This window comes from Pongo pygmaeus, chromosome 6 (assembly GCF_028885625.2).
Source record: "Pongo pygmaeus isolate AG05252 chromosome 6, NHGRI_mPonPyg2-v2.0_pri, whole genome shotgun sequence".
NCBI lineage: Eukaryota > Metazoa > Chordata > Mammalia > Primates > Hominidae > Pongo > Pongo pygmaeus.
Window position 1 is genome coordinate 74377586 of NC_072379.2, and position 144179 is coordinate 74521764.

Genomic DNA, 144179 nt, shown 5'->3' on the forward strand with positions numbered 1-144179 from the left:
AAGGTGTAAATCCCAGGAGTTTGTCAATACGTGATTTTACATGGTAAAGGAACTTTGCTGATGTGACTAAGTTAAGAATTTGAGATGGGAAGATTATCCTGGATTATCCAGATAAGCACAGTATAAACCCAAGTTTCCTTATAAGAGAGAAAAAGGAGGATCAGAGTCCAAGAGTGATTTAAGGAATAAAACAGAGGTCAGGGAGGAGAGAAGATACTATGTAGCTGGTTTTAAAGATGAAGGAAGGAGCTATGAACCAAGGAAAGCAGGAGGCCTCTAGAAGCTGGAACAGGCAAAGAAAGGAATTTGTTCCTGGGAGCCTTCAGAAGAAATGCAGGCATGTTAACACCTTGATTTTAGCCCAGTGAAATTGACTTCAATCATTTATATTCAATATTGTATTGATAGCCAAAACAATTAAGAAAAAGAAATAAAATGCATCCAAATAAAAAATAAGTAAAATTATCTGTTTGCAGATGACATATTTTATATAAAAAACCCAAAGCCTCTACTAAAAAACTGTTAGAAGTAATAAATGAATTCCATAAAATTGCAAGATATAAAATTAACAAACAAAAATCAGTTGTGTTTCTATACACCAACAAAGTATGAAAAAATTTTTAAAAATCCCATTTACAATAGCATCAAAAAATAAAATACTTAGGAATAAATTTAGTCAAGGATGTGAAATACTTGTATGCTTAGAACTATAAAATATTGATGAAAGAAATTAAAGAAGATAGAAATAAATGTGAAGATATACCATGTTCATGAATTAGAAAAATTAATATTTAAAAAATATACATAATACCCAAAGCAATCTACAGATTCAATGCAATCCTTATCAAAATTCCAATGGTGTCTTTCACAGAAATAGAAAAAAAGCAATTCTAAAATTTATGTGGAACCACAAAAAACTCCCAATAGCCAAAGGAATCTTGAGCAAGAGGAACAAAGCTGGAAGCATCACACTGCTTACCTTCAAAATACATTATAAAGCTATAGTATTCAAAACAGTATGGTATTAGCATAGAAACAGACATATAGACCATTGGAACAGAATAGACAGCCCAGAAATAAATCCACCATTTACAGTCACTTCATCTTTGACAAAGGTCTCAAGAACACACAATGGGAAGGTATAGTACCTTAATAAATGATGTTGGGAAAACTGAATATCCAAATGAAGAAGAATAAAATTGGACCCTTATCTCACACTATACACAAAATCAACTCAAAATGAATTAAAGATTTAAGACCTTAAACTACTAGAAGAAAATATAGAGGAAAAGTTTCTTTCTTATTGTATATATTTAAGGTGTAAAACCCTATGTTTAGATATGCATATACATAGTGAAATGGTTACTATAATTAAGCAATTTAACACATTCATCATCTCAGAAGGTTACTTTTTTTTTTTTTTTTTTTGAGATGGAGTCTCGCTTTGTCTCCCAGGCTGGAGTGCAGTGGTACAATCTCCGCTCACTGCAACCTCTGCCTCCCAGGTTCAAGTGATTCTCCTGCCTCAGCCTCCCGAGTAGCTGGGATTACAGGTGCCTGCCACCATGCCCAGCTAATTTTTGTATTTTTAGTAGAGACAGGGTTTCACCATGTTAGCCAGGATGGTCTTGATCTCCTGACCTCGTGGTCTGCCCACCTCAGCCTCCCAAAGTGCTGGGATTACAGGCATGAGCCACCATGCCTGGCCCAAGGTTACCTTTTTTTTTTTTTTTTTTTTTTTTTGTGTCAAGGGCACTTAAAATTTGCTTTTATCAAAAATCCTGAAGACATCAGTATTATTAACAACAGACCTTATGTTGTACATTAGATCCCTACACTTGTTCATCCTACATACCTGCAACTTTGTATTCTTTGATCTGCACATCTCCTTATGCTCCCCTCTCCTCTGCCCCTAATAACTACTGTTTTATCCTCTATCTCTTTATTTTTTTAAGACACGACATATAAGTGAGATCGTGCAGTATTTTTCTTTCTGTATCTGGCTTATTTCACTTGGTCTGAGCAATAATTTTTTGCCTATGACTTCAAAAAGTAATTTGTTCATTTTTGCAAGGCATAAAAAGCAAAAATAGACAAATGAGATTACATTGAACTAAAAAGCTTCTGTACAGCAAAGGAAACCATCGGCAAAGAATCAACCTAAAAAATGAGAGAAAATATTTGCAAACCACTCATCTGATAAGGGGTTAATATCTAAAATATATTAAACATAAGGAACTCAATAGCAATAGAAGAAATAACCCAATTAAAAAATGGGCAAAGGATCTGGATAGACATTTCTCAAAAGATGACATCCAAATGGCCAATATATATATGAAAAAATGTCCAACATCAACTAATCATCAGGGAAAGGCAAATCCAATTCACAGTGAGATTTCACCTCACATGAGTTAGAAAGGCTATCATCAAAAAGACAAAACATAAAACGTGTTGGCAAGAATGCAGAGAAAAGAAAGCCCTTGTATACTATTGGTTGGAATTTAAATTGGTACAGCCATTATAAAAAACAGCATGGAATTTCCTCAAAAAATTAAAAATAGACCTACCACATGATCCAGCAATCTCACTACTGGTTACATAACCAAAAGAAATGAAATCAGTATCTTAAAGAGATATTTACTCCCTTGTTAATTGCAGCATTATTCAGAATAATGAAGATACGGAATTAACCTGTGTCCATCAACAGAAGAATAAATTTTAAAAATATGATGTGTATATACATATATATTTACATATACATATATATACAGTGAAATATTATTCAGCCTTAATAAAGAAGGAAAATCCTATTATTTGTGACAACATGAATGAACCCAGAAGACATTATGCTAAGTGAAATAAGCCAGGCAGAGAAAAAAATATATTGCATGATCTCACTTATATGTGGAATCTAAAAACATCAGTTAAACTCAGAAGCAGAGTGTAGAATAATGGTTGCTAGGGGTTGTTGGGGTGGAGGAAATGGGTGCTATTAGTCAAAGGGTACAAAGTTTCAGTTACACAGGATAAATAAATTCTGGGGAGCATGGTGACTATAGTTAATATACTAACATACTATACTGTATACTTAAAATTTGCTAAGAAAGTAGATCTTAAGTGTTCCCACCACACACAAAGGTTCACTATGTGAGGTGATACATATGTTAATTAACTTGATTCTGTAATCATTTCACAATGTACATGTTTATAGAAATGTCATGTACAAATGGGGAGATGGTAGTCAAACAAACAACATAAATATAAACAATTTTTATTCATCAATTATACCTCGATGCTGAGAAAAAATAAAAGTAGGAAATAATAAAACAAAATAAATGACAAATAATCAACAAAGTAAAGAAAAAAGAAACCCATTTCACACGTATGACTTCCAGATATATAAGGTAATATGATAAAATAAACAAGTAAAAAATTGTGTTGTTTGAAGCTACAAAATTTGTGGTAATTAGTTAAAATGGCAATCAGAATCTAACATAGTGTTTGAAGGACTAAGAACCACCATCTAAGATAGTAAATGTATCCTGAATACTAATTTTTTAACCAAGTCAATTGGTGTGTTTCTGTTGAATTGATATTTAATTTAAAGTACAGTAAAATTACAGTCAGAGTTTCATTTCTTCTTTTAATATGGACATTGTTAGAACTCTATCCTTAAAAATACTAATCTTAGATTCATTCATGTCAGGGATACTGGCGAGGTGAGTAAAAGAACCATGACCACTATCTCTATAGATCTTATATTCTAGGAAGAAAACAAAAACAAAAACAAAAACAAAAAAACAGACAATAAGTAAGGACACAGATTAAATATTTAGTTTAAGTTCTAAAATGGAAACAAATAGTGTAACGCTAGAGAATGACCTGGGGTAAGAAGCCAATTTAAACAGGGTGTTCAGGAGGTGAAATTCACCTGAGACCTGTAGGATAAACAATCAGTCCTTCCAGGGGCAATGGTTGTCTTCTTTTAGGAACTTTTAGGAACGTTCACCAGGCTAGTGAGTTGAAGTATAGCACATGTGAGAGCTGAGGAGGGAGAGTGGGAGTGGGAGAAAAGCAATGTATTTGAGTTTGAACAGGTAGGCAGGGGCTAGCTGTTGCAGGTAACAGTCCTCTGGTATTTTTACCCATTATCTATGGGAGGCCAGTGAAAGGTTTTCGGGCAGGGACATGGTGTGATTTATAGTTTGAAAGCTCTCCCGGTATTATGTGGCAGAGATGTAGATTGGATGGGGCCTGAGTGAAGCTCAGAGAAAAAATATGGTATTTTCTGCAGTGATCCACGTATGTCATGGGGGAGGCTTGACCAGCAGAGTGGCAGAGAAGACACAGATCAACAGGTGAGTGTGAGATTTCTTTGGACTCCTTATTCATGGATTGAATACAAAGGAGGAGTCATGAATGAGAGAGAAGGGAGGAGCCTCGTGCCTTTTTCCTAGATGGTGACGAGGGATACTCAATAGTGCCATTTTCCAAAACAGGAAAGACTAAAAGAGGAACCGGGTTTAAAGGGGCTTTCTAGGGATAGCTAAATAAGTGGTTTGCTTTAATTCCTTTCCTTTAAAAATTACATTTTTCCCCCCTAATTCTTAATCAGTATGAAGCAGATATATCACAGGTAAAACATTTTTATAATGCAGATTTTAGGGCATTCTCTTTTCAACTATCAACTGTTTTTCTTTATTACTATGTTTAATGAAACAAAATTGGTTCTCTCTTCATTCCTATCCAGCTTTTTCTCATTCATTTTCAACACTTTTAAAAAGAAGGAACTTTTAAATGCAGAAAAAGGAAAGAAGCTATAAGAGAGGAAGTTCAGCTTATGAATGAGAATTAGAGATGGGGTATATTTGGCAAATATTACTTATTGGGCTTCAGTACCACTCAATCTTTGTCTTTTCTGTAGCTATTTTCAGTTACAATCTCTATAACTGTCTACAATGAAGTTATTAATCATTTATAGGTGGTCATCTGGCTAGTTGGAAGGAAAAGCCAATGGTATTCCAGACTTTCTAGCACTGAATAATCTTCTTGTGAAACATATTGAGCTTATCATAACAAAATCAGCTTAACTGCTGATTTTCTTTCATTCTGCAATGAACACACCATACTTTTCCCTGAAACTTTTTGATTGGATAGCTTCTATGTGGTCAAATGATGAGTCCATTTCCTCCTAAACAAACCACTGTAATGTTTCAATACAAATCTCTAGTGCATTTTTCTGTTTCTTCTGGTAAATGCATAAGCACAAATAAATATTTAATAATTTATACAGTTTATATTTTCAAACAGGTTTTACACAATATTCTTTTGGTTGTAAACAACAACAGCAAAACAAATTCAAAGTCACTTAACCTTAATTTATAGGTAGTGTATTGGGAGTATTTCTTTTTTTTTTTAATTTGTTTTTTATTTTTTATTTATTTAATTAATTAATTTATTTTTTAAATTTTATTATTATACTTTAAGTTTTAGGGTACATGTGCACAATGTGCATGTTTGTTACATATGTATACATGTGTCATGTTGGTGTGCTGCACCCATTAACTCATCATTAGCATTAGGTATATCTCCTAATGCTATCCCTCCCCACTCCCCCCACCCCACAACAGTCCCTGGAGTGTGATGTTCCCCTTCCTGTGTCCATGTGTTCTCATTGTTCGGTTCCCACCTATGAGTGAGAACATGCGGTGTTTGGTTTTTTTGTCCTTGCGATAGTTTGCTGAGAATGATGGTTTCCAGTTTCATCCATGTCCCTACAAAGGACATGAACTCATCATTTTTTATGGCTGCATAGTATTCCATGGTGTTTATGTGCCACATTTTCTTAATCCAAGACAGGAAACATAGGCAGTCCTCGAAAGATTCTGGAGCTGTTGAGTGGAAAGCCATCAGGAATTAGCATATCTCTCTGTCACTGTCTGTCTCTCTTCCTTTCTGTTTGTCTTTTTTTGTGTGTGTGCACGTGTGCACGTGTATGGGTGCTTTTCTCTGTTTCTCTATTCTCACATGTTGTTTCTCACCTCACCTTCATTTTGGTCATCCACTTTTGTCTTTTTCCTCCCTCAGCTGATCAGTTTTCATTACTTGACCACACTTACAGCCACATTCAATGAGTCCTCAACGTTGTCCATAGGTTATTGAAAACTGCGATGTAAAGTGAAACAACATGTAATGAAACCAGTTTTACTACAGACAAATTGATATCAACATGAGTTAAACTACTATACCATATTTCTGGTCACAAAAACATCACCAACTTCTAAAAAAAGACCAAAATACTTCTAATATTAAACAGTAAAATAAACTATATATACATTGAGTAAAGATTAACGAAAACAAGATAATTATTTACCTCCTTACTCCAGTTCAGGATCACAGGTGGCCAGATCCTATACCAGGAGCTCAGGGCATGAGGTGTAAACCAGCTCTCTTCAGGAAGCCATCCTACCGCAGGGCGCACTCACATACCCAACCACAATCACTCAAGCAGGGCCTATGTAGACATGCCAATTCACCTAACACACAGAGAGTTGAGAAGTGGAGGGAAATGGGAGTACCCAGAGAAGACCCACATAGACATGGAAAGAACGTGCCAATTCCACATAGACATTGGGCCCTGCTGGAAATCGATTTTTTCCATCAATGTTATAACAAAGTGACGTTAAACAAAATGACCAAGGACCTGCTGTATGTTTTAGCCTCTGCTTCTGAGTGTACTTGTGTTCAGCTCAAGTAAACCCCAGAAGCAATCCTATCAATTTTACATTTCTGGAAAAGGGCTCACTCATTTAGTAAAACATGGGATGAGGAATTCGTATGTTACATAAATATGTATTTTCCAGGAAGTTTACTCCAAACTATGCAGACACTGTAATAGAGTAGTGCCAAGAAATGATGCACCTTTACATAATAAGATATAAGAGAAAGTATAATTATGTAGAATATTACCCTAGTTCTAATAACAGTAAACTGTTGCATTCAACCATAATAGCTACTCTGGACCAAATGTTATTCTGAGTGCTCTTTCTCCAGATGCTCTTCCACGCTCACAGCCACACACAGGCATGCACACACACTTTTGATTCTTTAACTGTATGGGGTACTATTATTGTCATTTCTATTGTACAGAAAAATGAGGTTAAGAGGAGTTGAGTGTGCTGTTCAAGGTTACACTTCTGATAAATAGGTAGCGGATCTAGAATTACAGCCCAGGTGTTTTTAACCTAGGATTTGTGAACTTAATCACTGGGTTTTTCTGCCCCTTGAATTTGATATTTTTTTTCACTGAAGCTGATCACTTTGTAAATTAACCTGACAAAAACTGTTATCTCCTTTTCCTAGAAAATTATCATTTGAAAATTTTCTCCTGTTAATCTTTTAATTTAAGCTATATTGTACTTATTAGCACTTGGCTTCATTTCTTCTTCCCTCTGACATTCTTATTATTTGTCTCAGTGATATTTACTGCATTTTACAAGTGCTGTCAGTCTCTATATTGCGGGGTACCATGCATCCATTGTTTTTAATGTTCAAAAATATAAAAAAGAATCTTATACCAATTTTTGATTAACTTCACGAGACATAGATTAAAATATTTTTATTACTTTTCGTTTTTCATACAGTTCTATAACTAATTTTTTTTTTTTTTTTTGAGATGGAATCTTGCTCTGTCGCCCAGGCTGGAGTACAGAGGAGCTATCTTGGCTCACTGCAACCTCTGCCTCCTGGGCTCAAACGATTCTCCTGCCTCAGCCTCCCAAGTAGATGGGACTACAGGCGAACGCCACCATGCCCATCTAATGTTTTGTATTTTTAGTAGAGATGGGGTTTCACCGTGTTGGCCAGGCTGGTCTTGAACTCCTGACCTCAGGTGATCCACCTGCCTCGACCTCCCAAAGCGCTGGGATTACAGGCGTGATATAACTAACATTTAATAGATACATTCTTGCAGATCCAAACCGGGTTACTGAGACTTGAAAAAAAATTCTTAAGTTGCTTTTAGTTTTTTCCATCTTAACTCACATGGAGGGAAGTTGGGTTTTGGCACAAGTCTATTGTAAACTCATAAACTCATAAACAATCAAAAACTGAAGAAAAAAATAAGGCCCACACGATACTTGAAATTGTATTTTGATGGAAGTCAGATAAGTAATGTTGTCCTCCAAGAAAGTATAAAAGTTTACTACATTTGTATAGATACTGCTAGAAAATAAATTCACAAAAGACCTGCTATGATTTGATTCACATCAAATTACTTTGTTCCTGGTGATTTCACAAATAGATTGAGAAAAATGACATTTAATTTCTTGTCTCTGTTTTATTAGAATTTTTTAAGCAGAAACAAAAGACTTAACTGTACACTAAGAAATCTCTGGGTTTTCATTGTGCCTACATTATATTGCCCTTCCATACTTAGGCCTTAAGATAAAAATCACCTGCCTACTGTCCACCAAAAAGTAATATTTTATTTTTAATCCAGAAAATTGGGTGCCCTTGCTGCATTTGAAAGAGGGCTACACACAAGTATTGTGTACCAAAAAGAAATTATTTTCCAATATGGGTTAATATTTTTACTATGGAGATGATAAGCTTTAAAATTTTAAATGATAATTTACCTTTCAAATTAAAAATAAAGAATTATATACAATTAAAAAAATACTTGTTTATGCATTTGGGCACCTCCTGTTTCCACCACCATGCCTAACCTTGAACCCCCAAATTTGTGGGTGGAACCTTGGTGCCCACTTGGACCCCCAAACTATCCTCTTCAGGTAAAGGCTCTGTGAGAACCAAGTGCAAGGTGATGGATGGGAGACTCAAGGAATCAGACAGCCAGGGAAAAACTAGGAGAGTGAGGAGATGTAGAATCAGTTGAAAAAAGGACCCTGTTCCTCTGCAGAGGCAACCACACTTCTGAAGACCTTAGACCTGGCACGGTGGCTTAGGCCTGTAATCCCAGCATTTTGGGAGACTGAGGGGGAAGATCGCTTGACGCCAGGAGTTCAAGGCTCCAGCGAGCTGTGATTGTGCCACTGCACTCCAGCCTGGGTGACAGAGTGAGACCCTGTCTCGAACAAAAAAACAAAACAAAAACGAGGCTGGGGGAAGACATTAGAGCCCTCTGATCTTCTAATAACTCCCAGGTCAACCTTGGGAGTGGCCATGTGCTAAAGGGTCCTGGGACAACTGTAAGAGCTCTGGGAATCACTGGCAAATACAGGTGACAAACCTCATGGTTTGGCTAGTGTCTAAATGCAGTCCTTTCCACTTCTGAAAACCTGTCACAGAGGCAGAAGAAAGGGCATCTACTGTTGCAATGTTAGTGTCTACTCCCTCCTCCTGTCGTTCATCACTGAGATCTAAGGTGACAGGAGCATTTTCAGCGCCTTCGCCTTCGGGTGCAAACCAGCAGCGCCAATTACACAGTTAGGAATCTGTCTGCAGATATAATCATGGGAAACTTCCCCTTCCAACGGAACCTTGTGAGGCTTCTTTTATGGGAGGTCCATCTGAGCAGTTTCTAGGATTACCAAGTTTTCATACAGCCTCTGTTAGAACAGCAAGACGCAGCGCGCAGAGAGCTACATCCCTGTAACTTGACTCCTGGCTGTGCGACTGCACGGTGATATCCAAGGCGGCGGAGCCACTGCCAGTACACGCTGGGCTATGGGGACAGGTTGGGCGTGGCTTTCAGGTCAGCCAGCAGCCAAAATGGGAACGGAGGAGTCGCAGAGGGATTGCGCGAAGGCTCTATCCCACGAAAGGACTGGGTGCGCCCCAGAACGAGGACGCGGAGCTTCCCTGTTCCAAGCAGGAACAGACTGAGAAAATCCAAGAAAGAAGGCCCGAGGGGCTGCTGTGGCCCCATCCTCCTGGCACCCGCGGCCCGGGCTCTGCGACGCCTTTCGCCCCACCTGTGGAAGCAGCGATGCCTGGCGGAGCCTGGGGGCTGGTGATCGCGTTGATGTTCCTGGCCCGGGGGGAAGGTCAGCTAGGTAGGGCGCGCGGGGGTGGGCGCGCAGTGGCGCCGCGTGGGCGGTAGAGGGACTAGGCTAGACTTTTTGGATGACTTGGGGAGCGTCCCTGTGCGTTTTAAGGCAGCAAGCGATGTTTGTTCCTCACCTGCCTGCTCTCTGTCCCTCCGCTGTCTTTGAAGTGGTCAATTTCCAGCCTGTTACTCTTCAGTTTTCTTTTGCGCACATGCGGTTGTTGCCTCCTCTTACTCTACGACCCTTGGTTCTGTTTTTGGTTGTTTCCTGCTGTTATCCTGCTCTTTGAGGTCATTGTAATTTACTGTGAGAAACTTTCGCCGGATCTGCAAGGTATGCTAGCCACAAGTGGACCTGAATTCTCAGAACAGAGTTGAATTCCATACTGCACGAATTCCACCTCCAACCTGACCCTCAGAAATAATTCATTGGTGAACATTTTATCCCTACAATAAATCACCAAGTTAAGTTTTGTATATCCGTATTATACTGTATTATGGTTTTTGTATATATATGTTAGAATCAGTTTTGGCACTGTAAAAGAGATCTCTGTGGAGCGAATACTCCCCTCCTACTTCTTTAATCCATGACAAAGAACATTTAGTTTAAAATACAGTGAAGTTAAACCAAAACTACTTTCATTAGCCCTTTCTGCTTGTTTTTGTGTTCATACAGATAGGAATATTAATGAAAGGTGACTTGTTCTTATATTGCAAGTTTCCTTACGTTTTTCAGAAATAAGTCTGATCTGTGTTCAACCATCTGCAGCTTGAAAAAACATTATGTACAACATTTACAGCAGTCCAGGGTATAGTTTTGTCTTATCCTTTTTTGATCTTAACCCATTTTACTGATGTAAGTTTGCTTTGTAAAAGGGGAATACAAACACTATCCCATACAAAACTTAAAAATAAAATATTAAAATCAAATTTATTATTTTCTGCAATGATATTTTTTCTGGTCCTTCTTTGGTTTGCTTACAGAGTTACTAAATCTTTATGAATAACTTTAAAGAATACATGTAATAACATATATCTGTTCATTACAGTTAGATAAATATTTCCAGGAAAAAAATGACCAATGTTTATAAAGGAAGAAGATTTCATGTTTACTATAGACTGCACAACCCTTTTTTGCCTCTGTATAATAGCTTTGTAATCTCTCTGCTGAAGACAAATATTACCCATTACCAGGTTTTAAGTTCATAACATTGGTAACATTGATAAGTTCTTTATGTTTAATGGAGTAAAACTAGAAGACGAGGTAAATGGAAAATACATTTATTGAGACTTCTTCTTTTCAAATAGCTTTATTAAGATGTTCATTTACCATACAAATCACTCAAAGTGTGCAACTCTATGGTTTTTCATTTTCACAGATATGTGTATATTCAGAGTATATTTACAGGTATATGCAACGATGACCACAGTCAATTTTAGAACATTTTTATCAATCAAAAAGAAATACTATACCCTTGGCTATCATGCCCCATGCCCGCTATCACCCTCCCTTTCTCCCCAGCGATAAGGAATTACTTATCTACTTTCTGTCTCATTGCATTTGCCTATTCTGGATATTTTATATAAACTGAATTATATAATAGGTTGTCTTTTGTGACTGGCTTACTTCATCTAGCACAGTGTTATCAAGTTTCATTCATCTTGTAGCATGTACCAGTACTTCATTTCTTTTTAAGATAGAATAATGTTCCATTGTGTGGATATACTATATTTTGTATGTACATTCATTTGTTGATGAACATTTGAGTTGTTTCCACCTTTTGGCTATTATAAATAATGCTGCTATAAAGCACCAAGGTACAAGTTTTGTTTGGACGTATGTTTTCATTTCTCCGAGATATATGCCTAGGAGTGGAAATACCGGGTCATAGGGTAACTCTATAATTAACTACTTAAGGAACAGCCAGGATGTTTTCCAAAGTGGCTGCGCTGTTTTGTATTTCTGCAACAGTGTATAAAGCTTCTAACTTCTTCGTGTTTCCATCAACACTTTTTATTAACTGAGATTTGGATTCCACCCATCCTCGTGGTTGTGAAGTGGTATTTCAGTGTAGTTTGATTGTCATTTTCCTAATGGCTAATGATGTCAAGCATTTTAATGTCCTTATAAGAAATTTTCTTATTCTCTTCAGAGAAATACTTACTCAGATCCTTTGCCATTTTAAAAAATGGGTACTTGGCCTTTTTCTTATTGAGTTGTATAAGTTATTTGCATATTCCAGATATAATTCTCTTATTGGATATGTGATTTGCAATTATTTTCTCCCATTCTGTGGGTCGTGGAAATAATCCCCTGTGGATACTGAGAGACTACTATACTTTAGTTTTTTTAGTTGATTCCTTAGAATTTTCTATATGGAGATGGTATTACTTATTCCTTTCCAATCTGGATATCTTTTATTTATTTATTTTGGTTAATCCCCCTGGGTAGAATTAGCTATTCCAAAGTACAATGTGGAATTGAAATGGTGAGAGTAGACATACTTGTCTTATTCCTGATTTTATAGGAAAGCCTCCAGTCTTTCTTCATCACATAAAATGTAAGCTGTGGGCTTTTTGTATATATCCTTTATCAAGTTGAGGAAACTTCCTTCTATTCCTAGTTTGTTGAGTGTTTTTATCATGAAAAGGTGTTGGATTTTTAAAAATGCTTTCCCTGTGTCTGTTGAGATGAACATGTGGATTTCAACTTTTGTGCTATCTATGTGGTATATTATAGTAATTCAATTTTAGATGTTAAACCAACCTTGTTTTCCTGGAATAAATCTCACTTGGTCATAATTTTTATATATGTATGTTTTATGTTCCTGGATTCTGTTTGCTGAAAATTTTTTCACCCATATTCCAGAGATATATTGGTTTATAGTCAGCTTTTCTTGTTATATATATTTCTGGCTTTGGTGTCAGGGTAACCAGGATAATGGGCTATAATACTGGGCTCGTACAATGAGGTGGAAAGTGTTCCATCTTCTTCTATTTTTTGAAAGTGTTTGAGATGAATTGGTGGTAATTCTTTTTGAAATGTTTGGTAGAATTTAGCATTGATGCCATCTGGGCCAGGTCTTTTCTTTGTGGGTAGTTTTTTGACTGATTTGATATTTTTACTTGTTATAAATCTATTTGGATTGTATTTTTCTTCTTGAGTTGGTTTTGCAGCTCCTGTCTTTTTAGGAATTTGTCAATCTCATCTAAGTTATCTATAATTATTGGCATATAACAGTCATAGTATTCCTTAATAAGGTTTTCAGTAGTGTCCCCTATTTCATTCCTGCTTCTAGTTATTTGAATCTTCTCTCTTCTTTTCTCAATAAATCTACTTAGAGGTCTGTCAGTTTTGTTGATTCTTTCAAAGAACCAGCTTTTGGTTTCACTGATTTTTCTCTATTGTTTTTCTATACTCAGTTCCATCAATTTTATATCCAATCTTTAAAATTTCCTTCCTTCTGCTTCCTTTAGGTTTAGAATGGTCTTATTTTTACAGTGTCTTAAGGTGCAAGGTTAACTTGATGTTCATCTTTTTCTCCTATACTATAGGCATATTCCTGTCTATACATGTCCCTCTAAGCATTACTGTAGCAGCATTCCATACATTTTGCTATATTGTGTCTTCATTTTAACGTTTCTTCAAGTATTTTCTAATTTTCTTTTTCATTTATTCTTTGAGTCAGTGATTATTTCGGTTGTTAAATTTCCACATATTTGTAAAGTTTTTAAAATTTCATTGTTATTGAGTTCTAATTTCATTCCACTGTAATCACAGAACATACTTTATATGAATTTCATCTTTTTGAATTTCAATTTCTATTTTATGTTATTTTATTTTTGGAAGTAGGATGTTACTATGTTGCCTAGGCTGGATTTGAACTCCTGGGCTGAAGCAGTTCTCCCACGTCAACCTCCCTAGTAGCTGGATTTATAGGAACATACCACGATGCCCAGCTTTCTGTTTAGATTTATCAAGGCTTGTTTTACTGTCTAACAGATTGTCTATTTTGGCGAATATTCCATGTGCACTTGGGGAAAATTTCTATTCTGATATTTTTAGGAATATTGTTTATAGATGTCTGCTAGGTCAAGTTGGTTTATGTTGTTGTTCTAATTTATATTTATTATGCTGCCTGTTTTTAAAATTGATATTGAAAGTGGGATATTAAAGATTCCAATTATTATTGTTAAAATGTGTATTTTTTCCCTGAATTTCTGCTGGATTTTGCTTCACATATTTCAGTGCTCTGTTATTAGGTTCAGTTATGTTTACAATTGCTTTATTTTTCCTCATGGATTGACCCTTTTATCATTATAAAGTGTCCCTCTTATCTCTGGTAAGACTTTTACGTTTCAAGTTCTTCTTTGTTTGATAGTAGTACAGCCATACTGCCTTTCTTCTGGTTGCTGCTTGTAGGATATATTATTTTCTGCCCTTTTACTTTCAATCTAATTGTGTGCAGAAGAGGACCTCAGTTTGTCTTTTGATATGTAAAGAAAGCCAATGTAAAGTGATTTAGCAAACTAGTCACTCTATTTTCCCTTGCTTTTCAACCACTGTGTTGCTGAAGAACCTAAAATTCTATTTTTTTAAAAAAAATCTCAACTTTTATTTTAGATTCTCAAGGAGTACATGTGCAGATTTGTTACAAAGGTACATCGCATGTTGCTGAGGTTTGAGGTATGGATGATATTGTCACCCAGATAGTGAGTATAGTACCCATTAGGTAGTCTTTCAACCATTACTCTCTTCCTTCCTTCCCCCTTCAGTAGTACCTAGTGTCTATTGTTCCCATCTTTATGTCCGTGGGTACCCAATGTTTAGCTTGCCCTTATAAGCGAGAACATGCAGTATTTGGTTTTCTGTTTCTGCATTAATTTATTTAGGATAATGGCCTGCGTTTGCATCCATGTTGCTGCCAAGGACATGTTTTAGTCTTTTTTATGGCTTCATAGTGCTGCATGGTGTATATGTATTACTGAAATGCCAGGGGCTTAGTCTATATCCTGCACAAAAAGCCAATCACTGAAACAATGAGTATTGCTAAGCAAGAGGGCTTTATAGGGTGCTCCAGCTGAGGAGATGGAAGATCAGTCTCAAATCCATCTCTCTGACTGATTAAAATTGGGTTTATATAGCAGGGAAGAAATATAGCTACATGTAGGAATACAGGAATTAGGGAGGAATACAGGAATTAAGGAGGAATAAGGAAGATGAGTTGGTCAACAGGAAGCTGATGATCAGTTAAGCAATCATGATGGGTAGGGGTTTGGAATCTCATTTACCAGATGTGGTAATCTGGTAAGTTTCAGTTCCTTGATACCATCTGGGAGGCCTGATGGTTGGTTTCCTGAGAAAGGAACTCAGATAAGACAGTTGTAAACTTTCTGAAGTTTTAAGACTGGGAGGGTCAATTTCTATGTTTATTCAAAAGAAACCATAAACATCAGTTCTGTGGGACAATTGGACCAGTTTCAGGTATACTACATTTTCTTTATCCAATTCACTGTTGATGGGGCACCATCCTGATTCCATGTCTTTGCTACTGTGAATAGTGCTGGGATGAACATACCAGTACATGTGTGTTTTTGGTAGAATAATTTATTTTCCCTGGGCATATACCCATAATGGGATTGCTGGGTTGAATCATAGTTCTTTTTTCAGTTCTTTGAGAAATCTCCAAACTGCTTTTCATAGTGACTGATTTAATTTACATTCCCACCAACAGTGTATAAATGTTCCTTTTCCCCACAGCATCACTGACATCTGTTGTTTTTTGACTTTTTAATAATAGTAATTCGGACTGGTGTAAGGTGATACCTCATTGTGGTTTTTATTTGCGTTTCTTTGATGATTAGTGATGTTGAGCATTTTTTCATATGTTTGCTGGCCATTTGTATGTCATCTTTTGAGAGGCATCTGTTCATGTCTTTTGCCCACTTTTCAATGGGGTTATTTTTTCTTGTTGAATTATTTAAGTTCCTTATAGATTCTGGATATTAGACCTTTTTCAAATATTTTCTCCCATTCTGTAGGTTGAATATTTTCTCCCATTCTGTAGGTTGTCTGTTTACTCTATTGATAGTTTATTTTGCTGTGGAGAAACTCTTTAATGAGGTCGAACTTGTTAATTTTTAGATTTTTTGCAACTGCTTTTGAGAACTTAGTCATAAGTTCTTTGCCAAGGCCCATGTCCAGAAAGGTACTTCCTAGGGTTTTTTTCTAGGATTTTTAAAGTTTGAGGTCTTTCATTTAAATCTTTAATCCATCTTAAGTTAATTTTTGCATATGGTGAAAAGTAGGGGTACAGTTTCATTCTTCTGCCTATTGCTAGCCAGTTATCCAAGGACCATTTATTGAATAGGGAGTCCTTTTCCCATTGTTAATTTTTGTTGACTTTGACAAAGATCAGATGGCTGTAGGTGTGTGGCTTTATTTTTATGTTCTCTATTCTGTTCCATTGGTCTGTGTGTCTGTTTTTGAATGACTACTATGATGTTTAGTTACTGTAGCCTTATAATATAGTATGAAGTTGGGTAATGTAATGCCTCAGGCTTTATTCTTTTTGCCTAAGATTGCTTTTGCTATTGGGACACTTTTTTTGGCTCTATACGAATTTTAGAATAGTTTTTTTTTTTTTTCTAATTTTGTAAAAAACAACATTGGTAGTTTCATAGAAATAGTCTTGATTCTTTAGATTGCTTAGGGCATATGGCCATTTTTATGACATTGATTCTTTTTCATTTGTTTGATTTTATTTTTGAGACAGAGTTTCACTCTTGTTGCCCAGGCTGGAGTGTAATGGCACGACCTTGGCCAACTGCAACTTCCATCTCCTGGGTTCAAGCGATTCTCCTGCCTCAGCCTCCTGAGTAGTTGGGATTACAGGCATGCACCACAACAACTGGCTAATTTTGTATTTTTGTATTTTTTTTTTTTTTAAGTAGAGATGGGGTTTCTCCTTGTTGGTCAGGCTGGTCTCCAACTCCTGGCCTCAGGTGATCCACCTGCCTTGGCCTCTTGGCCTGCCAAAGTGCTGGAATTACAGGCGTGAGTCACCACATCTGGCAGACAATGGATTCTTCTAATCCATGAGTATGGAATGATTTTCCAACAAAATTCTATTTTGAATGTCAGAAACTAAATTAGTTTTTATTTCTCATTACATTTGGGGATCAAAAGTGTTTTTTCTCTTTCTCAAATCTTTGAAGAAGTTATAAGATTTTAAAGACTAAAAAAAACTTGAAATTCCTGTAGGAATTCCTGTAGGATAATATACAGAAGATTTTATAATTGCAAATTCAGTTATTATGAAGTACCTGTCACCAAGGGTTATGCATGTTTATCTCTTAAAAATAAAATGATTTATTTGGCTTCTTAATATATTGTTTATTAACCAGTTCTGAATTTTGGAGAATTCTAGTCTTGGTCATTACATTAAACTGGAAAATAATCTAATACAGGTTGGTCATTACATTAAACTGGAAAATAATCTATTACAGGTTACCTCATATATAGAAATAAAAAAAGGAAATTATTTGCATATGCTATCACTATGGATCTATTATTTCTAACTTGACACATTCTTCCAAAGTATATGAAATTCAAGTACTGTAAATTCTATTATATATTACCCAACTTTCTTAAATAATATCAGGAAGAAGTCAGGATAAATAGAAGTATAAATTTTAATGTATATTTTATATCTACTTTTTTTTGAGGGGAAAAGTTATATTGTCAGTTTGCCAGAAAGCTCTGTATATCATGCCATGAACTTGACTGATGAATGAGATGGGCTTGTAGAGCTATTCTTTTAGTATTTGTTGAGCATCGTCCTCAGATCCTCAAATGAGAGCCCAAGCCATCAATATAATCCTCACTTAACTATATCATGCATTCTAGAGCTAAGGTTGGAATAAAATTTTGAAAATGATGCTTGATTATTGCTAATAAGATTTCTAAACTTTCTGTATAATCCTTGAACACTGTAAATGAGGTAAGTAGATTTTTAGAAAAAAGTTATGAAATAATAGATATAAAATATATGAATTTAAAATTATCTTATAAGATAAATATTGAGTAAAAGTAAATAAAATTTTGAGTTAAATATTACACAATTCTCTAATGTCGTTGATGTCAAGCAGTGATTTCTTTTACACATCTTACATTTTCGGCTTTGTATTAGGAAACAATTATCAAAGCAGCTAAACCAGAAGAAATGTAAGAACTACAAAGGTGCTGAGTAAGGAGGAATACTACACAAAATAAAGATGGAGTTATTGATTTTTTTTCCCAAGACAAAATTCTGTTGTAGAAAAGAGATCAGAGAAAACATTTTAATAATTTATGCACATCTTATTAGGAATATCTTTCAAAATCTCTTTTTTAAAAGATTCTAACCAGGTGCAATGTCCTTGTTTTGAAGGGTATTAGAGATATTGTAAAATTAGATGAAATGATAGCACATCCCTTGACGTCTGTCTACACATATTTTATAAAATACTTATTTCGTGTTGACATCGGAGCCTTTTGGGAAGTTAACAACTACGGAGGATTTAGAGACAAAAAGAAAGAGGAGCCTTTTGTGTTGACTTCCAATATCTTGTACTAAAAAAAATTCTGTAGAGAGATCATTTGGAAAATAATATCTTTGTATAGTTTAATTGCCATAACTACAAACAAAATAAAAAGCAGAAATATAATTCTAATTATAATGACTTATTTTTCATAGGCTACACTTGTGAGATCCACTTGTAAATTAGTATCTCTGATTTTTTGTTCTTCTTATTAAAGTTGAGAAATTGATTTTGATTTATAAACACTTCTGTAATTTAGAATTATATAATAAGTATTTGATAATTTTTTAGTTAGATAAGGTTTTTCCACAATGAGGTATTTTTAGTGACTGAATTGTTTCTTTCACCTTTCTGTTTCATAGATGCCATCTTTATTACAGTGTTTTCCATCAATAAATATAATATAAGTATTCGAAGATTTTCTATCAACTGTGCCAACAAGATACTCTGGTATTCAAATACAGACAGTTCCTTGTGGTGCTTATTATTTGGGTAATTTGGGAGCACAGGAGCCTCAAACAAGAGTTGCATTTTAGGATAACTGTTTCACTGCCTGCTCTTCTCTCCACTTTTAGTGCTGGAAAGTGGAGCTTTTTGTTCGGCCTCTGTGGATTTATGGAAAAAGTATCGTACAGGCCAAAGACTGCTCAGATAAAAGGTTTCCTAAAAAAGACTAAAGAATTCTCCCTTTCGCCATGGGCTTTTCTTGTTTCCCCTTCAAACCTGCTCCCCTCCATCCCATTCGTTTTCCTGTGCTTAGTAGGCATACTTCCAAAACTTTGGAAAATAACTTTAAAATTTTTTAATGTTTTTCTGCATCCAAGAATGCAGGAAACTTCAGTTTGAAAGCACTTCACACCTGTTGAGTTAGCATTAAAAGATTAGTTCAGTTTGTTGCATTCCATGATTTGGCAGAAATAGAATTTTTTAGGCATGTGGCTACTTTGGGAGAAACTGGTTGTAGAGAAACAATGGCGATATTCAAATCCAGAGGACCAGGCCCAAGAGAAATCCTTGTAGGTCCTGTGACTTGACATCCTAACTCAAGAGCAGCCAGCTCTATTGGTTGTTCGAATTAAATGAAAATAAAGTTCTTAAAGCTTAAGTGTTTCAAAAGTACATTCTAAAGAGTTTTGTTGATTTGTTTATTGCATTTATGAAATATGCAAGTTAATTAAGTCATTTATGACTTACTAAGAGACCCTGACATTTCAGAGTCTTTATGTGCAATAATGAGTTTATTTGCTTTATTTTTTGTTTTGGGAATCAATTTTAATTGAGGACCGAACTATGTCAACAAACAAAACACATTACATAAAAACACCTGTCTTTCCATACTAGCTCAGGAGTGCTCTCCTGGGGGACACCAGTTTCTTCGGAGTCCTTATAGAAGTGTCCATTTTGACTCATGGCACCTCCAGCAGTCAGCTGTTCAAGACCTAATATGTGACCATTCCCTCTCCCCCGGATGGTATAGATTTCTCATCTTTGACAGACCTGCCGAGATGCCAACCAAATGTGTTGAGGTATGTCAACTCCCTAAGTACTACATGTTATTTTCCTTATGTGTTTTTCATATGAGAATTGTATCTTTTTACAACCAGCTTATTTCTCATGCTAAAATGTTGTTTTAATTTTGTATTGAGTTAATCTGAAAGACTATTCCCACATTACCTAGTCTAATAATAATAGTAATTGTTAATGTCATGCTCCATGCAGTCCAGAAACACTTTCACCGACAATATCTTGTATAAAAGTTTACAACTGTAGGATATAATCTATCATCATTATTTCCATCAAACAGTGCAGAAAACATATATTCTTAGGCATAGTGCTCTTACAGTCACAGGTAGCAGGTCAAAAAGCTGAGTTTTGAATACAGGCAGTCATTCTCCAGGGCTCAGGTGCTTAGCTGTATTACCTGCAAATAGTAAAATACTGTGTGTCTAAAGTGCTTGTTTTTGTCAGTTGTTACCTGTCACTACATTTCTTAACTGGTGGAGTAAAACTTACAGGCTCAGCACCTCCTATTCTAAGACTAATAAGAACTCAGCCTGGCAGTGAAATCTCTAGGTATTTTCTGATCACAATTGAAAGACAGTGTACCTGCAGCACATTCAATACTCTGGAGGCATATGGCCTTATCTCACTGAATCTCTCTCCTCAAACCCCAGATGTGTGCAACCAACATACCTTTTTTTCTTTATACTTGTGAATATATAAGCGTACGTCTTTCAAACACATCAGGTTTAAATGGACAAAATTAAAAAGGTTTTGTACATGAACTCACATCGGATGTGTTTTTTTTTTTTTTTTTTTGCAACTTAACTTTACATAACGTTCACTCTTTTTACAACACGATATGATTGTGATCATAGCATTGTCTTGTATAGTGAACTAGCCCAAGTGGCTTCTTTCATTCTTATTTCATTTGACAAATACCTTTTCTTCCAAAATGCTTCAAAAAATAAGCAGAAGAAGAAACATAAAGTGTGATTTCTTGGGTTGTCCCTCAGCTATCTTGCATTACTTATCCAAGCCACTCTGAATTTCTATTGACAATTCTACTTATCCTTGGCATGATTTTCAAATGCAAGTTCCCCTAATTCATTCATAGTCCCCATTCATCTAATGATACTGTCATAAAATAGACATTATTTCTACTTATCGTACTTTGACCAGTTATCCTTTCAGTTCAACTCTTATTATTGATACCACATTTTTAGCCACATGATCTAAGGAATGAGACTAAGTCTAAATCTGTCAAAACACTAAGCCCATTAATTCAGCATCCTAAGTTATATGATCAAAATGGTAAGAAGGGTTTTAATCTGACATTTATTTTGCAGCTTATAAATTCCCTGCACTTGTGGACATTATTGCATATGTAAACTCACTAGTTCTCTCAGTGATGCTTTTAGGTAGCTAGTGTTACTTCATTATAAAGATGTGGACACAGACACTAAGCATGAGTCGCATGACCAAAGTCATGTACCTGACCTTCTCCCTTATCACAATCTTTCTCAGCTGACTGGTTTCCCAAGTGAGTTCTGCATAAATAGCTGTTCAGTTGTGATAGGTAGCTAATAGAGGCATTGTATTATTGAAGACATATGTCTGTGTCATGCTTCTCAAATTACTAAAGTGTTCATCATCACTCACAATTTTACCCTATATAATTATACACTTATTGGGTGTGAGTTCATTCTTAAAGTTGATTTTCTTTTAACCTAGATGTCATGCAGCTACCATTGGCCCCTGGAGAGAGATCGCATCATATAAGATTATGTCTTAGCAAAAGGCTTGTTTTCCTTATTGCTATTCACATTTTATAAATACTGCAGACGCAGGAGTCATTTTCCTTTTTAAGCACTAATGTAAAAAGATCTCTGGAAAGACATTGAAATTTTAACAATGTTTAATTTTAATGTGTGGCATTGTGGCTAAGTCTCATTATCTCTTTTTTGTTTATTTGCTCATTAGTCACTTTTGTGACACTTCATTTGTAAGGAACTAAAAAAAATTCAGAATTTAAAAGAAAAGTTTGAGAAAATTGGAGGAACTTCACCACATTTAAAAATATTTGTGTTTTTCTCTTAAGGCTGATTTAGCTATAATTGTTTCTAGAACCTCACACGAATGTATAGGTGAAACAGTTTCCTTGGCTGTTTTCCTGGAGATCAGCTAACCTGAGCAGGCTGTGCTCCAGGAGGAAATGTTCCCTATCCCCACCGTCTCATTCCATTTCTGTACTAAGACTTTAAAGTATTCAACCAGGAAATCAATAGATTCTTTTTCTCTACAGGTTAATACACCTGGACTTACATAAATTACTATTTGTTATGTTTTAAATAATGCTTATACATTGCATAAAGCTTAGGAAATAAAGAACAGGAATGGAACAACATTTCCTCATAATCTATCCACACAGTCATAACTATCGTTATTAACATTTTACTATTGTTTTATCTTATTTATATTTTGTAATGTTCATGTTATATGTTCAATTGAAAAACATGCTATTCTTTTTCAGTTACAGTTATAGCATCATTTTCCTATTATTATAGAGTCATTTTTATAATTTTTGAAAATAATATTATGTCATACATGTATCATATTTATTTAAACCATCACCATATGTGTGGACATTCAGGATTTTGCTATAATAAGTAATTCTGCAGTTAGCAAATGTGCATGTAATTATTGTTTTAATTTTAGTGTCTTTAGTAAGATTGATTTTTATAAGTTAAATTAGTAATGGTTAAAGTCTTTTTGAGGCTTTTGACACATATAGTTGTTCATTTAAAACATAGTGATAATTTTTAATTCCAATAGCAGTACATAAAAATACCTTTTGCAATACTGAATATTCTTATGTATTTATTAGGCATTTGTGTTTCTTTTGTGAATTACCTATTTGTACATTTTGCCCATTTGTAGTCTTAGAGTTTTTAAATGGATAATATTACATGGTTAAAATAAAATAACAAATATAGTATAATTATACATAAATATAACACAATTAATATAGTACTATTTACATATAACTTTATTATTTAACTTTAATCTTATATTTTTAAAATTTTAATTCAATCATATATATCAATATTTTCTTTATGTTTTTCCTTTGCTTTTCAGCATAGAAATAATGACAAGAATTATAACCTGGCTAACGATTTTTGAGCCATTACTATGTAGAAGTTGCATTATATACATTACTTTATCTATACCTCACTATGGCACTTCCACCTATGTACTCACTATGGTGCTACTTCCACCTAATATAAAAGAGAAGGATGTTGAGTGCCTTGTCCAAGATCATGCATTTAGTAAGGGCCCTGGTTCTTCCCAAGTCATACATAGTTTCTTCTTATTTTTCCTGGGTTATTTTTCTATTTAATTCTATTTTTCATCTGAAAAGGATTTTGATAAATGACTTCAAGTGAGGTTTAAATTTTATTATTTCTTTCTTTCTTTTTTTTTTTTTTCTTTTTGAGATGGAATCTCGCTCTGTCGCCCAGGCTGGAGTGCAGTGGTGCGATCTCAGCTCACTGAAGCCTCCACCTCCCTGGTTCAAGCAATTCCTCTGCCTCAGCCTCCCGAGTAGCTGGGATTACAGGCGCACGCCACCACACCCGGCTAATTTTTTTGTGTTTTTGGTAGAGATGGGGTTTCACCATGTTAGCCAGGATAGTCTCGATCTCCTGACCTCAGGCAATCCGCCCACCTCAGCCTCCCAAAGTGCTGGGATTACAGGCATGCGCCACCGCACCCTGCCAAACTGTATTATTTCTAAATTACTAAACAATTTTTCCATCACCAGATTTTGAGCAATACCTTCCTTCTCCCCAATTTTATTGCCTCCTGAACTATGCATTAACTTCTTGTACATACTATTTCAAGCAATTTTGCAGGAGCTTTCCAAGATCAGTTTATCTTTGTGTTATGTGTTAACATAACTTCAGATTGACTTGTCTTATTTTAGAATGTATCAGCTATTTTAGTAAGGTATCTGAGATTTAATTTCCCTTGTTTACAGTGCAAATGTAATGAATGGAATAAATGTATTAATATTTACATTGAATGTGTAATTGAATGAGTATATTAATTATGAGATGTCTACTCTTAAATTTAGTATTCCTTAAAACTACTTTTCCTTGTATAGAACAGGTGCAAGCTATAATTTGTTTAATGATTAATGATATTTTAAGGGTTGATTAGAATAAAATGCAAAGTTGATATATCAACAATGGATGAAAATAAATTGAATTTTCAACTTTTGTTTTCTCTGCGGCAAAAGATGAACCATTGTGGAACTCAGGCCCCCATCTGGCTGTCTCTGAGAGATTCAGAAACACTGCCATCTCCTGGGGAGATCAAGCAATTGACAGCTTGTGCAACATGGCAGTTTTTGTTCAGCACTACAAAAGACTGCTGTCTCTTTCAAATCCCAGTGTCTGTAAGAAACTGTGGGAACTTTTTTGTATACTTACTACAACCAACTCAGGGATGTATGGGCTCCTGTGCGGAAGGTAAGAAAACATCAGTAATTCACATGACTGTTATTCATGGAACTCTGCCATTTGTACCATTCTCTGGGTAGGTTGTATTGAGTTAGTGCAAATCTCAGTAAGATACTCAGTCTACCATTATTGCTAGATTGAAGCTAAATTTCTGTTTACATTGGTCAAATTTCTTTAGGATTCTTTGCCAAGATTGTAAAGTCCCCCCAAATATTTGATGTGAAAGCATCAAAACAGACATCTCACATTTTTCCACTGGACATAATGATTGAGTGTGTTAAAAATTCTTTGGTTTCCTCAAGTCCATTCCTGTTTTAATTAAAGGATGAAGAAGGGTGAGTAAAAGTTATCATAAAAATATACATTTTATATTATTTCATCTTTCATTCACCAATATTTATTGAATGTTTATCCTGTGCCAGAAATTATTCAAAGCCTCAGAGTTACGGTGATGGCAAGATAAATGAGATCTCTGCCTTCATGAAACTTACATTCTAGTGGAATGCTTCAGACAATATCTAAAAATAAACTGAATATTATTCAAAGATTAAAGTAAATATCCCTAAATCCTTACTTTATAAATATATGAGTAGATAATTAAATAGAGGCAAGGAAACGAAGCGTCTTTAAAGAATTACAAATATTTGTTGCTACTACTTCACCTAAAAGATTTTGAGTAACTTCCCTCATTTTGATTGTTGGCTGCATTTGAGTTGTTTTCAAATAATTGGGTATGACAAGGAAAAAAAAATCTACTAATTTTACAGTGGAGAAACCTGGCAGACATTACATTAATCAAGTGATTGCAGTTAACTTTACTAGTGATAATGCATGTTGACATCACATGTCTCCTGATAACATGTAATAATAAGAGCACTTCTTTTTTGTAGTACTCTTCCCCCAAAAGCATAATCCTAGTCTAATAATGAGAAAGTTTATATAAACTCAAATTAAAGAACACACTAACAAAATACCCGAATAGTACTCTTCAAAAATGTCAAAATTATGAAAAACCAGGAAAGAATAAAAAACAGTCGCAGACTAGAAAATGATGAATAATGCAATGGGATATCCTGATTGGGAAAACTGAAAAATTCAGATTCGTAAAATCTGAATGCAGTCTTCAGTTTATTTATTTGAGAGTGCAGTCCTAAGGTAAATCTCCTAGTTTTGACAAATATATCATGGCTTTGTGATATGTTAACATTTGTGGAAGATTGGTAAGTGCAAATTCTCTATTATTTTTGCAACCTTTTTGTGAATCTCAAACCCCAATTTAGTTACCTGGGTTCAACCATATATAGGACACTGAAAATTCCGGGAGATACTCTTGTAGACAGTGTTATCAAAGCAGACGAACACTTGATTCAGCAACAATGATTATTATATGGGTAACACTCATGAACATTTTACTACTGAGGTTGTTAGACTCCCCAAGCCAGCCGACCCCAAATCACACAATTATAGCAAACAAGTAAAATCACTTAGTTGGTTATTATAGTAGTTAAAAGGAAACATAGTTTTAGGTTTTAATAACCCAATATATTTATATATATGTGTGTGCGTGTGTGTATACACATAAATATACATAAATATGTATATATACACATATATATACAACACCCAATCTCAAAAATTATTTTGCTCATCATAGCTGTGGAATTTAAACCAGTATTATTAGAAAAATTGATTCCTTTAAATTTCTAGCATTCTTATTCTCAGAAATCTGTCTCCTAATGTCAGCAAAAATAATAATTACAATAAGTTTTCTCCTATGGTTAATTATTTCTTTGAGTTGAAAATATTAAAATAAAACTTTTAATATTTTGCTGAGTCTGTAATGCAATCTTTTTTCTTAAAAACAATGACACACACTCCAATTTCACATTCTGTTTTTAACTACTGTTTTTTTCCAAATGACATCTAAAGTTGATGTAATATTTCATTATTGGCCATAATCTCAAAGCAAATAATGCATTATTGTCTACTTTACATGATAATAGAAACTAAGAAGAACAATGTTCTCAACATATAATTTTATTTCACTGTTTTGAAATACATACTACATTTATGGAAAATTGAATTGTTTAGATTTACTTTATCATTAACTGCAAGGCAGTAGTTCTATCTTTAAAAAAGAAATAAGACAAAATTATTGTTTATTATTATAATAAGATCAAAATAATAAACTTATAAAATGTATTAATTCAAATAGGTATTTATTGGCAGTATTCCACAAGTATAATAATAACGCACTAATCATCTCACACATATGTACTGCTGGAGTTATGCTTATTTTCTAATCAACACAGCATCTCCTTAGTACAGAGGGGTGACCAAAACAAATGTGGTCCCTGCCCACATGACACAGAGTATTCATGCAATTATAAATTGCAATTGATGAATGAAAAGATTAAAAAATGCTGTAGAAGAGAATACTGAAAGTGAGAGAGGATGAAATATATAATGAAGCGTCACCAGCGAAACGTCTAACAAAAGAGCATTGATGCTGAGAGCTGGAGGTTAAACTGTCCTTGGTCAGACAGAAAGCAAGGGGAAGAATGTCTCAAACAGCAGCTGCAGCAAGCGACAGGCCCTAAGGCAATAAGAGTATGCTGTACTCACAAGAGTGAAAGCCGGACAGAAATATTAGATCTCAATGAGTAAGGAAGAACATAACAAGATGGGGGTTTGAAAGGGCAGCAAGGCCTGATCATTTAGGGAGCCCTGCGTTTTGTTCTGTGTGCATCGAGAAGTCTATGGAGAATTATCCTGAGGGAGTGAGCTGGTAAACCTTCACATTCCGTACGCAGCTGCTGTCCAGCTAACACTGGCAGTCTGTTTACTAAGAAAGGGCAGCATCTGCTCAGTTTAGTAAAGCTAGTGGCATTCATTAGGAAGGAGAAAATCCAGAGAGATGCATCAATCTCATTGGGTGGCCAAGATAAGAGTTTTTGAAAAACTTTAAAAATATTTTTTGGCACTCTTGTCATAAAAAATATTTAATTTGTATAAATCTTCCTATAATATTACCAAATATTGGTGGAAAATTCTGTGTTTCATGGAAAAACCAATCATTTATCTATATTAGTTTAAGAAACATTGACAACTATTAAAAAAGAAAATGAAACTTTCGCACCAGGGAATAACACAAAATACAAATAATCATTTCACCAGTAATATTTTTTACACTGAATTTAAAAACATAATATTTAAGATTTGCATTTTATGACATCCCTTCCAAATTTAAAATATTTTCTGTTTTGTTAATGTCACTACCATCCACTCGATTTCCTAACCCAGAACACTCAAAAGTACCTTATAATCTCCACATTCAAGTCCTCTAAGTAATTAGGGAGAAGGAATTCTGGGAGACAATTGTTATTTTTTACTCTTAATGTCTGTTAATCAGACATATGCATGAATTATTCTCTCTGATTTGCCGATAGAAGCTTACCTTGGAATACCATTTAGAACTTAGACTGCATAGATAGCAAACAAAAATGACAGTCACTTAATCTACTTAAGAGTTTCTTTTTCTTGCTGAACAAATATCTGGAGCAGGTGTTCTCTGCTGATGGCGATTTGGCCACTTTACAATGTCAGGCTGAGGTCTCTGAAAGTCACTAATCTTTTCCTTCACGGTGACAGGATGAAGCTCGAGTTTTAGCCTCTTTATCTGCATTTAGACAGCGTAAAAGAGGAAGTTCAAAAGGTGAAAGAGAGCTTCTGCTAACTGAAATTTACTCCCTTTTAAGGAGCTTATTTGGAAAAAGCCTTCTTATCATAACTACTTTAGAAGAATTCCTAGGATCATCTCTATCTTCGAAGGCAGTCTATGAAATGTCATTTTTTACTTGGAAGTATTGCTGTCTACAACCAATAGCCCCTATCTAGCTAGGAGTCATAATATTTAATTTTAAAATCACCAAAACAGCAAATAGTAGAGGGTAAAATTTCACTTTAATAGCATGGTCTTATGAAGACATTTTGATTCTCACAGAATTCATATATATGTGTATATATTCACACAATCTATCTATCCCTAGAGCCTTCTAGAAGTCAAGGAAAATATTAATTCAAGATCATAATTGTAATAAAAGCAATTCTAAAAAAGTTTATATATTTGAAATATTATTTATTTAGAAGACTCTATGGAAATATACACATTTGTTATATTTTTTGTATTTCTACTTAGCAAGCTAGTTAGGTCCTTATACTACATGTGAAGTGGCATCGTATCAATTAAAGTTAGCCTATGTAGCCTATGAGAAGTTAAAAATGTATACTATATCCCCTAAAGTTTCCACTAAAATAAAACAAAACACTATAGCTAATCAGCCAACAAGGGGTATAAAATGGAATCATAAAATATATTCCATATTTTTAAATGCAGATAAGAATGAAAAATGGAACAAAGCACTAATAGAATAAATAGAACACAGATAGCAACATGGTGGATTTAAACCTTACAATATTGTTAAATAATTGTGGATATTGTAAGGTTTAAGTCCACCATGTTGCTATATATATTTATATATGATTTATATATATATTAGGTTGGTACAAAGGAATATAAGGAAAATGAGTTTAAAAGTATAAGGATAGAAGAAGATATACATAGGTAACATTAATCACAAGAAACGTAGAGTGGGTTTATTAATATTAAGCATAGTAGACTCAAAAGCAAGACATATTCCTAGGAAAAACAAGGATCATTTCCTAATAATAAAATGTTCAGTTCAATAAAAGAATATGACAGTTCTAAATGATTAAACACCTAATAACAAATTCAAAATACATAAACAAAACTGAGAGACCTGCAAGGACAAATAAACAAATTCGCGATTATTACTGGAGATCAATACTCATCTGCCAATAATTGATCAAGCATGTAGACACTAGAACAGCAAAAATGGAGGAGACCAAAATACTCTTTCAACCAGTTTGATCTAAATGACATGCAGAAAAGACTTCACAAAAAAGCAGCAAAGATGTTCAAGTAGATATGAAAATATTACCATGAAAAACCATATTCCAGGCCGTAAATTAAGAAAATTAGAATATCACAAAAATTGAAGTTCATTAAAATTAAAACCCACTAAGTGTCTATATTGAACAACAAGAAAAGTCACAAATTGAAGACCCTAGTTTGTACATTAACTGATTAGAAAAAGAAGCACAAATAGACTCAGAGTAAGCAGATGAAAGAAACAGGGTAAAAATAAATGCAATAGAATATACAAAAACAAGAGAGAAAATTCAATAGAATAAAGAACTGGTTATTTCAGAGATTCAATAAAATTAATAATTCTCTAGCCAGTCTGATCAATCAAAAAGAAAAAAAAAGACAGGAATTACCAATATCAGGAATAAGAGCAGTGATACAACCACAGATTCTGTATATAATAAAAAATAGTTAATTATAAACAACTCTATGCCAATATAGTTGAAAACTGATGAAATAGACAAATTTATTAAAATGTACAGACTACACATATTCATGTAACAAAACTTGCACTTATACCTTCTAATTCTATAAAAATAAAATAAAATACACAGTCAACCAATGCTCACTCAAAAGTAAATAGATAACTTCAATGGCGCTATATCTATTAAAGGAATTATATTTCTAGTTAAAAATCTATCTCACAATGAAAACTGCATGCCCAGATGGCTTCAGTTGGGAATTTTTACAAACATTTAATGTAGAAATAATACCAATTTTACACAAACTCTTTTCAGAAAAAATGAATGGGGACTATTTCTAAACTTCTGTGGGGCTAGCATTACTCTAATACTAAAACTAGACATAGACATTAAAAGAAAACTACATAACAATATCCTTCATGAGTAAAAATGTAGATGACATGATCACCTATTTTGCAAACCTAATGGAATCTATAAAATAGCTACTGGAGGTATTAAGTGGGCTTAGCAATGTTGAATGAAAAAAAGATCAACGTTTAAAAATCATTTGTATTTTTTCATACTAGCAATTAACAATCAGAACTTTTATCTAAAAATACCAATTATAGTACCAAAAATATAAGACAGTTAGTAATAAATATGGCAAAGGATGTGTAAGACCTTTACAGTGAAAAGTACAAAACTTTGCTGAGAAAAATTATATAAACCTAAGAAAATGGACAGATAAACCTTGTTTGTGGATCAAAAGACATGATATTAAGATGTCACTTCTCCTCCAATTGACTGTAGTTCCAAAATTGTCATAATGAATATCACAACATGCTTTCTTTTAGAAATTGACAAACTCATTCTAAAACTCATATAGAAATATGGAGAACCTATAATACCTAAAACTATTTTGATAAAGAAAACACTTGGACAACTTACATTGTCTGACTTCAAACTTACTCTAAAGTTACAATAATGTAGATAATGTGGTATTTGCATGAAGATAGATAAATAAATCAACGGAAAAGAATAGAAAGCCCAGAAAAACACCGACACACACAGTAAACTGATCTTAAACACAATAATAGATCTAATTCTATAGAAAAAAGGGCTGTGTTTTTAGTTAATTGAATATTCATATGCAAAAAATAACTTTGATTCATATCATCAAAATACAATAAAGAGAAAAACCCATCTCACAATCATCAAAGGCTCAAATCTCAATTATAAAAGCTAAAAATACAAAACTTGAGAGAATACTTTCACTTTTAGGTGGAAATATTTGTGATCTTAGATTAGACAAATATTTTAAAAATATAATACCAAAATTGTGATCCGTTAGAAAATATAAATTGGACTCGATCAAAATTGTGAATTTCTACTCTTCTGCTCATTGAAAGGCACTAAAGGAAAATGAAGAGAGAAGCCATAGCTTGGGAAAAAGTATTTGCAATTCATATATCTGATGAAGAATTAGATCCAAAATACATGAGTAACTCTCAAAACCCAATAATAAGAAAACAATTTTGTAATAAGATTTGAACAGACACTTCTCCAAATAAGACATAATAATGGAAAGTTGACACATGAAAGTATGCTTAACATCATTAGTCATTAGTTTAATGGTTTATATCCGCAATGAGATACCATTATATTGTACATAAAATTTAAAAAGATTGACCATACTACACGATGGCAAGGCCATGGAGCAACCAGAACTGCTGTATTCTGCTACTGGGAGTGTAAAATGGTACATTCAAACACTAGAAAATAATTAGGCAGTTTCTTAAAAAGTAAACGTATACTTCCGTATGACACAGCCATTCCATTCTTAAATATTTGCAAAGAGTAATGAATGCAAATGTTTTTAAAAAGTTTTCTACGTGAATGTTCAAAGCAGCTGTATTCAAAATAGCGAAAAACCTGAAAAAACCCACAAATATCCATCAATTGGTTAATGGATAGTCAAATTATGATAAGCCTGAACAATGAAATACTACTTTTCAATAAAAGAGAAAGAACTATATTTGTAGGATGGCTTCACTGTAAGAAAAAAAGAAGAAACTATTGATAAGCCAAAAACATAGTTGAATCTCAAACATATATGAGGAATGAAATTTTCTAGACATAAAGTCCATAGTGTACAATTATATTTATATAAAGTTCTAGAAAATATAATCTCAACTGTATGACAGAGCAGATAAGATGCTGTCTACGAATGTGGAGGAGTGGCAGGCAGAAGGATTAGAAAAAGACAGAGAAACTTTTGGAGGTGATGGAAATACTGTTATCTTGATTATGGTTAGATTTTAGTGTGTTCATATGTCAAAACATGTCATTAATTACACTTTAAATACATTCAATCAATTATACCTCAATAAAGCTATTAGAAAAGAGAGAAGGGAAGTCCCAAAGTTAAGCAAGCCACGTAGCCATCATGTCAGAGTAGAGCAAGAGCAAAGACCCCTAGGAAAGAGTTTTTCTAGCATGTTGGAGGGATGTAGATGGGGCCATTGTGTTGGAATAGGATGCATGCAATAAATATCCCTATTCTATGGACAAAAAGAGTCGCTCAGAGAAAATAGGCACCTACCCAACATCACAGGTAGTGAGTAGTAAAGCTAGATTGATCTCAGGAAGCTTGCATGCTCAACGAGGATATTCCACAACCTGTTATTGATGTCTCACCAATTGCAGTTGTCTGCTCCGTGCTCTTCTCCATACCTTATACTTGTTCCTCCCTCTGCTTGAACCTCTTACAAATCGTTACTGCTTCATGATGCAGATCAAGCATCTCTTTTCCTTACAATATTCCTTCTGCTAACCCAAGTTACTCGTGCAGCCCAACCGTGTTCCACTACTGTGCACAGGACCTCAAATGTTGCACATCTTACATGCTTTGAAACTAGATTTCCACTTGTTTGCTTCCTTTCTTGACAACTACTACTTTATGATAGTTTAATTATTGGCATATGGTTGAATCAGGAAGAAACAGAAGGTTTCAAGCAGAATGGTTTCTTTTTTTCCTTGCTAATGTTTCTAGAGATTCTTAATTGTCTAATCCTAATAAATATTTGAGCCAGGGTGCTGGCTGTATTCTACAAAAGCAATCTGGGAAAAGCAAATAGAAGGAAGAAGAAAAATGATAAAACCCCCCAAACACAGATGGGGCACAGTTCTAGGGAGTCCTTGGGCAAGAAAATTGTGTATTTTGGCCCCATATTTTATAGGAATACTGCATTCTTTTATATATACATGTACATGTCTAGTAGTTAAGGTTATTTCAAATCTGTTTGGCTTGCACATAACAAAAAACAACTGAAAATAATGTAAAAGATAATCACATCTAAGGGTTTTAGGATATGTCATTGGATCTGAAGAAGAGTTACATAGGAAAGTCTCAGAAACTGTGAGAAATAGATCAACTTCCAGATATTGGCAACAGTAGTCTAGACATTCATATAGAGCTCCGTCATTAACTTGACTCAGCTTCCAACTTCGTGTCTTTTAGTTTAAATACTAAATTATTTCAAGAAGCAATCTGATGAGCCTACCTTTGTTTAGATAGTTGCTCTTGTGCCAGTTAACTGTACTCAGAACATTGGGTTGTAAGTATTACCACCTCTGTCCTTGGCTCATTGGTGGTGTAATCCTGTAAATGAGTATGGGGAATCGATTACCAAGGAACTGGCATAAAACCAACTGTTGTATACATTTCTGGAGATTATAGTGTGTTTCACTATTATTATAGATTTCACATATACCCTGTAAATCTCCCACATGCATAGTCCCCCAACCCCATTGTCGACGTCCCCCACCAGAGGGCTACATTTGTTATAATTGATGACCTACATTGACACACCATTATCACCTAGTCTATAGTTTACATTACGGTTCACTCTAGGTGTTGTAAATTCTATGGGTTTGGATAAATTTCTCATAACATGTATCCAGTATTATAGGAACATACAGACTAGTTTCACTACCCTAAAAATTGCTCTGCTTGTTCACCCCTCCCTCCTCTCAACCCCAGACAACCACAGCTCTTTTTACTGTCTCCATAGTGTTGTTTTTTCCTGGATTTCATGTAGTTGGAATCACTTAGTAGGTAGCCTTTTCAGATTGGGTTCTTTCACTTAATATACACTTAAGTTTCCTACATGTCTTTTTGTGGCTTGATAGCTCAATTCTTTTTAAGGCTGAATAATATTCCATGCTGTCTATATGTACAACAGCATATCCATTTACCTACTGAAGAACATCATGGTTGCTTGCAAGTTTGGGCAATTATGAATAAAGTTGCTATAAACTTCCATGTGCAGGTTTTTGTATGGAAATAAGTTTTCAGCTCCTTTGGGTAAACATAGAGGAGCATGATTTCTATGTCATATGCTAAGAATATGTTTAGTTTTGTAAGAAACCACTAAACTGTTCTCCAAAATAGCTGTACCATTTTGAATTCTCACCAGCACATGTTGCTCCACATCCTTGCCAGCATTTGATATTGTCAGTGTTTCATTATTTAAAAATGCAGATTTGTACTTAGAAAATAAGATATTAAAGCTTTGATTGTTTTGAAATATGATGCCTTATCTTTCCATTTGATCTCACCCTTAGAAGGAAAAAAATGTTATGAAATAAGAGAAGAATTAAGAAAGTCTTAGTCTGTATTAAATCATCCTTCAATAAATTGTTATCTTGGATATATGTAGATTTATATCTTCGTGCCCAGCTGTATAATTATACAAACCTTAACCTTTGGCAGCTATTTCTGATGCACGATTACACCCATGTGGTTCTGATGAAACTGAAATAGGAGGTGATTGTGTTCGTAAGTATCATATTTTGCTTTTTAATAATGTTTTTATAAACTAGACTATTTCAACAGATAATTATATTCTGCAGCTTTGGATGTTGAATTATACTGATATTTGATATAACCAAAGTCTGGTAGCTACCAAAAATGAAAATAACTTTATCGTGCCTTTAAGAAATCGTCCTCGAGTTGGCTGAGGTACAGAGAGTTAGGCAAACTTGTATATATTAGTAGAATCTTTCATAAGAAAATTTGGCAGTTCATATCAACATTCTTAAAACTCCATATGTGTTTGTACCTAACAATTCTACTTTCAAAAATATGTCTTGGAGAACTATTTAGGGAAGTGTGCGAGCACAATATTTATAACAGAATTTGTCTAATAATGTTTTAAGAAACCTGCAAACATCCAGTAACTGCTGATTGGCTGATTGAGTCAATATTTCTGATACATAAACACTGACAAAATATTTTGCAAACACCATTAAAATATTGAAGTACATTATACAATATAACAATACCTTTTTTTTTTAAGGGAACGATTGTATTTATGTCAAATCTTGAAAGATAAACATCAATGATGTTGATAGTGATTAAAATTTTTCTCTTCCTTTCAATGTATACTTTTTATTTTCTATTTTTTAAACGTTTTAAAGTTTTTTCAAATATTAAGAAATCCTCCTACTATAATATGCCTTAAAATAAATTACTCTAAGTAGATTATCTAAGTGATAAAATGTATGTCATCTGCCTACATGATGAGCAGAAATTGAAATTATTTATTGAAATATTAGCCTTTTATGGGATTATTAGCCTTATCATATTTTGTTAGCCAAATAGGATATCTGAAATGCATGATAGACTGTTGACATATAATTAATTTAATTAACAGAGGTGTTTTATATGGTGGAACAAGCCATAAATACATAAAATAAATCAGGATAGATCATATAATGTTCAAATATCAGGTCTAGAAATGATTATGCTTGGTATTTTAAAAAGAGTTTTATAATAATCCTCAACATTTATCACTCTGAATTGATTTTTCATGCTCTATTTCATGCCCTATTACAAATGGTTTTTTTCTAGCCCTTTTTTTTTGTATATTTTACACAAGCTATTATTGTATGTGGAGGTCAGTTTAATTAAGCCCTGTGATTTAAGTTCATAAAGTAATCAAACAATATTCATAATAGCAGCAGTAAACATAAAATGTAATTATTTGACTACTCTGCATAATAGATATAAATTCTCTATACTGTATATGTATTGTAGCAAAATCACTTTTTCCTCTCAAATAAATAATAAATTTCACCTACTTATTATGCTCTTTAGAACGTTTATGCAATTAATTAAAAAAAACTCTGCTATGCAAATTGGACACAATTTGAGGAAGCAACACTAAATGAAAGTATTGGGTCAAAAGTCAATAAAGCTTCATGATAAAATGGAAAATGTATTAATATATTTAATACATACTAATATTAGAATTGACAGAGGAATACTAATTTTGATTTTCTAAGTAGAAATAATTTATCTGTTGTGTCTAAACCTTTTTCTTTAAATGTAAGAAATTTTCTTTCATCTATACTGTTGCAAGCAATGATCAATCTGCCCAGATAGTTCTCTATTTAAAGTATTGATTCAAACATTTTAATCATCATGAATTATTTTTTTCAGTCATTTGTCTTCTCTTATTCTTAATAATCATTTCCATAGATAGCTTTTCCCTGTTTTAAAATAAATGTCCTTTTCCTAGTTTATTTAAGGGTAAATTTTTACTCAGATATATAATATTTAAAATCAAATATATATTCAAAAGTAGTTTATTATTTCCTTCAAGTTTGAATATACTGATTTGGTCTAATGTTTAAAATGCTTAGCAAAATATTTGTTAACTAGGTAAATTTGAAAATAATTCATTTGTCATTGGGACTATAACAAAATAACACTGTAAAATATCTAAAAGTACATCTTTTCCACAGAAAAGATTTCAAGGTCTTTCCAGAATTTTCCAAAATCTACATGGCAAGGCTGAAAGATTATTTTGTGATTGTCCTAAAATTAGCATATTTATAAAACAGACAAATTATACATTTTAGAACATTTTAAAATCTTCTTTTAAAAATTTACCCCTCAGATATTTTTCTGCTTTCTAAAACAGAACAAAACTAAACAAAAATCTTATCCAGAAAACTTTCAGATCCCCCGATTTGATTTTGCAAATGCCCAGAGTTCAAAATGATACAAAATCTTCCTGTGAGTTCCTAGAGGAAACTTCAAATTTCTTTAACCTCAGAAAAATGAAAGGAATAAGATATTTCACTAAGATAGTATAATCACCTCTGCAATGAATAACTCTTTTAGCCCAGAGTAATGATAAGTTGAGTTATAAGAGAAAACTATAACAGTAAAAGAGAAAGTAATTTGATTTTACATTCTTGTGGCTATTTCTCAGTATAACAAGGAATTATAATGTACTAAACCTTAATTTTGTTTGTTCCATCTTTTAGAAAAGATAATTGCTTCAAAGAATGCAAATTTCTTTTCAAGAGCTAGACTTTTCAAAGACAGATATTCAACCTGCATTAATATAAGCTTGAGCTGATAAGTTGCTTGGCTATCAATATTTGTGTGATTATGGGCCAGAATATGAGTGTATTAGTTTGTCGATTGCTAGAAATAATCATTTTTCTAAATTTAGTTTGCTTTTTCTTAAGATAAACCCCAGAGTTATAGTCTTTGAGTACTTTTTCCATAAGCCAGTCTCCATTGTCTAAGATTCCCAGTTACAAATTATGCATTTTCTCCCCAGGTCAGCTGACTGCCTCATTGCCATCTCCACCTGCAGGAAGGCCAAAGGTTCTGGTGGAGTTGATTGAGTCCAGGCTTTTCTGTAGGTGTTCTTTTGATGTTCCCCCTACAAAAAACTCAGTGGGATTTTACATAGCTTGGTCTAGGCTTTCTTCTCAAGAAGTCAAGGAAGAGCTGAAACAAGAGACCACAGTTCAGGCATTCTCTCTTTTAGAACTTGATGGCATAAATCTCAGACTTGGAGACAGGGTATGTTAAAAAACAGCTGGATTTTATTTTCATGAATGTATTGATTTTCAAACACAATTTTTAAACATCATATCCAAAAAATAGATTTTGTCTCCAGAGTATAAAGCCCTAATATTTTTCTTTTTGTTTTTTTTCCTTGCAATTGTGCTAATTCTAGTGACAACTGGATGAGTCAGTGATCTTAATGACTATACATGAATATATTAGTTTAGTAATTTGCTGATTATTATTGATTAATCCTTTATATATATATATTTTTATTATACTTTAAGTTCTTATACATATATGTCCCTCTCAGGTTTTAAAATTATATACGTTTATTCTAGAAAAAAGTTTTAATTTTTTAAATGATGATGTCACTTTTTAAGTACTTTTCTTTTTGTTTTTGAGACGGAGTCTCACTGTGTCACCAGGCTGGAGTGCAGTGGCGTGATCTCGGCTCACTGCAATCTCTGCCTCTCAGGTTCAAGTGATTCTCCTGCCTCAGCCTCCTGAGGAGCTGGGACTACAGGCTTGTGCCACCACACCCACACCCAGCTAATTTTTGTATTTTCAGTAGAGTCGGGGTTTCACCATGTTGGCCAGATGGTCTTGATCTCTTGACCTTGTGATCCGCCCGCCTCGGCCTCCCAAAGTGCTGGGATTACAGGCATGAGCCACCACGCCCGGCCTTAAGTACTTTTTAAAAACATCCTAAATACAAAGCCTACTATACTTTATGTTGAGGTTTGAATACTTAATATTTTATAATGATGGAATTTTTCTCGAATATCAAGTAAGCTTTTAAATTATTTAATTCTTTTATTATGTTTATATACTATCTATGAAGAATTAAAATTAGGACTTTAAAAATGAAAATTTACACATCTTTTCTCCAAAATTGAATTGCTAAGTGATTATTTTATAATTATATCCATAGATATTCTGCAGCGCTTCTGTCTTTTTCTTGGAGAATCCTCATGTACAAAGTGTAGCCATCGAAAGCCAAGAATTTTTTGCAGGCATTAAGGTACGTAGCAGTGGGGATGCATCAGAAAGATTATTCCTCTGGAACTATGTTTCCCAAACTGTGGTCTGTCCATGCTGGTTTCTGTACCTCATCATAGACTGAATCGGAATGTTGAGAGCCATGAGTATTTGAAGAAAAGCCCCAATAATTCTAATGCACAACAAAGTTTGAGGGGTCCTGCTAACTAAAGTTGAGATGTACCTTCATTTTTTAAAGAAATAGCTCAAATTAGAATAAAGCAAAAGGTCTATTCCTCTAATTCATTCCATCATGTAACTAAAGTTAGCCTAGTAATATTTAGTTATCATGCATTTTGGAAGACAGATACCAGGCCAAGTAGTAGAGTCTCTGACTAGAGTAGAATTGACCCAGAGCTATGAGTTTTATGGACTGCAAAGATTGAGCTAGCTAAACAGAGAAGGAGATTTGGTTGTTGCTGGTAGCACCAGGATCCAAGAACTGAAGAGCTATTCTAGCAGATGAGCAGAGGTGACAGGGAATTAATAAGCAGTGGAAGAAGTGGGGGCAATATCAAACGGTCCAGGCAGGCAAGCACGGTGAACCTGGAAGGTCTCACCCACAGGACTCGAGTTTGACCTGGATTCATTTCTAGTTCAAGGACAAGATGAGATAAATGATAAGATTGTTAAGAATAGGACTCAGGACCAGGATAAACCCTGTTTATGAATAAAGTCCATGTACGCACGGTAGGAACCAGGAAAAGAAGTGAGAAGAGTGGACCACACTGTCAGAATTGCATAACTACAGTGTGAGGGGAAGCAGAGGTCAAGCCTTGAGAACACAGGAACATTTTGGTTTACATTGATTAGCACTCAGCAGACAGTGTCAGGGGTCAATAGGCAGCACCCCCACCTTTGTACTGTTTCTGATTAGGCTAACAGGGAGAATATTCAGTATTAAGAATCATCTGTTTTGAGAGCTAGCCAAGACTCGAGACTGCATGAAAACGTTCCTGCCTCAAAAAAGGATTGGCCTGTGAATGAGAATAGGGCCAGTCCTGGGCTGTACCAGTTCTCAGTAAGTTCAACTCTGGAAATCAGATGCTGAGAAATAAGCTAAATGTGGAGATATTTCAGGTGACAACAATAATTTGATTTATGTATTAAAAGTACTTAAATTTCTAATTGAGATGGTGGTATTAATCCCTAAGAAAAACCAGAGTCTTCTGTTGGTGTGTCAGTAAACTTTAGCAATAAAATGGAAGAAAATAGAAATATTTCTTTGTTCTTCACTTTCCAGTGCTCACCACAGAAACAGAATCATTGAGGCAGGCTTGGACATGATTTGCCAAATGTGTTGGGGAACCAAAGTGAGTCAAACTCAGAGCAGTACAGCAGCTCCATGTACTCCTGTGTGTGCTGCTTGTATTTTTATAGGTTTGATTTTAATGGTCTTGCTTAGTTAAAACATTCTAGGGCTTAAGTTATTATTTAGTAAAATATGTGCTGTTGAGAAAATGCCCTTTCAAAATTGTGCCTTAGAAATAAATTATATTTTAACATAATTTTTCTACGTATTTTCTTATACCAGCTGCAGCCTGAATTGAGCACTATATCAGAGGATGGGAAAGAATACTACCTGAGGATAGAAAGCACAGTTCCTATTATTTGTTCTGAATTTAGTGAGCTTGATCAAGAATGCAAAATCTCATTAAAACTGAAAACTATTGATCAAGGTAATATACTAACTTTATTTTATCTTATTATTAGATTGCAAACAATAATGCTTTTTTTTCCTGTAGGAAAAGTCACTGGAGTGTACTCATATGATAAATCATGTTGCATGTTGACATCAAATTTTAGCCCAATCATATTACTAATACTGGGCCAAACTGACGATTGCCAAAGCAATTCACATTTCTTCTTCTTGGCTGAAAGCACACATTTAAAAAAAAGAAAAAAAAATAGTGAATAATCTCCTCTTCATCATCATCTTTTTCCTCTCGCTCCTCTTTTTTTCTCCTATTTTTTCTCAGTCTCCTGTTTATTCCTCTCTTTGCTTAGTTTACAGAAATCGAGGGAAAAACTGCTCTTTAAGATTTTTCAAATCATCCCCAATGAGAGACATTTGATAAGTTACGTTAAAAGTTCAAGCTTATGAAATATAGATCTCATAATGCATCCTTCAAGTTTCTCTCCCTAACGTATGTTTGGGATCTCGTGTCTTAAAATTTTTCTATTTCAATTACTGATTATATGGATGTTGTGATACATGGCCACATATGTGTCGATGGACAGAGTGAGGAAATCCTCCCACATAACGAGATAGAATATGCGAGGACAAACCATGCATAGCAGTGATTGGCTTGATTATGTTCTTTTTCCCACTGAGCCTCTGATGTAGAGATCAAAGCAAGTTACAGATACATAAATTAAAATATAACCTTTAAGAGAGATTACAATTTCATCAGCATACCACATACATTTTCACCATAGAACATTACATTGTCTTTAGTGAATATACCAAACACAAGGTATCTATAGATCTTCATGTCCATATTATAAATAATTAAATCAGAGAAACAAGAGGATAAAAAAGCCAGGAGAGAGAGAATCATTTGGAATGATGCACTCAAGAAAAGAGATGGCTAAAGAGCTAGAGGAATTAAGAGAGGTCATCTTAGGATTGTTGACAGTAAACAGGCTCAGATAATACCTACCTACCCACTCAGATTTCAGGAGCACCACGAGCAACATTATATTTTTAATTACAGCCCAGACATATTAAATTATACCCTCTCTCTTGGACTATTTGACACAATTCTACTTCAAGTTAGCTCTGAAAAGCATATTATGCAAATATTACTATAGTTTATGGAGAGAACAGAAAGAGGATGATGTTATTGATGTTTTCCAAAATCATGTTAGTCAAAGATTTCCTTCAGTTACAGGTATACTTTGAAATATATTTTCATGCTTTCAATTCTTTCAACAAGGCAAGCATTGCTAAAATAATATAATAATAGCCTAAATATATTTCTACATTTTAGAAGTTTGCATGCATGTTCTTATTCTCTGAGAATTAAAAATGGCTTTTGTTTTCTGAAGAAAAAATTCCGAATTTCATTCTGGATACTCCTCATCTTGTCCTCTTTAAGTACAGTAACATTAAATCTTTACTTTCATAGGGAACCAGTTGGTGTCTAAGTGTATTTCTAAACAGACTATGCTGCTATTCACAGGCTTAAAGAGAACAACCCCTCATGTATTGGCTTGAGGAATTGATGTTATGGGCTATATCTAAGCTAGAAATATTCTGTATTCACCTTAGAGAGTTGGTTAAGAGTTTGAATGTTTCTGTTATTTTTTATGTGCATGGGAAAAGTATATATTTCTAAAAAAATAGTTCAGTATGCCTATATCTGATTAATATAATTTCATACCTAAAAAATCTGTATGGAAGAAAAGAAGATAGAACATTTTTTAACAACTTTTTTCCTTTTTGACTCTTAGGAGGACTTTGGAATCATTAATTGGATATGATAGCACACTTCCTCTGTGGCCAATTTTGGGGGCAAATCTGTTCTTTTTGTTTAGTTATATAAATTCCTGGAGTTCTTTTCTCTTTTTTTGTTACCATTTCCTTTCCAAATTATTTTTTCTTTGTTATCGAAGCGAGAGAGCATCTCAAGTTTGTGAATATATTGGGACATTTGGGAGGTGAAAGAAGATAGCTTGTTACTGTTGTGAGATCAGCTTCATTTGTTTTGATTTTTCTATTTTTCAAGATGATAAGCCCTTTATCAATAATTAAAAGCCATTGCTACTATTCAACAATGGATAGAACGTGAACACATATGCTAAGAAATATTACAGAAGTATCTGGGCCCAAGGTACAAATCTTAGACAGAAAAAATCATGTTAATATATATAATATGTAAAATTATAATATACGTAATATGTAAAAGAATACATTTTATCTATTCTTTTTGAATTTCCTTCAGTTGCATACAGGTTTATAACCTAATTGAAAATTGTAATATGTATTTATGTGTACATATGTATATATTATAGTTGATTAATTCTTTGTAAATATCAGGTAGATTCAACAGCTTTGGCTTAATTTAGACAAAATTTGCAACCATATGTTTTAAGAAAGAGAAAATAATTTGAGAATAATCTTACAATTCAGTGTTTCATGTTAATTAATTTATTACATGCTTTGGTTAGTATATTCTCTTGGAAATTTTTAAACCCATTTTTTCATTAACTAGGTAGAGAACACCTAAGATTAAATTTGGCACTGTCTTCCTGTCATGTGGATCTTCTCCAGACATCTTCCTGTGCTAATGGAACCTGTAGCCACACTTTTGTGTACTACACTGCTGTCACAGATTTTTCTCGAGACGGAGATAGAGTTACAAACATTGTAGTGCAACCAATAGTTAATGAGGATTTCCTGTGGAACAACTACATTCCAGACAGCATCCAGGTTGACAAATTACAAAACTATTACTGCAAGTGAAGCTTTAAGAAGAAATGTGTATTTTATCATTATGTCTCATAAACTTTTTATGTAAAAAATTTTTTGGTAAATTAGTTTTTAAATGATTCAATTTTCAATAACTATGATAAAAACAATAATTAATTGAAAATTTGTTGAGATTGCTAAGCAATTTTTTATATATCACTAAATATAATTAATGGTAATATTTACCAAAAATATCTTTGCTTTTAAGATCAAAGTAAAGGATGTCCCAACTGCTTACTGCTATTCATTTACTGACCCGCATATAATTACATTTGATGGCAGGTAATTTTCTGAAAGTTTCTTCTTTTAGTAGTTTTGTTTGCTTTGATTTTGTTGTTTTATTTTAAACAGTGTATTGTTTTATAATTTTTTAGTCCTAGTCACTGAAATTAGACAGAAAGGCATTACTGGCTTGTTTCAAGATACTAGTTTATTTATGTAGAATTTTTTGCCTTAAAATCTAATTCTTAGTAAAAAACATGGATTATTTGCAAGGCTGAACTTGTAAAAATATATATTATTACAAATGCAGAGAATCTTTTTTGCTAGACTCTTTTTAAATTTTTAATAATGATTAAATTATTTAAAGATGTTTAGAACATTTCCATATGATAATAAAACAATCTTTAAGTTTAGGCAAAATGATTAAACTTATTAGAATTCTTTTTAAAACTAATTACTCCTAAGTCTTGACAAGAATACTCAGGAAAAAAACTATTATAACTATTATGGATACCTGGATATTTGCCTCTGGAATTTAAAGTAAAATGGGCAAAAGACCAAAAAAGTAATCTCAACTATTTTGTTATTAATATCTGCATAGAAAGATTTAAACTCAGTTATATCATTCTGGGAGATTCATGGTTCTGGGATGTCTGTAAGGAAAATGATAAGAATGTCTTAGTGTTGCATCAACATTTGTTTCATGATGCAAGATGGTTGTGGTTTGCTTAAAAAATTGTAATATGATCATTGTCAGTAAAATTGTTCAATATATAGAAACTGTTCTATAAGAAAGTTATACTCCAATGGTGTCAACAGGTGTTAAGAACCTGAAGGAACTGATCTAACAGGCAAGAATCCTTTACAGTTATAACTAAAGGCTTAGACATTTTAGTGGAAAAATCTCAAGAAAGCGTAGTAGTGATGAATTTAATCTGACAATTCAACAAGATTAATTATGCAACAACTAGGTGAAAAACCAAGTTCTAAGTACTAGGGGTATGGCAGTGAACAAAACAAACACTCTCTACCCTCATGGAGCTGGCTTTTGCAAAGGGGAAGGGAGATATAAACACATTTAATAAGTAAAATATAAAGTGTATCTGAGGAAGATACTTGCTGTGAAGAAAACTAAATTGGGTGGAAAGGGAAGGCTGAAAAGAGGGGTTGCAATTTATATTAAAATAGAGGTTACGAAAAGCCATTTGGTGAGGGTGACATTTAACAAGTACTCAAAGATGAGGGAGATAGTCACATGTGTACACATATGGGGAGAAGACCATTGAGCCAGCCTGCCCTGCTCAAGGAGAGCAGGTTGACTAGAGTGGTGAAAGGGAAGAAAGGAGTAGTGGGAGAGATTGAGGTGTTTATGACTACTTTGTTTCCTTCAGTGCATACAACAAAATGATCGTGATACATAAAGCTGTTGCAAATCAATAACATACTATTATGATATTTTACACGATTTTTTAATGCAGTTGCCTTTTGTTAATGATAGGGTATATGATAATTTCAAGACTGGAACATTTGTGCTTTATAAGAGTATGTCACGTGATTTTGAAATCCATGTACGTCAGTGGGACTGCAGAAGCCTTCACTATCCAGTGTCATGTAATTGTGGGTTTGTTGCCCAGGAAGGAGGTGATGTAGTTACTTTTGATATGTGCAATGGTCAGCTACGTGAATCACAACCATATTTATTCGTAAAAAGCCAAGATGTAACCAGGAATATCGAGATAAGTGAATCTTACTTAGGAAGAAAAGTCACAGTATGTATGATTCTTTAACATTAAAAGTGTTTTTCCTTTTTCTCCTTTCAGATAAACATCTCTATTAAATTAGGAGCTATCATTTTTCAACATTAGTTTGTTTAACAAAATAGCATTTATGTTAACCATCATCTTAGAGGGAATACATTTTTTTCACTTATCACACACAAATAGACACAACATCATTAAAACGATGTAAAATCTAAACTGCCTTATTTAAGATTTCAGTATGACAACTTGGTGGATAATTCATTAAAATTACTTTTGACAATGTGTAATAAATAGTATATTAGACAGAGATGACAGACATAATTAAGAATGAATATTTAGGAATAATCAACCAGTTTTTGAAATGAATACAGTGTGGTACTACCTCAGGAATGGGCTGGTAGATAAGTGTAATAGAATATGAAGTCAGGAAACAAACCTAAGATTATGTATTCACTAATATTTTTAATTCTTTTTCCTTTACTCCTGGCAGGCTAATAGTTTTTTAAAGATTATACTTCATATCTATGAGTAAACTATTTGTATTTTCAGGTCATAGCCACCTTCCATTCATCTTTCAAACAAGTAATTCCAAGTAAATCAAATTTAAAGTATTAAAAATTTAAGTTTCTGTTTGTATAATATTTACTGAAGTGAAAAATCATTTTTGAAAATACGTTATATATTTGAATTCCATCACTGAAAACCAAAATGCAAATCAAAAATTAGGAAAATATTTGCTATGTATAAAACATAGGTCAGATAGAAAATACTCATGCACCACTAATGTATAATCAGCACTCCAATTAAAATGAGCAAATAACATAAAAAACCTTTTCACAAAAGAAATAAAACTGATATGTTCAAAAGTACAAAAACCAACAAAAATATGAAAACTTTAACCTCAGCAGTCAAATAGATAAATAAAGATTGAACATCTTTCATACAATATCAGGAAGCGTGGAGATAGTACATTTAGTAACAGTCTTTCCTGGGAACTTATATATCATATATAACCTGCACCTACGTGTGCTATTTTGCCAAGAAATTTTACTTCTGGAAATTTATTGTAAAAAGATAGTTAAGGATGTGCATACCCCCAGTGATGTTTATTGTATCTTTCCTTGTAAGATGAAAAAGTCATAGTTAAGTAGTGATCAATAAACAGATTTAACTAAAACTCTAAATATAATGATGTCATATAGTAGAACACTTTGTAGTCATGAAAATGCTGGAGTAGGTGTGTGTGTTTATTGACAGGCAAAGTTACGCCCAAAATATAAAAGAGGCTTTTGAGGAATTTGCACAAAGGTCTTAATATTAGCTACCTTAAGTTGGTTTAGAATGTAAAATTTGTTTGTTTTTAAAATAATTTAATGTAACCAACACAGACCATTTTTGTAAAAAGAGAAAAAAAGAGTTATTTTTAAATTTTAAGAAAATTAAAAGGGGAAAAACAACCAGAAGAGCAAACAGTGGTGTATCTTCAGTGATTTTTAGAAGAGATAGCCTCTCCACATATACAGTACATCAAAGTGGCCAGTCTGGAAGAGGTGATATTCCTGTGATGGGAGAGGTGGTTCACAGTTAGATTGCACAGGCTACTAGGATCATTCAGCAAACTCCCCTTGCTCAGATTGCCAACTCCCCAAGCTACCTTCTAGTTATAATTTAGCTTCTGATTTTGTTTGTCTACTGGCAGCTAGAGAATGCTAATTAGCTGTAGGAACATGCACTCCTCTGAAATTATATTTATCTGTGTAAATTAATTACTTGGCAATCTAATTCTGTATTAAATAATTATTATCAGAAACATTACTTGGTAAACATCCTCCTCAATATTTGTAATGTATTAATTGTATAAATTATCTCAGTTTAAATTATTTAAAGAAAGAAGTTGCAAGCAATATATTTCAATAAAAAGATCAGTATGGTCATCAAACTTCAGGTCAACAAAATGCAAAAACCCATATTTTGACATAGAATGTTAAGAGGAAAGTTGTAGTCAGGAAAATCAGTATTTTACTCTCTTTTTATATTGAAGGAATAACTATTTGTTATTTTTTAAATAATAGATTTTTCTTAATCCAGATTGAATATTGCTTCAACATTTTTTATTTCTGTATTGTTTATTTCTGTTTTTCAGATCTGGTTTTCTTCTGGGGCATTCATCCGTGCTGATCTTCGTGAATGGGGCATGAGTCTAACGATCAGAGCCCCTAGTGTAGATTACAGAAACACTCTGGGACTTTGTGGAACCTTTGATGAAGATCCAGAAAATGATTTCCATGACAAAAATGGGATCCAAATTGATCAAAATTTTAACAATTATGTTGCTTTTATTAATGAATGGAGGTAAGACACTTTTTCCACTTGCGATTGTATTAATAGTAGACTTGAAACGGGTGGTGGCTCAACACTGCTTTTTTGCAACACATATTAGGAAAAAATGTTTAAGTACAAATTACTATTCTTTCCTGTTTTCCATCTGGAAGGATTTTACCAGGAAAAAGCATGTTTGACACACTGCCAATTTCTATGACATCACCTGGAAAGCCATCCTATTGTAGCTGTTCATTGGACACTGCAGCGTATCCGTCTTCTGATGATCTGGACAGTGTTTCTCAATCAGAAATCGCCTTGGGTTGCAAAGACCTCAATCATGTCAGCTTATCTTCTTTGATACCAGAACTAGATGTCACTTCTGAATATATTAATTCAGACACTCGTGTCAGAGAGGTAAACAAGCGTACATCTCCAGAAGAATATAATCTAAATTTATTTCCACAAGAAAAAAAACACATAAACCTGACTAAACTCGGCTTAAATGTACAAAAACATCCTGGAAATGAGAAACAAGAAGCATTACAATATTTGGACAATAGGAAATATACACAAGGCCAGGGAAGCCACAGCCAAGAAATGAGGTACAATCGAGAAAACAGATGGAAACGGCAAAACTTTTATGAGTTTCTTCCTTTGTTTGCTTTCCCGAGTCTCAGCCAAACAGATCTGGAAGAACTTACTTATTTTTTCCCAGAGGACCATGCTGAGGATGTACAGCAAGAGTATTTCCCCTCTTGGCCCACACCCTCTGGCCTCACCGAGTATAGCACCTTGACCCTCTGTCAGCAGACTCTAGCCAACTCCAGCATAGGAAGGCTCTGTCTTGCTTTTCTTGGCAAGAGAGTAGACAGTGTTATAGATATATGTGTGAAGGATGTTCTGTTAAAAGATGATCTTAGCTGGGCAGAAGCAGGTGTGGCCCTTTTAGAAAATGAATGTGAAAAGAGGATTGTGGAGGAGGGGAAATATAACACAGAAGAGTATGGCACATCAATTGAAGACATTCTCTTAGTATTAAAATGCCCCAATTTATGCAGCGGCAATGGGCAGTGTATGGAATGGGGGTGTGTGTGTTTCCCAAACTTTAGTTCCTATGATTGCAGTGATTCCTATGGTAAGTAAATACTCTCAAAGTTTGATATTGCATATGATATTTCATTATAAAAATGTATTTGATCTTTATTTCACCCTCAGTATCCTAACAGTGTTTATTCAGGTTTCATAGAGAAAATCTCCAAATCATATTAATTAATACATTATTAAATTTTCCAACAGCATCTCATCTTATTTGGAGTAAAAGCCAAAGTAACTTATAACACCCTAGAAGGCACAGTGTGATCTGGCATTCAGTGTCTCTCTAAACTCATTCCCTACTACTGTCACCCTGTTATTCCACTCCAGCCCCTCTAAGCTGTCCCTTGAAAATGCCGAGATCATTTAACCTCAGGGCCTTTACACACAACTGGGCCCTCTACCTATAGAGAATCACTATTTTCCCAGAACTCAAATTTAGTATTTTTAAAGCACTGTGTTTATATTGTTTGGCTAATTATGCTAATTTGCTTAAAACTCTTTTTCTCTAATGCATCTATCTATACAGTACAAACTATTTTGTCTTAATATGTTAGACAAAGAAACTGTAAAAAGTTCTGTTTCCTTTAATAAGTAAACCAGTAACTCCTGATTTCCCTCCCATTATTACCATCTTGCGCGTTTCCACCTACAGCCTTTTCCTTCTTAGTAAATGCAAAGTTCATTCCTATTTGCTCACATTAAAAACTTACAATCACTTTTGCCTGTCCTTTTCTTTCATGCCACAAGTTTAATTCATTAGCAGCAAATCCAGCTCCAGCTTCAAAGCATTTCATTTCTTTCCCTGCTACAACCATAGTCCAAGCCACCATTATTTCCCCCTCGGATTATCATAGATTCTCCCAAAACTAATTTTCTGTGCAGCAGCAACTAAAGTGACCTCACTGAAATGTGAGTGAGATCATGTTGCTCCTGTGTTTATATAGCTCGAATGGCTCTCCATCTCCTTCAGAGTAAAGTCCACAATCCCTACCATGGCATAGAAGACCCAGTCTGAGGTTCCTCTCTCACTGAATTCATCTAGCATTCCTCCCCCAGCTCACTGCTTTTCAGCCACACTGGCAGCTTTGCTGTTGCTCAAAGGAGCCAGGCCTGCTTCCACCTCAGGGTCTTTGCACTCACCGCTCCCTCTCACTGGAGGATTCTGCCACCACAGATCTTTATGACTTACTTTCTTTACTTCTCTGTTCAAATGTCATACTATCAGAAAATCCTCTGTGGTCATTCAAAATAGACTTGTTTTTCTTACACAATTCCATGGTCTTAATCTCCTTTAATATAGTTAATGTAATTTTTTCTATATTCCTGAAAACAATTATGTAATATAATTTATATTTATCTTTTTGTTTATTTTTTTATCCTCCCATCTAGAATGCAAATTATATGAAGGCAGAAACTTTTGTTTTGTTCATTACTACATCCCCAGTACCTAGAATAACAACAGATAAATAAAAATTACTAAACATTTGTTGAATTTGTGAAAGTATGGACTGAAGTAACCCAGGCTTTAAAAAAAATTTTCATCAAGATTTTTAAGGTTCTGAATACACAGGATTTTCTCCCCTACTGCTAGTAGAGTTGTATTCACTTAGGTTTTCCCAGTACTTAGGCAAGGGGTTTAATAACTTTTACACACTGCATATACCCATTTTGACAACCAGATGTTACTGATACAGATGACATTCTGAAATTTTAATACATTGCATTACTAACTACTATATTTTATTACAGAAGTATTTTTTTCTATAACCCAGCTATATGGCACAAGCCAAAATGGTAAAACCAAAATGTACTTTATTGTAGTGGTAATTTCTTAATATTTGTCCTTGATATAAAATATTATTAAACATTAGTGAAACCTGTGATTTTAGGACTGGTAGTGTCTGTAATATTATTATTGGTTTGATGGTAGATACCTCTTCTAATACCAGATTACTCTTAACATTTAATGGCGTAATTAGTGTTGTAAGTAGCATTTTAGGTATACTTTAAAATATTATTTTCCATATGCTTTTAATTTGGGGCTTGGAAATAATTAGTTTTTTTTCTGAAATTAAATAAAATATGTAGTATTTGTTATTTTTTTTTCCAAAGACAAAGCTCCTGAAATTATAGAGCTTGGGAATGCTGGATTCTGTGATGTTCAAAAATATAATTGTATGATGGTGAGAGTTTTTGGCAAAGGCTTCAAAGAATTACCTTCAATTAAATGTGAAGTTACTAAGCTACAGGTATGTTAATTATAGAGTTGAGAAACAATAGAGTGTATGAGATACTCAGATTAATATTATCTTAGATTAATTTGGTCTATCAGTTAGCAACATAAATCCAAACGATATTATATCTAGAGAGCTGAACAGGAAAATGATTAAGTTACATAGTGTTGATGCTTCTTTGTTAACTTTATTAAAATATCTTATAAACTTTTTATTGAAGTATCGGCTCACTGATTTCACTTACATTAAAAAGCTAAAAGAATATCAAGCTTGATTTATGTAAGCCTCTGTATTTCTTGAAATGTAAAAACATAAAGAAGAGACATTGTTTTTAGCCAAGACATCTTGCATAAACTGGATATGAACATTTCCCTTTTACAAACCAAAACATGAGGACTAATTGCATTTATTCTTTATATTTTCCTTACTATGGATTTTAGACAGAAAAGACCCACCTTTAAAAAATAGTATTTATCTTTCTGAAGGCCACAGAAACAGACATGATCAGTTTGAACAATAGTATATCAAATTATACCTTATTTTTGATGATTATTTAAATGGTCTTCCTTGTCTTTATTCACATGGAAATTTTATTTTAAGGATAACTCTATGAATTTCAAAAGTATATGTGGGTAAGCTGAAAACTTAAGACAGCAAACCACATTATAATATTCTTCTTACTTTTTCTCTAAATTGATGAAGCCAAATGTGATTCTGAGATTGAGAATTTACAGGAGGAAATAGGTTTGTATGTGTCTTTATCAAGTAGTTAAACATAAGTATGCTAACTTCAGGATTTTATGGGTGGAGTCTTTCTAAGTAAGCCATGGAATATTTTAATCCCAATGAAGTAATAAGACAAAATAGAAAGGTACATGTAAGTAATTTTAATATCACTTAAGAGAATAGACATTATATTAGTCTTGGCAGAATAAATCATATGACATCACATGAAAACTAAGTGATGTGCCAGGAGCGAATTTTGTAGATTTATATTCTCTTGGAAAGCACATCTTGTACTTACCTTCAGATGCATTGTTTGTTGTGATTTACTCTCATACTACCTGCCACTTCCTCCAAACTTCTGATAAATACAGAGTAAAATCTGGAATCCTCTAACACACTATACGGAACTGTATTAGTCTATTTTCACAGTGCTATGAAGATACTACCTGAGACTAGGTAATTTATAAAGAAAACAGGTTTAATTGGCTCACAGTTCCACATGGCTGGGAAGACCCCAGGAAGCATAAAATCATGGCAGAAGGCAGACGGAGGCACCTTCTTCACAAGGTGGCAGGTGAGAGGGAGTTAAGAGGGAAGCTGCCACTTTTAAACCATCAAGATCTCATGAGAATTTCCTATCATGACAGCAGCAAGGGAGAAACTGCCCTCATGATCCAGTCAACTCCCACTATGTCCCTCCCTCGATCCTTGGGGATTACAATTCGAGATGAGATTGGGGTGGAGACACAGAGCCAAACCAAATCAAAAACTATAGAAAGAAAGATGTTCACTTGCCCAAACTAAAATTAGAATGCATATCCGTCTTTATTTTACATTATGCTGAAGTTAAGTCTGTCTCTCCTAGCCCCAGTTTTGCCCAGTGCTGGGTTTTAAAGGCTCTTCTAGCCTTTAATTCATACCTCCAGTCAAGCCTGTTTAATGTGCCACTATTTTAGGATCCCCAACCCTACCAACATGGGCCCTGCTCAAAGCCTTGCATTCACTTTGTGTGGAATGTGCTTGCCCTGCCACTAAGCTAATGTCTTCTCCTAGCTCCCCTATTACATGTTCAGTCAATATGAATTGATTCCTGCTCACCTTTTTAGTTCAAATTTCAGTTCCCTTCGAAGATTGGGTTCCTCTTTAAAATCTAGCAATTTGGAAATCAGGTCATGCAAAATTCTTAATGACTTCCCATTTTACGAAGTAATTTTTAAAAACTTTTATTTTGGAATAACTTGATACTCACAGAAAAATTGTAAAAATAATGCAGTTTCCAGTAATTCTTCACCCAGTTTCTCATAAAGTTAATATCTTATTTATAAACCATATTCATAAAACAATTATTCAAATCAGAAAATTCACCTCGATACAATACTATTAACAAATTTACAGACCTTGTTCAAATTCTGCCAGTTGTCCAACTAATAATGGTCCTTTTCCTGATTCAGGATCTAATCTAAGATTTTATATTGCATTTTCTCATGTTTTTTCAGTCTCTTTCATATTGTGATAGTGCTCCATCTTTCTTTATCTTTTGCACACTTGGCTTTTTTGAATATTGTGACGGTGCTCCATCTTTCTTCATCTTTTGCACACTTGGTTCTTTCAAAGACCACTGGCCAGTTATTTTGTGGAATGTTCCTTTTTTATGGTTAGATTGAGGTCATGCCATGTTGTACAATTTTTAGTGCATCCTTTCATAATGCAATGTATCTAATCACGGGCAATGTAAATTTTGATCACTTACTTAAGGGGTTTTTGCCATGTATCTTCACTTTAAGCTTCCTGTTTTTCCCATTTTAACTAATAAATATGCTGTAGGGAGACACTTTTAGATTATGCAAATATATAATAGCTCCTCAAACATTTTCTTCCTAATTTTAGCATCCAACTATAATTTTTGCTGGTAGCAATTATTACTATGGTATTTACCAGTGGTGATTTTCTATTTCCATCATTTCTTCTACACATATTATTTGGAATTCTACTGAAAAGAAGAGCTACTCCTTGTTTCCAATTTACTTATTCATTTATTTACTCATGCCAGTATAGACTAATGGAAACTTATTTCATGAATTATAACTCAATGCTATCATTCTTTGTTTGGCTGTTTAAATTATTCTAGCTTTGACCATTGGGAGCTATTACAAATTGGTTCACATGTCCTTTTAACTTGCTCCCATAATTTTTTGAACAATTTATCACATTCTGGCATCATATGATATTCCAGACTCATATTTTTCCACCCCAACTCTAGAATCAACCGTTTCTCTAAAGACTGTAGTTCCATTTATCAAAGAGGGTCATTTAAAATCCAAGATTTGGGTGCAAGGTGTGCTTCTTGTTACAGGGTAGTTAATGCTTCTTGGCCCTTTTAATGGATACAGTTAGAACATCTATGTATGTACACTTATACACATACGTAACTACCTATCTATCGGTTTATCTATCTGTCATCTCTGAGTTGATACTGATACTTCTGATTTCAGTGCAGTGCCATAAGGTTCATTCTAGCCTTCTCTTTTCCTTATTTGTAACTCTTTTCTTTACAAGTGAAAACTGGCTCTCATCATCCACAATATATTTACCTGTTTTCTCAATCTAAGTGTATATGTAAGTCAGTTTCAGAAATTATAACCCTTTCCTCTGTGAAAAACAAATTCATGAAACGAGGTCACAATATAAAGGCAGATACTACTTTCCAAAGTGAGTTAGATTAACTATTTCCCACTCTGTTTAGAGTGGTTATCTGTTTTATTTATCATACAATTAGGTTTTAAAAATATTTGTCTTCCATTTTGAGTGTCTTCCACACTCTGGTTGATTATAGTTATTTAATTATTTGGAGGGTATATGAAATATTATCATAGTTCTAAGAGTTGAAGCTATACAAATGTATGCACATAGAATTGTTACTTTCTTGTCATCCCTGTCATCTGCTTTCCATCACTCCTTCTTTTCATTAAAGTATGTTTCTATTGTCATTATTTTCTGGTTAATCCTTACTGTATTTCTTTGGTACAAAAAATGGATAGAAACTCTTTTTTTAATATAAAGTGTAACATATTTTACATGCTTTTTTCTACTTTTGTATTAGTAGTTTTAAGCAAGTTTTTAGCTAGAGATTCAACCACTTAAGCATTTCTTTCACTTCCTCCCTCAAAGCAGTCAAGACTCTAAAAAATCCAATTTTAAAGTTGCTAATTTATAGGATTAAATACAAGATGTTATCCAAGAAACGGATGGCACATTATGATTTAGCTCTTGTCTATATTTGTAGGCTTGAATTTCCTGTTTATGCTGTTCCATGCATCCCTGTCTTTTTCATACAGTATTCCCTCCATTCATGTGAATTGCACTCTTTCCACTTCTGCTCCCAGTGTCCAAATAGCAGTCTCCTTTTTTATTTTCAGGAAGAGAAGTATTTGCTTTTTTGAAGCCTTCTTTGACTGTGCTAGTTAGTTAGACTTAATAACTCCTTTTGTATTATATCTTATTTGAGTCTCTTTTAATGCAATAATAAAATTATACATTGTCTGTCATTTTCTTTGTGATCTTTTTTCACTGAGATATTTTCAGCACATAATATATACTCACAAAATATTGACAAATGGAAAGGAAATAGAACACTGTATATTCCTCATTTTGGGTAGGCCCCTTGAAATACAAAGTTGGAAATAATCTCTATATTGCCAGTCATTGGCTGGAGATTTCTTTCCGCACAAGAAACTGAGACTGTACATTCACCTAAGTGTAGATATCATGACTACTCTGAGAAATCGTCATTCTTCCTCTACAAGAGGGAAACCACTGGTAGATCTGCTAGGTTAGACTCTGCACACTCCCTTAAATATGGAGATTTGCAGCTCACTCTTTCAATCATCAAATCTTCAAAAACGTAATTTCTATTAGTCGTAGATTAGAGCGATCATGTTTTCCTTTCCTTTTCCTGCTGACCCACAATATTGAAGCATCAGCGTGCTCTATGACAAATTCTGAGTGGTTGAAAACATTTGACAGTAATAAATTTCAAAGAAAAATCTAAATCTAAATTTTGACAGCAAAATATAGCTTTTGGTTTCCTACGTAGTTACCCGTACCTGGAACATTATTCTGGCTTCTCTTCTTTTGGGACAAGTGCATTTTCAATACTGAAAAACAATACTAAAAGTGTAGCTTAAGCATGATGTGTCACTGAGTTATTAAGTAGAGTGAACTAGATAGAGTTTATTTAGTTTCAAATTACTAATAAACTAACTTGAGCAAAAATATTTATTAGGATAGTATATTTCTTAGAGAATCAAGAACAAGAAAGTAGCTGAATTCTCAAGAAAAATCTTGAACTTGGGACTTGAACACCATGAAGACTCAGTAGGTGTGCATTTTTATGTGTGTGTGTGTGTGTGTGTATGTTTGTTTCAATTCAGCTTTTGTTTGTGGGCTTCATTTTCCTGTTTCACTATATACTGGCTTTCTCTCCATAGTGAAAAAATGGCCACCAACCACTCCATAGTTTTGTGTCTTGCAACTCAAACCATCAGAGGCCAACTGACATGACATCTCCATTGGTACAAAGTTAAAATATCATGAGTATTGAAATATTGGCCTAGCTTAGGCCCGCCCCTGCACCAGTCAAGCACAGTCAGGGAGACTGGTCATACAGGAATAGGAGAGACCCTGTGGGAACCGTGTAGGGGGCAGAAAGGACAGTTTCAAGTAGATGAGGTGATGGAAGATTTTGCAGGAGAAATGAAGGAATTTCTGGGCAGAAAATCAATCCACTGTGTGTCATCTATATAGTCAAGTGTGTTTCCTCTTGCTACAAAAGTCATTACATAGTGATCTATTGTATATGACCAATATTGGTAACTTCTTTGATTTGAACCGCCAAGAAATGCATGATTCATTGGGAGCAATTTGCATCATATGAACATATATACTTTTTTCATTATTCTGAATAAAACTCCCTCCCAATGTGACTTTTGTTTCCCTGTTATATATTACATTATACTAGGCATATATTTTAAAATTTATGCTTTGATTGTATGTAATTTACTAAAAAAAAATTCCATAATTTAACAGAGGTTAATTGCTTTCTCACTATGTCTTCAGTATAATAGCAGTGAATGGATGCCTGGAGAACCCATCTATACACAGACTGTTTTCCAAAATAGCAGAGCTGTTGATTGTCAGCTGCCCACTGATGTTCAGCAGTTTGATACCATGGATCTGGTGGGTGGGAAACCAACTGGGAAGTGGCAGTTGAAGGTAAAAAATAAAAAGACATCTTCATATTTATAAACAAAGTAAATACTTATATATAACATTTCATAATGAATTTAGAACATTTAGAACAAATCATCTCATTATAGAACTATTATGTTACAGGTATCTAATGATGGTTATAAATTCAGTAATCCCAAAATAATGGTCATATATGATGGTGCTTGCCAAGTTTGTGGTCTCTATAAAAATGACTCATGTACTATAAAGGTATGTATTTTTTTCATGTATTTTCACATTTACATCATAGGTATTTTCATTTCCTATGCTGTTGGCACATTAATTGTAGTTTTTCACTTTTATACCAGAAAAACTAATAGAGAAAAGCCTTCCTCAAGTTTATATAAGGTAACTGAAATTGTTACACTGCCTGCAACGAAGAGGTTCCTACCTTTAACATTTTGAAATGGCAGATTACTTCTAAAAAATTGTAAGAGGAAGTCCAGACTAAATTATTTACTACTTCACTCCTACCTACATTGTTTTTTCAGTAGTAATAATGACTTTCCAATAAGAGATCTTATGTTACCTACTCTTCTTTGCATCAAATGACATACATTTGGTTAAAATTTGTAAAATGTATAAAGTTAGTATTTTTATGGGGAGTATTTCCTGGCAACTAAGTTTTTTGGAGCATGTAAATATGTGCCACTAGATGGATTACAGAACAGCAGTGCAGCCTGAGCTGAGCTGCAGTCACAACTTCTTCTTAATCTATATCCAGCCTTCCATATTTATCAGAAGGTCTGTCTCACATGTGGACTGCTGACTTAACAGACACCTGACTCCTCAAAGCTGAGGTGCATACAAATAATATTTATGTACATGAAAATTTTAAAGTATTATTTTTTCTAAGTTTAAAATTTATTTTCTTGAGATTAATCATCAGATCAAATCTCTGGTTTTGAGAAATTGTTTGATTTTCATTTTTCCCAAATATTTCATTTCCATATATCCATAAGTACTTTAAAAATATTATTTTTCAAGATTGTTTTCTCCTCCTGGAGCTATTTTGCTCTAACTTTTGTGCAATTTTTCAAGTGATATTAAAGGAGATTTTGTAAAATGAGCTAACTTTATTTCTCCTGAATAAAATTTAATCCTCTCCCCAAGAATACTTGCTACATTGAATGTTCTTTCTGTGCTTATCAGCATCTCTTTCAAATGTTTGGTGTAATGATATCCATTATCAAGTGTGGATATAATTATGCCAAAGATCTGGTCTAGTTGGCTGTGTTCACAGAACATAGTGGGCTGCTAGGGAAATGGAAAATAACTATAACCTAATGTGATTTTATAAATTGTGGGGGGAAAAAAAGAAGTTGGTTTTATTTCTTTATGAATAAAGCACTCCTAGGATGAGTTTAGCAGTGAAAAATACCAAAAGAGAGATTTTCTCCCATGTTATTTATAAATTATAAGCTATAACTTTGTAAAGATAAAACTTATACGTACTTTTATTACCTCCAAATTGATCAGTTTTATAGACATTTACATATTCAGATAATTTGTTTCCTCATATGCACTTACGATTATGAAGTATCAAAATAGATGTATGTGCTTTCGTTGGAATCATCAGTACATATACTGCCATCCTTCTATGTACAGTTTTTTTTTCTATGCACTAACTATAGCTGTACTTTATTGATGCTTTCTTTTTAAAAAATTTTCCATTAGGAAAATGTTTGCATTATTGATGGACTCTGCTATGTTGAAGGAGACAAAAATCCAACCAGCCCTTGTTTGATTTGTAGACCCAAAACTTCAAGATTTACTTGGTCATTTTCAGAAAGTAAGTTATTCTTTATTAATCCAAATATTTCCTGTACAAGACATTTTAAAAGTGGTTTTCAGCCAGAAGTTACATAAATGTGTTTAAGATGAATGACCTCTGTGTTTAATTTAGCATCTCTCCTAACTGCAAAATTTACTTTGAGGGTACAGGATATTTATTTTAATATTTGATTAGGAAAGCATATGTGATTTATTAATGGAAGAAATGGGAATTATTAACTCAGTTACACACAATTTCCTATGCTTAGCCTTACCTCTGTTCAGTTTTGTGAAGTTATTAACCATTTAATCTCAAAGGCCATGGATTCAGCACTTGTTAAACAAGGTATCTGGACTCAGTAATCTATAAAGTGCCTTCCAGTACTACTGTTGTGTGATGTCAGTACTACTGTTGTGTGATGTCATGAGAATAATATTGGGTACAGATAATTTTGAGATACTTTGTTTCAAACAATACCCCAAATTATAGTCACGTAGCATATAACTTCCTCACTTTCATAAATAGAGCTATGTTGGTTCCATATAGGCGTCCAAGTTCTCTTTCCTCACAGGGAGATCAGACATTATTAGAGACAATAGGACACAATTATTCCCTGGCCCCATGTAATTTTATTTAAGAAAGTCATACAGCTTTATATTTATACAATGCTGTGTAATATCATTATAATTGTATGTGCATATTTCATTACTGTGTTTCATTACATTTGCCAGATGATTCACTGCTTAGGTTTAAGACTCATGGAATGCTGTGGGAAGACAATGGAAATTTGAGGAAAAATATAGTGCAAGAGATGAAAATACAATACAACCTCTGAATTGGTGCCTCTGTTTTATCAATGGCTGTAGTTTGACTGATTGATTCATTATAGTCTCATAGTGTTCAAAGTCATAAAGGGCCATAAAAATGTCATGTCTTTTAAATCTCTCATATTGAGGATGAGGAAATTAAGATCAATAAATTAGGCTGCTTGTGTAAGGATATGCAGGGGCAGAACAGGAGCCAGAGCTACAATCTCAGGGCATTAGTGCTTTGTGGATGCAAGCAGAATTTTTGCGCTCAGTACAATGTAATGGGGCTATTTGTTCCAACTGTTAAGCCAGTGGGCTGGAAAGGTAGACATTTTTTAATATAGGACAATATAAAAAGAGATTTTCAGTTGTTTCATGAGTGTAAAGGGAACTCTGCCTGTCCTCTAAAATAGCCACTTTTTTTTTTTTTTTGAGACAGAATCTCACTCTGTCTCCCAGGCTGGAGCATAGTGGTGCGATCTCAGCTCACTGCAAGCTCCACTTCCCGGGTTCAAGCAATTCTCCTGCTTCAGCCTCTTGAGTAGCTGGGATTACAGGTACCCACCACCATGCCTGCTAATTTTCATTTTTAGTAGAGACAGGGTTTCACCATGTTGGCCAGGCTGGTCTGGAACTCCTGACCTCAAGTGATCCGCCCGCCTTGGCTTCCCAAAGTGCTGGGGTTACAGGTGTGAGCCACCATGCCCATCCTGAAATAGCCTCTTTTTTAGTGTGTGCACTCAGCCACTGGAAGAACCTCTGAGAATCAGAAGATGAGTATGACTAATGGCTTCCACGTATTATAGCTGGGGAGGCCAGTACAGCGAGAAACGTTCAAAGGAGCCAAAGAAATGGAGCAGTCGTGGGCAGTGAGGGAGGAATAGAGAATGGGAGTAGAGGGAGAAAGTGAGGCTTAAAGAAACACAGTGCAAAGGATCCACAGCCAGAGAGAGAGAGAGAGAGTAGTGAGGCAGTCAACACCAAGAAGTAAGACAGAAGAGGTGCAGCATCCAGTGTGGCCAGTGCATGTGTATTTATATATTCTGTGCTGTATCCAAAGTGCTTTCATACTTTCATAATAATGCCTGAGGTCTTGCACCTGTCAGTTACTTTCACATGTCTAAGAATGGAATTGAACTTACTCAAATGTTAAAAAAAAAAAAAAATGAAAGCAGCTAATAGACCTTTTAGCAGAGTTCAGTCTTTATCAAAGTGCATATCTCTGTGGGAGCTCTCAGAAGTACACTTCATTCCTTTTTCTACACGGGCATAAAGTTAAGTGTTTTCTCTATTACAGACAACCAGCCCCCAGTGATTCAAGCACTGCAAGACAAATTACAGACATTTTATGGTGAAAACTTTGAGTATCAGTTCGTGGCCTTCGATCCAGAAGGTTCTGACATCCATTTTATGTTGGACTCTGGTCCTGAAGGGGCAAGTGTTTCCTCTGCAGGGCTTTTCATGTGGAAAACAGATTTACTAACTCCCCAACAATTTACTCTACGCCTTAATGATGACTGCAATGCTGAAACTAGAGTCACGATTGAGGTAATCTTTATAATTACATAAGTGTCACTGGATTCTTTCAAATAAATTAACAACTTTATTTGAATTTAAAATACAAGCCATATTGCTAATTGTAAAGAGCAACAAAGTTATTAAACATTGTATGGAAAACTGATCTACCAAAACTTTGACTATTCTTTGTAAGAATTTAAAACCTTAGAGAGAGTCTCAAGCCCAGAAGCACAGATCTAAATTAATAATTTCTATACTGTTTTATTTGGCACTTCACTATGACAAGAATAAAGAACTCCTTCAGCTCCACCTTCATGAAAGATGTGTGATTAATCTAAGATTGATAATCATACCCTCTTCCATCAAGTGAAAGGACCTGAGATGTTGAATTAGAAATCAAGATTATAAATACAACTTGAGATAAATAATTGGCAACTATAATTCCTTTCTTTATTGACTTTTCTTTTGATTATGTCAGTCATGAGCACTTAATACTTACAAACCCTTTATGTGTCCTTTGTTCATGTGAAACTTGGAACACACTTTCACACTGAAGTAATATTGTGAAGAGCAGCTGCGTTCTACGCCATATTAACCCAGTAATTCAGGAGATCATTTGCTCTCTAGATTTGTGAATAACCCAGGTGATTAACTGCTTTCCACTTTAATGATTTTTTTTAAGTTGTTCTACTTGCATGACAGAAATTGATCATCTTGTAACTTTTTTGTTTAGAAAAGTTATCCTTAGTATTATATTGTGGTTATGCACCTGAGAGTGGGCGTAACCGCCTTATTAAACTATTTTTAATACAATTTTATATTACATTTGTGTGTGTGTGTATATATATATCAAATATAAGTGATTTGGTCATACTTGTACATAAACACACATGACTGTCATGATTTCTGGGGCATAAACTGAAGATAATTTTATTGAAAAATAAGACATTTCCTTTTTTTTTCTTTTGTAGGTGACTGTGAAGTCTTGTGATTGCTTGAATGGTGGATCATGTGTGTCTGATAGGAACTTTTCTCCAGGGAGTGGAGTGTACCTGTGTGTCTGCTTGCCTGGCTTCCATGGCAGTCTTTGTGAAGTGGACATTAGTGGGTGCCAATCCAACCCTTGTGGTCTTGGCAGCTGTGTTAGTGGTTTTCACAGCTATTCCTGTGATTGCCCACCTGAGCTCAAAGGTAAGATTTTGCTCCTCATAACAAATTAGAAAGAAAAGCTCCTTGAAACACACATCTACAGATTACTCAAGCAAATGTGTGGTCCTAAAGATTTTAGTACACATCTTTACAATTTTAACAAAAGTTATTACAAATATAATTACTATCCATATCCCTTGTTTTTGTAAATTGTAAGTTCCATGCACTATTACAATTTTGCCAATTTTTATAACTGTTATAGCAATGTAGGAACCTGTTTTGCAGGCTCCTAAACATTCCTACCTATATTTGGTAGGGAGAAGTGTATTAAAATGTATTACTATTAAGATATAATATGGAAAAATAAAGGAATTATGCCAGAGAAAATACAAAAGTTATCACTTAACAGAGGTTTTACTGATAATTCATTGACTTAGAAATATCATGGTAAAAAGTTGAAATCAAATGAAATGTTAGCATATTTACTAACTCATTACTTGTCCTAAAATGTGTGATTACAGAAATAAATATATGACTGCCAACCTTTAATTTTCCATGGCTTTTTAAAAACTCATATGAATATTTTCTTTACATTTAATAGATGTAAATATTAAATAAATAAATATATAGTTAATGAGCTGATATTTTTATTGAAGACACCCATTTTAACAATACAGTAGAACTGAGCAGAATATTTATGTGTCTTCTAATTTTCTTCAGCACTTTTTTTTTTTTTGAGACGGAGTTTCGCTCTGTCGCTCAGGCTGGAGTGCAGTGGCGCCATCTCAGCTCACTGCAAGCTCCGCCTCCCGGGTTCACGCCATTCTCCTGCCTCAGCCTCCCGAGTGGCTGGGACTACAGGTGCCCACCACCAGCCTGGCTAATTTTTTTGTATTTTTAGTAGAGATGGGGTTTCACCATGTTGGCCAGGATGGTCTCAATCTCCTGACCTCGTGATCCGCCCATCTCAGCCTCCCAAAGTGCTGATTTACAGGTGTGAGCCACCGCACCTGACCTCTTCAGCATTTTAAAACAAAAATTTTATCATTTGGAACTATGAATATGGATCTCTTTTCTACTCCACAGTAGACTCTATTTGAAAGAATTCAAATGTTGATTGCCTCATAAATTTTAGTACAATAAAGGCTACCATCCACATATGACTGGATTTACTCATTGAGATGAGTTGTTAAGCATTTCAAAGAGCACCACATCAACTCAAAAACTTTGATTAAGGATGGACTGACTTTCCTAACACAAACAACTTTCATGAATTTTTATAACTAGACTAAACAATTTGTCCTTAAGCTAAACAGACAACCATCCTAAATAACTTTTAAAAATTACTGACTTTTTAAACAAAGTTCAAATTACTGCTGTAATATGAAAATTTTGCCTTAAATATTAATGGAATTCTTAACTCATCTTATTTACAAAAAAAAAATATGTACTTGAAAGGTCTTGTTTAATATTAAATTGAATATAATTAGTGACTTTATATTTGATTATACAGTAAGTTTTAAAAACAGCATACTTCTATCCTCATAATGCATAGCAGCTCTTTTGGGGTTAGAAGGACAGACATAAAAAGTAGAAGTTATATAATAAGACAATTGGACATATGATGTTTTTCAAATTAAATAATTTGAGCTCTTGGTCTATATTTTATACAGGCAAAAATTGCCAGGAAGATGTTGATGAGTGTGACTCCAAGCCTTGCTTTGAGGGAGTAGAATGCCTGAATACCTTTGGTTCCTATCATTGTGGTTCATGTCCAAAAGGATTTTATGGGGATGGAAAAATATGCCATGGTAAAAGTTCCTATTTTCTGCTATGAGATTTTTTTTGCTGCATTTAATTATTTTTTAATAGTATAGTTTCTGTTTTTGACTCGTGTATTTATTCAGTGTAAATGCATTAAGTGTCATGCATTGAACTAGATACAAAGGATGCAAAAATATATAAGATATGTTCTCTGACTTAATAGGTAGAGTGTAACAGCAGGGAATATGACTAGTAATTACAGAGTACAATAAAGTGTTCTGTGTCTTTTGATAGAAATCACAAAAGGGCTAGTAGGAATACTACACAGGGAATCTTATCTACCTGCAGAAATAATGAAAAATTTTTAAAAAAGGAAGTGACTAGACTATACTAGACACATGAGAACTGAATCTGATAGATCAAGAGAGAGAAAGGCATTCCAGGCAAAACCAACAGCAGGAGCAAAGAGACAGAAGCAGGCAACATCACAGCACTCCTTGGGCAGCCACTGTGAATAGCTCAGTGTGCCTGGAATATAGGAAGAAAGGGGAGCTGCTACAAGAGTTGGAGCTAGAGAGGTAAGCAGTAGCAAGACCATAAAAACCATGGAGATTCCCTTAAAGTTTTGAAGTGGGAGAGAAACACAATACAGTTTACATGTGAGATACTTTAAGGAGTAGTGTGTAGGATGGACCACTTGTGGGTAAGGAACTGTGTAAATCTGAAGGTGGGAAGAAGAGTTAAGAAAACATTTCAAATATATAGGAAAAAAGATGACGATATACTAACCTAAGATGAAGATGAGGTAATGATGAAAGGGATACTAAAGAAGCAAGTTGATTGTAATTGGCCAGTGATTGGTTTTAGCATGATGAGAGAAAGAGATTCATTAAGTTTTAAGTGTTTGATTTTAGTGAATGGGTGTGTAGAATTTGCATTTGCATTGCTATGGATGGAACTGCGTCCCCCCAAAATGTATATGTTGAAGCCCTAACTCCCAGTGTGGCTATATTTGGAGAAAGGAAGTAATTAAGGTTAAATGAGGTTATAAGAATGGAGCCCTGATCCCACAGAATTAGTATCCTTATATGAAGAGACACCAGAGAGCTTGTGATGTATGGACAGGTCAAGAAAGTGGCCATCTTCAAGCCAGGAAGAGAGCCCTCACCAAAAACTCAATCAGCCAGTTTGATCACTTTGATCTTGGATCATTGAGCCTCCAGAATGGCAAGATAATTTCTGTTGTTTAAGCCTCCCAGTCTGTGGTATTTTGTTATGGAAGCTCAAGCTGACTAAGACACACAAGCAAAGTAATGGAAGAACAAGTTTTTCTGGAGGGGAATTATAATGAATTCAGTTTGGATGCACAGAAACTAGGGTTACTATGGAATATCCATGTAAGCTCAGAAAGGAGGATTAAGTTGAAAATATAAATCTTAGAATCATCAGCTATGTCATAGAATTGTCCAGGGAAAACCTTTAGATTTAGAGGAAAATGGACAAAAAAAAATTGGTGGGCATCAACATTTTAAAAGATTAAAAGAGAAAATACTAAGTTATAGAAGACAGTGTCGAAGATCCATACCTTGGGTTTAATTAAGTGAATGGGACCTTTTTGATGACAGTTACATACTAAGGAAGCAGCATCATCTTGTGCTTCAAATTGGGCTGAGCCTGCCTAGCCCCACAGATATGAGCAACACAGTATAGGATGGTAAGGGGAATTCTCTACTTCTGCTTCTCACATTTACTCCTGAGTATCCCATCCCTAATATTCACACCTTCCATTCTAATAAGTGATCTAGTAGTTTTCTTTCCCAAACAGGCCCATTTCTTCAATAAAAACTTCATTCAGTGGCATTTAAGAGAAAAACAAGTTGAACCAAATCCCCTTACACATGAGTGACTAAATATATTTCTTAACATTGTCAGAGTCATTTGTGTATTGTAGGAAGGTGCTTATTATACAAAAGGACTTTTGGTTGTTGGTGGTGTTTTCTTAGTTTTATGATAGGTACCAGAGTCAATGGATATTAACATGAATAAAGCACAGTTATTCTTGAGGTTATTGCTAACTAGTGGGGCACATAAGAATCAATAGCATGAAGGGCAAAGTTCTGTGGGAGAACCCAAATGGGCAAAATTGATCGGGTGCATGAATGCAACTGAAGGAAGGTACATTAGCTTGGGCTGCCGTAACAGATTGAGGGGCTTAAACAACAGAAATTTATTTTCTCACAGTTCTGAATGCTGAAAGTTCAAGATTAAGGTGCGAGTAGAGGTGATTTGTGGTGAGATATCTCTGGTTTGCAGACTGGCTATGTTCTCACCAGGTCTTTCCTGCATGTGTGGTATCTCTTCCTCTTTTTGTAAGGACACCAGTCCTATTGGATTAGGGTGCCACTCTTATGATCTCATTTTATCTTATTTACCCCCTTAAAGACCCTGTCTCCAAACATGTTCACATTTAGGAGTAGGGATTTAACATATGAATTTTAGGGGAACACAATTCAATCCATACCAGAAAAGTGTGCAGAAGAGATGACATTTAAGTGAGCTATTTAGTCTAATTTGCAGAGTTTAATCCAAGTGGCATTTGTACTGCATATATCTTATTTGTGGTGCTTTGGTTGTCTAATAGTTTAAGTCTAATCTGTTTTCCTTGTTCTCATTTACAGTTGAAACACAATTTTTAAATAAATTTACTACACAAACTGTGGTTCTCACAAGATCCGATAAAAGTGTAAATAAGGAAGAGGATGATAAAAATGCCCAAGGGAGAAAGAGGCATGTTAAGCCAACAAGTGGAAATGCCTTCAGTAAGTAATGGTCATAGTTAAAATCTAATGACAAGTAATTCCTCTTACTTGTTTTCTAGAAGACCAACATATTTATTCCTCAGGTATTTTTATTTTTAGAAAGATCACCTAAAGGTTATATAATGCGGTTTAAAATTTATCCTTTCTCTTGCTAATCTATTCAATCATCTGGCTTATATTTTAGAAAAAATGCATTTATGTCCTCTAATGAACAAAGCATCATTTAAAGTGATTTCGGAGAAGCTTATGGTTGGAAGTGACTATTTCAAACTTATATTTTATAAATCCCTGGAAACTGGTCATCCAGTATCTGCTCAAATCCTAAAAGTGATAAGAAGTTCACTATTTCACAAGGCCTTTCCTGTGTCATAGTGCTTTCTTAATAGCCCTCATTTGGTTTAATCATTCTGTGATTGTCTTCATAAAGTTCTTGTACATTTCACATTGACTTTCTTTATGCCTTTGCATTCTGTAATATCAACTGTTGTTGTGAATGGGATATCTCTCAAGATATTTTTGATTCCTGGAACATAGGAAATGTGTCTTGATTTTCTTATTATTCCAGTGTTGTCACCTTACTGAATACTCTGATGTACACTATGGTTTATAGTGGATTCTCTTTCTTGATTTTATTGGCAGACAATAATTGTTCTTTGCAAATAGGGAGTTTTGTCTGCTATTCTTATTTACTTTCTTATCTTAATAGTGAGATTTAATTTACACTTATAATGTGCCAGCACTAGGCAGACATTTTTTGTATCTTACCTCATTCAGTCTTCATAATAGCTATTTACAGTAACTGTTATTACTTCTATTTTACAGATGATTAAACAGAAACATAGAGGGCTTAAGTAATGTGTTCAGATTATGGAGTTTTAAATTACAGAAGAGAGAGTTGAGCCTGAGCAATCTAACTGAAGAGACCAGGGTCTCAAACTTACGCTCTCATTGTAGTGTAGTGTACCTCTAGTACAAAGCCTGTAGGGAAGGGAGAGCTTTGTTAATGGTATGGGAATTCTTATCATGTTTCACTATGATATCACTGTAGTTTCTGCTAGATACCCTTTATACAGTTAATGAATTTTCCTCTTATTAGTTGCTTTTTCAGAATTCCTAGTTTTAAATCAGGAGTGGGTTTTAAATGTTATCAAATGCTTTTTCAGCATCATTTATTACTTGCTATAATTGTAGTTAACAAAGTTTCCTTAGACTAATTTTCTCACAATATTTAAAATCAGTAATTAATGCATATTATATTTCAACATCATTTTATATTTTCCATATTATGTCTTTATGCAATTATATCATATAATTATATTAATAGGTACAAGTCTAATCCTGATATATTTTTCCATAAATGCACTGCTACCTTTGATTTGCTAGTATTTCATTTAAATTTTTATATGTCACAAATATATTGACTATATGATTATGCCACTTTAAGAAAGTGTTTATAATACTTTTCATCTCTTTTTGTGCATTGCAGCAGTTTTGAAAATACCCTTTCCTTAATTATTTGGTAAAATTTTTCATTAGATTATCTGTCCTAGCATTATTTTGGGGAGTAATTTTAGATTGTTTTTCTATTTCCATCAATGTTTGTGCCTCCTCTAGAGTCAATTTCATCATTTTTATTTTGCCAGAAAATCATTTGTCACATTTAGATTTCAAATTCTTGTATACAATTACATGTAGTATTCTTGTATAATTTAAAATTGTCTTCTTATATATAGCTGTTTTACTTTTCTCATCTCCGAAGCTGTTCAGTTATATCTTTCCACTGTTACGGTTTTTGATTTTTCCTAGATAGAAATTGCCAAAGGTTATCTATTTATTTGGGTTTCTTTTTTCAAATAATCATTTAGATTTTTTTTTGTGCTAATTGCTATCCTTTTGCTTGCCTTTTTTATTGATTTGTAGGAGTACTTTATATATTCCGGCCACCTCGTATATTCTGATCCTGTACATAATAGGTGCTTGGAATTATTGTGTTTATCTCTGTGGTTTGTCTTTATCTGTGTTGTCTTTTTATATGAAAGCATTAAGATTTTATGTAATCAAGCAAATATATTTTTAAATCTTTTATTTATAGCTTCTGTTTAAGGATCTCTCGAAGTTTAAGTTATAAATATGAAGTCATATTCTCTTTTAGAACATTTATTTTATATTTTACATTTAGTTTTTAATTCATTTGAAATTTGTTATTTTATTATATGAAGAAGAGGTCCAATACTTTTTTCTTCCAGATGAATGGCAATTATGTAGTATCATTTATAAAATAAGCCACATTGAATTTAAATATCATATATTTTATTTAAAGTCCGTTATATGTTGAGACATATTTGTGAGCTTTCTGTTATGTTATTATTTTCTAATAGTCTTTTGTATGCCAATAATACATTGTTTTGATTAGTGTGGCTTTATACTACATTTTAATATCTGTAAGGCCAATATCTTCCCATGATTCTTGTATTTTGTAATTGTTATGATATCTCTGATATATACCGTCATAGGAACATTGACTCATTACATTTCAAAAGAAAAAATGTGCTTTACTAACATACATTTGCTAACGTATGCTCTTTTCTTACTTTCTTCAATGGTAATTTTTGTAATCTGGAGTTTCAGTTCTTCTCTGCTTCTTTCTCCAATTCTGACAATAAAAACTCTCCTAAGGAGAAGGTTCACTTAAAACAATTTGGTTCTGGAAGGAGTCCCTTCTGTGTACAGAGGCTGAGGGAAAGGGACACTGACTTGGCCCAGATCATCTAAAGCAGTTCTCCTGGGGATTGCTAGTTCAGGACAATTTTGCTGTATTTTTTGACACTTAATTGTGCTTACCTCACTGCCCTTATTTATGTTTGGGGCTATATTTGGTGCACTCTTTTTTCTATTAGTCTGAACCCATATGCTTTTTATGTTTCACGAAGTCCTCACATTTTTCAAAAAATCTTTCATTGCACTTGTTGCCAACTATGTTAAGGATTATTTTTGTTGTTTTTGGTTCATTTTCTTCTATCTTTTTCTAGTTTTGATTTGTTTTGGCTTGGTTTTCTATGTTTTTATATTTTAAGACCTTTGAGAAGAGCTTTGCATGAAGACCATGCATAAGCAAATCCTAAATTTGCAATAGAAAGCATAACAAGAAAAACGTATCTAATCACTGCTTAAAACGTGTTCATACTCTAAAACCCATTAGATTTTTCCATACCAAAGAAGTAAAAATGTGCAATAAGGAAATGAAGTATTTTGGCAGGTGAAATAAATAATGATTCCCCCCAAAAAAAGATGTGTAAAAATGTTTTAATTTCTAGTTGAGCAATCAAGAAAGATGGGGACATAAAATCTCATTTTATCACATCGGTAAAATTATTAGAGCTGTGGTTCTTTGCCTCTCATATAAAATAGCATTTATATCATTTCCCAATTTTTGCTTATACATTTAGTTCCTGTCTTCTTTATAGGGAGAATTACTTACTCTTCTGTGTTTCTGTAGGTTTCATTTTATATTTGTCACTCTTGTAGTAGTTCTCGATGATTGTTTCATAGTGAATGGCTCACATGTCTCTATCCTTGACAATATTCTAAATTGCTCAGGGATAGGGGCTGTGCTTTCCTTTGTTTTGAGGCTCATGTGTATGAGGTGATCAACAGGTGTTTGTTAGCCATTTCAAAATCTTAATAAAATAAATTATTGTACTTTGACTTTTATACTATTTAACATTCTGGGTTATCTTGTGTACCCCAAAAGACTATAACCTCCTTGAAGGCAGAAACAGTGTCATGATTTCTTATTAGTACACCGCTCCTACTACAGTGTTAGATATGTGTAGATACTAAATGAAGGAATGAATTACTTAATGTAAAATATTTGAGGTAGAGAAGACTATTTATAAATGCTATTGACTAACATTTTTTATTTTTTGGTTGTGTAGGTATAAATTTTCAGTCACCATCAACAGAATATTCACTAATTGGTACAAGATTTACTCCCACTCCTGCTACTATCAAAAAGTTATCGAGCACAACTAACAACATCTCCCGCTCATCACTGAAATTAATTACAGCCCAAATGGATAATTCAATAAAGGCTATTTCTCATCAGATATCAGATTTTGAACATGTGGATCGTAGTCTCAGTACGAATCTCAGTCTGGGTGAGTTGGAAGTTCCTATGAAGAACAGTAGCTCTGTAAGCATGAACCCAAACAGCACCCGTGGCAAAGCAAAGGATGATATCCAGAACACCATCCAAACAGAGACGGGAGGGTATAATTCTCAAATTAGCAGGTCTTCCCAAGTTTACACACAGTATGAAGATGAGTTTGTGTCATCTATTACAAAAGCAATCACTATTTTGCCAGAAAAGTTTGGATCAACCAAAATATCACCTTGTGCTGGCTCGCCTTGTTTTCTTGGTGTTTCCTGTGTGCCAAGCTCAGATGGTCACTTCAAATGTGGACGCTGCCCCTTTGGGTATTATGGAGATGGTATCAATTGCAGAGGTAGTATGAAACTCTTCAGAAGATACAAAGAAAATTATCTAATTCAAGTTTAAGTTATTAAAAAGATATGCTTTTCTATATACTAATTTCTATTTATTCTTCTGAGTTCACTTATTTCCATTTATTTTATTTATTGATCATTTATACTGTATTCTCATCACATTTGAAAGAATAGAAGTGGGTTTTCTGAGTTATTTATTAAAATCATGTTAATATTATAGAGTATTACAACTATATAATATATATTACAAATATATTTGAGTACTTTCTGTGTTCCAGGGTCTGTGGAAACATTTTGTATCAACTGTGTCATATAATCCACATGAACCCCACGTATTGGGTATTATTTTTCCCATTATACAGATGAGAAAACGAGCTTTGGAGTGCCCACTGAATTTCCCAGCATTAATCAGCTAAGCAGATAAAAGATGTCAATATAGATCTGGTTAACGTTGTGGTCTGTATTCTTTTCAGCTCACGGTGGGCATTTGGCACTTCAAATACTAATTCTGGCGTATTTGCTTATTTGCATGAAGTAGGTTTCTCTGTAATCTTTCCAACTCTTTTGAGATTACAGCAAGTTATATATCACTTTAATTTTAAAGGCATTGTTTCTATCTTCTCACAATTATTAACATTGTTTTCTCTGATGAAAATCAACTTTTTGGCTTTGAAAACATAGAAGATGTCTTGTGTTACTGTTTTGCTTTGTTTGTGTTTTGGCTTGTTTGAGACTAAACTTAAGCAAGAAAGTTGTTGGAGTATTCTTATGTTCTCAGTATTATCTAGAGGGAATATTAGTTAACTATTCAAATTTCAGAGACTTTTGCTTCTATTATAACTAAGTCTGTAGGCAATATGTATGTTCTGTTTTAGCAGTCAACCTTTTTTTCTTTGATTTTTTTTTTTAGCCATTTGTAAATATCCATGTGGAAAAAGTAGGGAGTGTGTTGCCCCAAACATCTGCAAATGTAAACCTGGTTACATTGGTTCTAACTGCCAAACTGGTAGGTAACATCATTCATTAGTTTGCATGGTAAATTGTATTCGGTAATTGATATGTCTAAAATTTGGGCTTTATTTTATACAGCTCTTTGTGACCCTGACTGCAAAAACCATGGAAAATGTATTAAGCCTAACATTTGTCAGTGTCTTCCAGGACATGGTGGAGCAACCTGTGATGAAGGTGATAATTCAAATTAAAAATCAAATATAAGGCCTAAAATATAGCATAATTTTCTTTAAAAACCATTTTACAAGACAATTCAGTTTTACTGTTTATATACTAAAATATTCTTATCAAAGCTGATATAGGACTCTACACTTTAAAATACTTATGAAATATAATTTATTCAAAGATTCTAAGGAATTAAATTTCTGAAATCAGAGATTCAAGCAATAGCTTATTTGTTATTGGTAAAATTATCCTCTGAAATGATTTGAGGTTTAGTTATAAGGTACTATATATCTACAAATATTTTAGCTTCAAGCAAAGACAGCTATTGAATGATCTACCAAATATGGTTCAAATAAATTGTTAAATGCCAAATAACTAGAAAATGTAAAGCAGTAAGAAGAAACCTAAAAAGTGAATTTTTAAAAATACATCTGTAGCCATGTAATTGCATTGCTTTGGTTTAAATCTTAAGCGGAAAATTTATGAAATAACATTCCTAAAGTGGATGATACTTTAAAGAAATAAGTTGTTTATTTTAAAATAATTTTATGTGAAATATAAACTATGTGAAAAGATAGTTTTGTAGATGGTGTATATAATTTAAAATTCACATAAAATTTAAAATAATTTTATGTGAAATATAAACTATGTGAAAAGATAGTTTGGTAGATGGTGCATATAATTATGAATAAGCTGAGAGCCATGTTAAATGTTTTTATGGCAAAGCAAGCTACAAATTAACAAATTAAAGTAAATTTAGGGTGAACTAACAGAAACATTCAATATAAATTGCATATGAAAATAATTATGGAACTATAGAAAAGCTCTATTTGTAAGGCAGGAATAAGTAAGTTTGAATCTCACTTTTCAGAAGAAGGCAAAGGTCCTATATTACCTTCCAGTTAACAAAAAGTTTTATTAATCAAAGCAAGCTGTTGATTTGTAAGTGTTTCCAGTGTGAATTAATATAGTCAGTCCCACAGAACTAAATTTTGTAGTAAAAGAGAACTTAATGTATTATAAATTACTCTTACAACAAGATTTTATTGTGACAGTGCTTTATAAATATAACCTGACTTTTTAAAAATTAAGAACTGACTTAATAACATAATCTGTTTCTGCAGAACATTGTAACCCACCTTGTCAACATGGTGGTACATGCTTGGCTGGGAATCTCTGCACTTGTCCTTATGGTTTTGTAGGACCAAGGTGTGAAACAAGTAAGCAAAGCTCTCCTGCTGTCTGATATAATGAAATGGATCTTTGACTAGTTGATGGCCTTAATGCTACATGAAATGAACCCAAACTCTATGTAAAGAACACACATTGATGATTGATGACAACAGTTACCATCTTGCATAGCACTGGTATCAACCACAGTGGCCAGTGCTAAGATATGATGCTATTCATGGTCTTTCTTTGAGAAAAAAGGAATTCAAATTTGTTAAATTGCATATAAATTTCTTTTTAAATTTATGTCTATGATTGCTTTCATCAATAACTAATAATTTTCCCAAATAGCCAAGTCTTGTTTACCACTTGGCTCAGTGGTTTTCTATTTTTTCCCTCTCTATTAACCAAAAATAAAATAAAATAACTGAATATGAGAATCAGAAAGCATTTTAAACCTGAATATAAATTATATTTTATCTTTCTCTGTAATCTTATTAATTAGCAGATGTGATCAGTAGTTATGAGCTAGCTAGATAATAACCAACAATATGACTACTCCAAGCCTAATCTTTCTTTTCTCTTTATTCTATCATCTCAGTGGTTTGTAACAGGCACTGTGAAAATGGAGGCCAGTGTCTTACACCAGATATTTGCCAGTGCAAACCTGGCTGGTATGGACCCACCTGTAGTACAGGTAAAATTGGAAATATTTTCAATGAACATGTCAGTTAAAAGTTAAAATATGCCAATGTCCTGAAGATGTGCACCTAAGAAACATAAAACTGACTTGACAAGACAGGTAGACAGGTATGAAGTTGTTATTTCAGACAGATTTTTAAAACTCTTTCATCTTCATTCCCTTTGTTTTTGTGTTGAACCATATGGTGTCTTACAGCTTTACTGTTATCTTATCCAACCAATACTTTTTTTGCTTTTATATTTCCCTCATTCACCTACCTTGTGGTGAAGAGAAACGTGTTGAACCTTCGAGGTTTCTTTTAAGTTTTTCATCACAATACAAACATCCTATTTCATTAAATATCTAAGCAATTCTGAATTAAGTGGATACCCTTCATGTTATTCCATTTATTTATCACAGTATTAGGCTTTTTTTTTCTTTCAGACAGAGTCTCACTCTGTCGCCCAGGCTGGAGTGCAGTGGGGCGAACTTGGCTCACTGTAACCTCTGCTTCCCAGGTTCAAGTGATTCTCCTGCCTCAAACTCCCGAGTAGCTGGAATTACAGGAGCATGCCACCATGCCCAGCTAATTTTTGTATTTTTAGTAGAGGTGGGGTTTCACCATATTGGTCAGACTGGTCTCAAACTCCTGACCTCGTGATCTGCCTGCCTCAGCCTCCCAAAGTACTGGGATTACAGGCGTGAGCCACTGCGCCCGGTGTAAGCTTGTTTCTTTGGCAGCAATGTTTGCAATTATCTATGTTTGATCTAATTCATTGTAATCTAATGACTTTTTCTCAATGAAAGTGTAATTCAGTGTTTATAGCTGGCCAATTATTTGTGAAGCATGATGCAAATGGAAACAAGGATCCATTTGATTTTTGCCCTGATTTCAAGTCACATATTGTTAGTGACAAAGACATGGGATACAATTATAAAAAAGACTATGATACAAGTTGAGTTACGATAAGTAATGTTATTGAAACACAGTTCCTTAGAAGCAGAGAAGGAAGAAATTAATTTTGGCAAGTGGAGTGAGGAAGAAAATAGTATTTGTAGTAGATGTTGGTGAATGGGTAGGATCTAGGGTGAAAAATAAAATTGGGGATGTCTTTCAAAGCAAAACAAAAATAAAGAAGCAAAAACAAAGAATGTTTTTGAGTGTGCTAGGACTTGAGTGCAGTGTTCTTATTTTAATTGGGAAGGCGATAAAAAGGTGTGCATGGCTACATGTATTTGAGCAGATTACAAACCATCCTGTTAACACTGTTGAATTGAATTGTCTTCTCTTAACTTGCAATCATTTCTTCTAGCTTACTGATGGCATTCTGAATTCTAATCATAGCCTCTACATTCTTGATAGAGCAGGAACACTATCATCATCTTGGACATCTTGTCATCTTGGACAAACACCGCCACTTTAAATTCCAGCTCCCTTTCTAGCTTTTCTAAGCTTAGTGTTATTTGTAAACTTAATGAACATACTTTCAAAGCGATTATCCAGTAATTTCATTCCTCTTATGTTTGGCAAAGTCTAATTAATTATACATTATTAGTTTTACTTGCAGTAAAAATAAAATATTTCATTATGCACCATTTTGCAAGTCTGTGCAGCTTTCATTTTTTAAATAATAAAACTTTTATGTTCTCTTTTCCTCCTGCTATTTATTAGCTTTGTGTGACCCTGTTTGCCTCAATGGTGGTTCGTGTAATAAGCCAAACACTTGCCTCTGTCCAAATGGATTCTTTGGGGAACACTGTCAGAATGGTAATTATTCTTTCTTTCTATGTAAAAAGGGCAAATGGAAACTTAGATATCAACACAACTCTGAGTATACATGAGACAAGTTTCATAAGGAAAGATGCGATTTTTTCCCCAGAATTCTTGTGATGTTTCAAGTATGCCCACCAAATTACTAGCTTACAAAAATATATCAAAGTTATTATGTAAAATGGTTATATTTACTCAATATATTGAAGCTCATACCTTGGCACCTCTCTGTGCAGTTTTGTAGGCCCAAGCTGTGAAACAAATAAGCAAAGTTCTCTTGTAGTCTATTATAATGAAGTTGGGTCATTTTTGTTGCCTACACAGCAAAAATGTTTGATTTATGGTCAATCTATTGTCCACTATTATCCCATAATCTCTTTTCACCTTAGTTTCATTAAACATTTATGAAGAATCACCTGTGCACAGCGCTATGCAAGAAGATACAGAGACATAAAAATGCATTGTTTTTCTCTTTCATGGGCTTATTATTTTAACACTTTCCCTCATATAGTTAATATTACAGATTATTTTCAGGATAATGGGGATGTCTTGAGGGTATGAATTAATGTCAACCAATAATATGTAATGTGTATTTTCTGCATCTTCATATTCTTGAGTTTATTAAAAATGTAGAGTAGATTTTTACTATAGAACATGTCAGAGTATTTCCATAATTTAATTCCTAAAACTTAGATTTTCCTTGCCACAATGCAGTTTGATTTGCAATTCTATTTCTTTTATTTTGGTTGTTGGCTATGATTCTTAGGATGGAAATAAAGCAGAAAATAAGTCATCCCGCTAACACAGGATATGTGGGCATAGCAAATGAGTTCCTGTAATTCATATTCCTTTGAAGAGGCAGTTTGAGAAAAAGAAAGAAGTAAAGACTAAGTTAAAGGAAATCTTGAAAACTAGAAGACTATGGTTAAATCCATGCTAAAGAGTTATATATGTAGTTTTGAATGGAGAATGTAAGGAAGGAAATGAAAACTTTACATCTTTCATGCTACTTGAAGTAGATGTAAGACGAAGTAAGAAAAGTTGTCTAAAATGTATATGCCAGTTGTATAAGTGGATAAAGGAAGAAATCTCTCAATTATTAAACTGAATTAAAAATTATCTATTGAACATATTCCATGCTTTAAGGGCCAGAAAACAGATTATCATTGTGGGAGCAGAGTAGGTTTTACAATTAGCTTGCCTCCACAACTTTCTTTCTGGTATTTACTTAAAGGCTCCATGCCTCAGACTTCCTGGCTTTCAAGTATGATCTAGACAGTTGCTATGACATGTAATTCTTATTAGATCTCATCTTCTTGTGAGCCTAAATGGTGGGAAAGGAAGATAGCACACCCATTGAAAGCGATTGAATAAAATTAGGTGGAATATAAAGTCATATGAAAAACATATACTATGTGCACTATAGAATTTTAAAAGAGGAAGATAGAAATTGAGCTAGAAACATCACGAAAAAGTTAAACTACTCAACTAGCAAGCAAGGCTTAGGATGTATGGCTGGAGAGATGTTTAAATACACCTTCCAATTTGCTTCACCTCTTGGATTTCACATGGAGAGTGAATCCAATTACTTAGCCCACTTCAGGATTTGGTGACAGAATGAGGCCTATAGATCTCATAAATATATGTGGAGGGTGGATTTTCTCATAAACCTCCTTTTCCTAATGTGGGACTATGGGTAGACATGGCCAACCTTAAATTGTATGCCCTTTGTATATATTATTTTAAGTATGTATGCTTTTTTGTATAAATAATTTATTTCTACACTTCAAGTTTTTGTGGATAATTAATTATAGCAAGATTATCCATCATAAACAATTTGTGGAGCTTTTTTACGTTTCAAATTTCTAACCACAGGCATTTCCTGTGGAGTTTTTGTAGTAGAAAGAATATATATTTTCTAATAAATAATAATAATCTTAAATTGTATGAAGGATAGGGAGCAGAAAATGTAAGAACATTTCTCTACCAATAAAAAGTATCAATAAAATGTCAGAGAAATAACAGTAGACTCAAGCATGAACCAAAAAAAAGTTTAGCCTAAAATACTGGAAATTATCTGTTGGCTAAAAGCTTTCAGTTATATTGTTACTATAAAGTTCTATATTATTTCCGTTTAAAAATCCATTTGAAAACCGTAGAATTTTTCTTACAGTGTTTGGAAATAAAGAAAGCAGCTATTAATTCAAACAGGGCGTCAGTCCACACTAATCCTATTATTAATACCAGTTAATTTGAAATTTATTTTTAAAATACAAACTAACATTTATTTAATTATTATTTAGGAAGAAATTAAATTTTAAATTTTCTAGACAGGTTTGCCTGTGTATTACTTAAAAGAAATGCCTGCATTTAATTTCCATATATGGAAGAAACATGAAGTAATCATAACCATCTCATAAAATTAATACATATTAACCTCTGAATTTCATAAAACAGAGTTACACAAATAGGAACTACCAGTAAGATATATTCAAAATTATCTAACAAATATTCTTAACAAAACCAAGGATTTATTGTTAAAAAGATTTTTACCAAGCATTCATGGGAATAAGTCACATGTAAGGCTCTTCCTTCATAACCTCAGTAAGTACTCGAAAGCTAATTTAAAAGTGCTTTCTAAATATGTGGAAAATTGTTGAGATTTGTCTAATTTCCACAAGAACAGGCACATTCTTATTTTGAGCTAGGTTTTGACTTATTTTCTGGGTTTTGTCTAGATCATTCCATGCTTTATTGTATAGTGAAACATAAGTTAAGGTTTATAATATATTCATTGTAATATGAAAGACTCAATTTGTTATGAACACTTAACCAATATATTTCAAATTGTGCTAACCCACTAGTAGCTTATAGGTATAAGCGTTGCATTTCATGATTTAGAAAGGACAGGTTCAATGAGTGCTCTTTTATTTTAATAGCACATTTCTCTGCCTTACGTCCTCATTGATGACAAGCACATGATGCAATGTATCATATGTAATAATGGGATATGTAATATTCACAGATTGCTGCCATGTGTTCTTTTAGCTTTCTGTCACCCTCCCTGTAAGAATGGTGGCCACTGCATGAGAAATAATGTGTGCGTCTGTCGTGAAGGATACACTGGTAGGAGATGCCAAAAAAGTAAGACATCACTAAATGTATTTGTCAACTACAGGTAAAGCAAAGACAAAACTGTTGAATTTAAGGGCTGACTTTTCATGCTTTTACCTTAAGGCATCTGTGATCCCATGTGCATGAATGGAGGAAAATGTGTGGGACCAAGCACTTGCTCTTGTCCTTCTGGTTGGAGTGGGAAACGATGCAACACACATAAGAGGAATACTCTTAAAACGCTGAAGCTTTCGTCCTTCATGGGAATGTAAAGCAGAATGTAAAACAAAGAGCATTTTTTTCACTTTTGTTTGCTTGGTCTTTTAAAAATTTTTGCATATTTATTCTTGCTTTAGGAGATACCTTTTTGAAACACAAAGAGTTTACTCTTCTGAACTCATTCTTTCAGGTTAGCAGAAGAGGATATCTTGTATTTTTCAGTTTTTCTACTGCAGTCGCCAGGAAAAATAACAAGTCCTTAAGTCCTGAAGTTGGGGTTGGGGAAAGGTTTTAAAAAATTACTGACTTCTTGGCCCCACCTCAAACCATCCAGTTCAGACCTTTCCAAGAGGAGGTAACAGTGCCACTCAGGCTGGTTATCTCCTGAGGGTGGCTGTCTTTATTCAAATGTTTCATTTTTTTCCTTTCTATAAGTTATTTTAAATTAGCCACAACTAGACTGTTTTGATCAAAGTGAAAAAATGAAAAGCAACATAGATGTCCAACAATTGGAGAAAAGTTAAATCACGATGCTTCAAACAATGGAACATTTTATAACTGTTAAGGTCACATTTTCCAAGAATATGTAGTGACATTCAAAAATGTTCTTGATAAAATATTAGGGAAAAAATTTCTTTAATCACTTACTTGTAACTATTTCTTTTTTTCTCTCTAATGAAAAGTTTTGTGGGTTATGGATAGGATTTGACTAGTAATTTAAAATTTTAACTTGCTTGTATTTCGATTGGCAGCTGTCTGCTTGCAGAAATGTAAAAATGGTGGTGAATGCATTGCACCCAGCATATGTCATTGTCCTTCCTCCTGGGAAGGAGTGCGGTGTCAAATACGTAAGCCCACAGGATGTTTTTCCTACTATATGTTCTGAATTGTAATCTGTTATAATAATTAAAGTATAGTTTTAGGACAAGTCCATAGGGGGAAAAAACTCCAGCATGCTGATCTTTTTTAAAAAATGATTTTAGATATAAAACAAAAACTTACTAAATTTTATATCCATTTAAAAGAAGAAAGTGTAGTATAATATATTAATAGTTTGTGTGAAGAGATAATTTCAAATTATGGTCTGTGGATTACCAATAAAGTTTCCCCAGGTGGGCCAAAGAAGGTGTTGATATATAGAAGTTTAAATATTATTTCATATTATAAGATAAATACATATTTATCATAGATACCTTAGAAAATATGGAAATGTATTAAAAATTAATCACTCTAGGCTGGGCATGTTGGCTCACGCCTGTAATCCCAGCACTTTGGGAAGCCAAAGCCAGCGGATCACCAGGTCAGGAGATCGAGACCATCCTGGCTAACATGGTGAAACCTCGTCTGTACTAAAAATACAAAAAATTAGCTGGGCGTGGTGGCGGGCACCTGTAGTCCCAGCTACTTGGGAGGCTGAGGCAGGAGAATGGCGTGAACCTGGGAGGCGGAGCTTGCAGTGAGCAGAGATGGCGCCACTGCACTCCTGCCTGGGCGACAGAGCGAGACTCCGTCTCAAAAAAAAGTAAAAAAAAAAAAAAAAAAAAAAAAATTAATCACTCTAAATTTCACCATCTAGAATTAATTTTGGTTGCTTTTTTAGAGTTTCAGTATATTTCCATCCAGTATTAGTCATAAATTTCTACATAGATGAAATCTTAAAATGTAGAGGAAGATCAAATTTTATGCAATTTTGAAATTTTTTGTGGAAACTTGAAATAAGATGTTAAAATATTAACAATGATTAACTTAATGGGAAAAACTGGAAATCCCTCAAAATATTTCCAAATGATTAATAATTATATAATTTAAAAATTGGTGGCCAAGTGTATTGTAAACTGAAATTACACAGTTTTATTATGATCATGCCTTTTTACGAGAAATAGTGTACCCTCCATTTCAATGTCTTATGAACCACACCCTTGTTTCCATGCATCAGAAATTTCACATATAATTTTTGTGACTCTTAGACCCTATTTTATTAGTAATTGCTATTGTAATTTATACATTTCTTATCCTAGGAAAATATATAAAAGTACTATTAAGTGCTGGTATTTACCTAAGATATGTATGCTCAAATATTGATAATTCCAGTTGGAATTTAGATGTGATAAAATGCTAGAAAAAAAGAGTTAGCAACCTCAACTTGGGTGCTCGTTCTGGAGTAAGCTCTATGTGGACCATAAGAGAGAAGGATGAGAAGATGTTAAAAGCACATTAATGAGGAAATATGCTTCAGTGGTTGCAGATTGAGGTTGTCTGAGCACAGCCTGAAGCTGTGCACCCTGTTTCTGCATCCTGCAGCATTTTTATGTGAATTTAAAAGTCATCCTACTTCAAATTCTTTATTTCAAACTATTGAGAAACTGTCTTAATATAATGATATTTCTTAAACAAAATATGTTACTACCATCTGTTGGAAAAGTGTTGTAATAAAAATTCAAATCTATGATATCTATCATGTGAATGCTGCTTTCTTAGCTGTGGAGCCCTCATGGATTACACAACCTGCCCAATTGTATACAGCAGCCCTGATGAAAACATAACCCTGTCAATGTTGTATTTATCTTAAAGGACATATTATTCTTGAATGTGTAAGCTTCAAGTATGTGATATTGAAGCAGTAGTTCTCCTACAAAAATAACTATTATATATAATTTTATGGTACGCTCATTTTCACTCAATATTATTTGGAAGAATTTATGTCATTTAAAAACAAAATTTAAAGCAATATATTAAGTTCCATAATATAAATACTACAAAAATTCCCTTTACCTCCCCTCTTATGTTTAACATTTTAGTTATTTACAAGTTATTATTAAGTATTACAAGTATTTTCTTTCTACAGTAGATGATAAATAGATTGAGATATTGAGATATTGAGATAGATGTAGGTATTTTTCATTGCCTTGGGAAAGATTTCAAGGAAGAAATGTATGATATAGACAGCATGAGTATCTTTCAGAAATTTTCAGTAGAGTTATTTCACATTAAACTTCCAATGATAGTATAAAAGTTGTCAAATTTTCCATACACTAGCCAGTACTGGGTTGTCTCTTTTAAATTTTTGCTTAATGTTAAAAAGCAAATTATAGATGCTATCTTCTGCTAATGACTTGAGCTCCTCTAGAAAAAAAAAAAAGATATACTTCAAATACTTCAAAATGTAGCCAATGAAATTTTTGTTTCTTTTAATAATATCTTTATAGAATTCCAAAAGTGTTGTTTGAGCTTTGGGTGCTTTGTTTTTGATCTGTGAGTGTGCTCTGAAAGATGAGAGTACATAGACTAGATCCATTCATTGATGGTTCATTAATAGATTCTTAAGACTGCATTAATGTCTAACCACCAGATAGCCCCAGACCACTAGGATAGAATATGCCACAAGCATTTCATGTCAAAAGTTGGTCACTGTAAAAATTTGTGTATTGCAGCAATTTGCAACCCAAAATGTCTTTATGGAGGCAGATGCATATTTCCCAATGTGTGTTCCTGCCGCACTGAATACTCTGGAGTCAAATGTGAGAAGAAAATACAGGTATTTCAAAGTTTAAAGAGAAAATAAATATTAGACATTGACATTTGCATATCTCTTCTACTTAGTAATTGTTACTAATTAATGTTTTATTTTCTCTTATTTCCAAAATAAAAGAAAGGATTTATTTCCCTCTAAAATTAAAGATTGTATCATTTTCGTGTTATGGTAGAGTTATTATATAAAATTTTGATGTTTTTAAGGAATTTCAATGTACAGATACAACTGTCCATGTAATGCAGTATTTCATGACACAGTAGTTGAGACAGCAGATATTCCACAATATAGATTCAAGACACTTATTTGTAGGGCCAGTGCTATAAAACATATATTTAAAAAGTCTCTGTGATCTTATTTCTTTATATAGGATTAAACTGCATTGTGTTTGGTCTCTAATCTTAAATTTCCAAATATCAACAGCCGAGCTATTATTTCAATCCTAATTCCTATACACACAAGGGTAGCTCTAATAATCTCTCTCTGTCTCGTACAAACACACAGACACACAAATGTAGCAAACCTGTCAAAAATGTCTTAAAGTTAATATGTAGGAGTTGTAATTTAAAGTCATTATATGCTATTTAGCACTTCAAAATGCCCGAGGGTCATGAATATAAAAGTATGCTGGAGTACTAGAATTTGACAACTGATTAGAAATTTTCTTCTTGAAGCTTGATATGAATCAATCTGGCTTGGAGACAAAATGGATATATGTAGAGTTTTCTCCTAGCACTGGTGTCTTCCTGTAGGATTGGCCCCCATTGTGAAAATAACCAGATCATCTATGGTTTGAAAACTGGAAAGCAAAAGTTATTGAGTACTTATTTGATTAAATATTGTTTGAGAAAAATAAAAATAAAAGCTTGAGCTTCCTTGGGTTTGAAGGCAGCCTAAGTTATATTTGATTTGATTTGATGTGAGATTTTTATGGCACAGAAAACCCTATGACCTCTGAAGCCTTTTAACTCCACTTTGACACTACTAAACTAGGTGGCTGCTCTATATCTATTTTATGTATTTATTTGCCATCTGAATCCTTCCTCATATGAGCAATAGTAAATCATCTTTATCCCTATTAATACTGCTTCTGAGAATGCATTTGAAATCACACTAAGGGGAAAAAATGCCAGAAGGCCATGGGGAAGGAAAAGGGGATAAAAGGCTAAGCATGAGGACAATATGTCCTGTTCTACTGTAACCTGCTCTCCCAAGCTTCTAACTTCAATCTCATTCTGGCTTTATTCTGTTGATCACTGGTGTCTTTTTTTTTTCTTTACTTGCTTTCGATATTTCTTTGGCTCCCACACATAGGTTAAAACATAAATTTCTCTTTAGTGGGGAAAAAAGCAACCACCATCCACGGGTATCCACAGAACCTTCTCCAACTCCATTCCTTGCTCCCCTCTTCCCTACCTTCCCCAAAGGAGGGTTCAGGCTGGCTAACTACCTCGTGGCTCTTCCTCAGGCAACCTGAGATAGTGGGTAAAAAAAAGAAATGGAGATTACTGATTGGATTGCTAGAATTTCAATGAAAAAGAATTACTGGCTAGAGACAAGAAACACAGAGAAAAGGAAAATAAGCAAAGGAAGAAAAAAGTGCTAAAGAGGGTGGATTGATAAAAGGCTTTGGGAAGCATCATAACCTCTTGCTTCTGGCTAAGTGCACTCACTCTGACCCTGCCACTTATTTGCCCTGTGATTTCAGGCAAGTTTAACCCCCTCAGTCTCAGTTTTCTCATCTGCAATATGGCATTAATAGTAGCACCTAATCATAGGCTTATTGTAAAGATTAAATATGATAATGTATGTGAAGTACCTAGAATGGTGCCTGGGACATAACAAGCACTATGTAAGAGTTTGTAACTAATTACATCAAATAGAGGACTAGAAAGAGGTGGAGAAAGAGAAGGATAGGGAAAGACACTTGAGAAAAACACTGCAATGCATTATGAGTATCAATAGTTTTTTCCTGAGGGATATCAAAACATTAATTAGTTTTATTGGGCATGGATGTTTCTAGAGTGTAACATTTTGCCACGATGGAATCACCTAGTATGCAAGCTCCATTTGGTTATGACTGCTTGGACCTTAAACATGATATTGATTAGATTTCAATTTTATGAAAACAGTATTGAGTCTAGTGGCAAACAGAACCAAAAGAGCTTTATGTATCATGTCAGGGAAGGAGGCAACAAATAATGAGTAAGGGTTAAATGATTTTATACTATTCATTGAAAACACAATTTCCTTCTTCCTGCTACAGATAAGACACCACTGAGTAGCATCAAGTATATGAATTACAAGCCTGTATCTTAATGGAAATGTTTGTTCAGAAAAAGTTGGAGATAACTTGAAGTTTATTTGAACATCATTCAAAAAATATCTTAAAGACTGAAGAAACTAATAAAATACATAATGATCTCAGTTGTAATCATTAGAGAAAAGCAAAGAAGAAATCCAGGTAATCTAAATTTGATGTTGAGATGGGATAGGATATTTACATATTGAGATGATGTATCTGATATTCCATCCATTCACAATATTTAATGAACTGAATATCTTCTTAGCCCTAACTGTGACTATGTCTGCATCATTAGGAGTCAGTCAGCCTAATGGACACCACTTGATATCATCTGATAGATGATGCTTAATGCGGAACAAGGGGCTCACAGGACTATTTGAAGAATGGGGAATGAGGGTTGGGAGCTAGAGGTTAGGAAAGCCACTGCTGATCAGAGTGGGTAATAATGAAGACGTTAGCCCGAAGCTCCAAGCAGGTTCTTTTCAGAGGCTTTCCTGGAGCTGCTATAATACTTGAGAATCTTTAAAAATTACCACCAACTGTCTCAGGCAAAGTGGGTTATTCTCAAAATTTTGCTAGAAAGCCACTGTGAATTTCATCTTTCCAAGCATCAAGCTGCAAACACCTCTGAAAAGACTGATGGCTTCCTCTTCATTTCCACCTTCTGACTCTCCAGCAAATTTTTCTCATTGGCAAACTCTGACTCAGAACCACACAGATATGTGGATTCTGAAAAATGTAATTCCCAGCCTTACAAAAAAGTGGCAGTGGTGTCCTGGGCCCAAAAGTGAGAAAACAAACACCAGACATGCTAAAAGGTCTGCATCTGATTGCTCTTCCATCTTTCCATTTTTTTCTGTACCATAATCCATTTTGGTATATGAATTGAGAGAGATGATCACAAAACCAAATCCTTCTACAGATATCACAAGAAAAGTGTATGTGGATGCTTAATAAAAACAAACTTAAATTACAATACATGAATAGTTGGGGAAGTGGGTAACAACAACAGGGAATACACATATAATTAAAAGATTTGCCTCAGAGACCCAAATAATTGCAAGTTACCTGGGGTTATAAAGTTTCCTTTTTCCTGCTATCTCATATTTTACCTCAGACATTTCATTTGACTTTCAGAAAACATGTTATTTTAATTTGAACACAACCATCTTAAATCATATATTTACAAATCATATATTTACAAAGGCCCATTTTTTTTTCTTTTAAGTAGAAAGATTGAGCATTCATTCCTAAGCCATATCCAACCTGTAAGATAAAGTAAGACACGATCAGAATAAAAGTATTGCTACATTTGCTAAGGACTCTTTAAGTATTAACATCCAATGTCAGAATTAAAGAGTTTTTAATTTATCATTTTATATTTACTAAAAGGTGGTTTTAATAGATTAATTAGGAGAACATAATATAAACCAAAAATAAAATTCAAAGCCTCCCAACCAATAGAAAGGACTCTTCTCGAGTAATTGAATTCCAAAGTAAACCTGAAACATCGGTTCAGGACATCATGGGAATGGATGGTCAGACACGCCTCATTATACCCTCATCCCTTTGGAATTCAGGCACGACCCACCAGCATTAACATCAAGACAGAGACCTTAAGAATAACCAAAGCAGACTTTTTGTAGCAATAAGATAGTAACATGACAGATAACAAGCCCTGAAAGAAATTCAAGTATTTTACCCTAAAATATATTTTTTGACATATTTTGAAATGTCCCTGCAAAGCTGTCTCTTTTGGGGAAAATCTACATTCTGTAGAGAATCCCACCCCTTTCCAGGTCTTTTTCCTGATCCAGGAGAGAATACACAAAGAGTTTGGCACCTTTTTAAGCCTGATAAGAAACATCTGCAATCTCTTCTCTCTGAAGCCTCCTACCTGGAAGCCTCATCTGCATAATAAGAACCCCTTGGTCTCCACAACCCCTTATTTTAACCCAGACACTCCCTTCTTCTGATTCTGGGTCTGTAGATAAACTCTTTCAACCAATTGCCAATGAGAAAATTCTTGAATCCACCTATTATGTCTCCCTAAAACATATAAAACCCAGCTGTAGCCCGACCTCCTTGGGCACATGTTCTCAGCATCTCCTGGGGCCATGTCACAGGCCATGATGACTCATATTTTGCTCTGAATAAATATCTTCAAATATTTTACACAGTTTGACTCTTTTCATCAATAATAACATGCTTCACTATGTTTTATGTTACCAGAAATTCAGAAATATAAATGCAAAATAAATGTTAACACTTAGTTTATACTTAAATTCTTCAGCTTTTGTGAAAATAAGAGTATTGTACAAATATTCTTCAGCTTTTGTGAAAATAGCATTGTAGATAAAAATGAATACTTTTTAAACTTAGTAATTGGAATTAAAATACTATGAAAATAGGTACATTTTTATATCAGTTTGACAACTTTGCTTAATATACAATTGTATGAGAAGAAAACAAATTCAGTTTCTTCCCAGTATATTCTCACAACACAACAATCAACACAGAAGGCTTCTGTGACATCTGGTCACCAAGAAGTTTGTGGGGGAGTTCTCCCCAATAACTAATCAATTCTGCAGCAAACACCAGCTGGATGTCCTCTTAATTCAATGCAGTTCTGACACTATCTACCTGTAGTAGCATCAGATGCCACAGGTTGAGGGCACTGTCCCCCAATTCCTCAGACTTACCCCTTCAGATGCCAATCACATGCCCGAGGTTGTTTTACCTGCGCTTCTGACTGGCCAGCTATAAATTAGAGTTCCCACAATCTCCTCCTCTCAGGCTTGATTAATTTGCTAGAACGGCTCACAGAACACAGTGAAACACAATTACTGCTTTATTATAAAGGATGTTACAAAGGACACAGGTGAAGAGATGTGTAGGGCAAAGCATGTGGGAAGGGGTGCAGAGGTTCCATGCCCTCTCCAGGAACCTCTGTGTATTCAGCTATCTGAAAGCTCATCTGAACATTGTCCTTGGGCTTTTATGGTGACTTCATTACATAGGCATGATTGATTGAATCATTGTCCATTGGTGACTGACTTAACCTTCAGCCTCTCGCCCCTCTCTGGAGGTTGGAGGGGCTGGGCTGAAATGCCTAAAGCTGTCTTGGTCTTTCCTATGACCAGCCTCCTATGACCTGGCTATCCAGGAGTCCCCAGCCATTGGTCAACTCATTAGCGTACAAAAAAGCTCTTATCACTTCGGACATTATAAGGATTTCAGGAGTATATGTCAGGAATGGGATGAAAACCAAATATATATTTCACAATATCACAACCACATAGCAATTTTATCAATAGTCTTATTAAATTGATTTTCAATATAAACTTTTTATGGTTGAAAAGTAATAATTGCTTAAAGACTTTTTCTGAGATACCTAAACTAATGCAGTCATGCACCACATAATGAATGACATTTCAGCTAATCATAGACTGTATATATGACGGTAGTCCCCTGAGACTATATTACCATATTTTTCTGTACCTTTTCTATGTCTAGATCTACAAATACTTACCATTGTGCTACAATTACCTACAGTATTCGAATACAGTAATATGTTGTAAAGATTTGTAGCCTAGGAGCAGTAGGCTGTACCATACAGCATAGGTGTAGTAGGCTATACCACCTAAGTTTGTGTAAGTACATTCTACGATGTTAGCACAAAGACACAATTGCCTAATCATGCATTTCTCAGAACAGATACCCTTCATTAAGTGAGGCATGAGTGTACATTAAATTTTTCATAAACATTTTTTAGATCTCAATAAAATTAAAATAAAATTTACATCAAGAATCTCAATAAAATTAAAATATTAATCAATACACTATCCATTTATAATAGACTTAATGGACCTGTATGTGTTAATAATGAAGAAATGCTGTGGTTTACAAATTTTATGTAAAATCGTCCTTATGAAAGCTAATGACTCATGAAAATGAAAGTAATGTTTAGAATATAATGTGAATTTGGAAAAGCAAGTAATTTGATAAATTTATGGCAAGAGATTTAATTTTTAGCTTATGTCTTGGTGATATTTCACATCAATTAATTTAAACATATTTTATTCACAGTCTATTTGGAAAATACTTTGAAAATAATGAGTGTTTAAAAATTAAGCAAAAGTACTTGAAAATACGTAACTTTCAATATTTATCTTATAATTTTATTTATTTATTAGGAATAAGGTCTTGCTATGTTGCCCAGGCTAGAGTGTAGTGTCTATTGACACTGAATTCTTACAAACAATTCAGACTATAGACTTTGCTTAGTTAATATATTTGACTGTTTTGTGTTTATTCATGCTAACATTGAAATGAAATACATGATAAAATTTAAAATTTCAGGTTAAAACTATTTGGGGATACTTGGAACCCATAATGACAATATAGACATATTGTATGTATTTTTTCAATTTTATAAAAATTCCATCACAATTATGTAATTTTTGATGGACTTATGTGCTACAGTTTAAACCAAGCATATTTATATTAATCAAATTAATATAATATTTTGCCTTTATGCCACTTAATAATTTGTTTGTTTATGACTTATAATATGCATGCCAGTTACTTCTAAAATGAGTTGCAGTGGCCTAAATATTAAACAACATGTTAAATAGGGGGAGAAATACAATACAGAAAACCTAAAAGAAGATATACTGTACTGTGTATCTAAAATGTTATTAACTGTAAATAAGAAATAAATAATAAACAACATTATAAGATTCTGTTCTTTTGAAAGGAGAAGAATGGCTGTTTGTTCACAGAAAGCAAAGTAGGGAATCTAAATGGAGCTTGTTAATCAATGTTTATATAGTAGATATTGGATAGCACTGCAGCTGATGTTTCCTCAATCACCATTTGCAAAAGATACTGGAAATATCAACTCAATTCTTGTTTGTAGTAAAAAGTCTGGCAAAATTCCTAAAGATTGCATAAGTCAGGTGGTTGCAGTTTTCTGTACCTGTAATCTCAGCTACTTGGGAGGCTGAGGCAAGAGGATCACTTGAGCCCAGGAGTTGAAGTCTGTATTGAATGAGTATTCTACTTGTGAATACTGTGAATCGCTACTGCATTCTAGCCTGGGCAACGTAGACCCCATCTCTTAAAAAAATTGCTTAAGTCTTAATACATTTTCCTTCTCTGATGAAGTAGATGAGATATTTATAAACGGCAGTAAAGCAAGTGTGCTAAAATCACTAATATTTAATGTTGAATAAGAAATAAGACTTATTCTCAGATGACTTCTATTTTTCACAGAACTCAGCCCTTAATTTCAGAAAACAGGTTGCACAAACTGACCTGTTGACAATTCTTGTTAAGTTTATTTCCTCCAGTTTTCAATTTGCCTCACAAGGACCTCATCATGTAACACTTAAACTCTTTGATGATGTTGAAAACTATGGGCAGCATCCTTGACACTCTATTTCCTTTAAACAGTCATGGCTTGTAGTGGCCAGGACAAGTTTGCAGCAGACAGATATGTTGGATTGCTACCTATCCCTGGCAATGAAGAGTGGGAAACTACCCTCAGTTTTCCTAATTTTCTATCTTTTTTCTAACAGCCCCACTTTAATGGAAACTGTCTCCTCTTTTCCAGGTGGGAGCCATTGAGTTAAGGATTTTTTTTTTTGTTTGATTCAACTCAATAAACATGGTGGTTAATTAAAAAGATACAGCATTCAAGACAGGAAGTGAGGCTGGGTTTAATGGGAGCTAGGAAGCAATCAAGAGACTCATTCTTTTCTCTTTCTGGACCTGCATGGATTGTCTCTTCTTGGCTTCTCTGTAAATCTTTAATTCTCTTTGCCCATTGCTGTTCTTTATTGATTTTCCTTAGGATTCAATGTAGCCAGCAGATCAATGTGATGATCTTTCTGTTCCAATTACTGCCACTTATTGACTAGAAAACATATCACTTAGTTCAAAAGTCTTGAGTGAGAAAAATCTCAGAGAAATTGGTAGCACTGGATGGGCGTGAACCAGTGACCATCCCTAGGCAATCAGCCCAGATCAGGGCCAGCAGATACAAGGCAGATGGAATTGGCTGTTTGCTAAGTTATGGTGAAGTTCATTATATTAGTTCATTTTCACACTGCTGATAAAGACATACCGGAGACTGGGCAATTTACAAAAAAAAGAGGTTTAATGGACTCACAGTTCCACGTGGCTGAGGAGGTCTCACAATCATGACCAAAGGTGTCTCACATGGCGGGAGACAAGAGAATGAGACCCAAGTGAAAGGGGTTTCCCCTTATAAAACTACCAGATCTCTTGAGACTTATTCACTACCACGAGAATGGTATGGGGGAAATCATCCCCATGATTCAATTATCTCCCACTGGGTCCCTCCCACAACACAAGGCAATTATGGGAGCTACAATTCAAGATGAGATTTGGATAGGGACACAGCAAAACCATATCATTCATGTTCTGAGTTGGGAAGGCAACAGTTCTAAATTCAGAAAGTTCTCAGAGCTTGGTTGTCAAAGATTTTCAATATTTGTTTTATTTATTGAAGGCAGGTAAACTAAAACTACTATGGACAAATATTTCTGTCAAAAGACTGCTAGGTATGATAACCTCTTCACTCAGCATCCACTTTATTTTTGTAATTATTCAACAGCACATCATGAAAATCAGAAGTGCTTTCCTGAGTGGAAGTAGATCAATTATGTGATTATCAATTAAATAAATTAAGTGGGGATAATTAGAAGAAAGAAAACCAAAATGTATTGAGCATGATGCTAGGGATTTTAATTAATATTAATCTTTCAGACACTCAAGTGTTTGAGAGAAAATATTTCTCTCTATTTTACAGATGACAACACCAAAGCCTAGAGAACTCCAATTGTTTCTTAAATACCCTGCTGCTTACACTTTGCCGTGATTGTATTTGAATGCATATCTGACAACAAGTCCTATTAACTACATACCATCATCTATTTTTAGAAAAAGCCAAGAACGTTTAATGGCTCAAGATCACTTGATAATTTATTAAAGATATTTCTTTCCGCTTTTCAATCCACATTATGGGTTGATAAAAATATGCCTGTTAAGATGAGGTATTTAATTTATTAATTTGTTGGACAAAAATATTTTGAAAAAAATACACTTCAAGAAGAATTTGAGAATTACCAGTTTGTTTTGTTCTAGCTGTGGATATACATTTGTATGTGGAGAGGTGTCTGCTAAGAGCTACACATTTGTAAAGTGTAGAAATAGAACTGGAGGCAGGAGAGCAGCAGGACACATTGCTCTGAGGCTTCAGAGTCAGGTGCAGCTGGATTTTAATTCAATCCCAAATCCTGGCTCTAACTCACCACAGTTGTGTGGACTTGCACTGAGAACTTTACCTCCTTCTATACGTGAATTCCCTCATTTGTAAAATGGGGATAAAAATATTTATATCATAAGAGTACTGTGTAATTTTAAATTTAAAATGAGATTGTTATTGATATGCTGTGGCTCTGTGTGTGTCCCTATCCAAAGTTCATCTCAAATTGTAATCCCCATGTGTCGAGGGAGGGACTTGGTAGAAGGTGGTTGGATCATGAAGGTGGTTTCCCCATGATGTTCTCGTGATAGTGAGTGAGTTCTCACGAGATCTAATGGTTTAAAAGTGTAGCACTTCCCCCACCCCATCCTCTCCTGCTGCCTTGTGAAGAATGTGCTTGCTTTTCCTCTGCCTTTCGTCATGATTTTAAGTTTCCTGAGTCCTCTCAGCCATATGGAACTGTGAGTCAATTAAATCTCTTTCTTTATAAATCAGCCAGTCTCAGGTAGTTCTTTAGAGTCTTTAGAGTGGTGTGAAAATGGACTAATACAATTGTAAATAATTTTTCACAATGGTTGTTATCTAAATCCCCAGCACAAGCATTTTGTTATTTTTTGTTATTGCTAAAGATGAATCAGTCATACCAGCTGAAGAAATGACAGGAAGACTCCTCTGTTTGGATTTTAGAGTTTTCCAGTGATTACTATATGTTGGTAATTTTGTTCACTGATTAACTTTAAAAAGCACTAATTAAGATGTGAGATTAAAAACAAAATATGCAAACATAAACTTTAGACTCTGGCATACAAGTAGTGAGAACCAGACTAAGAAGGCTAAAGGCAGCTGGCATATAATGACTAAAATTGAGAGCTGAATGCATGCCAAGCTGTGTTCTAAGTAGTTTACCAGGGTTAAGTTGATTACCCTCCGTATTCACCTGTGTAGTTCTTTAGAGTCTAGCAATCAGCCTCCAAAAAAGACCCTTTTCACCTTAGTGGGCCCTAGGCACTTTTGTCTTCACAGACCCCTTTCTCCATTTAAAAATATCAAAAAGTATATTTTATAACTGGGTTGATATAAAGATGAATACGTTAATATCATATATTGAAATAGTTTACTGACCTAAAAGTTTTTTAATACTGATTTTAAAAGACATGAAACATTTTTGTGGGCCTTTAAAAATACTGTGGGCCATAGCCGATGTACCTCCCTCGCTGACCAAAATGGGGCCCTTCCTGGCGAGAGTATTGTAGTCTTAAGCATACCAGTTCAGAGACTACAGTACTCTTATCAACGGCCACTGCAGATGCTTTGAGAAAATAAAAGAAAGGGAGGACAAAGCAGATGGCATTCCAATTTTTTTTTTTATTGTAAGGACAGACTTATACATCATTGTTGAAAGAATTTTAACCTGTTTTAAACTTCTGTAAAATTGTTTCTACTGCCAGATGAAATTAGCTTATTTTGCCTGCAGATGGTGCTAGATCCTCAGTTCCCAGGTAACACATTTTGATAAGAGAACATATTAAATATTTAAGGCAAACATGACATTTTTCAAAAATAAAATTCTTCATAATTAATATGACATCAGTTTTTCCTGTGAGCCTAGAGTCTTAGTTATATCTGATAATCTTCAATAATTATAGCCACTTGTCTGAGAGCAGTTAAAAATTCTCATTGTGCTTGTAAAAGATACTACTTTCCTTCGAAGATTTGGTGACTTAATCCGTCTGAGATTAAAATTTTTCTGAGTAATATTAGGTTGGGCGAAAACATTTTTTACTTTCTGTATACATTGAACTTGGAAAAAAACTGTGAAGATAGCCAGTACTTTCTAATATTTCAAGATTATGCCTTTTCCCCTGTCACTGAGAAATAATAAGTCAATATGTAGCACACCCTGACAGAAAATAAAGTCTTTGTAAGGGATAATGTTTTCTAAAATATGCTTTTTCTTGAAACCATAATTTTGTCTGAAGTAAGCGGATTTCTCCCAACTATATATCTGTACATGACTGTATCTAGAGAGTCTTTGATTTGAGACACTATGAGCTTGAGAACAATAATGAAACTTACCGGACATACACATTATAGTGAGAATTATCCCAATTTATTTTCTAATTTCATAGATAGATGATATATAAGTGATGATAGATTAGACAAATAGGTATAGATACAGCGTATATGAAGTAGATTCTATTATCAAACTTTAATCTTCCTTATCAAGGAATTGGTTATAATCCTTGTTAACATGGTCAAGCGATATTGCTAGGGTCTAGTTTGGTTTCTTCTTCTAAGATCTCAAGATAATCATCTGTACTTCCTTTAGTGTTTTGTTTTAATGCTGCCCAAGCTAAGAGGTTCCTTTCTTTGTTGAGGGCTCTGATTACTAAATGAGAGGAAATTCTTAGGGCTTGCTTATTTCATGGCTCAAAGTTGTGTCTTTAGGCACCAAGACCTGTCAATTATTTTTTGTGGACAACTTTGATGCTTCCTCCTACTTTAGTTAATGGAGATGGTGACTGTGTGATACTTCATCCCCCTGATCTGTCTGCCTATTACATCAGCATTCTCTGATGATGCATTCTCACTGCTCGCTGCTATTTTCTGAGGACTGTAGGAGGGGAGGATATTATTTTTCAACCCTCTTCTTGTGAAAATAATCAATTATTCCTTGGGTTTTGACCTGAGATCTATCTCCCTATATCAAGGAGTCAAGCCATTTCCAGTGTAATGCCATAAAATACCCCGGCTGCAGCATTACAGATGAAATAAATTAAACGTTACAGACAAATACATTCTGACCACTCATTTCTAATAGTGATTGGCCTACATAGAAGACTTGAAGGAGACTGGCTGGTTCAATCCAGGAAAATATTGCAAGTCAGCAATAGAGTTTGGTTTAACATGTGGGTACTTACATAAATCACAGGCAAATATTTTGAAAAAATTTTATTTTTATTTCTAGAAAAGAAAAAAATAACTAGACGAGATGGAATTTTGTGCTACCTGAACAAAACCTAAATTGCTCACTTTGAGGGTTGTCACTGGGCCGTCTGCCTGGCTCTGTGTGTGGAGCAAGGGTGGGATTTTTCTAGATCCATAGGGTTGAACCAAGAGGCACAATGAACTAGAGAGGACAGAAGGTAGTTTCCAGTTAATGATCAAGTCCTGATGCATAATATGTTCAAAAAAACTTCCAGTCTTAGGTTTGCACTAGAAAGGAAGAGGGTGACAAGGAATTTGTTTTTTTCTTCTCAGATGAGAGAACAGAGATCTCAGAGTAATACCCATCAGCACTGCTTGAGTGACTTATCTTCCAACCACTGTTAAACCAAACAAGGAAATTTATATATCTCATTGTTTTGAGCACTATTGTTGTCTTCCAAGTGGGTAAATATTGAGTTTCCACCAAAATGCCAAAATTCACTTCTAACCTTTGTGGGCAGGCAGATTACAGGCTCTGCCAGTACCTGTTAGTAAGCAGCAGTAAGACAACTTGCTGGAAAAAGAATGTTAGATTTCCCCACCATCAGGGAATACTAAAATGATGAGCATGGTTGAAAAATAAATGAGTAACCAGTTTTTAGCTTCTAATAGAACACTCATGCTGAAAATACACATGTAAGATTTTAACTAATTAGGCCTCAAGCTCTTTTTAAAAGCCACATTGCAATTAATTAAAATGACTGCTACTAATTTTTTTTTTAAAAAAGGTAAATGTTTTATTATACCTACCAAACTGTCAGAGAAAGTAAACATGTTTAAACTCCCATATTAGTTTTTGTGCTGAAATAGATAAACTATACGATCAACTTTATTTCTTTTTTCTCAAATTTATTTTTTAATTGACATAAAAGTATACGTATTTGCCACGTACAACATGATTTGTAGTATATATACATTGTGAAATGGTTAAATCTAGCTAACTAGTGAATGCATTACTTCATATAGTTGTATTTATGGTGAGAACACATAACATCCACCTTCTTAGCATTTTCCTTATTTTTAAGCTGCTCATTTGAGTTGAAGTTGGCCTGAATACTTCAGCTAATATTTAACAATAATTGAATTAGATTAACAAATACAAATTAAAATCAAGATGTGTAACCTTTCATTGAGGACCAAACTTAGAGTTATTTCCCCTTTGAGAGCAGTGCTATAAAAGGAGACCGATCAGTGGAAATTTAGAAATAGCCATTTAAGAGAGACAGTGCTTAATTAGAGTAAAATTATATCACCAAAAACATTGTAGCATGGTTTTTAATACTAAAATTTAAAAATTAATAAATTATAGAATATGATTGTGATAAATTATAACAATTATAAAACAAAATATTAAGTGACCATTAATAGAAAAATAGTTATGTCATCATATTTCAAGCCATGAGATTTCTATATAGCCAATAAGACAATCATTAATGTAGAGCTATATCTTATATTTTATGAAGATGACTATGTTAGATGAAAAGATGAGAAAAATATTTCCGGACAATAAATATAGTATACTCCAATTTAAAAATGCATATGTTTGCATATGTTTGGCCTCAGAAAACAGTATCTTAAAATGAAGGCCTCCACAGCAGCCTCAGAGCAAAAGTTTTTTTCTGACCTTTTCCTGTTCCCCTGTCTCTCAGTCCTGTTCTCCCTGGAGGCTAGCCATAAAAACTAGAATCCGTCTTCCCCAAGGCAGGTCACAGAAATCAGAGACCCCTTTCTCCAAAGCCAGTCATAAAACCTAATAATTTTATTCTAATTTTCCTTTGCCTTTCTGTGTAAAAACTGGCCGTAAAGAAATTGTCTGACATACCTTGTTTGACTGTAGATCATGAGACCCCCATTCTAGAGAGGGCTCTTCCTCACACCAAGAAAGGAATGCATGCTCAGAAGAATCTAGACAGCCAGAGTTTCCCCACTCAGCCCATTATCATTACATCTTGCTCTTTTTGTCTGATCATGTTTCTACATGGCTATCCATAACCTAAACATAAACATGGACAATTTCTTATGTATCCTTGAGTCTTCTGAAAGTTCCCATGTATACATGTTAAATAAATTTGTATGCCTTTTCTTCTATGAATCTGTCTCTTGTGAGTTGATTTTTCAGAGAATCTTCCAAGAGCCTTTGGCCCCCACACATATATGTGAATACACGTAAGTTTTTAGTATTATAGAAAATGTCTAAAAAGACTGATACCAAACATTTAAGATTCATTACCTCAGGGGAGTGGGATTGGGAGGTAAGGGGTGATTTAAGTAGATTTTATATATTACTTTATATGTATTTGTACTATTTAACATTTTTATAGTTATGTTAGTTTCATAATGTATCTTTTGCAGAATCTTCAATTAGCCTTAATGCAGCTTTTTGGAAATACCAATTTAGGGACATTAAGAATAATATGAGTTGAATATTAAAGAATCATTGCATTCTTTTTCTTAATTCAAGAGGGGCAATAAAATTAATTAAAATGTTAATGTTATTTGTATAAAATTTTAGTTGTATTTATAGTTATGCTCTTTTCAGAGTAAAAGATTTTGACATTTCATTATTGCATATGTATTAAAATTGCAAATTATGTATTTAAATTAAGGGAAATGGTCTACAGTCCCACCAGTGTTATTGTAAGATTAAAATTAATTATGCAGAATTTTTGTAGCAGGCCAGACTGGACAGGTAATCAGTCATAAGCTAATGTTATTAGCTTGATTCATGTATCAAACTGTATTTCTGATAACACCAGACAAGGGGGGGGGTGGGGGAGAGAGATACTACATATAAAAATGATAAAACCAAGTTCTTTTGTTTGCACTAGTTTAAATATTTACAGGTCACATTTATGGCAAAGAGTTTAGACTTGAATAACTCAAGCAAAAAGCTCACATTTGCCTAAATTTGTGGGAGCAAATATACCATAAAATAATGTTTCCTACTTATAAGTTTGTAGAGTGTTTTTTATGCAAAAATTCTGAAACTTTTAAAGGACTGAGTTTGAGAGTTCAAATTGAATTAATGAACATTTTATTTTAAAGATAGAATTAAAATGCACTGTTCAGTTCATATAGGTAATTTGAGGTGCACAGGGAATGATGCAACTTTCCCAACAACTCACAAATCAGATGAAATGCAGTGGTTAATTTTCGGTAAAAACTGGAGTTATTGAGAGGTCAGTCTCATATAGCTAGAGATTTGTTTTATTTTAGAAGATGGTGACTACCTTATTTTTTGAAAAAATTATGTGATTTTTATATATACAAAAAAGAGTACTACATCTGTAAACTTATAAAGCATAACAAAATGGACACCCACAATTCAATCGTCTAATTCAGAAATATGCCAAAGCCAATACAATTGTACTGATGACTTCTTTGCTTCTATTATAATCCTGCTGTATTTTGTGTTAATCACCTGTGCTAGGCAACCTCTAAGATGGTCCTAAATGACCTAAATACCAAGATCGTCCTAAACACCACTTTCCAGTATTGACACCCTTATGTAACCTCCTTCCCTACAGAGTGAACTAGACTTGTTAGAAGTGATTCACTTCTAACAAATACAATGAAACAAAAGTAGTGAATGCCACTTTTGATATTAGGTTATAAAATAACTATAGCTTTCATCTCTCTCTCTTTCTTCCTCTCTCTCTCTCCTTCTCACTTTCACTCCTTCTTTCTCTTGCTTGCTCTAAGGAAAACCAGTTGCCATGATGTAAGTTTGAAGTTGTCCTATAAAAGGCCCACAAGGCAAGGGACTGAGGGAGCCCTCTAGCCAACAGGCAGGAGAAATGAGGCCCTCAGTCTAAACAGCCCTGAGAGAATAAAATCGGGTCAACAGCCACATGAGTAACTTTGCAGTGGATCATACCCAGGTCTTATCTTAGATAAGACCACAGCCAACACCCTCACTGCAAGCTCATGAGAGATCTTGAGCCAGAGGCACTCAGTTGAACCAATCCTGAGTTCTTGACCCAGAGGAATTGTGAGATAATAAATGTGTGTTGTTCTAAGCTACTACATTCTGCAGTAATTTGTTCAGCAGCAGTACATAACCAATACATTATCCTTGCCTTTTATAGTTCTCTTAAAGGATGCACAATGTATTAATTTCTGTTATATTAGAACTTTAAATTGTGTCACTGAATTCTTTTAATTTTTGTGGGTACGCAGTAGATGTATATATTTATGGGGTACATGAGAGACTTTTATACAGGGTTTTATAATGTGTAATAATCATATCAGGGTAAATGGGGCATCCATCACCTCAAGTTTATATCCTTTCTTTGTGTTATAAACAATCCAATTATATTCTTTTAGTTATTTTTAGATGCATGATAAACTGTTGACTGTACTCTGTTGTGCTATCAAATACTAGATCTTATTCATGCTATCTAACTATAGTTTTGTACTCATAAACATCCCTGCCTACCCCCAACCCCCATTACCTTCCCCAGTTTCTGGTAACCATCATTCTACTCTTTGTCTCAAGAAGTTTAATTGTTTTGAATTTTAGCTTCCACAAATAAGTGAGAACATGCAACGTTTATCTTTCTGTGCCTGGCTTATTTCACTTAACATAATGACCTCCAGTTCCGTCCACGTTGTTGCAAATGATGGGATCTCATTCGTTGAGACTGAATAGTACTCCATTGTGTACATGTGCCATATTTTGTTTATTCATTTGTTCATGGAGACTTAGGTTGCTTCTCAATCTTGGCTATTGTGAACAGTGTTACAATAATAAACATAGGAATGGTTATTCTGCTTAAACTGTTCTCAATAATGGTTGTATGAATTTACATTGCTACCAACAGTATACAAAGGTTCCTTTTTCTTCACCTTGTCATCAGCATTCATTATTGACTGTCTTTTGGATAAAAGCCATTTTAACTGGGGTGAGATGATATCTCATTGTAGTTTTGATTTGCATTTCTCTGATGCTCGATGATGCTGATCACATTTTCATACACCTGCTTGCCAATAGCTTTGGCTATTCTGGGTCTATTGTGGTCCCATATAAATTTTAGAATTATTTTCTCTATTTTTTAAGAATGCCGTTGGTATTTTGATGGGGATTGCATTGAATCTATAACTTGTTTGTGGTAGTATGGACATTTTAACAGTATTGATTCTTCTAATACATGGAATATCTTTCCCCTTTTTGGGTGTTCTCTTTGATTTTGTTCATCGGTGTTTTATAGTTTTCAATATAGAGGGCTTTCACTTCTTTGGTTAAGTTTATTTCTAGGTATTTTATTTATAACATTGTAAATATGACTACTTTAATTTCTATTTCAGATTGTTCACTGTTGGCATATAGAAGTACTACTGATTTTTATGTTAATTTTTGTATCCTGCAACATTACTGAATTTGTTTAACAGTTCTAATAGTATTTTTTTAATGGAGTCTTTGGGATTTTTAAAAAATACAAGATCATCTGCAAAAAATAATTTGACTTCTTTCTAATTTGCATGCTCTTTCTTTCTCTTGTTAGATTCCTCTAGTTAGGACTTCTTTAATTCTTTATCTTGCACATTTTTTGCTTGCCTAAGCTTTTAGTAATTTAAAATATATTGAACTATGTCTTTATTATTTTATATTTGTCTACTTTTCCCTGTAGTTCTATCAAGTTTTTCTTTCTATGCTTGAGGCCATTAAACTGGGTGCATGCAAGTTTATAGTATGCTAACTAAGCCTCTTAGACAGCATTGAATAGTGGTTAAGTTTGAGGACCCTGGAGCCAGATTGCTTTCTGGATTGAATCCAGATTTCTCTCTTATTAACTGTGTGACTGAGCAAATTGCTTAAGCTTCCTTCATCCATTGCCTTGTTTGAAAAGATGGAAAGATAAATAGAAATAATACCTACCTAATAAAATTGAAATGAGAATTAGATAAATTAATACTTATAAGCCTGCTTGTATGCCTACAACAATGGTTGGCATGCATTTAACATTGTATAAGCTGTTTCTAAATCAATAAATGTTCTGACCTCTTTATTCCTAATAATACTTTTGCTTACAGGTTATTTTGATTGATATTGCTATAGCTACCATGTTTTTAAAATAAAATATTTTTCTAATCTTTTTCTACTGTACTTTCAACCTGTCTATCTTAGGTTTTATGTGTACCACTTAAATTCAATTTCAACCTGAAATTCCTTTGTAAATACTAGCGTGGAAAGATATAATACCTATCCTCACCAATCATAAAAGTCACAGCCAATATTCCTGTAACCAAAGACAGGTTAACAAGAGAAAAGCATAATAACTTTACTTAATCAAAGTTTTACATGACACAGGAGATTTCAGAAATGAAGACCCAAAGACCCAAGGAAAACTATCTATTTTTATACTTAGGTTCCATGAAAAATGAATAGGCATGTAGTAATGTAACTGGATAAAAGAGTTTCACCTAATATAAAAGGTATAATCTAATGGTAACTGAAGGGGGAAACTCAACAAGTCCTATCTGTTCAGATTCTTAAGCTCTCTGTGTAGCATTTCTTCTGTGTATTGGACAGCACTCCTCTGAAATGAGGATCTTCAAGGGAGAAATGAGAAGTGTGAATGACCCTTCTGGGTTTTATGGTTTGTGTGTGGGGAGAAGAGTTCTAGTTTCTGTGATTCACTTTGAAGAAAAGGAAGTCTGGTTTCTATGAATTGCTCAGGTGAATGAAGATGGGCTGGAGACAGGAGGATGGGAGAAGTTCACAGAGACCTTCCTTCTGAGGTCCTTCCGAAGCCTTTCTATTCAATGTGCTTAGCACACCAACACACCTTACTTTGGGTTATTGTGTTCTGAGCATTCTATATTTCAACTGAAAATAATTAAATTATTGTGGTTAAAAATACATTTTGACTTATTTGCAACATTTTGTTTTGTGTTGCTTTTCTTTTGCTATTTTTTTCTCCTTCCTTGCTTTATTTTGGATTGATAGAGATGTTAAATTTGTTTGATTCTCGGTTCATCTTTTTTCTTTAACTGGCTTTTGGTTATTACCCTTGAAATTCTCATAACTAAGAAACTAAATGTAAATCACTGTTTATCTTCATTTCAAAAATACGACTCACCAGTTTAACTCCTCTCAACTCTCTTGTAAGTTGCATGCTATTGTTGTAATTTATCTCCTAAATTAGAAACTATTGCTATTACTTTATACAGACAATATTTGCTTAAATTTAGTTAAGTGTTGTCCAATTTTCTCAGCATTCTTTCCTGACCCCTGACTTTTCGGAATTACTTTTCTTCCTCCTTAAGTATACCCATTTTGAAGCTCCTTTAGTTAAAGTTTATTGATGATGATAATTTTGTTTTATCTTAAAATCTTACTATTATTGCTTCATATTTGAAAACAGTTTTGCTGGATACCTAATTCTAGGTCAATGATTCTTCTTATATATCCAAGTGATTATTCCATTGTCTACAGCTGAAAATTTCTGTTGTCAGTGTAATCATTGTTACCACCTTTTATTGTAGCTATTTTTCCATTCTTTTTTTGTTTGATTTTCTGTAGTTTGACTTCAAGGCATCTGCATATCAGTTATTTATATGCTCTATAATTATTGTGTTTCCTGTATCTGTGGATTCATACCATACCTATTCATAGGTTTGTTATAAAGATTAGTTAATGTCCAGTGCCATGGCACATCATAAATACTATGTATGTGTTTACCATTATTATTGAATAATTGTTACTTTTATTATAATCTCCTTTAATATTGCCCTCCACCCCCATTATTTGTATTCTGTCCTCTAGAATGCTCCTTAGAAATATGAAACATTTGTTCATTCCAATCTTCATGTCAATTCACTAATCTTTCCTATTGTCTAAATTCTTGTCTCTCTGTGCTACTGGGCAATTTCTTCAGACACTATCTTTTTAAGTTGTGTCTAATCTGCTGTTTAACCCATCTGCGGTGGTGGTTAGCTATTTGAGTGCACATGCCCACTTTCTCCCTGATGCTGTGCCCTGCATATTGATCTTTACAGAGTGCCTCTTCTAGACTCCCTAATGGGGACAGTACAAAAGGAGTCAGCAGCAGCAAATCTAAGGTCGGGGGAGAAAGGCGTCAGGGTGTTTAGTCCCTTGTCTCTCCCTGTGTTAGCAGAACACTTGCATTTTAATAGTTAGCATTTTACTTCTTTGTGAAGCTGGGATTTATTCTTTGATATAGGAAAGATACAAAGGGTATTTTACCTCAACCAAGATGAAATAGAATTCTGAAGAATTAAGACCAATTCATAAATAAATAAATAAATTTTGTTTCTTCTGAATATTGCCATGCTCATCATCACTGAGTATTCTATGTGAAATTGCTTCAAAAATGTTAAAGAGTAATAAATGAATTCTTTTCTACTCTAAATAAGAGAGGCAGAGCAATTCTTTTCAGACATAGCACATCTGGTAACAGAATGGGTATTGTTGATTGAAGACGTGGAATCTGATTACAAAAAGGAAAAAAGTTTATAGATTGACATAATGTGATCAAAAGCTTTCAGAAAAGGAAAAAATACAGGAAAAAAAAGTGAATTTTTGAGTGAATGTGTTAATTTCCCTTACATAGGGTTGGATAATAATAACAAAAAAGCATTGCTACTTAATATGGTTTGAATCTATGTCCCCACCCAAATCTCATATTGAAATGTAATCCCCAGTGCTGGAAGTGGGGCCTGGTGGGAGGCGATTGGACCATGGGGGCGGCTTCTAATGGTTTAGCACCATCCCCCTAGTGCTGTTCTTATAATAGAGATCTGGTTGTTTAAAAGTGTATAGCACCTCCCTGCTTTCTGTCTTCCTCCTGCTCTGGCCATGTGAAATGCTGGCTCTCCCTTGCCTTTCACTGTGACTGAAAGTTTCCTGAGGCCTTCCCAGAAGGTGCTATGCTTCCTGTACAGCCTGCGGAACTGTGAGCCAATTAAACCTCTTTTTTAAATAAATTACCCAGTCTCAGGTATAGCAGTAGCCATGTGAAAACAGATGAATACACTACTCTTCCATATAGTTTGTTTATTTACATGCAATTACTATAATATTAATATGTATGTAAGTATGGTTGAAAGAGCAGAGAGGTTGGCTTTATAGACAGAAAGAGGCTGAGGAAAGCAGAAACAGAATAAAAATCATTGGTCATTTCAAATTTATTTTCCTTATAAAGTTTAAACAGAGGGACTTTCTTATATCACAGCTAAAACTGGCTTGTTTGTGGATTTGGCTATTATCTCTCACTCTCCTGATTTCTTGAAAGGTCAGATAAACAACTTAGTTTTGGCTTGGTGGAACTTCGGCATAAGGAACTAGTGTAGAAGCTCAGTCCAAACCAAATGGCCTTCTATAATTTTATTTTATTTTATTTATTTACTTTTTTAGAGACAGGATCTCCTTCTATTGCCCAGACTAAAATGCAGTGGTGTGATCATAGCTCATTGCAGCCTCAAACTCCTAGGCTTAAGCAGTCCTCTTGCCTCAGTCTCCTGATAAGCTGGGACCACAGATAAAAGCCACAATGCCTGGCTAATTATTTTTTGTAGAGACGAGCCTCCCTATGTTGCCTAGGCTGGTCTTGAACTCCTGGGCTCAAGCAGTTCTCCCAGCTCAACTTCCCAAAGTGCTGGGATTATAGGTGTGAGCCACTGCGCCCAATCTACCTTCCATAAATTTTGCTTAAAACTTCCTTCCTTTTTGTCACACTCTCACTGAGAGTGTGATTGAAACTTAGGTCATCAATGCTGCTCTCAGTCACCATCATTTTGGGTTTTGGTCTCAACATGTCTTGGGAAAAGCTGTCCACAACATGAAGTCATCAACTTTTCATCCTGGTTTTCAGGTTGAATGTCTCTGGTTATTGTTAAATTCTCTGTGTAGCTCACTCATCAAACATGAGATCGGTCCTTGAAATTTACATCAAGTTGTCCAAACTCAATTTATAGGGCTTCAAGAAAAGAGCAGTTCTTGTAGGGTTGTAACCAGATATTGGAGGAAATGTAGTCAGATACTGGATATAGCTAGATATTGGAGGAAAACAGAATTCAGGATCCAGTCTAGTCTACAGGTAGATAAACCCAAAAACAACAAGCACGGTTGCAATCTAATAACAGGTACACTATAGTTTTTCTTCATCAATTTAATTTTTCTCTTAACAGCGACTCCCCCACTTAAACCAAATATAATCAGAGTCAGACTAATTTTGTTTGCAAAATACGTCTAGTCTCATGAAAATTGGTCTAATTATTTAAGTGCACCAAGAATAGCAATTGAAAACATAGCCCTTTTTTTTTTTCCAAGTTTGCTTTGCTAAACTTTTGATAAGCAATATCAGGCTGGACTTTTAAAGACCTCTTGAGGCTAGAAAGCCAAGCCAATGCATACTTGAGACTTTTCCTGTAGTACCTATAGATTCGTTCTATGTACATTCTGAAATACGGCATCCCAGTCCAAGGCTTGGAAATATAGTTAATATTACCAATTGTATTTTATTAAAAAGAAAGCATATTTTTTGAATTTATGAACATATATTGCCATAAAATAAGAATACTCATGAATAGTTTCTGGATTTTGGAGGGATTAGATAGGAAAAAGTAAATGTTTCAATTTTTGATCACAAAGGTATACCTTACCAAATTGCTATAAGCTATAGATAGCTTTTTAAAGTTTCCTTAAATCTGAAAAACAAAATGTTAAAAGAACCAGCAATATTTCAAATTTTAAAAGCCATAAAAATCCATCTTTCCTCATAATTTTTTCATGTTTTCAAACTGAAACATGTTTAGCTTCTCTATGTCACATAAAAGTAAGATGCCAAAAAATGTATACTTTAAACTTAGATTCAGCAATTAATATTTCAGTTTAATTTAGAAATGACTTGAGTATTTCATCAATATCTATTACATATATTAGCATAACTTTAAGATTTCAAGTTATTGAAAAAGATGTTTGCCACTATGACAACTTCATTTATAAGCTTTTATCCCATTTATATTAACCTAATTTACTTGTTCTTAACAATTATGGTTGAATTGCTTCTTCACCAAAACTAGCCATTGAAGAAGTCTGGCAAATGCTATGCAAAATATGTTGTTTTGGTAGATCGATTTTTGAGCATACCTCATTTTATCAGACTTCATAGAACTTTACAAATACTGTGTTTTTTACAAATTGAAATTTTGTGGTAACCCTGAATCAAACAAATCTATCAGCAATAATTTTTCCAACAGCATATGCTTACTTCATGTTTCTGTGTCACATTTTGGTAATTCTTGCAATATCTCAAACAATTTAATTATTATATCTGTTATGTTCTGCAATCAGTGATCTTTGATGTTACTATTGTAGTTGTTTTGGAGTTCCACAAATTGCACTAGTATAAGATGGCAAATTTAATCCATAAATGTTGTCAGTTCTGACTCCTGCCACAACAGGCAGTTCCTCATCTCCTCCTTTTCTCAGGCCTCTCTCTTCCCTGAGACACAGTAATATTGAAATTAGGCCAATTAATAACCCTAAAATGGCCTCTAATGTTCAATGAAAGAAAGAGTTGCACGTATCTTACCTTAAATCAAAAGCTAGAAATGATTAAGCTTAGTGAGAAAGCCATGTTGAAAGCTGGGATAGACCAAAAGCTAGACCTTTTGTGCCAAACAGTTAAGTTGTGAATGCACAGGATGTTTTTAAAGAAAATTAAAAGTGTCACTCCAGTAAACACATACATGAAAATTACATAGCCTTATTTGCTGATGTGAAGAAAGTTTTAGTAGTCTAGATAGAAGATAAAACCTGCTATAACATTCCCTGCAGAGTAATATCCTAACTCTCTTTCATTCTATGAAGGCTGAGAGAGGTGAAGAAGCTGAAAATGAGATGTTTCAAAGTAGCAAAGGTTGGTTTATGATGTTGAAGAAAAGAAGCTGTTTCCATAGCATAAAAGTACAAGGTTAAGCAGCAAGCCCTGATATATAAGCTGTATCTAGTTATCTAGAAGATCTAGTTAAGTTCATTCATGAAGGTGTTTACACTAAACAAGATATTTTCAATGTTGATTAAACAGTCTTTTATTAAAAATAGATGCCATCTAGGACTTTCATAGCTAGAGAGAAGTCAGTGCCTGGCTTCACAGCTTCAGAGGATAGGCTTACTCTCTTCTTAAGAGCTAATGCAGCTGGTGACTTTAAGTTGAAGCCAATGTCCCTTATCCTTTCTTAAAATCCTAGGGCTCTTAAAAATTGTGCTAAATCCACTCAAGATAATTAGAATTAGAAGTGGAACCTGAAGATGTGACTGACTTGCAGCAATTTCATGATAAAACTTATAAAAAACCAAAGGAGTTGGCCTGGCACAGGAGTTGGGATTACACCTGTAATCTCAGCACTTTGGGAGGCCAAGGCAGGTGGATCACAAGGTTGGGAGTTTGAGACCAGCCTGACCAACATGGTGAAACCTTGTCTCTACTAAAAATACAAGAATTAGCTGGGCGTGGTGGCGTGTGCCTGTAATCCCAGCTACTTGGGAGGCTGAAGCAGGAGAATCACTTGAACCTGGCAGGTGGAGGTTACAGTGAGCTGGGATTGGGCCACTGCACTGTAGCCTGGGCGACAGAGTGAGACTGTCAAAAAAAAAAAAAAAAAAAAAAAAAAGGAGTTGCTCTTTAAGAATGAGCAAAGAAAATGGCTTCTTGAGAGGGAATCTACTCCTGGTAAAGATGATGTAAACATTATTGAAATAACAAAGATATAGAATATTAGGACACCTTCGTTAATAAAGCAGAGGCAGAGTTTGAGAGGCTTGACTCCAATTTGGGAAGAAGTTCTGCTATAGGTAAAATGCTGTCAAACAGGAGCATATGCTACAGAGAAGTGCATGAAATGGTCAATCAAAGTGGCAAACTTCATTGTTGCCTTATTTCCACAGCCACACCAATCTTTGTTATTGAACTGAACTTGTATTTGCTTGCCTGGCACCAGAAAGCCAAATGATACCAACGTTTGCAGCTAGAGAAAGATGGGCATTTATTGTAGGGTGCCAAGCAAGAAGGACAGGCATCTAATGCTTAAGAAGAACTTTCTGATGGCTTACAAGTAAGAGTTTATTAGGCAGGTGCACATTTCAGGAGAGCAGAAGTAATAGGCAAAATCATAATACATGAAGATTAGACATTGGTTTGGTCCCAAAAAGTAGGATATCTTGAAGCAGGGGCTTACAGATTATAGGGAGATTCAGAAGATTCAGAGATTCTTTGGTTTGCAATTGATTAAGGAAGCAAGGCTTTGTTCAAAAACTTGTGGTTGATGGAAAGAAATGTTAAGGTTTGGCCTTAACATAGGTGAGTTAAGATAAGGGAAACTGTTAATCATTATAGGGTGCCATGCCAGAGTCAGGCCAGGAGAACAAGCCATAATTTACTGGGTCAGAGCAACCAGGTTGGTAAGAATAATGGCTTGAAGGTGTGACTCTCTCCAGGTCCCTCAAGGAGAAACTCAGAACAAAGACTGGCAGCCAAAGTCCAGTCCTCAGTTCTCTCTTATCTGAGATCTAGGTGACAGCAGTCATCATTTTCCATCTGGTGAACATCCTGATTTCTGAAAAATACCTCAAGAACGAATGTATCTTTTAGTTTCTCTAGAGAACCAAAACACTCTGAGACTTTGACTTGCTTGGGTGACTTGTTTAAGCTACTTACTTTGTAGTTTAAACAATAGCTCTTCCCAAAAGCCATAAACAAATTATAAACTAAATAGCTTGTTTAAGCTATTAATATCTTCTTCCTTATTGGGTTCTTTAATTCTCAAGGCTAGCGGAATTTCCTTGGAGAGCAATAATTTTCCTTTATTTTCATGTGGTTATTTTCTTGGGGTTGGTGGGGGACTGGCAAACCCCTAAGTGGGGTCTCTGCTCTTACATTCAGCTATTACCACCTTGATCAGTCAGCATCCATCAACATCAAGGTAGGACCCTCTAACAGCAAAGATTGACTTGCTGAAGGCTCAGATGATAGCCAACATTTTTTGGCAATAAAGTAGTTTTAAATTAAGGAATGTACATTGTATTTCTAGAAATAATGATATTGCATAATTAATAGACTATAGTACAGTGTAAATATAACTTATATACACTGCATAACCAAAAAATTGTGTAACTCATGTTCTTGTGATGCTTTATTTCTATAGCATAGAACTGAGTACACAATGTCTCTGAGGTATGCTTGTAATTTGAACTAAAGGCACTTGAAAAATAGTAAAATGCAGGGTGGGGCTTTCTGAATTTCTCTCATCTGCCAAAAGACAAATCCTCCAAAAAAAACTCTATTGTCATTAATTCTCTCCCCAGGGAATTCTAACCAGGGAAGATTAACTTCATCATGGGAGAGGAGACTTCGGCGCACTCAGAAAGACCTTGTCACAAACCATTCTTTCAGTCTTTTCAAAAATTATTCACTCTAAGAATCTCTCTCATCCTTGACTGTATCACCCAATGGGTTCTCCTTGCCTGCTGCCTAGACAGAGCCGATTAATCGAGACGGGGGAATTGCAATAAAGAGCTCAATTCACGCAGAGCCAGCTGTATGGGAGACTGGAGTTTTATTACTCAAATCAGTCTCTCTGAGAGATCAGAGTTTTTAAGAACAATTTGGTGGGTAGGGGGCCAGTGAGTTGGGAGTGCTGATTGGTTGGCTTGGGGATGAAATCATAGGGAGTCAAAACTGTCCTTTTATGCTGAGTCACTTCCTGGTTGTGGGGCACAGGACTGATTGGCAGGTCCAGGTGGGGCCATCTTGTTGTCAGAAGTGCAAAAACCTGAAGAGACATCTCAAAAGGCCAATCTTAGGTTCTATAATAGTGATGTTATCTTCAAGAGTAATTGGGGAAGTTGAAAATCTTATGACCTCTAGAATAATGGCTGGAAGTTATTTAGAATTCAAGCCCCTCTCATCCTAACTTGGTGGCCTTTCATTAGTTTTACAAGGAGAGTTTTGATTTTCAAAAGGGCTATTATTTCAACTATAAACTGAATTACCTCCAAAGTTAGTTTGGCCCATCCCAAGGAATGAGTGAAGATGGCCAACATATGAGACTAAAGACAAGTTAGAGTCAAGCATGTCATATTTCTCTCACTGTCATAATTTTCTCAGGTATAATTTTTTTTGCAACAGGTATAATGACTGTTAAACCCATTACAGATGAGGAGTTAAGGAAGATGTTTACCTTTCTTGAATGAACTACTTGATTATTGCCCTAAGCAATTCTTATGTAGGTTGCTCACTGTAATCTGTGCCCTTTGGCTTTGTAAATTTCTCCAAACTAGTATAAAGAGAGTAGACTGGTTTGGGAAGTGTGATTTCAGGGGACAAGCTGGGGGTCCCTCTGTTCCATACAATCTTTGGTAGATGTGACCTTTGTTTTAACCCCATTATTGTCCATTATATTCATTCCATTTTAATAACTATGTAAAAAGTTTCCTAAGTTTGCATTTCTAAAGATAAAGATCTTATATAGAACAAGGTAGAAAATTTACATCTCAAAGGCACATAACTTAAATTTCAGGCCTAAATGCCATTATTTGCCTAGACAAAGAAAAGTATAGGTAGGAAGCACAGTTAAAATAAAATGGTCAAAGATGAGGTTTGCTTAGACCAATGCTCTCCCCCATTGTAAGAATTTCTGGTCATTTTCCTTTATAGATATAATTTTTTTTTCAAAAGAGTTTCAAAATAGCTAAATGTTAAAAAATTATATTTTTGAGCCTAATTTAGTTCCATAGGTGTTCTGTTTAACTTGGTTTTGTTAGCAGTGGTGCATCCGTACGGGTCTGCAGCAACTTGATTCTTGCCTTCTTAGAGAAAAGAATTCTACCCAGGTGCATAAGGCAGAGCGAGAATGGCAAATTTTAGAGCAGGAGTGAAAATTTATTAAAGAGTTTTAGAGCAGGAACAAAAGGAAGTAAAGTATACTTGGAAGAGGGCCAAGTGGGCAACTTGAGCCATCCAAGTGCCTTGTCCGATCTTTGACTTGGGGTTTTATACATTGTCATGTTTCTGTTATTTGTTTTTCTTCTCTCCTGATTCTTCCTTGGAGTGGGCTGTTTGCATGGGTAGTGGCCTGCCAGCACTTGGGAGGGGACACATGTGCAGTGTGTTTACTGAAGTTATGTACGTGCCCATTTAAGAAGCCTTTTTCCCTTACAAGTCAAGTGTTGAGAAAGATGTGGAGGTAATTAGAGGAATGGAGGAAAATTTGTATTTGAGGTTCCATGTCTGCTTGGAGTAACATGCAGAAGACAAACGCTTAAACAGACAGGACAATTCCTCTGCTGCAGGAGGAAGTGGGAGAAAGCAAGAAGAATACTCATAGAAAGCTTCCATACACTCACAAAAACAGCAGCCCTTGGATTCGAGAGGGCAACGTTGATTTGCCCTCTTGACATAAAGGAGGAAATTCTGAATGACTTGGGCCTTGGGATAAGGGCTCGCAAATGGCAAAGGAATAATTTTTCCTCCTCCCAAAGGGGTGCTGGCTCAAAAAAAGCAAGTAGGTGGGGTCCTTAAATGGCCACAGACTGAGATCCTATGAAAGCAGACAAATTTCATCAAAAGCCAAAAAAACTTGGCCCTGAAGAATAACAGGGACAAAAGGTATATGGTGAATCATAAGGAGCTGGCAGAGCCAGGGTTCCAATTAATGTCTTTCCTGGCAGTGAGCCAAAAGATATCCTTAAGAGAGCCTGTTTCTTTGCTGCTGCACAAACACAGCACGAGCTACACCATGAATAACAGTATATGTTTCAGGCAGAGAAGGAAGTCATAAGGCATGTAAAGTGAAAGCAGAGAATAGGCAGACTTGTCCCTAAGGTGAATAGCCTTGTGGGTTTTCAAGCCCATTTCAAAATATACACAGAGAGAACAGGAGAATAGGCAGTGCAGGTTTTTTGGAAAGAGTTTATTTTAGTTGATAAATCAGAGGAAACCCCAGACATTGCCCAGTGTTAGGCTTTAGACCTACCATTCTCATGAGCCTCCTGTCCAGCAGGGCCATGAGTGTCTCAGGTCTACTCAGTGCAGACTCCAAGGTTCTTTCTACTCCTGTGAGTCACTGTCAGGGTGAGCTGAGAGATCAGCCAGGGGAAGTAGAGCCACTGTGGCTGACAGAAATCATCCTGAGGGTTGGTTAGTAAGCAGGAGAGCAAAAGGGGAGAAGGAAACCTCATATGGGGATTGAATAACTCCAGCCAAAGAAGGCAAGGCAGAGAGATATCTTACAACTAGGTAACGTATCTGAGTCACAGCACCAAAGTATGTTAGTTGCAGCAAATACATATGCGTGTGTAGCAACTGGATTCTTGCCTCCTTGGAGGAAAGAATTCAACTGAGGGGCCTAAGGTAGAGGGAGAAACCAAGACAAGTTTTGGAGCAGGAATGAAAGTTTACTAAAAAGTTTTAGAGCAGAAACAAAAGGATATGAAGTGCCCTTGGAAAAGGGCCAAGCGGTCAACTTAAGTGATCCAAGTGCCTTGTCCAACCCTTGACTTGGGGGTTTTATACATTGGTATGGTTCCAGGGTTTGTTTCTTCTCCCTTGATTCTTCCTTGGGGTGAGTTGTCCATGTGCACAGTGGCCTGCCAGCACTTGGGAGGGGCAGCATGCACAGTGTTTCCTGAAGTTGTGCATATGCTCATTTGAGGTGGTTTTCCTTTACCAGTTGAGGGTTCCTAGAGGAAGGTCATGTAGCAGTTAAACTCTACCATTTTGCCTCTTAGTGTGGATGCTTGAGCCCACTTGCCCAACTCCTAAGATCTTACCAGGAAGCGGCTGCTCACCAGCTTCAGGTGTTTTCTATTGTGAGACTGCCCTTTCCTGGCACCAGGTGTGACCAATTATTATTTTAGAAAGACAGTTGAACAAGCTGTCTGATCACCTGATGGCCCCCTGACATTCCTGTCAGGGGAAGGCCTCTCTTGCCCTGCACATGTCTGCCTAGCTACCTACTCTAACAGTTTCTGTTTTAAGAAACAGAATCTTCTGCTTTTAAAACAGAATTCTAAATTCTAGATTCAGTAATCCAGAACTTAGATTCTAGATTACTCAGTTTATTTAGGGTGGGCTCTATTAATGAATAGGGCAAACAAGCATTTTCTATGCCTGGACTCCACATGGATAACTCTGAAAAGGAAGAAAGCCTTCTTTACATGAGGGCCAAAATTACTTTTTATTTAGCTTTCTTTATTCCTTTAGGGAGGAATAGTAACTATGCTAAAGGTTGGCAGATTCAATTTTTTAAATCAATTAGTCTCTTAAGCTTTTTAATTGCCTTTTGTAAACAAGTCTTTTAAAAGATGCAATAAAAATTTTACTGAAATGTTTCTAGAGGCTTCCACACATCAATAGGAATCCCTGGGTAAGCCTAATTTGGTACCCCTAATTTTTAAATGCACTTTTTAAAGTACAGTACTGTTCATCTGGGAGGTTCTATATAATGGCCATTGTAATTCTCAATTATCTTAAAAAAGATTTTGCCTTTAAAAAAAAGCATTTGAAGCTACCAGTGCCTAATATTTATACATATAAAAAGCAGGCATAGCTGGAAAGTGGAGTGGTCAGTTCTTTAGAAATTAAGGATCTTGTTTTTATTCTGGCCCTTGGGTCAATCAGAGCAGAGATAAAAGCCTATGATGAAAACACCAGAGCATTGTGTATTCTAATACTTTCACAGAGTACCTCACTGTGCAAAGTTTTCTTGAAGCTGATGGGTGACCTATATCAACTAACCCATTTTCGTGACCATGGGAGTCTTATTTTGGTGGTGACGGCTCCAATACCTCTTAAGTGCCTATTCCATGCCTGTTACTGGTAATTAGTCAGGCATGAGCATGGCAGGAGACGGCTCCACCCACCCCCACCCCTATCCCCACCAGGAACGTCAGGCAATCATCAGGTGACCATTCAGCAGCTATCACACTAGCTCTCTAAAAATGATAATTGGCAGCCAGTGCCAGGGAGAAGCAACTTCCTGATGGTTGACAGTTTTCAAACTAAAGTGATAATTAATTGCAGGCAGCAGGGAGAAGCAATTTCCCAAACAGATAAAAACACATGACATTGGTAATCAGCTTCCAATAAAATCTCAGGAATTGGCCAAGTGAGCTCAGGCATGCGCATTAAGAGACAAAATAGCAGAGTATGGCTTTCTGGGGGCATTCCACCAGAAAAGGGAAAACCCAGGTGGGCATGCATATAACTTCCTAAACACACTGTGCATGCTCACCTCCCAAGCATAAGGAGGGCACTGCACATGTGGGCAGCTCACTCTTCAGGAAGAATGAAGGGAAAGGGATGCAAGAGGTCAGAAGTAGGCCAGCACATAAAAGTCTTAGGATCAAGGTTAAATGGGGCACTTGCCTTCACACTGCACACTTGGGTCTCTTCCAAATGTACTTTCCTTTCTTTCCTGCTCTAAAGCTTTTTAATAAACTTCCACTCCTGCTCTGAAACTTGCCTCAGTCTCTTTTTCTCCTGACCAGTTGAATTCTTTCTTCTGACGAGACAAGAATTGAGGTTGCTTCAGACCTGCACAAATTTGCTGCCACTAGGATGCCCACCAGTCAAGTTTGTGTCTTTGGCTCTGAGATTGCCTTGACCAACATAGCTAATATTTTTTCTCTACCTAAGCATGCAAGAAAAAAACACATTTCTGAAAACTTTCAAAAGCCAAAGTTCACACTTCCGGCAGTAATTGCCATTTACTGCTAGTTTCTGCCTGACTTAGTCAAACACCTGAGGCCTCCCTACAGAACCCAATCCTGTTTCTGTTGTGACTTTCACTCTTGTCAGTGACTTGTCAACCGCAAACCCCAAGGTTGGTACTCTCTTTTACAGCACAATCTAACCCTGGATGCAAAAGCCAAAAAGATCTGGGTGGGGGGAACACTCAATGCAAAAAGCACAGAGTCTCATCCAAAACGAAGTTGCAACATGTAGCGCTCCATAAGGAAGAAAGGGGATCCATGAAGGGGTCAATGGAGCCTCTCCTGTGTTCCTCAATAAGTCTCATAAATTTTCAGCAGCGTTTTGGGTCCCCTTCTTCTGGTAACCAGATACTGTCAAAAGACAAAATTATAATAAACTTAGTTTAAATATCCTAATTGGCTTTTATTTGTAATTTTAGAATTAGACAACACATTATTCGATAAAATAAAATGAATGTCCTGATGAGCTGAGCAAAGTTATTTGGCTTTATAGACAGAAAAGTGCTAAAGGTAGCAGAAACAGAGAACAAAAAGACAATCAGTGTTTTGAAGTTGCTTTCCTTGTAAAGGTTACTTCCTTCTCATGCTGGCTAAAACTGGCCTGTTTGGAGATTCTGCTATGAAGGAAATGAAAATATTTTACCCCAAAATAGATTTCTTTGACATATTTTGAGATGGCTGTTCAGAGAGAGAGAAAACTGACATAACCCTGAAGGGCTATCTTTTGTAGGAGAGATTTGCATCTGTAGAATATCTACATTAGTGAGCCCAGGTTTTCTCTGAGGCCTCTCCTTGTCTGGATCAAGGAAAAATTAACTGAGAGTTCAACACCTTTAAAGGTTTTTAAAAGCATTTACTATCTGTTCTCTCTGAGGGCTGCTATCCTCAGAGACGGTAGGTTTCATTTACATAGCAAGACTATCTTTGTTAGCCAGGCCTCCTCTTCTCCCCCTCTCATATCCTGCTTTACCACCTGTATTAGTCCATTTTCATGCTGCTGTTAAAGACATACCCGAGACTGGGGAGAAAAAGATTTTTAATTATCTTACAGTTCCACATGACTGGGGAGGCCTCACAATAATGGCAGAAGGCAAAGAAGAGCAAGTCACATCTTACATGGATGGCAGCAGGCAAACAGAGAGCTTGTGCAGGAAAGCTCCCATTTTTAAAACCATCAGATCTCGTGAGATTTATCCACTATCATGAGAATAGCATGGGAAAGACCCACCCTCATAATTCAGTTATCTCCCACCAAGTCCTTCCCACAACACATGGGAATTATGGAAGCTACAAGATGAGATTTGGGTCGGGACACAGAGCCAAACTGTATCACCACCTTAACCTGTTCTGCCAGCAATCCAAGCCCTTACTCTTTCTGTAAACTCAAGATATAAAAACATTTGAACACCATTGCAGGGTAGGGTAATTACATTGTAGTTCTCCCTTGTATGATTGGTAACAAATCTGTATGCTTTTTCTTCAATTTGTCTTTTGTAAGTTGACTTTTCAGTGAAACTTCAGAGGGTGAAGGGAAGGTTTTTCTCTGGCCCCAGCAGCTATAATATCTCTCCTGATTTCTTGAAAGATCAGATAAACAACTTATTTTTGGCTTGGTGGCTTTGAACTTTGGCATAAGTAACTTCATTTTGGTTTGGCCTGTTGGGCGTAGTGTAGAAGCCCAGTTCAAATAATAGCTTTCTATAAATTTTACTTAACAATCATTTTGATGAGAAATGGCAAATAACTAGGCCAATTTTTCCAACTGTAGGGACCAAGAGGAGCCCTTTTAACCACCCAACAGGTTCACTTTGCCCAGTGCCTAGACAGAGCTGATTTATCAAGACAAGGGAATTGCAATGGAGAAAGAGTAATTCACGCAGAGCTGGCTGTGTGGGAGACCAGAGTCTTATTATTATTCAAATTGGTCTTCCCAAGCACTAGGGAATCAGAGTTTTTAAGGATAATTTGGCGGGTAGGGGCTCAGGAAGTGGGGCATGCCAACTGGTCAGGCTGGAGATAGAATTATAGGGGTCGAAGTGAATTTTCCTTGCTGTCTTCTGTCCCTGGGTGGGATCATAGAACTGGTTGAACTAGATTACCCTTCTGGGTGGTGTCAGGTGATCCATCAAGTGCAGGGTCTGCAAAATATCTCAAGCATTGATCTTAGGGTTTACAACAGTTATGTTATTCCTAGGGGCAATTTGGGGATGTTCAGACTGTTGCAGCTGGAGGCTGCATGACCCCTAAACCTTAATTTCTAATCTTGTAGCTAATTTGTTAGTCCTACAAAGGCAGACTGGTCCTCAGACAAGAAGGTTTTTTTTTTTTTTTCTTTTTTAAAGAAAGGGCTAGTATCATTTTGGTTTCAGAGTTAAAGGTTAGTTCAGCCTATGCCCAGGAATGAACAAGGACAGCTTAAAGGTTAGAAGTAAGATGCAGTTGGTTAGGTCTGATCTCTTTCATTGTCATAATTTCCTCAGTTATAATTTTTGTAAAGATGGCTTCACCCTTGGCCCTCTGGAGGTTTGCTGAAAAAACCAACTTGCAAAGGGCAGATTAATTAAAAAAAAGGCATATAAATTTATGTAATATGTATGCATAGGAGGCTTCAGAATGAAGATCTTACCCGCAGTGTGGTACAGATGCTTATGTATCATCTTGAGGTTGCAGAAAGAATGTGGGCTCAGAACATGGCCCAAAACAGGTTATGCTGGTAAATCAGGTCTTAGTGGCAAGACAGATTCTGGGAGGGAGGAAAGAGGAAGCTTAGCTAGTAAAGGTGGCGTTGTTATATAGATGAAGCTTTGCTTCACAGGCAGCAGCCCTTGGAGAGAATAGATGGTAAGAGTCTTTTTTTCAGACTTTTGAATGTTTCAGACTCAATCTTTCTCAGTTAATCTGGATAAGAGAAGGGCTGGCTGCATTAATGTAGATTCTCTGCAGATCTACAAATGCAAATTTCCCCCACAGAAGACAGCTTTGCAGGGCCACTTAAAAATATGCCAAATTAATATATTTTGGGGTAAAATATTTTTATTTCCTTCACACTCCAAAATCCACTGTACCCTGCTCCCCATTCTTGAGCTTTCCTTCTGACCTCACTGTGCTTTTAAATAAATAAAATGACCAGAAATAAAATCATAAATGCTGATGTGACAATTGTTTAATAGTCATGCTTCCAGTTGTTAGGTTGAAGGTGTCTTAAATTATCATCAATATTTCATCACACATAAAACATAGTTTAGCTATTAAATTGTGGAACATTTAAATCAGGAAAGAAAAAAAATCCAGTTAAGATCTGGACTCTAACAATCCAAGAGGCTAAAAAGTTTTAGTACCTATGTTTTGGAGTTGGTAAATTAAGCTTGACTTAGAAGTTTTAAATTTAAGGAGAAACTTTAAATTCAGGGTATTGTTGGCTACAGCACCAATGTATTTCTTTTGAAAAGATAGTGCTTAAATGAAGCTTTGCTTCTGTGGGGGCCATGGCCTTTGGCCCCCTGAAGGTTCACTAAAAATCACTGACATGGGGCAGATTGATTAAATAATGGGGGAGGTCAGAAAGGTCTTGAGGCTTCTTCACTTCAATATGCCAAAACATCATGTTTTGGGGTATTAGTTTTGTAACTACCCAACGGGTTCTCCTTGCCCACTGCCTAGACACAGCTGATTTATCAAGACCAGAAAATTGCAATAGAGAATGAGTTTAATTCACTCAGAGCTAGCTGTACTGAAGGCCAAATTAGTTTTATTACTCAAATTTAGGTGGGCAAAAATCACCTAGTGCTCATCAAGCAGATCATCCAAAGTCAAAACTCCTTATCTGAAAAATTTAGAAGTAATTAGACTTCCCTATTATCTAAAGCCAGCAGCTGGTACCAGGCTTCTTTCTCAAGAATTTATAAGTAACCAGAATTTCTATTCACCTCTGGAATGCATGTATGTTGAGACTCATAATGCAACCCTTGCTGACATTAGTGTTACAGGATTCTTTCAGTGCTGCTTTTGCCAGCTGGAAATCTCTGTGGCCACCATGACCTCTGCCTTGGGCCTTGCTTGGACCTGCCAGGCTCACTCTGCCCACTCAGCCTAGCAGGCTGCACTTGGTTTGTTCCCCGCCCCAGATCCCACACCTGCCATGGGATCCACACTCAGCCTGCAGCTGGAATGGTCATACCATCACCAGCTTCCACCTTGGGCACCAGCATCTGGAAGAGGGGAACGCAGTGGCAACTGAAATCTCAAAGATGCCAGCAACTGCACAGCCCTGAGGAGTGCTACAGATCTTGCCCAGGGACTTCCAAGGTCCAAGGCCCCAAGAAATGTTACAGCTCTCTCTCATTCCTGCAGCTCGGCAAATAGGGGCTTGTCACAGCACATTCAGTCCCACTGCTCATAGCTCAGTAAAGGGGGACATGTCACAGCTCATTTGGATTTGCCACTGCAGGTTGGAGAATGAGGGCATGTGGCACTCAGCGGTTTTTTTTCACTCCTGTACCTCAGCAAGCAGGAGTGTATGTTACAGCTGTTTTCGCACCCACTGTTCAGTGAATTCTGGGTTCTCGTCCCATGGCAAAGAGGAATGAAGTACGTGGACACTAGAGAGTAAGCAAGGCAGATAATTTTATTGAGTGACAGAAAAGCTCTCAACATAAGAGGGGCCCAGAAGTGGGTAGCCCTCTGTGTGAGAAGGGAACCAAAAGTGGGTAGCCACCTGTGAGGCTGAGTCCAAGGCTTTTATGAGGAAGTGCATGCTGATTGATCCATGGGTGGGCCTGGAAGAAGCAGCATTCAATTGGCTAAAAGGCATCAAGGAAGTCCTCACTCTGGTTGTGAACTCCACCTGGAACTGGAAGCTCAGTTTTCAGGCTTTAGACTATCCTTGGCTCTAAGGTCAGGTTTCACTGGGGACATGACCCTGTCTGGCTAGGAATTTGACTGTTTACTGTCACTATCAATCCCCCCCTCTGAAGAGGTACATCTAACTGACATTATTACAGGAATGGTGACAGGTCTAACTGCTTCATGCTGACAGGGGGCATTGTTTTGGGAAAACAGCAGTCAGATGTCTCTCAGAGGTCTACCTAAGGGTCCCCAGTAAAAAGAGCCATCATCTGAGGCTCTATTTCCATGACCATTTGGAGTTTGATGGTCTCTAGGTAAGAAGAAACACATTTTAAAAGGAGGTTAAGTATGCATGGATCAAATATGAGTATTATACTAAAAGGAAAAAAATTGAATGCCAAAGATAACAGAGATAAGTAAAATAGACTAATCATTCTGAAAACAATGTTTTGATCAGAGCTGTTTCACCCTGGTGAAAGCAAGTCTTTAATGGGAGGAGGGAAGCTAAACTTCAGAAAAGAGATAGCTGTTTAGGGGAGTAGATAATCCCATGGGCTTTCACGATTAAGGGATCTTTGGCAAAGATGCCTTATGGTGAGGAAAAGAATGAAGGCAAGAACAGCAAGCATAGGTGAGACTATAAAGAGGATATCCATAAAATGTTAGTGACACTTATGTTTTGTGATCTTTAGCTTGAGGTCTCCGATTTCTTCACACTGGTGCTTCGGGTGCTCCTCTGGGTCAACAGAGGAAAGTCACTTTCCAAGGTCTTTACTCAAGTATAATGAATCCAAGAATCTATTCCAGTGACTTTCACTGCTGAAGGAGTAGAAAGAAATACAGTGTAAGGTCCCTCCCAATATGGGCCTAGAGAGAGAGAAATGGAAGGAAGTGCCTTGATCAGAACTAAGTCCCATGGGTTGAATAGAAGTAGCCCTAGTTCATGAGGTTGGGCTTCCGACAGTTTTAGTTCCTGTTGGAAATGGGCCAAAGAAGTTACATGTTTAGTCAAACCAGAGGTTTCTTGGTCTAGTAAGAAATCATTGATGAGAAAAGGCCATCTATATATCTTTTTGAAGGGGATTAAACCTAGCTTCAAAGGAATATTTCTGGAAAGAAAAGTAATCCAGGGAGATGAGTGTCTTGAGAGACAGTTTTCTGAAGTGCCTTTTGATAATATCATTTGTCTTTTCTACCTTTCCTGAGGATTGTTGTCTCCAGGCACAGTGAAGATGGTATTGTATGCCTAGTGCCTTTGAGACTCCTGGCTTACAGCTACCTTGAACAAGGGACCATTATCACTCTGGAGGTACACTGGGAGTCCAAAGTGGAGAATTATCTCATTAATTAGTAGTTTTATCACCTCATAGGCTTTCTTTGCTCGACATAAAAATGCTTCTATCCAGTTAATGATGGTATCTACCCATACCAGGAAGTACTGGATGTTCCTTATCTTTGGCATGTGGGTGAAATTCATCTGCCAGTCTTCCCCTGGGTAACCTCCCATTCTTTGGGTTCCAGTGGGGAGAAGCTGTCAATTGAGATTATTTTTAAGGCAAGTCTCACAAGCATTAATGACCTATATCACTATTTTTAGCAGATTTTTACCTGAGAACAACCTCTAGGCCAATGATATGTTTTATCCTTACCTAGGTAGAAGGCTTGTGAAAGATTTTAAGAACTTTCCATTGGCTGGAAGCTGAAGAAGGTGAAGTTTGCCATCTTCTGATTGTAGCTATCCTGAGGACTGAAAGGTGTATCCCTGAGAGGTGGCACATTCTATTTCCACAGGAGAATATTGAGGTTTTGTTTCTCTTGTGGAGCCCTCCCAGATCAGAGGGACTTCAAGTGGATCAGAAATCTGGGGCCCTCTCACTGCCAGTTTAGCTGCTTGGTCTGCCAACTTATTTCCTTCAGCTATTTCATTCATCCCATTTTGGTGGCCTTTAAAATGTGTTACTGCCACTTCCCATGGGAGGAAAACTGAGAATAATAGTCTGTTAATTTCCTGATGGTATTTAATGGAAGACCCATTTGCTGTGAGGAAATCCATCTCTTTCCAGATAGGGGCATGGGCATGGAGGACTAGGAAAGAATGCTTAGATTCAGCATAAATGTTAACTGTTTTCCCTTTGCTTAATTCAAGTGCCCTCAGGAGGGCAATTAGCTCAGCTAGTTGAGCACTTGTGTCTGAGGAGAGGCACACTCTCAGCAGTGTCATTCAGGCTATTGCATACCCTCCTTTATGGATCCCTTGTTCTACAAAAGAACTTCCGTTTGTAAAGAGAGTCCAGTCTGAGTTCTCTAAGGGGGTTTCTTTGAGGTACTCCTTGGCTACATAGGTTTGTGCTACTGTCTGTTTGCAGTCATGTTCAAGCTCCCCAGCTTCCTTTGGGAGGAAGGTGGCTGGGTTTAGGGATGGACAGTTTCTTAACTGGACTTCAGATCCCTCTAATAGCAGAGCTTGATATTTGAGGAGGCAGTTGTCCATTTGCCAGAGACTCTCCTTAGAAGACAGCAGTCTTGCCACATTATGTGGGGTATAAATGGTTAAGTTATTTCCCATGGTTAACTTAGTAGCCTTTGGTACCAGCAAGGCTACTCCTGCAACTACCCAGAGGTAGGCTGGCCATCCTTTAGCTACCAAACCAAGCTCCTTGTTTAGATAGCCTATGTACTGCTGGGCTGGACCTCAGGTCCTGGTTAGAACTCTCAGGGCAATTTCCTTCCTTTGTGATACATAAAGATTAAGTCTCTCCTATGGGAAGACTAAGGATAGGTGCCTCAAGCAAGGCTTCTTTCAATTGGTCAAAGGCCCTTTTAGTCTCTTGTTCCCAAATTAGGGAGTGAGTCTTAGCTGCCTGGGTCTCCCTAATAGGTGATATAAGGAATGAGCTATTTCTCCATACCAGGTATCTATAATCTGCAGAATCCTGTAATGCCCAAGAATCCCTTCAGTTGCTTGAAGGTTTTGATTCTGAGAGAGCTGAGCCTTAAGATTTTGAGACCTTATATCCTCTGTTAGCCAGAAAATTAAGAAGAGCCTTATTGTCCTCCTCAGAGATTTCCTCAGCTGGGGCACAAAGGAGAATATGATCTACATATTGTAAAACTTTAACCTGAGAATAAAAGAACTCAGAGATACTTTGACAACTCCTGCTCAAACAAGTGGGGGCTGTCTCACAATCCCTGAGGTAACACTGCATAGGTTAGCTGAGTGGTCTAGTTGAATGGATCCTTGAATGCAAACTAATATTGGGAGTTGAGGTGTAACAGTATGCATAAAAAGACATCCTTTATGTCATAGACTGTGAACCATTAATTCCCTTAGGTATTTCAGTAAGCAGGGTATAGGGGTTTGGGAACCACCAGGTGAATTTGAACCACAGCCTCATTAACGAGGCAGAGGTCCTGGACCAATCTCCATTCTCTGTTGGGTTAATGTACTTCCAGTACTGGGGTATTAAAAGGGTTGTTTCAGGGTTTGGGGAAGCCCTGCATCCTCAAGTTATCAATGGTGGCTTCTAGCCCATTTCTGATTTCTGGTTTTAGGGATATTATCTCTGATTAGGGAAGAAGGTAGGGTCCTTAAGGTGGATCCAGACCGGCATGGCAATTGTGGCTCTGCCAATTTTCCCTTGAGTTGCCCAAACTTCTGGGTTAACATTGGTCTCCACTAGGAGGAGACAGAGTCTGTCCTAGAGCCATAAGAATGGTGGTTCTCATACGAGCTAATATATCCATATTCAGCAGAGGAGTTGGGCTTTCAGGCATCATTTAAAAGGCTTGAGTAAACATGAGGTCTCCTGAGCTACAACTAAGAGGTGAGGAAAAATATTGGGTTAAAGGCTTTAGCTGACTCCCCAGCTGGAGGCACCTCTGGGGTTTGGAATTGCCCTTTGCAACTTACAACCCAGCTAGGCCCTTGTGCAAAGGAACATAAGGCATTTTTTTCTCCAGAATCTGAGGGTCAAAGGAGTCCCAGTGATTTAGGATGCACTCAAAAGGAGTACAGGCTGAAAATGGTTTGTTACCCATTTGAAAGAGAGGGTAAAAGGCATCCCTTAGCTCCTTTCTCTCTTTCGGTGAAAATCCAGGGCATGAGGAAAAAAAAAAGTGTCCTTTCCTTCCCCAAGTCTTGGCCACCTCTATAGGTGCCACCCTTTCCTTCTCTGAGTTGTGGCAGCTTCTGTAGGTGCCATGCATGAATACAAGTATGACCTCTACCAATGAAGTGGGAATGCATAGTCAGTAGGGGTAGTCACACTTACCTATGCTGTGCACTAGCCTTCTGCTCTCGGTAACCTTTGGGTTTGCTAGACCCCATCCATGCTATGGATGTGAGCAAGTTCGTCACCCATGAAATGGTAAGGCGTAGTCAGCAGCAGTAGTAGTGCTCACTTGTGCTGCACTCTAGTCTTCTGCTGTTGACTGCCTCTGGGTCCCTCAGGACTCCAAACCAAAGCTTGGAAAATATACTGGAGTGATGTTAAAGTGAAGCTGTAAAACCAGATCCTCCTCAAACAAGGGACAGAAAGCGAGTCCCAGGAATTGGGGCCTAATAAGTGTCTCCCAAAAGGAAAAAATTAATTGCTCACATAGAAAAGCTCCCTGTATTCACAGGACTATGTTGACTACTGACATGGTGGGAAAAAATAAAAACCTTAAATGCAGGGGAGGGAAGGTGCCTGGGGGAAAGTAGCCTCTTCCCTTATGCTAATGGGTTTCCTTAACAGGGGAAAGAAAACTCTCAATCATTATATCCTCCTTGCTTCTAAGAATAGACAGAAAACACATTGTTCTGAATTACGCTCCTGATGACTAAGCCAAATGCACATTCTACCCACTTATATTATCTCTGTGCTTTGCAACAACACCCTTAACATTGTATTAATATATGAAGAAGAGATAAAAGTCATGAAAGCCATGAAAGAAAGAAGGATAATGCCATAGGAAAGACTGCAGGTCCTAACGCCAACACCCTAATGGGATGTTGGGGACTGGAGTCAGTCCAGTGGCCTTTTGGGTAACATCGAAGTATAGCCTCAGCCAGATAATTGCCCCAGGACTTCCTTCCAATTCCATGCAATGGGTAGACCTCCATGAAGGGAAACTGGATTGAAGCAAAGCCAACATTCCCAACACCCAAGGGTGATGGGTGATTGACAAAGTTCTCCCCAGCAAGCCTGTCCTCTAAAGACGTGCCATTCACTCTTAACTGGCTAACAGAGGCCCAATGCCTCATCTGTTTTTGGAAAAAAAAAATCTGAATACAAGAAGCCTTGGAGTGAAAGTGAAAGAGGTCCACTCTTATTCACCCTTCTGCCAATCCCAGATGAGCCCCTGGAAATGTTACAGCATGTTTTTCAGTGCTGCTCTGCCAGCCAGAAATCTCTGCAGCTGCTGTGACCTCTGCCTGAAGCCTCATTGAGGCCCACTGGGCTCACTCCACCCACTCAGCCCTGGAGGCTGAGCTTGGCTCATGCAATGGCTCAGATCTTGTGCCCGCCATGGGATCCACATTCAGCCTGTGGCTGGACTGGGCAGGCTGTGACCAGCTTCCACCTTGGGCACTGGCATCTGGATGAGAGGAACATGGTGGTATCCCAGATTTGGATATGCCAACAACCGTAGAGCCCCAAGGGGTTTTACAGCTCTTACCCAGGGAGTCCCAAGGTCTGAGTCCCCAAGAAGTGTTACAGCTTACTCTTGTTCCTGTTGCCTGCAGCCCAGGGAATGGGGGCATATCACAGCTCCTTCAGTCCTGCCACCTGCAGCTCAGTGAATGGGGGTGTGTCACAGCTCATTCAGTCCCACTGCCCACAGCTCAGTGAATGGGGGCATATGGCACCCAGCAGTTTTTTTCACTCCCATAGGTTGGTGAGTGGGAGTGCACGTTATAGCTCTTTTCACACCCACAACTTGGTAGGTTCTAGGTTCTTTCCCCATGATGAAGAGGAATGAGGTATGCAGACAGTGGAGAGTGAGCAAGCCTGAGAAGAATTTTACTGAGTGACAGGAAAGCTCTTGACATGAGAGGGGAACGGAAGTGGGTACCTCTGTGTGTGAGAGGGGGCCCAAAAGCAGATAGCTGTGAGGCTGAGTCTAGGGATTTTATGGGCTCAGAATTGGGGAGTGCATGCTGATTTGTCCATGGGCAGGCCTGGAAAAAGTACCATTCGATTGGCTAAAAGACATCGAGGAGGTTCTTACTCTGGTCATGTACTCTACCTGGAACTGGAAGCTCAGTTTTCAGGCATCAGGCTGTCTTTGGCTTGAAGATCAGGGTTCAACAGGGACCCGTTCATCTGCCTAGGAATTTATCTGTCTCCTGTTGCTATCATCGAGATACCAAAATGTCTACAAGTGTAATCACTTATCATGACCTACATGGCTGCTGATATGGTCTAAATTACCCTTAAGATCCCACTTTAAGGTCCGTAAAATACCGCTAAGTAAAAATCCACTGTGACACACTCATTCCTCTCTTGCTGAGATGCCCTGCTGCACTCTTCTGTAGTGTTCTTTCTTTCTTTCTTTCAATAAAACTTTCCTTTCCAAAACTATACCATTGTGGGTAAATTCTTTTCACTATCTGAGAGCCAGTCACTTTCCATTGCTGGGGCTCTGGTACATCACCCAACACAAATCAGTCTTCCAAAAACTCAGGGATCAGGGTTTTGAAGGATAATTTGGTGTGTAGGGGGATGGAAAGTAGGGAGTGCTGATTGGTCAGGTCATTGATGAAATCATAGGGAGTCAATGCTGTCCTCTTGTGATAGGTTGATTCCTGGGTGGGGGTCGCAAGACAAGTTGAGACAGTTAGCAATCTGAGTGATGCCAGTTTATCCATCTAATGCAGTGTCTTCAAAAGATCTCAAGCACTAATCTTAGGTTTAATAATAGTGATGTTACCCCCAGGAGCAATTTGGAAAGGTTCAAAATCTTGCAGCCTCTAGCTGCATGAGTCCTAAACCATAACTTCTAATCTTGTAGCTAATTTGTTAGTCCTGCAAAGGCAGTTTAGTCCCCAGGCAGGAAGGGGATTTGTTTTGAGAAAAAGCTGTTATTGTCATTTCAAAGTTAAACTATAAACTAAGTCCCTCCCAAAGTTAGTTCGGCCTACACCCAGGAATGAACAAGGACAGCTTGGAGGTTAGAAGCAAGATGAAGTCAGTTAGGTCAGACCTCTTTCACTGGCATAATTTTCTGTTATAATTTTTGCAAAGGTGGTTTCAGTTTTTGAGCCTCAACACTTTAAACCAACGAAATTACATATTTTCAATGTGCAGAGGAAATGGCAAGTATGAATATTTCTAAAACCAAATGCAATTTATTCTAATTTTAAGTGAATTGACTAGAGTATAACATGAAAGGAATGTGAAACAGCACTCTCTGTATTGCTTAGACAGGGAACAACATAAACAATAGATCTGTCTAAAAAATGTATAACTGGACTCAGTAAACTAGATACCTGTTATTATTAAGGACACATGTAAAGGGAATTGTTCAACATACTTTCCTTCCTCCCACTGCCTTATAGTCTTAAAGGTTCTTTGTTCCTTCTGATTTATTGCCCTGTTTATGTATTTCAGCCCCAGAATCATAGTTAAGGGGACAGCTAAAATTAAGGAACTAAGGAATAGTCTGTCAGTCTTTGCCCTGGGGTAGAAGACTGCTATAAAGCAAATGAAAAATGAGGCATCATTAAGAATAAATTGTAGGTTTTGAGTATGTTCCTTTATTCTCAAAATGGGGTTTCTTTTTTGAGAATAGCCTCTTTCCATTTGAATTGGCTTGTATTATAAGCTGATTGTGGCATTCTGTTTTCATCTGAGTCTGCCCAGATGTTCCCTTCATCTACAGGATAAATTTCTACTTCATATACAAAGCTCTGTATTTTGAAGCCCTGTCTGATGAGTTAGGTTTCAAAGTCCTAGAAAAGTTCTCAGAAACTTATGACAGTTATTTTTGTTAAATTTATGCTGTGCTTTCTAATATGAACATAACTTTTGTTAAATTTTTGTTTTAAGCTTTGAAAATTTTTTGCATAAATTCATTGAATTTTACATTTAAAAGCAGTATCTTTATATTAAAAATTGTAACCTTAATAGTTAGCTTTAAAATGTGTTTTAATAGTTCTTTTTCACTTTTTATTTCCACTGGTGATTAATAAGAACATTTTTAATATTTAGTTTCTTTATAAATATATTTAATTGATAAATATAGAAAACCATATATGAGTATGAATTAAACATCACACGGTTGTAACTAACCCCTACTGACTCTAATAGGGATGGCACTATGTTCAAGAGGACAGAGGAGACCCAGACCCAAAGAACAAAGACTTAGGGTTTATTGAGGACTTATGTATGGGGCAGTCAAGGAGTGGTGGGCTAGACAGGAAGACTGCTACTGTTTGTAGCATGCAGTTTGCATAGCAATTTTCACTTAGCACCCTCCACCTAGCAACATCCACGTCTAGCTCAAAACACAGGGCTTCTTAATTCCTTGCATATCCTGCAGTCCACAAAATGGACCAGCGGTTCAGATGTCCTTCATAGAGTAAACCTCTAGATTCGCTGCTCCTGGGTTCCTTGGCTCAGAACTCTGAACGAACACTCTTCTTAGACCGTAGAGTATGCTTAAATTACTGCTGTCAGGTGAATCTGCTGTACGCACACAGAGTCAGAAATGATGAATACACATTGATAATTATACATAGAAAGCAACAGGAAAAAAACATGCAATCTTCCAGCATCATTAAATACAATTTTAATCAAAATTTTCACTTAATAAGTTGAAACAAATCAATTGATTTACTGTATATATTAAAGCATTCTAAAGAGAATATCAAAAGGGATAATTTGTCTATCACATATGATATATTTCTGACTCATATTCACATTGGTCTTAAGAAAAAGCCAATTGTGTCAATGTCATTTAGTCTTCTGTCTTCTGAGTGTTCCTCGAAAGGCATTGTGTAAGAACTTATCAAATAGATAAAAAGAGGAAAGAGTGTCTTCTTTCCTCTCCAGGTTTATTTCTTGTTCTCCTGATGCTCTAGACTGAACAACTTTGAGTGTCTGAAAAACCATAGACCTATGTTTATTGACCCTTTCAGTAAAGACTCAAGTTTTATTTTCTCAGTGGTAATTTCCTGGCTTGTCCAGGTAGCTCAAGTATCTACATTCGTGGAGCCTTGTGCCTATTTTTAATTCTGTTGTTACACTATATTATAAACTTCTAGCCCCAGTAATTATGGCTTGTGTATAGGAGGTGGTCAGAAAATGGTGGATCCATGAAAGAATCAACAGGACACTTCAGTTCCATTGAAACTAGGTTGACATAAGATTTTTGAAAAATAAAATTAACACCTATACTATGAAAACATGATGCCTTTGAGGGGATCATACTCTGTTTTAGAAAACACACTTTTGAAACTTATAAAAAACATAATTTTTATAGGAAAGAGTATATGTGATTCTCATATTAATTTTTGCTGATTCAAGTGCTGTTATAAATTTTAAAAGGGGCAAGACCCTCAGTTGTCCAGTGCAAATTGTCAGGTCATTAGTTCACCAGGCTGAAGAGTTGAATGAGAGTTTAGGACTTTTGTTATAAAGAGGACCTGGGACAAAATTAAGTCACTTTACAAGAATGTTGTTCTCACTGTTACTTGCAAATATTCCTTAGAGAAGACAACTCCAAATTCCTTAGAGAAGTTAATTCCAGAATTTTTGAGGTACAAAGTGCTAACTACCAATCAGATGAAACTAAACGTTTTTTCTACTTTCTGAGTTAACCAGGAGTAGACAATTGCAAAGAGAATCTAAAAACATTTTCACATGTACAACAGGGAGTCAATAGTTGAAGAGAAAACTGTTTTGTATATTCACTATAGCAAATATAGAATTAAAATGGATATCCAAGCCATATTTATTGATATGTGATCTTTTCTTTCAAATTATGTTGGCTAAGGCAAATGCATCATCACAACTTTTACATTTCAGCGTGGTTATCCGCCAGTATTCTTCAGAGCTTTTTCAGTGCTGAGAAGGAAAGAAATGGCACACAGTAGATTTATAGGAAGTAAACTCTCTTTAAATATCTTCTAGCTTTTCCACTGTGCACTGATGTGAGAACTGAGTGAACAAAGACAGTTATGTTCTTCTTTGTATTATTCCTTAATGGCAAGTAATATCAACCAACCAGTTCCACATTCTTTGTGGTATCTTGTTCCATATCGCTCAAGTGCCAGTGATATTATATAAGCCTATGGATCATTTTCTACCTGTAAGTCATTCCAGTTTACTACAGGTGAAGGTCTTAATGAAGCTACAACATCCCAGGGATTGATTCTATTTACTGCTAGCAATGAGACTCTGTTGGCAGTTAGCTGGTGAGTAATTCAATTCCATTATCTCATCCAAGGATTCACTTTTGGCATCACCTGTCTTAATTTTATTTCTCTCCTCCCTAAGTACACCCTGAAACAAGGATTTGAGTGCAACTAGTGTACTAAAAGATGGTCTTAGGTTAGCACTTACAGGGTAGTGGATAAATGAGCCAAAGAAGGAAAGAAAGTCAACTAAGAAGTTTACTGTTGTCAACTGAAGCGTTGTCTCACAGTGTTGGACTCACACCTCAAACTTACCTAAAATCTGAGGGAGCAATAGCATTTATCTACAAACTCCCATCAGTCATGTTAGAGGGATATTTGAGGGAATTGAAAGGAAAATATTATTTTCTTCGTATTTCAGTCTATGTGGGTAGAGAACAGCTAGAAAACTTCCTCTGACAAAGGAATGCACATGGTGACAATTAGAAGTAAGGCTAATATACTACAGTGACCTGTGAACAAGATGGAGAAGCAGCCAATAAGAATACTTCTTGACTTATATAACCCCAAAATATCAAGGTGAACAGAAGACTGATGTCAGCTGCTACAATGGAGAAATCACTGATTCCATTACTCAATTTCTAGACCCAATTAATTTTTCATTCCCAATTGGAAGAGATCCTTGGTGCTGCTGAGGAAAATCCCCATAATACCACAACAGGTCTGATAAGTGTTTTCTTTCTGGTCCCCAAAGATATTTGTAGGGGAAGAAAAATAATTTTTTTCTTTAGCCCCCATAGATTCTTAGTTAAAATGAATCCCTGTGACAAAAGACAGATTAGCAAGAGAAAAAAAAGTTTATTAGCATGTATATTTCCTGGAAGACACCATGAAAGACAATGGAAGACACCTAGATAAGGAGTAGTTCTCAAAGAGGTGGCTTTGAATTCCAGCTTATATAGCATCTTTGACAAAGAATAGTTAATTATTAGAGAAATGACAAGACAAAGGAAAAGGACCTTGAGTCTCTAACAACTTGTGGAAAGTAACTAAATAGCAGATAAAGGCTAGTTAATAAAGCTTGTCAGCATATATTCTTCTGGTATCATCTCCAGGAGGTAAGGGGCTAAAATTGTCTTCAGTGGTTAACCACTGTTCTCCCTGGTAGAAGAGGGTGCAGGATACCTTCTGTGTCTCTAAATGCATGTCCTGCTTTTAGGCAAATAGAGGGAGAGCAGAGAGCTTTCCTGCATCTGCTTTTTCTCCATTGTCTTCAGCCCAACAATTTTTCATTTTTTGGGGTGAAATATTCTGGTCTCACACAGATGTGTGATATGTACCCAGACAATTACACACTGAGGGAAGAGGAATACTGAGAATTTTCAAAAACTGTTGGGTAGTGGGCTGAACTGCAACTGGTACTGAGGACCATTTTATGGCAGAGGAGGGACAATAAAGTGTATGACCATCAGCTCTGTTGGTCATACTATATATCTGATAGCCCAAGAGCTGACAGGCTGGAAACATTTTGAAATGGCCTTGTAAGTGCCTGGTTTTAGCCCGGGGATGATAACCCTGAATGGCTGGGGTTTGGGATGCTGTCCTTCAAGATGCAATATATACTTTAAACCAAAAGCCATTATATAGTGTTATTTTCTCAAAAGTTAAAAGGTATGAGACGGAGTCCAAGGCACAGGAGGAGCAGTAGGTTCTTTCATCATCACTCCTACTGGCTCACTTGAGGGTATGTGTGTTATTCTCCCACAATTTTAGCCTCTGCTGCATTAGAGTTACTAGTTTGGGGAGGTGTTTGGGATGGAGAGCTTCTATCAGAGGACACAGGAAGAAGTTGGTTTGTTTTTTAACCAAATCTTTAGCTGTGGTTGTTACTTGGACATTTTAGAGTCTTGATACCAGAAGACCAGCATGCAAAGAGTTACTATACTGGGAGGGGTAATTGGGCTTGATTATCATATAATAGATAGAAATAAGGTTACTTCTGCATAATGGGGGCAGGAAAGAATATATCAGAAATCTAAACCATTCTGTTGGATATCTTTTGCTGCTCCATCAGCCCTAGTGATAATAGTGAATGGACAATTGCATCAACCATTGCCTGTAGAGAGCAAGGTCATTCAGGGCCTCAGAATTGACAGTTTGTTCCTCCATGCAAGCCACAAAAATCAGCTGAAGCATGGCCTATGTGAAAGAAATCTAGAATGGGTGATAGAAGAGGAAGGTTATGAATATTGTCTAGTTCTATTGAACATCTTGCTGTAATTCGTTTTTATTGTGACCAGTCATCACCCTAAAGAGTCAGCAACAGAAGTGGATTTCACATGGAGCATTAGTGGGCTATACCAGATGCTGTTAGTGTTCCAACTAAATACCCTTGGAATGAACTATTTTTACTCCAAAGACCTGACTTCCAGCAACTGTATTTCTTTACTAGTGTTGAAGACATGTATTAAAAACAAAATCTTCTGCCAACCCAAAATCTCTATTACAGAGGTAGTAAAGAAATAAAAGTTTTATTATTGAATAAGTATTAAAACAGAATGTGATGCTTATCATAGGCAATCCACAAATAGATTGCAAAGACAGAAAGGAAGCTCACCCCTTTATATAGTCAACCAGATACAACCAATTTTATACATGTTTTTAAGATAAACAATAACTAGTACTCAAGAGGACTTGACAGCACCATTTGTCACATATAGTTCCCAACTTTACCTGGTAATTGGTGTGACTGTCTATATTAGCTAATTAGCTTTATTTCTAGAGGAAAAATAAACTTCTCATATCTTTACTACAGGAGGTAGTTTTACAGCTTGGAGCAAGGGGCCCACTTAAGTTAGGCTCCCACTGCCCCCAAAACTGGGAGTTTGGAAGGCTGTTTCCGTTGATGGTTACATTTTAAAGAGGTGGCGCCAGGTCCTTGAGAAAGATTATTCCTAGGTCATGAGGTCCACAAAAGCGAGATTCAGTTTCTAAAAAGATTCATATACATTTTGAAAATATAAAATAAGTACTTACATTTGCTAAGTTTTCTAAGGTAAATGTTCTGACAAAGCAGGAGGGGAGGAAAACCTCTTTTTATATTAAAATTTAAAATTTAAAATTTTTGATTCATACTTGTCCTGACATCTAATTTTTCCCTTGAAGTTGGAGCCCATTTTTCTTGTGTACATGGTAAGATAACAATGCCAATAAATTAACACCCCTCTGATGTAGCTTGTTAGAAATGCAGAATTCCAGGTCCTGCCAAAGGCATACTAAGTCATGATCTGCATTTTTAACAAGAACTTCAGGTATTCTGTATGCACAGTGAAGTCTGGAAAGCATGAAAAACATGGAGATTATATATATATCATATATGTATTATAAATATAAACATGTATTATATAAAATATTTGTATTTATATAAATATATACTATAAAATATATTTATATACATTTGTATATGAATATATTTGTAAATTTGTATAAAGCCTTGAAAACTTATTTCTCTTTAAGGATTTATAGAGGAATTTCTCTCTAGTTTAATATGTATGAATATATAAAATATATGCATTTTATATAATGCAATAATCTATAGATGGTAGATTATATGCATCTATATGGTAATGTTAAAGTTGCATTATATATAATGCATATAATCTATAGATTATATGCATCTATATGGTAATGTTAAAATTGCATTCAGCTGATAATAGCAGAAAACCTAACAATTGTAGCTTAACAAATAGGAATAATTTTTCTGACATAACAATTTTAGAGGTTGAAAGTCTGGGTATGATACTGTGGTTCTATGATATAATCAGTGGCCTGGGCTCCTACTCTTTCTACTCTATCATCTAAGCATTCAATTACCTTTCTCAGTCTTGCTGACTCATGATCCTATGAGAGTTGCTTATATCCAGGCTTACATCTGTTTCAGGAAGGAAGAATGAGGACAAAGTAGTGCCTCTTTAGGAAAGCAAAAGTGTTCCAAGGAATCATCAACTTTTGTTTTATGGGAAAGAATTTGTAAACTAAAATCTATTCCAGAGTAATCAAGTTATATAGTTGGACACACTGTTACTACAAACAAAATTGAGGTTTTGTTAGTAAGCAGCAAAAAGGAATAAATATTGAGTAGGCAACTAAAAGTATTTGCTACAAAAAATATATTTACATAGGTAGACAGTATTTATTTTTACTTAGCACAAAGTGATAATTTACCCAAAATTGTAACTAGCATGAGTAATTAATTATAATAATCTTTATATAACTATATAATATATAATTACATATAAAGTTAATGTAAATAATTAGATAATCTATAAATCACTTTATGCTACGTAGGTACACATTTAAACTGTTTTAATAATAAACCACACATCAATTATCACATTGATAAGGAAAGAATTCAGCACTGTGATGCTGGATTGATGTACAGGATTTTAAAGTACTGCAGAAACACAAGTTCTAAATGCAATCAAAATTTAAAGAATCTTAATTGTAATTATTTTTCAATATCCATTATTCTGGAATATGATTTTTTAAAATTAGGAAATGGGTTAGGGATAATGTATAATTAACAAGAGATAAAGCTACCTATATAAATTTCGCTTTTCTTTAGTATCAGAACTTGTTTGAAAAGCTACAGTGCAATAAAACTTCAACTGAAAATTGAGGTTAAGCTATTTGTCAGAGAACATCTATTTCTAATTTCAAAGGCTATTAAAATCAATTGAGAAACTCTGTTTCACCATATCCTTTCATTCCACTTCACAGCACTCATATTGAATCCCACAGAACTTGGACAATCATGCCGAGCCTGTTACCATGCAGCAACATTTTAAAGTCTGATAGCTTATTACATAGTCATTAAGATTAATTTTTTCTAAAGTAATTTTCATATTTCTGATTAAATTTTTCCATATTATTTAAAAACTTGTGAGACACATCAGAGAGTGTGATGAAGTAAATTAAACCCAAGTTAAAACCTCATTTTAACTATTAATATTTTATATTTTATTTGAATACTTTTAATAAATTTGCCTCTGTGAGAGGGTACTTCTTTTGAGATATTCATTTTTGTTTTGTTTCCAGTGACATGCTTTATATCTTCTGCATGTCTCTACAGTTACCTGCTCTATCTTTCTCTACCCAGTTCTGTGCCCCAAGAGGCTGAACTCAGGAGAAATCTGTGATTTCTTTGCCCACAGGCTTTGACTTCATCCCATTGGACCAAGCCCATAGATTGCAGTCAGGGAAGAGAATAATGTCAAGATATCCATTCATTCAGATTTTTCCATGCTTCATCATATCTTGTTGTCTGGTCTGCTATCAGGAAACCTCCTCTATATGGCTTCTTCCGGATCTCATATTTGCTACCTCCCCTGGCCTCTCTAAACCTATGACTAGTATTGGTACTCTATTGTTATTTCCACAGGAGTGGTGCGTGATGCCTTGATGCTTTTTCTAAACCATGCTTTCACCATTGTAAAGTGTCATTCTATAAATTCCCCTTCATGACCAAACTTGAGTACATATGTGTTTCTTACCAGGACCCTGACTGATTTGTTACAATTATATTTTTATTTTCTACTCCAACAACCTAGAAGAGTTATAAAAGTCAGAAAATTACTTTAGAATTTATAACTCTATAACTGCTACACTTAATTTCTTTGGATATATACTTCTTCACTTGTAAATCCAAGATAGATTACTGAAATTGCTCCTTTACAGATCTAATACCTTTTTTTCCTATTTCTTCAAATCACTTTTGACACTTAACCATACTTCCACTGACAGCATCCGTATTAACAGGGTTTTTAAAAAAATATAGGCTATCTTTTATTTCCTTTAAATAGTTTTTAAACTAATTTACTAAATTTGTATAAAGCCCTGAAAACCCATTTATCTTTAAGGATTTATAGAGGAATTTCTCTCTAGTTTAAATGTTTTGATGCCTAATTAAAAATAAAATAAGCATATTGTGTGGTAAATTTTTATACCATATTATGAGTATAAGAAATAAGTTTTGTAGTCAACAGCCTGTTAATTTTTGTGGTTCAGTAATAAAAGCTTAGATGTAAGAAAAATATGTAGTAATTTACCTTGGGAAAATCAACTTCACTAAAATAATTTAGGGTTATTAAAAATATAAAGTAATTCATTTATTTTACTCTGAATAAATAGCAAAACAGTTAAGACATTACTTGCAAAAACTTTAAAGAAGTATTAAAAGATGGATCAAAACATCCTCAGTAGTAACTCAAACCTCAAAATTGTTATAGGAAGGGGCCTAAAGATGGCAGACTAGGACATCTGGCACTCACTTTTTTTCACAAACAACAAAAATCAAGAAGATCACTAGGATTCAACAGAGAAGTGGCAGGAAATATCTGAGACACAGAAGAAAAGGGAAGCAAGGAAGCCAGCTCTGCCAGGATTAGCTGAGAGCTGAAAGGCTTCCCACTTCAGGGAAACAGAGTAAGTGAGAGATCTTCAGCAGTCCAGATTCCCACAACCCTAGTCATAGGAAAGCTCCTTTACCATTATAGGCCCTGAGACTAGCATAGGGAGATGATGAAAGACTGCACAATGGCATTTATCCAGAGAGACAGCGAGAGCTCACTCTTGTCCCACACCACCTCAAAATCCTAAGCAACTACAATGTTGTGCCATTTTGAGAGCTCAGCTGCTACCACACTGCATTCTGCCCTGGGGCCCAATAGTCCCTACATCTTCCCATCCCTGGAGTCCCACTGGCATTCTGTCATGTTCACCTGAGTGGCTGCAGCAATGCAACACCAGTTGGACCCAGCAAGGGAACAGGGAACAGTCTTCAGCACTTCAGCACACACAATGTCCTGCACCCCAGGGAACAGGCAGTACAGCACACTGGGAGGCTATCCCCAGAACAAAAGGATTCAAATTGCATGCTTCTCAGAGACAGAAACCTGCCTGATCAAGCAGAAGAAATAATTTCAGCACTGAAAGACAGTTTCAAAAGGTAAAGAGAAACCCCCAAATCATAGAAAACATGTTTAATAAAATAATACCTGAAAGCTTCCCAAGTCTGGCAAGAGATTTAGGCATCTACCTACAGGAAGCTCAGTGATATCCAAATATATACAAACCGAAAAGGTTTTATCCATGGCTTATTATAATAAAAATGTCAAAAGTCTAAGAGAATTTTAAAAACAGCAAGGTTAAAGCATCCAGTCACATATGAAGAAACCCCCATCCAAATAACAGTGGATTTCTCAGCAGAAAACTTACAGGACAGGAGAGAATGGGATGATATTCAAAGTGCTTAAAAGAAACAAAAAAAACTTTCAGCCAAAAATACTATACCCAGAAAAGTTATCCTTCATAAATGAAGGAAAAATAGTTTTTCCCAGACAAGCAGAAACTGAGGGAAATTTTCATTAGACCAGCTCTACAAAAAATATTAAAGGGGATTCTACCCTTGGAAGCAAAATCTACCTACAATGTGTACTATCATGAAGATACGTGAAAGTATAAAATTCACAAGTAGACCAAACATGGAAATGAGGCAGAGAAAAGTCTCAAATGTTACCACTAGAGAAAAACACCAAGTCACAGTGATAATAGAAAAGAATTAAAGGAACAAAGGATATATAAAAGAACCAGAAAACAATTAACAAAATGGCAGGAATAAGTCCTCATATTCCAACAATAATCTTGAATATAAATGGATTAATTTTTTCACTAAAAAGATATAAAATGGCTAAAAAATGTGATCCAACTATTTGCTGCCTATAAGAAACTCACTTCATTCATAAAGACACATAGAGACTGAAAGGGATGGAAAAGGATAGTTTATGCAAATAGAAGCCAAAAGCAAGTATGAGTAATTAACATATCAGATTAAACAGCATTTAGGTGAAAAACAGTAGAAAGAGACAAAGGAGGTCATAATATAATGATAAAAATCAATTTAGCAAGAGAATATAACAATTCTAAATATATATGCATTCAACACCAGAACACACAGATATATAAAGCAAACATTATTAGAAATAAAGGGAGAAATAAGCTCCAATACAATAATAGTTGGGGACTTTGATATCCCACTTTTAGCATTAGATCACCTAGATAAAAAAATTTAAGAAAAAACCCATTGGATTTAAACAACACATTAGACAAAGTAGACCTAGCAGACATCTATAGAACATTTTATCTAATAGCTTCAGAATACACACCCTTCTCATCAGCACATGGCACATTCTTCAGGATAGATTATATTCTAGGACAGAAAACAAGTCTCAACAAATTTTAAAAAATTAAAATTATACCAAGTATCTTCTCAGACCACAATAGAATAAAACTAGAATTAATAACAAAGAGAACTTTGGAAACTGTACAAATACATGGTAATTATATAACATTCTTATGGCTGGGTGTGTTGGGTCATGCTTATAATCCCAGTGCTTTGGGAGGCCGAAGTGGAGGGATCAGCTGAGTCCAGGAGTTGGAGACCAGTGTAAGGAACACAGTGAGATCCTATCTCTACAAAAAAATTAAAATATTTGTTGGGCATAGTGGCACACACCTATAGTCTCAGCTACTCAGTAGGCTAAGGCAGGAGGATTGCTTGAGCCCAGGAGTTTGAGGCTGCAGTGAGCCACAATTACATTACTACACTCCAGCATGGGTGACAGAATGAGAGCCTGTCTCTAAAAATAAATAAATAAATACAATGTTCCTGAAAAATCATTGGAAAAATGGTTTAGAAAATTTAGCAGGAAATAAAAACTTTTTGAAACAAATGAAAATGGAAGCACAACCTTACAAACCTATAGAATACAGCAAAAGTAGTATAAGAGGAAATTTTATAGTAATAAATGTCTACACTCAAAAGTAAAAATTTCAAATTCAATTTGAAATTTTCAAGATTCAATCAGAATGAAATAGAAAACTGAAACAGACCAAAGGAGTAATGAGATTAAAACAGTAATAAGTCTTCCAACAAAGAAGAGCCAAGGACTGTATTTGCCACCAAATTCTACTAAACTTATATGAAAAAACTAACAGTTCACCTCAAACTATTTCAAAACCTAAACAGAAAGGAATTCATCCTGACTCATTCTATGAGACCATTACCCTGATACTAAACCAAACAAGGACACAACAAAAAAAATGAAAACTACAGGCAAGTATCCCTGATGAATATAGATATAAAAAATCTTCAACCAAATACTAGCAAACCAGATCCAGTATCCCATCAAAAAGTTAATACACCATGATCAAGTGGGATTTATTCCATAGATTCCAGGATGGTTCAACATATGTATATCAATAAACATAATACATCACATCAACAGAATGAAGGACAAAAACCATATGATTATCTCAATAGCTGCAGAAAAAGCATGTGATAAAATCCAGCATTTCTTCATGTTAAAAATAACCAACTGAGCATAGAAGTAATACATGTCAATATAATACAGTCCATATAAGACAAACCCGCAGCCAACACTATACTGAAGTGGGAAAAGCTGAAAGCCTTTCCTCTAGGAATGAAAACAAAACAAGGATGCTCACTTTCACCACTCCTACATAGTACTGGAAGTCCTAGATAGAGCAATAAGGCAAGAGAAAAAAGTGAAAGGCATCCAAAGTGGAAAAGAGAAAGTCACATTGTCCCATTTTGGAGATGGCATAATCATATATTTAGAAAAAATGATTCCATCAAAAAACTCTTGGATCTGATTTTTAAAATTCAGTAAATTTGCAGGATTCAAAAATCAACATATAAAATGAATAGTGCTTCTATACAGTAATAATGAGATAGCTGAAAAAGAAATCAAGAGGGCAGTTCCATTTATAAAAACTACAAAAAATACCTAGGAATAAATCTAACCGAGGAGATGAAAGATCTAAAGGAAAACTATAAAACGCTGATGAAAGAAATTGATGAGGACACAAATAAATGAAAAAATTCCAATACTCATGGGTTGAAAGAATTCACTTTGTTAAAGTCACCATACAACCCAAAGCAATCTACATATTCAATGCAATCTCTATCAAAATAGGAATGTCATTTTTCATAGAAATAGAAAAAAAGTTAAAACTTGTATGAAATTGAAGAGCTCAAACAGCCAAAGCAATCCTGAGCAAAACAAACAAAAAAACTACAAGAAAAAAACAAAGCTGGATGGAGGCATCATGCTACCTGAATTTAAAATATGTTACAAGGATCTAGTAGCCCAAATAGCATGATATTAGTATAAAAACAGGAACATAGACCAATGGAATAGAATAGAGAATCCAGAAATAAATCCACATTTACAGGCAAATGCAAGAGCATATTTTTGAGAAATAATACTCTCTTTAATAAATGGTGCTGGGAAAAGTGGATATCTATAGGCAGAAGAATGAAAATAAATGCTTATCTTGGACCATACACAAAAATCAACTCAAAATGGACTAGAGACCTGAACAAAAGACTTGAAACTATAAAACTACTAGAAGAAAACATAGGGGACACACTACATGACATTGGTCTAGGCAAAGGTTTTATGGCTAAGACTTTAAAAGTACAGGAAGCAAAAAGAAAAACAAATAGTAAACTAAAATGCTTCTGCACAGCAAAGGAAATGATCAACAGTAAAGAGACAATCTGTTGAGTGGGAGAGAATATTTGCAAATTATTTATCTGACAAGTGGCAATAATTCCATTAAAAGTGGGCAAAGGACATAGACATTTCTCAGAAGAAGATATACAAATTGTCCATAGGTATATGAAAAAAATACTCAACTTTACCAGTCACCAGAGAAATGCAAATCAAAACCACAATGAAATATTAGCTTACCCCAGTTAAAATGGCTATTATTAAAGAGATTTTAAAAAGAACAGATGCTGGCGAGGATGCAGAGAAAAGGGAACTCTTTTATACTGTTGGTGGAAATATGAATTAGAACATCCATTATGTGTGGAAAATAGTATGGAGATATCTCAAAAAAACCTAAAAATAGAACTGCCATACAATACAGCAACCCTACTCCTGGGTATTTATTCCAATAAAAAAGGAAATCAGTGTATAAAAGGGATACTGGCACCCTCATGTTCATTGCAGCACTGTTCACAATAGCCAAAATATGGAATCTCCCTAAGTTTATTAATAACAGATGAATGAATAAATAACATGTGCTATATATACACAATGGATTACTATTCAAGTATTAAAAAAATGAAATCTTGTCATTTGCAGCAATGTGGATGGAGCAGGAAGTCATTTTGTTAAGTGAGATAAGCCAGGCACAGAAAGACAAATATTGCATGTTTTCACTCATATGTGGGAGCTTAAATATTTATCTCATTGGGGTAGAGTAGAATAATAGTTACCAGAATGCTTGTGATTTTTGTACATTGGTTTTGTATCCTGAGACTTTGCTGAAGCTGCTTATCAGCTTAAGGAGATTTTGGGCTGAGACAATGGGGTTTTCAAAATGCTCACCATCACTGGCCATCAGAGAAATGCAAATCAAAACCACAATGAGATACCATCTCACACCAGTTAGAATGGCAATCATTAAAAAGTCAGGAAACAACAGGTGCTGGAGAGCATGTGGAGAAATAGGAACGCTTTTACACTGTTGGTGGGAATGTAAACTAGTTCAACCGTTGTGGAAGTCAGTGTGGCGATTCCTCAGGGATCTAGAACTAGAAATACCATTTGACCCAGCCATCCCATTACTGGGTACATACCCAAAGGACTATAAATCATGCTGCTATAAAGACACATGCACACATATGTTTATTGTGGCATTATTCACAATAGCAAAGACTTGGAACCAACCCAAATGTCCAACAATGATAGACTGGATTAAGAAAATGTGGCACATATACACCATGGAATACTATGCAGCCATAAAAAATGAGTTCATGTCCTTTGTAGGGACATGGATGAAACTGGAAATCATCATTCTCAGTAAACTATTGCAAGGACAAAAAACCAAACACTGCATGTTCTTACTCATAGGTGGGAATTGAACAATGGGAACACATGGACACAGGAAGGGGAACATCACATTCTGGGGACTGTTGTGGGGTGGGGGGAGGGAGAGGGATAGCTTTAGGAGACATAGCTAATGCTAAATGACAAGTTAATGGGTACAGCACACCAGCATGGCACATATATACATATGTAACTAACCTGCACATTGTGCACATGTACCCTAAAACTTAAAGTATAATAATAAAAAAAATTAAATATATGTCAAAATATTGGGGGAAAAAAAAAGAATAATAGTTACCAGAGGCAGGGAAAGGTGTATCAGCATAGGGGTGGGATAGAGACAAAGACAGGTTGGTTAATAGATACAAACATACCATTATATAGATTGAATAAATTATTATGTTCCATAGCAAAATAAGGTGACTAAAGCTAACATCAATGTATTGTATGTTTTAAAATAGCTAGAAGAGAGGACTTGAAGTGTTCCCAACACATAGAAATGATAAATATTTAGGGCGATGGATACCCTACATGCCCTGATTTGATCATTATAGTTTCTATGCATGTAACAATATCATATGTGCCCTATAAAATATACACATATTATGAATTAATAAAATTTAAAAAAAATTCTAAGCAATAGTCCCCCCTTGTTTGCAGGAATACATTCCAAACCCTCCAGTGGATGCCTGAAACTGTGGATGGTAGCAAACTTAATATATACTGTTTTTTCCTATATGTACGTACCTATGATTAAATTTAATTTGTAAATTAGGCATGGTAGGAGATTAACAATAATAAAATAGAACAATTAATATACCATGATAAAAACTATGTGAGTGTGCCTTTTTTCTCTTTCTCTTTCTCTCTCTCAAAATGTCTTACTGCACTGTACCATGGGTAACTGAATTGTGGAAAGTGAAAATGTGGATAAGGGAGGACTATTGTATTTTAATGCAATTTTAGTTATACAGGTTGAATATTCCTCATCCAAGATGCTCGGGACCAACAAGTGTTTCAAATTTTGGAATATTTGCATATGCACAATGAGATATCTTGGGGTTGGGACCCAAATCTAAATATGATATTTATGTTTCATTTATACCTTTTACACATAGCCTAAAGGTCATTTTACACAATATTCTAAATAATATTGTGGATGAAACACAGTTTGTGTATGTTGAACCATTAGAAAACAAAAATGTCACTATCTCAGTCACCCGTGTGAACCATTTATGACTGGCATCACCATCATTCCTGACTCTGAATTTATATTCTCAGCAGAATATTTACATTTTCTTACATGTATTCACTCATTATTATAGTGAAAAATAATGTGTTCAGAATAAATAAACAGCACATGCAGACTGAGTAATTTATAAGGAATAGAAATACCAAAAATACCCATATAAGCTCTTAAACAACAGCAACAACTAACAATGGTAGGATTTTGGTCTCTACCTACAATGCTGTATTTTGATTGAAAGGTTACTGTACAATTTTTTTTTAAGTAGAATGAGGAGGCATTCTTCTGAATGACGTTTTAAAATATTTCCTCTAGAGTCATCTGCCACATTAACAATGGTTTTTGTCTGAGTAGTCTTTTTTTTGATTTTATAAACAGACATG

General features: G+C 35.2%; 1 protein-coding gene across 1 annotated transcript; it reads left to right on the forward strand.

The window, feature by feature from the left end:
• The first annotated feature begins 9767 nt into the window (after positions 1-9767).
• On the forward strand, positions 9768-87462 carry VWDE (von Willebrand factor D and EGF domains). The gene is made up of 32 exons (XM_063667148.1): positions 9768-10007; positions 19934-20118; positions 24393-24624; positions 34799-34864; positions 37665-37912; positions 38832-38921; positions 40473-40617; positions 43156-43373; positions 43621-43694; positions 45133-45403; positions 47538-47746; positions 47887-48851; positions 50924-51060; positions 56887-57042; positions 57163-57267; positions 58735-58849; positions 60938-61188; positions 62130-62349; positions 63981-64118; positions 66750-66890; positions 70826-71047; positions 71255-71395; positions 72307-72402; positions 72486-72581; positions 73697-73792; positions 74344-74439; positions 76097-76192; positions 79244-79339; positions 79433-79528; positions 80281-80376; positions 82960-83063; positions 85324-87462. Exons 1-32 carry the CDS (start codon positions 9950-9952, stop codon positions 85336-85338), a joined length of 5274 nt encoding a protein of 1757 aa, XP_063523218.1. The 5' UTR covers positions 9768-9949; the 3' UTR covers positions 85339-87462.
• The last annotated feature ends 56717 nt before the right edge of the window (positions 87463-144179 follow it).

What these genes read in the sequence shown, in the direction of transcription:
- VWDE (XM_063667148.1), top strand. Translation starts at nt 9,950, where the DNA reads ATGCCTGGCGGAGCCTGGGGGCTGGTGATCGCGTTGATGTTCCTGGCC. An exon ending in GGATGGAAAAATATGCCATG is followed by an intron (nt 64,119 to 66,749) that starts GTAAAAGTTCCT and finishes TCTCATTTACAG; the next exon opens with TTGAAACACAATTTTTAAAT. An exon ending in AGGAGTGCGGTGTCAAATAC is followed by an intron (nt 80,377 to 82,959) that starts GTAAGCCCACAG and finishes TGTGTATTGCAG; the next exon opens with CAATTTGCAACCCAAAATGT.